Source organism: Cololabis saira, chromosome 14, assembly GCF_033807715.1.
Source record: "Cololabis saira isolate AMF1-May2022 chromosome 14, fColSai1.1, whole genome shotgun sequence".
NCBI lineage: Eukaryota > Metazoa > Chordata > Actinopteri > Beloniformes > Belonidae > Cololabis > Cololabis saira.
This window is the reverse complement of record NC_084600.1, coordinates 10,455,488-10,599,666: the sequence shown is the minus strand read 5'-3', so window position 1 is coordinate 10,599,666 and position 144,179 is coordinate 10,455,488. Positions and strand designations below refer to the sequence as shown.

The 144,179-nt window shown below is 42.2% G+C and overlaps 3 protein-coding genes across 5 annotated transcripts in view; 2 read left to right on the top strand and 1 right to left on the bottom strand.

The window, feature by feature from the left end:
• LOC133460236 (leucine-rich repeat neuronal protein 4) overlaps positions 1–4,587 on the bottom strand; it is a 4,605-nt gene extending 18 nt beyond the window's left edge. Inside the window, exons 1-2 of the mRNA XM_061740825.1 lie at positions 4,505–4,587; positions 1–1,268 (exon numbers count right to left, since the gene is read on the bottom strand). The exon at positions 1–1,268 is cut by the window's left edge and continues 18 nt beyond it. Of these exons, the coding sequence (XP_061596809.1) occupies positions 587–1,267 (681 nt within the window). The 5' untranslated portion in view covers position 1,268; positions 4,505–4,587 and the 3' untranslated portion in view covers positions 1–586. The remainder of the gene's footprint in view (positions 1,269–4,504) is intronic.
• Positions 4,588–28,537: 23,950 nt separating this feature from the next.
• si:ch1073-224n8.1 (zinc finger protein 316) lies at positions 28,538–32,387 on the top strand. Its single transcript, XM_061740823.1, has 2 exons — positions 28,538–29,370; positions 31,132–32,387. The coding sequence occupies exons 1-2, from the start codon at positions 28,662–28,664 to the stop codon at positions 32,100–32,102; spliced, it is 1,680 nt and encodes a 559-aa protein (XP_061596807.1). The 5' UTR covers positions 28,538–28,661; the 3' UTR covers positions 32,103–32,387.
• Positions 32,388–65,886: 33,499 nt separating this feature from the next.
• On the top strand, positions 65,887–139,568 carry ltbp3 (latent transforming growth factor beta binding protein 3). Of its 3 annotated transcripts, XM_061739642.1 has the most exons (29): positions 65,887–66,568; positions 97,067–97,345; positions 98,401–98,564; positions 98,645–98,750; positions 102,200–102,286; positions 104,398–104,514; positions 104,658–104,807; positions 113,045–113,152; positions 114,056–114,069; positions 114,146–114,212; positions 115,779–115,856; positions 117,628–117,756; positions 119,712–119,843; positions 119,931–120,059; positions 121,238–121,357; positions 122,427–122,549; positions 122,624–122,746; positions 123,537–123,656; positions 123,951–124,076; positions 124,321–124,491; positions 125,498–125,578; positions 128,886–129,014; positions 129,871–130,008; positions 130,100–130,240; positions 133,604–133,732; positions 136,112–136,273; positions 137,309–137,398; positions 137,497–137,625; positions 138,503–139,568. In XM_061739642.1, the coding sequence occupies exons 1-29, from the start codon at positions 66,244–66,246 to the stop codon at positions 138,649–138,651; spliced, it is 3,816 nt and encodes a 1,271-aa protein (XP_061595626.1). In that variant the 5' UTR covers positions 65,887–66,243; the 3' UTR covers positions 138,652–139,568. The 3 variants fall into 3 exon arrangements, with proteins under 3 accessions (XP_061595626.1, XP_061595627.1, XP_061595628.1); XM_061739643.1 differs by lacking the exon at positions 117,628–117,756; XM_061739644.1 differs by lacking the exon at positions 133,604–133,732.
• The last annotated feature ends 4,611 nt before the right edge of the window (positions 139,569–144,179 follow it).

Genomic DNA, 144,179 nt, shown 5'->3' with positions numbered 1-144,179 from the left:
ATCTGTTTGAATGGTTGTGTTAAAAAAATAAATCACACGTTACTCAACAGTTACTCAGTACTTGAGTAGTTTTTTCACCAAGTACTTTTTTACTTTTACTCAAGTCATTATTTGGATGACTAGTTTTTACTTCTACTTGAGTCATATAATTCTGAAGTAACAGTACTTTTACTTGAGTACAATTCTTGGCTACTCTACCCAGCTCTGTGTGGGACCCGTATCTGGTTCCCACTTTTACCCCCCCTGGATCCGCGTATAAACCCTGGCTGGGATAGGGGCTCAATACCGGCGTGTACATTCTTGATTTTGTTTTTATGCCGCTTGTTTTCAGTTCATGGTTTCAGGAACGTCCTTGATCACACCGAGGGGTTTTCAAAAGGAACCAGGATTATGAAAAAGATAAGCAGTGTGATATCATAATCAGTTGATGATCCCTGCGTCTTCCTGTTTAGAGAGAGCCTCTGGGTGCAGATATGCACGGATGGTTGCGATGTTTGTCACAGTTAATTAACTGTGATAATGCTGGACAGTCTCAAGGGCCAGAGTCTCGTTTCATTGACCGTTCAGCCCTGCAGGCCTCGTCTGTTCACTGTCTCCCAGCGGAGCTGCTCATGGACACCGTGGCCTCCTGTTTCCGTTGCCTCCTGCGCCTCCACAGCAGCACAACCAGCAGCAGGAGCAGCAGGAGGCCCAGGGCCCCCCCGACGAGGCCCGCCGTCAGGAGCAGCTTGCTATCGCTGGGTTGGTACATCTTACAGGACTGCTCACTTATCCCGGCGTCGTTCACGGCGGCCACGCAAACCTTCGTCACGTGGTCTATCTCCCCCAGCGCACCGCTGCGTTGTTCGCCCTTGAATTCCTTTTTCTCTTCCCCTCCGACCGTCACGATGTAGGAAGTGACGTGTGAATACGGTGCACACCAGTGGAGCACCACTGCCGATCCGTTCCAGGACACGGTTCTGAGGTCGGGGGTCATCGGAGCCTTGTCGTGTAAGGTGATCCCCGGACACAAGCAGCCCGTGGAGGTGGCCAGGTCTTCACAGGGGGTTTGCTTCTCCCTGCAGGGACTGTAGTCGCACTGCTGAGGGAGCCCGTCCCTCGTTGCTCTGGGCGGGGCCGCGGGGGTGGTGGCGTCGTCGTAGTCGTCGTAGTCATCCGTCAGGACCCTGGCGTCCCAGTGACTGACTCCTGCGGTGGTCGGCAGAGAAGAGGAACCTCTGAGGGAAACCAGGACGACCAGTGTGACGAGACTCGTGGCAGCTTTCATCCTGGAGATCAGAAACATACAACTTCATCAGTTTCTAGGCAAATCTATTTGTCAGATATAACCAGTACTGGAGTTGAGGGGGCATGAGGGGGATGGCATCCCCCCCTGAAATAAAAACGGTCCAAATCATCCCCCCTGTAAAACTGCCATCCCCCCTTTCCATCCCTTATGTCATTTCATCAATGAATGTGGTTTTACTGCTATTTCAACATTTAGAGTCATCACCAGAAAAATAACACCAGAAAAATAACTTATTTGACAATTGTCACCTGTTTTAAGTAAATTTTCACTTGAAATAAGTAGGAAAATCTGCCAGTGGGACAAGATTTATCTTCTTTTTACAAGCAAAAAAATCTTGTTCCACTGGCAGATTTTTCTACTTATTTTAAGTGAAAATCTACTTGAAACAGGTGAAAATTGTTTTTTTTCCAGTGATGAGTCTTGTTTTAAGTGTAATAAGATTATTTTACTAAAATGAGACATTTTAACTAGAAATAAGACAAATATTCTTGTTAAGATTTTGAGTTTTTGCAGTGATCCATGTTACTTATCCTGTGAAGGACAGAGTCATATTGATAAGTTCAGAAAAGTGTTTTTTATTGTTGTGTTTTGATGTATTTGATGTAAGCCCAGTGGATATTTAAAGCTTACAGAAGGCTGCATTTAACTGCTGCTATGTCATTCCTGCAGTATTTCTGCAGCTGTTTTGGTCACTGCTATTATTTGTAATATATTATATTATTTGTAATCAGCACAAATTATCTGTCCCCATATGATAAAATCCACCATCCCCCCTGATTTTTTTTTTTACAACTCGAGTACTGGATATAAATGAACAAATGATTTTTGTCTGTTTTATTTGTTGGGTACATTTGACTCAGGCTCTATTTGTTTTTAACTGCAGGAGCCTGAAAAAGGACCAAATGTGCTTTGTTCCTTCCCTGACTAGGCATTTTTGAAATGATATCACAGTAAAGGGAAGAACAGAGTCAAACGAAAGAACTGACGTTAATGCAGGCTGCTTTCACTTCAGGTGAAACAATTTCCTTCATTTGGATACGAGAGCCTTTTCTCAAAACCAGACACCACTGCTTTTGTGAAAATAACAAAAATTAAGAAAAATGTGGACACCTAACCAGTCATGTGTTATTTTTCACATGACTGTATGAAAAAGAACACATTGTTTTTCTTCTTCGTGCCTCAAGTACACTGTCTGCTTATATTCTCATTATCTCCCGTTAATGAGATGCTGCAGTGCTGCGTTCACATGTGTTCCCCGAGACCGTTGTTACATCAGGTTATTATGAAAAGCATGTTTGGATTCACGTTTGCACGGATGTGGGAAGGTCTCGCTTTTACGGAAGAATATTAGGGCCATGCAGGAGAAAAAATATTTGAGAGGGGAAGATTTTTTTTTATTGTGCGCTTCGAGAAAAAAGTCAAAATGTGGAGAAAAAAGTCAAAATGTGGAGAAAAAAGTCAAAATGTGGAGAAAAAAGTCAAAATGTGAAGAAAAAAAGTCAAAATGTCGAGAAAAAAGTCAAAATGTCTAGATTAATGTTGAAATACAATTTCAAGAATAAAGTCGAAATTTGGCCTTTTCAACTTTATTCACGAAATTTTGACTTTTTTCTCAACATTTCGACTTTTTTCTCAAAATTGTACTTCAACATTATTCTCGACATTTCAACTTTATTCACGAAATTTTGACTTTTTTCTCAACATTTCGACTTTTTTCTCGAAGTGCATAATGAAAAAAAAATCTTCCTCCTCTCAAATATTATTTGTATTTTTCTCCTGCCTGGCCCTAATAATCTTCTGTAGTCTGCTTGCAGACTACAGAGGGTAAGTATTGATGGACGATCCTCGGCCGGTGTGACTACTCCCACGACAGCAGAAGCTTTGGTTGTTTGCTAATCAGGAGCTTCTTGTGTTAAGGAAATATAGCAGTGATGCTCTTGCTCATCTATCTGAGGAGAATTACAAGACCAACAAACAATCTTCAGATCAACAATTTACAGAAACAGAAATTATTCACAAGTGAAAAAAAACCTTCAACATAGTTGCTGATCTTCTCAGGAGTGGATTCTCTGCTAGGCCAGACCCACAACTATGTCTCAGATCTTAAATGGTAAAGTTCAGGACAGCAGTTAAAAAAGAAAACTTGAACTTGGAAGAACTTGGAAGAACTCGGAAGAACTTGGAAGTGCGGCATCGGTTCACAAATCTGAATATGAACAAATCAAGATGTCAGATGACATGGATGATGTCTGGCCAGAATGCACAGCACCGATAGTAAAAAAATCAAACACTGAGAAACAATTTTAAACCAACTGTCAAACACGCTGGTGGAGGGATGAAGATTTGAGCGTTCTGGAGCTCCAGGACCCGGGCGACTTACGTTTACTGACAAGACTAAAGACTTTTCTTTATTCTAAAGTAATTTAGAGTCAAACATGAGTCCGTCCGTCTGACAGCTTAAGTTTGGCTGAACCCGGATCATATTACAGGAAAATGATCCCAAACACATGCAAATCTACTATAGAATAACTGAAAAAGACGAGAATCATCGGCCCAATCAGATTTTAGCCCTCAGCTCAATTTTACAGCAGAAAATGAACACTTCAGACCTTTTTTTTAATCACCTAAATATTCCAGCATTTTTTCACGTGACCGTTTTTTCCGTACATCTATTTCCCGTACATCCAGACCAGATGCTTTCTCAATGATAACCTGATGCATAAAGAAGTATAAATGAAAAAGGCTCTGCTTTCTTCTTCCTCAGACTGCATCTGGTGTTTGTCCGCCTTTGGGGTGTTAATGAATAAAAGTCTTGTTCACGAAACAGCTTGAAATAATCCTAAAAGTTTGGAGGTACTTCACTTGAAATCAGCATTCCAGGCGGTATTGCACAACAGGTCCAAATGCCTTCACGCCCAGCGCTGCCTTCTCAGCAGCATTCGGTGAAGTACTGGAGAAGTGCCTGTGGGTTTTCATAGGAATCCAGTAAAAAGTATCACTTGTGCGCTCTGGGGTGAACGTGCAAAGACAAATTACAATGAAGCCCATTCAGAAAATGTCCCAGGTTGAGTTTCTGTTTGAGTGCATTGAGGAAGAACCGTCTCCCTCCTCGAATACCAATTTACTTTCTTCCTATCTTTGTTTTTCAGGGATAAACTCCACAACTTTACAAAAACTGCAACCGTGTCAGTCAGACACTGAAGGACCTGAACTTACCTGCTGCTGTAGTTTGAAATCTTGATCCAAATGTGAGTGAGCGCCTTTCTCCTTGAACTTCTTCCACTTGATGTCTCTTCTACTTTTCGTCCCCCTGTTTATATGTTTCCCTCCTGCTTAACAATCACCTCCTTCTTTCTGCCCTCCCACTAACCCCCCCTCATTCCTGACCCCGCTGCACCAGCTCCTCCTTCCCTCCTTGCTAAATACTTGAGCAGTGTTGTGACTGAGCGACTGTGAATGCTATTAGTGGTATTACTTCAGTCTCCAGTTAGATCATTGCTATCTAATGCAGATGAAGTAAAGCCTGTGAATGATTGTTGGGTTTTTTAAGGCTGGGCCGATTATTCAGAGTATGTCTCACTAGTTAATGAGCGCTGATTCTCGCTCTCTTTTTCTTTTTTTAGAGGTGAGGTAAGTTACTGTGACTTGGTTTGGGTGATTGTAAAGTCACAGCCGTGACTCATTGGACCTCATCATTTAGGCGAGAGGTCACCTGTCTCCAGTAACTCACCTAAATACGACAAATATACTATATGTGTGAGTAACAGTCTACCAGACGGCCAGAGATTACCCTCTTTGTAATATATGAAACAGCTAAACCACTATGTTTCTGTAAGAAAAAGGCACGTTTATTTGTAAAGCACACAGGGTATCAGCCACAAGCTTCAAGGTGCTTTACATGAAAAGTAAAGAGAGAGAAAAGGAGATTATGAGCTACAGTGCAGTGGCATAATAAAGAGAGTTAGACTTAAATAGATTCACAGTACCACTGAAATCAGCACTGCTTGAATCTAAATTCAGAATAGTTTAAATAATTCATCAAAGGCAGCTGTAAGTAAATGAGTTTTCAACCCTGATTTAAAGGAACTGAGTTTAAGCGTTCCTGCAGTTTTCTGGAAGTTTGTTCAGATCTGAGGAGCATAGAAGCTGAATGTTTGGTTCTGGTTCTGGGGACACGGAGCAGACCTGAACCAGGAGACCTGAGAGGTCTGGATGGTTGCTATGGCAACAACCAGTCTGTTGTATGTCGGTCCTTAACCAGTGATTTATAAAAGAGTATTTTAACGTCTATTCTCTGAGTGATGTGGTCCACTTTTGGCGCTTTTATAGTACCTACTCAGCGTGACTCGTCTCGCCTCGACTCCACTTGCCCTCGTTTGTTTTTAGACACTCAGAGCAGAAGTATGAGGTTGGAGTTGATATTTTTAAAAGGAGGCTCAAGACACACCTTTTTAGTTTGATCTGATCTCATTTACCTAGTCTTTTCATCTATTTATTGTGTTTATTTATTTAGCTCTTTTATTATTTATAATCTTTAATCCCTTTTTAATGACTTTCATTTTATTTTATGTTATTTATTCATCTTAAGTTTTGTATAGATTTCTCTAAAATTTTACACCTTTAGGCATTTTTTACTTTCTTTTAATCTTTTAGTTTTTAGCTCCAGTGTTTCCTCAGGGGGGTCGTCCACACTGGGAGGTGTGCCTGCTCCGCCCATGGGGGTGTCGTCATGGGGATCCCTCAGGCCTGGGTAGCTGGGGGTGGGACTCCACCTTCTGTGTGGGGTCTGCCCCGGTCTGTCCGGGTTGGGGGGGTCTCTGTGGCGATGCTTCTGGTGGTCGTGGTCGGTGGAGCCTCTCAGTGTAGACGGCCACCCATAGGTAGTGTTTTCCTCACCTGGATCGTTAGTGCTAAGCCATGTCACCAGTCCACTTACTGTGTGTGTGTGTGTGTGTGTGTGTGTGTGTGTGTGTGTGTGTGTGTGTGTGTGTGTGTGTGTGTGTGTGTGTGTGTGTGTGTGTGTGTGTGTGAGTGTGAGTGTGTGCACATGTGTATGAGTGTGAGTGAGTGTGTGTGTGTGCGCGTGGGGGGTGGGGTCGTATGGGATGTTTTAAATTCTGTTTTTGATTGTTATTTTATTCTTCTTGTAAAGCACCATGTGTTGCATTCCTAATGTATGAATGGTGCTATATAAATAAATAAAGTTTGAGTTTGAGTTTGGAGCGAAGCTGCTGTGATGTATTTGATTGTGTATCTAAACGGAGAAGACAACAACACTAAAGATGTAGAACCTGGAGGAGATAATAAATGTGCTGCTGGGTCTGTGACTTGTGTTCGATACCAAGTTAAAAAATGAGAGTAAGAGAAGCTTCAAGCGGCAACTTTTTTTTTTTTGTTTGTTTGTCTCAGCGCTGCTGAAAAGTCAGCTGGAGCCGTGAGCAGCTATGAAGAGACAGAGCTCCTGGTAGATCTGGGCTTCCTTATCGCCCGTCTACATCCCTTTTTAATTCTCTCCTTAGCACCAGGTTTATAAACATCTGCACCTCAGAGTTGGATCATGAAACAGACTTTTACGCTGCCATTGCTGGTTGATTAAAATGAACAAGAAGCCGTCAGAGTCTCTTTCTCTGATGTCACATCCTGACTCAGACGTCTGACTCCAACCCCCCGACCAATCGGTGGCCTGTAGTGTGATGATGTCAAATACAGCCGACTCAGCAGCTTAGAACCTCGGCAGAGTAGGTACAGAAAAAGTATCTACTCGGGACGTTAGACCCCTAGTGAGAAAGAACCAAACCGAGGCGAGGCAAGTCGGGCTGAGTAGGTACTAGTGGAAAAGCGCCGTTTCTTAGTTCTAAGAGATTGAACAGCAGTGTTCTGGATCAGATGTAGCTATCTGGTTGACTTTTTAGTCGGACCTGTGAAGACACTGTTGCAGTAATCATGTCCACTGAAGTCCACTGTGTCGCCTGCTGGCGGGGGTTTCCTCCTGTCCCTCTTCTGCTCCTCCATGGGGCGGCTCGTGGCCTGGGTTCAGGTTTCTTCCTTGTTGGCTTCTGGTCTCTGGCGGGGTTGTGCCCTCCCTCCTCCACTATAGTTACAGTTCAGGTAAAACCTTGTTTTCACTTTGCACGCACACAGTTACACAGTCATACTGTACACACCTGCTCCCTCACCTACATACCACACAGTCAGGGCCGCTGCAAGGGGTGTGCGAACCGTGGGCCGCACGGGGCCTCGCGCTATGGGCCGTTTTTTTTTCCCTTATAAATATCAACAATCACGTTCCATTACAGACCTAAATGTGTACTAGTCTGTGCATATCAATAAATATATGTGCAATGATGCGTGTCTGTTGTTCCATACAACTGCGTCAGACCAAGCGCAGACACAAGCTGCTCTGATCCAGACGGTGGAGTTGGAACAAACTGTCACACAATGTCGAGAGAACGAGACAGATTCAGGAAATTTCCATCAGGGAATGAAAAAAGAAAAAACTAAAGAAAATGGAAGAGTTTAATGCCTCTCTGAAAGGCTCGTTTGATAAATTTGTTACAAAAATCACCGATCCGACCAGGTCTCAAGCAGCCGTGGGGCCCTGCGTCGAGGCAAGTCAGATGATGATGAGGCAGGGGAAGGTATCCAGTATTTTGCTAATTGGAGAGTTAAAATTGTGCATGTAGACACCCGATCAGACCAGAAAAACCCAAAAATTTCGCGCGCGCTCGCTACGCTCACGCACGAGGGCCCCCCCAGCCATTTCGCACAGGGCCTCACAAATCTCCCAGACGGCTCTGCTCACAGTTTTGGGGGACAGATAATCTTTGTAGCCTAGTCTGGATTCAGCCTCAGAGACCTGAAATGGTTGCTGTTTGTGTCTCTGCCTGTTCTTGGCTCTGTTTGTGTTTTTGTTTTCTCTCTTGCAGATTTGGGCAGGCTTGTGTGCCAGTTGTGGGTTTCTCTCATTTCAGACTAGCAGCGGATAGAAAGACTGAAATGAACTTGTTTTAATGTTAAAATGGGAGGAAGATGCCATTGAAGCTGCATCACTTCCAGAGAAGAGCAGAACTAAACAACATGTGCCTGCTGCCGTGACATCTGTGACTGTGACTAATCAAGCCGTTGCTCGTATATCTACAGGCCCTTCATTCCACATGAAAGTGACGGAAGTTAGATGGTGTCCTCACGTTCCTGAACAACAGATGATGGGAGCTCAGTTGCCTTTCATGGGCAAATACCGCTCAGTCAAAACTGACTTAACTATCTAAGTTATTTCAGAGGTAAGAAAAAAGAATAAATGTCAGCAGCGCCAAGTCTCTGTGTTGTGTCTACATAATGAAAGACTTAAGCACTCCTGATGATGGAGCTTCATTTATTCAGACAAAAACTCATGATCATTTGGTAATTGCCCCACAGATCCTCACATACATATAGATAGATAGATAGATAGATAGATAGATAGATAGATAGATAGATAGATAGATAGATAGATAGATAGATAGATAGATAGATAGATAGATAGATAGATAGATAGATAGATAGATAGATAGATAGATAGATAGATAGATAGATAGATAGATAGATAGATAGATAGATAGATAGATAGATAGATGATGGATGGATGGATGGATGGATGGATAGATAGATAGATAACTTATGACATTAGAATACTAGTGCAATTAGCTGAGAAAGGATGACGTTACAGCATAAATTAAGTCTAGCGCTTCTTACCTTCCTGCAATACGGTATATATAGATTGTATGATTAACAGAAAGATCAGAAAATGTCTGGTACAACAGACATTTGCATGATTGTAACCAAGTGAAAAATATGAATGGGATGACTATTTGGACCAGGGTACAAATATCAGCCCCCACCAGCTCAGCTATTCACACCCTGTTGACATATGGAAACAAATGTGTTGTCCATGCGCATGTGCACCACTCTAAAATTGGAACCATGTCAAACAATAGAGCCAGGCAAACGTCTGCTCTCACACTTTTATATGAACAATGTTTGCTCTTATGTCATTGTAAGATATTTTGAAGAAATTAAATTAAGTTTATCAAAAGTGGTGTGAATACCTGTCAATCACTGTTGAGCTGCTTGTAGGTTTGAAGCCGTTCCATGTGGCATCACATGGTGTATTTAACCTACAATAGCACAGAGGTGGAAAAAGTACAAAAATATTGTACTTAAGTAAAAGTACAGATTTTCTGCTTGAAAATTACTTAAGTAAAAGTAAAAAGTACCCATTCAGAACATTACTTAAGTAAAAGTATAAAAGTACCTCAAATTAAATATAATAAAGTACCAAAAGTACATGGTGTAAAATGTACTTAAGTACAAAAGTAAAAAGTACAAAGTACAAAATAATTTTCAAAAGGATTGCAAAGAAATGAAGTCCCAACATTGTCATGCTGTCGAAAGTGACAATGCTACGCCGTAGGGTGTGCCTCGCCGTGTACCCTACGCCGTAGCTCTGCGTCGGTGTAGTCGGCAATAGCCTACATTTTCATTTAATGTAAGACTTTAATTTGTAGCGAGTAACGACGTGTCCAATTTTAAATATAGCGGAAAGTACGATTTGTTCCATGAAAATGTAACGAAGTAAAAGTAAAAGTACAGATAAATGAAAGTATCAATAAAAGTACAAATTCTCAAAAATCTTACTTAAGTACAGTAACGAAGTACTTGTACTTCGTTACTTTACACCACTGCAATAGCATACATTGATATTGGTAGCAGGGTGTAAATAGCCTACGCATCAGTACTTGCACCCGAGTGTAAATAGCCTAAGCCAAATATGTACCTAAGCAGGTATACAATATAATTGACTTTCTTACTCAAATACGTTGTTACTGTACTTAAGCTGAGCTGAAGTATATTCACATTACTTGATATTTGCTCTTCTGACAACTTTGACTCTGACAACAACAAAATTACTCAATCATCTGTAGTTTCCACTCTTTACATTTTCAAAAAAGACTCATTACTGTAATTTCATTCATTTCCGTGGAGTCATCTGTGACTATTTTTAGCCTATTTCCCATTAATGCATCATCCACACTTGAGTATCTTACGTGGAGGCTTCCATGGAAACACCAACAGTCACATCTTCCACCAGCAAGTCCTCACCGCCTTTTTCATAGGAAAGATGGAAAAACACAGCGCGCTCAACAAAGATTATAAACATGTGTCGGTCTTAAATGAATTATTGTTTGTATAAAAATATTGCGTGAGGCTCTTGTGAACAAAAATGTGAAAAGTTTTGTGCGGCGTTGAAGTAAAACCTCATTTCAGAACGAGAACCATCTGTACGGGCGCACGTGTTATTTTAGAGCAGGAGTCTGGAGTTTAAGAGGATAATTCCCTCTTACAATAGCCCACTTTCTCTTACGGACATTTAACAGATAAAAACCTTTGAAATTCCTGGACACCACACAAATTATGTCAAGGAGGAAAAACAAACGAGAAATTATTAGTCAAATTTGAAAGAATTTAAAATGACATAACATAAATACATCTTTTTATCAATAATGACAGAGCCTGTACCTGTTACTGTAGCCTGACTGAACATACTTGAGACAATCATTCAACTTTTACTGGATTGTTAACAGAGGTGTCTTCAGTATTCACATTCATTACTCAGGTAGAAGTATAGATACTAGAGTTTAAAAATACTCCTGTAGAAGTTGAAGTATCAACTCAAGTTTTTTACTCAAGTAAAAGTATAAAAGTACTGGTTTCAAAACTACTTAAAGTATAAAAGTAAAAGTAATGTAAGGGGAAAAAAAGCCATTAAGGACAAAAGCCATTGAAAATGAATGCATCTTAGTATAATGCAAATATATTAAAGAACCATATATGTGTACTATTGAGCATTAACATGTGTTTCAGAGAGCAGCAGATATGATGACTAGTTGCCTATAAGTATTGTAATGGTGCAAAAAGTCAAACTTCAGAGGCATGTTATCATTTATCGTAACCTTTATTGGAATGTACATCCAAGTTTAGTTGCAGGAATCTGAGGGAACGGATGTAAGAACAAAACTGGACAAGAACATCTGAAACAACCACAACCAAATTCACTCTATCTGGATGGAGCAATTTAACTGGATAGTTTTTTTTAAAGGCCGAAATGAAATAGAGTAACGAGGCTGTTTTTAAAATGTAAGGAGTAAAAAGTACAGATAATTGTGTGAAAATGTAAGGAGTAAAAGTAAAAAGTCGTCTGAAAAATAATTACTCCAGTGAAGTATAGATAAACAAAATTTCTACTTAAGTAAGGTAACAAAGTATTTGTACTTCGTTACTTGACACCTCTGATTGTTAATAAACAAGTATCTTTACTGAACTCATACGGCCTAGTTTCCCCATAACCAGTTTGTTGACAACATGAATATAAGTTCTCTTATTTATTATATAATTGTCACACGTGTTAGTCATTTCTCTTTATTCTCTTCATTGCGTGCATCTATCTCTGGGGGAGTGAATGTGTTTTGAGGAAACAGAGGCAGGAGTTTGGGTGTGTGAGTGTTAAGATGACGCCTTTGCATCCAGGATGTGTGGGTTTGTTGATGTATTGTGTAAATGGATTTTGTTTTTACAGAACATTATATATGAATGCAGTACATTTAAACAGAGATCTGTTCGATCCGTTGGATTCAGGGTTGCTTCAGCTTTTGCAGAGCCAGTCGGAAGTGGATTTCTAAAGGCTGTATTTGCAATAAAAGCAGGTGTTTGTAATCATCTAGGAACAAAGATGGGGTGTGCTACCTGACTAACTCGCCTAAAAAGACAAATATACTGACATGAAGTTCTGCTTCAAAACTTGATGATGAGTTTAACAGTAGTCCACCAGAAGACCAGAAATTAGCCTCGTTACACTCGGCCCATGACTCATTTGTAATTTACGAAACCGCTAAACCACTGTGTTCCTGTAAAAAAGACTGCAATGGGCTTGTTTCAGCGGTAAAAGGAGGAGATGCCATTGAAGTCAAATTACTTCCAGAGGAGAGAGGAACTGAACAACATGCTTGTTGTGGTGTGAGGGTGTGACGGCGGGTCGAGCAATGTCAGGGCTGAGATGATGTCACACTGAAAAATTATTCAAGCACGTAGTAATTGCTTTATTGCATGTTGCAAAACATCAAGTGCTTCCCCTGTTTGCAACAGACGGGCCACGTCAGTATCTTCCCCCATGCAGCACCATGGGACTTTTTTCTCAAAACTCCACGAGGAAAACAAGTATTTCAGTGGAAACAGTCTAAATGTTTTTTTAGACATCTCCTCACATGGTCATGTAAATTCAGAATGACTTTGGTTTTATTTCCCAGGAGAAAAACAGCTCAAACATGAGGTTCACACTGGTCTGTTGTCTCTGCTGTATGGGGCAAAGGCAACCCATAAAATAAGACATGTAGGTTCATTTACAAGAAATGCCGCCTTCTTCTCATTAAACACCAGCAGGAATGAGGCACTTTTGTCAATAACATCATGCATTCAACAGCAAGGCGGTACACATGACCTCACTGCTCTTTGTGGCCTGGTAGCAATGAATTCATAACAGAAAAAATGTATCAGATTAAACACAAAAACGTGCTCAGGGTTTTCATGTTTGCAACCAGCTATTCTCATGCACAATAATAAAAAGGAGTTGTTTTTTTTTTCAATAAACCTGTGAAACCCTTCACTGTGCTTTCAAAAAGGCTTCACTGGTAGTAACTGAGTAAGTGACTTGTTCTTTGTCTTTCGGTAACACTGGGTGTGGGGGGATATTAATAACTATTTATGATGTTTCGCTCCAACAATAAATGATCTGCAAAGTATCAGCAAGTTCAAGATATGTCTGGTCTGTTTCCCGCTTTACACAGGCCACAACATCCTGCGTTTTAAGCTTGCAGCCAGCGGCAGACCAAGTGTGAAAGATAAACTGTTTATTCTCTGCAGCGTCTGTAATAATACTTCTTCAAATCCCTATGTATACTTTAAACCCTGAAAACATCGCTTTGGATGATTTTTTCCCCTCAAATGGCTGCTGTAACCGCTGGCTACTATGGAGCAGAGTTCACCCCGATATTTGTCTTTCAGGCTTAGAATCCTACTCAGTCAGAATGCAGGCTCTGCGTAGAGAGACAGAGAAAATCTGATTTGACTCAAATAAATGAGTATTTACACCTCAACTCAAAGCCTATAAAGAATATGTGAATGCTAGTCTGCTTGTACAATTAATTATTTCTAAAGTCAGTATAGGCTAAATAATGAACTTTCTTTGGACATAAATTTAATTATAAATGTTACTTTCTAACCCTAAAGCCGCGTTTATACTTGCAGTTCAGAACGCGTACGCGAGACGCAGGATACGCGTGACGTCACGTCTCGCGTATCCTGCGTATCCTGCGTACATTTGACGCGTCGACGTGCACGTTCTCAAAAAGACACTGAACGCGTACGCGACCTGCAGTTCTCGCTCTGTCTGCTAGTATCGCTGTTCCCGGTCTGATCCCGGCTGGCACGATTATGCTGCTCTCCCCTGGAGAAAGTTCCCCGTGCATATATTTATGCAATATTTAACTTCCCCCCAGGGTTTCCGTTGTCCGGTAAAATATGCCGAAGTCCGGTATTTTATAATCTCTCCGGTCAAAATACTCACTGGTGCTGCGGGACTAGAGTCCCCGGGAGTACCGCGGATGGCGAGCCCCGGCCGCCGAGCCCCGGCGACCGAGCCCCGGCGACCGAGCCCCGGCGACCGACCCCCGGCGGAGGTACGCGCCGAGCCTCGGTGCCTCCCGGAGCCGGGAGGAAGCGGAGCCGGGAGCCAGGAGTCAATTGACGGGACTTATTTTATTTTAAATACTCTGTTTTTCAATAAAAATACTATTGAATGACTTGGAATCATATTAGGAACAATACATTTTTTGACCATGTTAATCTTTCTTATATATTGACATCTACTTCTCCATATGAACCTAAAATTAACTGGATTTATTGTTTCGTCATTCTTGTTGAGATGGGTGAGGAGAATGCTGGATAAATTAGTCTGGAAAGACTATCCACTTTTGATAATAAGCAATAATAATAAGATAAGATAAAATAGTCCTTTATTATTACTCCCTCAACGGGGAAACTCACGTAGCAGAAGTACACACACACACACACACACACAGGGAAGGGGGTAAAACAGTAATATAAATAAGTAATACACATTAAAAAAAGAGTAATAATAATAATAATAATGTTATGGTTTTCTTTAGCTTCCTTCTAGGCACCCAGAGCTTTACAGAGATCATTATTCATTCACACACATTCTCCCCGGTGGTAGCTCCGTCTGTAGCCGCAGCTGCCCTGCAGACTGACGGGAGCGTGGCTGCCATATCGCGCCAAACGGCCCCTCCGACCACCACAAACATTCATACACACTCATACACATTCACACGATGTTATAATCTCCTACATCATCCAATATTGTCCTGTAAAAGTGTTCGTTTTTCTAATCTGCTACCGCTGCTGCTGCTACTACTTCTGCTACTTAATATAAGTAGCTTTTCCAACTGTTGCTCTGCTTACTGCCCCCTATCGGTCACCATCGGTATGACAGGCTCTACTCGGGTGGTACGCGACGTACGCAGTGGAGCATGAACAGACACAAAGCAGGCTACGCAGGCTACGCAGGTTACGTGCGTAGAGTATATTTCCGGCTTAACACTTTAAATTCTGCTTTTAGTCTGCAAAGACAGCTCATCTCTAAAGAGTTACTGTAATAACTGTAATAAAATTGTACATCTCAATTTTTGGGTTCAACTACATAGCGATTTAATAATAATAATAATAATAATAATAATAATAATAATAATAATATGTTCCTTTTAATAAAAATAGACTATAAAAGAGCACTTAACATGCAATGTTGGTGCCTACTTGTATTGAAAAATGTTTTTATTTTATATTGATACTATTGGAGAGTTCATCATTAAATTGATGTTCTGATGTGGATAAGCGCATACATGCGAAAATAAACACCCGTCTCTGGCCATGTGCAGACTAAGGGAAGTTTGCACAAAAAATAAATTCCAAAATGGTCCCAAAAATGATCCCTGAGGCACACCATATATTACAGGATGAAACTTAACCTGCAGTTATTCATTGAAACATAAACTATTCTATTTAATAATTAGATTGAGAACAATTGTATTGCTATACCATATTTTATTACCCTTTAAATATTTATTACGTCTCACCTACCTTAGCATCTCTAAGAGGATTTACTGTGTCAAAACCAGCAATAAGGTCCAGAAGAACCATATCAGAGCACAGATCATCATTAGCAGGGATTAAAATGTCAGTTATCACCCTGAACTGAACATATTGTGTGGTGATGTATCCAGAAACTACAATGAGTGTCTACAAATGTTCTGCTGCTAAAAGAAACTATGTAGACTATAATGTTAAATGTATGGAAAAGTGTATTAAGTAGTAACAATCATAGAAAGCCACTTTATCTCTAAAAAAATGTATATAAAAATGATTTTTTAAGTACTGTTGTGTAAAATACTTTGTAGTTAGCATCTTACCTGCATTACAGAGCAGTTTGAGTTTTCTCAGGAATTCTAAACAGCAACAAACAAATGTTGAGCTTCTGATGATGCCCATCACCCTCCTTCTCTCCCCCACCCCTCCTTTTCTCTTCTGTGCGTGTTTGCAGGCCAGAGCTTCAGGAGCTTCAGGAGCTGACCTGCAGTCCCACCCTCTCATCCCACTGCTTGCTTCCACCTGTTTGGGGATGTTTGGTATATGCTTGCTGACAACTTGATAAAACATCTCAAGGCGCATCATAAAGCTGAGTATACAGAGTTTACTAATGCTACTGCAAGACCACAACAGCCAACATTAGCTCAGGTTCTGCAAAAGCCACAGACAATGGCAAGAGACAACTTGTCTAATTAGTTAAATAACGGAGCCGTTATATAGCGCTGGATGACCAGCCACTGTCAGTTGGAGAAGACGAAGGATTTCGCCGTCTTCATTGATATGTTATATGCCTTCCAATTCATTGCATTTTTCATTGCATTTTTAGCCTAATTATTTTTGTGGTAGAAGTATCGTATCGGTAATTGGTATCGGCAAGTACACGAATTAAAATACTCGTACCCGTACTCGGTGTGAAAAAAATGGTATCGGGGCATCCCTAGTAATAATTGCTCGGGGGTTAATGTTCTGGGGCCTCATTTAAAATGGAGTGCGTAGGATTCATACTAAAAGTGCACGTACGCTCAAAAGCCGAAAATGCCGTGCGCAAAAAAAAAATCCGGATCAATAAAACCATGTGCACGCAGACTTCCACGCAGTCCAGCTGGAAGGTTGCGTAGCTGAATCCGCCCCTTTACACGCCCAGAAATGCATATGGATGAGCCTGCTGAGCATGCGCAGTGGCTTTCTGCAGCCTGTTTGGCGCAGATCCATGGTTTGGCGTCAGAATGAATGAGAAGTAGCAGCCACCGTCACACTGACTTTCACGGAGACCTAGATGCTGTATATGATGTGGAGGACAGGAAAACCACATTATTTGGTGGTCACAGTAAAAGTTAGAATAAGTATATAAATAGTATACAATAAAATAAAGTGAGTGGGTGGCAGCACGCCGTTGCTGCGCTAAACGCCGTGAGTTCCCCGGCGCAACAGGGGGACACACGTCCCCCCGTCTTTTCAAAATCATGTTTTTTTCCCCTTACTTTTTACAGTTTAAAAACTAACGGTAGGATCAGCCTTGAATTGCAAATTATCAAGACACTGTATGAAAGCGATACGAAAACGGCCCCGCAGCCCCGCTTCACCCCCCGCTCCCCCTCCTCCTCCTCTCCCGTCTCTCCTCAGAGCTGCTCAGGGCGGGTTTATGGTTCCGCGTCACCGACGCAGAGCCTACGGCGTAGCTGCGCGTCGCCGCGCACCCTACGCCGTAGGCTCTGCGTCGTTTTAACGCGGGACCCTAATTTAGGCACCATATACAAGCAGCACGTAAAGGTTTCACGCGCGCGTAAAACTCATATATATGAAAAAAATATCTGTGTCCCTTTAGGGAAGAAATGAGGGGCTCCGTGGGGCTCCCTAAACGCAGCCCCTCATTTGTTCTGTCCTAAAGCGGTGGGTGAAGAAGAGGCTGCAGCAGCAGCAGCAGCAGCAGCAGAGTCCTGACTGACAGCTAAGCTTCACACACAGACGGACACGATCAGCGCTATATTATTTTATTTTATTATTTTAAGCCTGACATATGTTGTGATGTGTGATGACATTATTAAGAGTATGACATGAATCTGGATCATTTCACCACCTCACAGCCTGCCTCGCCAGTTCCCCGTGTCTTAAGTAAATTCTTACGGGAGGGTCCTAGTTGCCGTAAAGATACGCAGATTTTTCGGTTAGTTTTTTCTTTTTAGATCCGAGGATTTGCGTAGAAGGGGGCTTCCGCAACTTTCAGGCGCTTTTTCTGCGCAAGCAAGCTTTATAGATGAGGCCCCTGGTCTCTGGAAAGATCCTAGAGACAACTTCTGTTGTAATAGACACTATATAAATGAAATTAAATAGGACACGTCATACCTCAAATCTCATTTCAGTTATACCCTGGTTTCATACACTGCTTCACTTTTGCATCAGACAGTTACATTAGATATGTTTTGTGAATCCACATACTACATACTTGTAAAGGTAGTAAATTACTAACCATACAATATACAATGCATGCTGCATTGAGGTGGTCGCTGTTAGTACGTAGTATCCCACTTTAATAATAATATTAAGCACTATGGCATAGCAGGAAGCTGTTCATGTGATCACCGATGTGCTCCAGGTATGGTGGCCAATACCATGGCTGGATAGAATAGGTTGCACGTTGGAAATTTTGCCAGCCTCCCTGATGGGAAACCTTGGGGGGAATTGGTCTCCACAGCTAGATTCTATATAAATCACAACTTTACAAGGGGCATTTTGTTTTTTGTACCAAAAAAAAGAAAAATGTATAAAACAATACATTTATGTTTAACTAGCCATGTGGAATGTGATTGGTAGTTGGTTTAGACAACAGCCAGCTTTCACATCATCTCTGATTTTGCCAACGAAAAAGCATTTGGAACAGAATATTCAGCTGCAAACGCCGCAGCTCCTCGGGCCTAGAGGGCATCCGTGTTGCTCAGCAAGCGGACAGGAACATGCCCACCGCATGTCAACGTTAGCTTTGCTCCCAGTACTTTCTTCTGAAAACCGCAGAAAAAGCTGTAGAAGTGCCATCGGACATTAACGCAGGGATATATCATTTACCGTACTTTCGCGACCATACGGCGCCGTGTGGAAAGGCGCAGCCTCAGTTATGTGTGTCATTTCTGTATTTAAAACAAACACACGGCGCACCGAACGAAAAGGTGCCGTCTACACACACACACATGGCTGGCCGCCTTACAACAACACACACACAAGCATACAAGTGTGCGTATTTAAAAATAGAGCGGGAGCAAAAATTTGTTTGATTGTGCTTTATTTAAGTTATTACAATCGTTATTGCATTAATCAAACCCATCGAAGTCCTCATCCTCCGTTTCTGGATGGCAGGATGAAGAAAACAGTCTCTACTATGTAGTTCCACAAATGCCATGGCCGTCATACTGAGTTCCTGTCAACCACACTTCCCATCAGGAGCCATTCTTGACTCACTCCAGAGCCAAGTGACTGCCGTCTACTGCAGGGTACGCTACGACTCAGAAACAAGAGCTACCGTCAACGATACTGCACACAGGGGATGATTCCAGTTGGTAATGTGAGCCCAGTACGTTTAAGTGACCCATACAGTAACTCCAGAGTTGACAGAGTACACAAGCAGCATGCTGCATGGGAAGGCCGCTCCAGCTCGGTGGAGGATTCAGTATTTCAGGCAGTGATGAGCGACACTAGCAGTTTTTTTTCCCCTTTTTTAAACAAAAGAATAACCCAACAACGTATGGTCTTGGTTGAAAGCCGACCCACCACGACCACGTGGAGGCTGGGAGTGGGAATATAAAAGACAAACATGTAAAACCAACAAAAGCACAACACTAATGGCACTTTTCCACTAGTACCTACTCAGCCCGGCTCGACTCTCCTCCACTCGGTTTGGTTCTTTCCCACTAGGAGTCTAACGTGCCGAGTAGATACTTTTCTGTAACTATTCTGCCGAGGTTCTAAGCTGCTGAGTCGGCTGTATCTGACGTCATCACACTACAGGCCACCGATTGGTCGGGGGGTTGGAGTCAGACGTCTAAGTCAGGATGTGGAAATGAGCAAAAGAGCGACTGACGGCGGCTTCTTGTTCATTTTATTCGACAGGCAACGGCAGCAAATGTCTGTTTATGTCTGTCCAACTCTGAGGTGCAGATGTTCATAAACCTGGTGGCTGAGGAGAGAATTAAATAGGAATCTAGACGTGAGATAAGGAACGACCAGATCTACCAGGAGCTCTGTCACTTCATAGCTGCTCACGGCTCCAGCTGACTTTTCAGCAGCGCTGAGACAAGCAAACAAAAAAAAAAGCTTCTCTCACTCTCACTTTTTTAACTTGGTATCAAACACAAGCCACAGACCCAGCAGCACATATAGCCGCGGCGCCTGGCAGTGACTTCACGTCCCAGCGACCGCTCTGTTCCTGACAGCTAACACGACTAACGATGCATTAATTAGAAAGGCAGTGAGGGACTCATGTCAAAAGGTGTGGGACAACGGTGTAAAAGGGAGACATTTTTATAACATACAGAAGTCAATTAACGTGAAGGTTTTCAAAAGAAAGTGTAGGAGAGAGGAAGTAATCATTTCTAGACTAAGGTTAGGTCATACTAGTTTAAAATCAACTCTGTATTTAATGGCAAAGTCTGTGTCTGATAAATGTGAGGAGTGTGATGTCACAGAGAGAGTAGAGCATGTGCTTCTTAAATGTGGCAAGTATGAGGTAGAAAGGAACGCTTTAAGAGACAGGATGTACGAGCTGAGAAGGGAATGGAGTTTAGTAGGTTATTAGGGAGGAGTGAGGTGATGAGGGATTGTTATAGGGCAATCCTTGTCTTTCTCAAAGATGCAGGGATAGATAATAGGATTAAATGCGGTTATCTTATTTTACTTAGGTATTTCCTTTTTTTTCTCTCTTTTCTTCCCCCCCCCTCTTTAAGTTAGACTGTAACCTGATGTACTAATTATCCTGATGTTACACACTCCGGGACAGAAGGTGGCGGTATGCACCTAATAACGTTGGTTGTGATCCGCTATTAAACCTAGAGAAGAAGAAGAAGAAGAAGAAGAAGAAGAAGAATTAACCTCTGATTCAATGTCGGCCGTGATGGCGTTGGGGGGAGCAGAGGGGGGCAGAGCTAGAGCGGACTTTGTTGGGGAAATTGTAATGACTGTGTAACCCTTTTACCACCGGCTCGTGTATTAAAACCCACTTTATGCTGGAAAATTAAGCTTTAACTCTTGTCAGACACTTTATGGTAAAAGTCACATCTCAAATTCTAAATATCAGTCTAGGATACTGTATGATTCTTGCTTCTAAATTACCCTTTAGAGGCTATGAGAAATTACACTAGGCCTTTAAACTCTTATGCAGTAGGCTACTCTGATAATAAACACAAAACAATTAAAACCAACACAAGATCTCAGTTTTAGAAAATGTATTAACAAGAAACACACATCCAACCAAACTTTTCTCAATAGAAATACAATAGAGAAGTAAAACCCAAAAAGTACCCCGGGGTATGGTTTTCTTACTTTAGTTCAAACGTCTAAGTTTGATTTGAGTGCACTCTTTTCTAAACTCTCGTTGGCGCGCTTTAGTTGGAGCTCATGAAAATGGTACCTCCATGTGTAGATGAAAACAGCAAGACCAAACCGCATCTGATAGATCCCTCGCTCGTCTGGCAGCCTCCGTCTCCGACCACAGCCACGCAGCACTCCGTTTCCCGCAGCAGCAGCGAACTCCGTTCCTGCAGCAGCAGCGAACTCCGTTCCCGCAGCAGCAGCGAACTCCCGTCTCCCGCAGCAGCAGCGTTCTTCCCCAGCGAGGACGGCAGGTGTTCACCCGGCTCCGACCAGCCAACAGAACGTTGTCACCAAACTCAAGCGACCGATGTGAATCCGACCCACAAACTCTGAGCTGGCAGCTCAGCTACAGTTCGCAGTCTTATTCACGGATAACACTGACGGCGCACGCAGTCCCAGAGTCTCCGCCATTAACACGTTGCTGCTCTCTTTTTTTCTTTCTCCCGTTCCCCTCCGGAAGTATAAAAAAAACCCAAATGTCATGAACTCACGCATGTAACAGAATTACTTTTAACATATTTTTAAACATTCACACCCCATGAAATGATGTTTTTTTCGTTTTGTTTTAAGTCAATAATTTTTAACCATAAATTATTATACACTTAAACATCTTATCTGTATGAAATAACCATTCATATAAATTAAATACCACTGATATTTATCAGAGTATTACACTCTCCCCCCACCAAAATAAAAGCATGCCCTCATGACTTTGTACCTCGAAACAAACAAACAATCATGGCACATCTGGTGAGTAAAACACACAATTAAGCAATGATAGGTGTACCTATCCATTTGTACATACAAGAAACAAACTTCACTGTAGGGGCTGCTATGACACTAGGATAACCTGGGGTGTCATAAGTTAACCTTAAAGGAGCCCTCTTTAATCTCTGAGGTCCAGTCTTAGTGTCAGAGTCAGACTCAACGTCTGTTTCTTGTGAGCGAATGTCTTCAATCAGCAGTCCGTCACTTTCAGTCTCAAGTTCATTTCCACTGTCCATTTCAGGTTCCTCCCCACACTCTTGCGTTATCTCTGGCTCAACTGCTTTTGGAGGTCCAGTCACGTCGCTTAGAGAAATACCCAAATCCGGACTGAATGGTTCCAGAGTATCATCACCCATGTTGTTCCTGAGAGGTTCAATCATGGAGTCACACCATAGTCCATAATCCTCATCCTCAGAATCAGTATACACTTTTTCAACAGTATCACTGGGTTGAATTTCTTTTCTCTCACAGTCTTTATCCGGCACTTTCCGTGATGGCGACTTTTCCTTCTCAAACTTGTCTTTATGTTCCTTCCGTTCTCTCTGTTGAAGAACCCTCTTTGCAGGTGGAACATCTGTGTTAAATCCAAGATCCGAACTTATCCTCTTCCCAAGAGGCAGGAGGTGATTCCGATGGAGGATTTTGATTGGCCCATCACCATCTACAGGTTTCAACCGGAACACTGGTACGTTCGGCATCTTGCTTTCCACAACATATGGTTTTGATGCCCAGCGATCTGCCAGTTTATGCTTCCCTTGTAATCCAAGGTTCCGTAGCAAGACTCTGTCTCCAGGCAACAACTGTGCAAATCTGATTCTTTTGTCATACCTCTGCTTGTTGTTGCTCTCCTTTTTACCTTTGTATTTCTTTGCAGCTGGTGGGTAACCAGACAACAGTTGGTTCAACGGGTGAGCCACCTTGGAATAATCCTTCACGAAGCGCCTGTAGTATCCACAGAATCCAAGAAATGACCGCAAAGCAGTCAAAGTGTTGGGTCTCGGCCAGGTGGTTACAGCTTCGGTCTTCTTGGGATCGGTAGACACCCCATCTTGTGATATGATGTGTCCAACATAGGTTACAGATGGCTGACAAAACTGGCATTTATCCAGTGATAACTTCAGTCCTTCATCTCTCAAACGGTCAAGCACCTTTAACAATCGGGTTTCGTGCTCTTCAAGTGTTGCTCCAAACACAATGAGATCGTCGAGATAAACCAATACCTCCAGCAAATTCATGTCTCCAACAGTCTGTTCCATTATCCGCTGGAATGTAGCAGGAGCCCCTGTCACTCCCTGTGGCATTCTTTCAAATTGGAAGAATCCAGCTGGGCATATGAAAGCTGTCTTGTCTTTATCAGAGTCTGCCATAGGCACTTGATAGTACCCACTACGAAGGTCGAGCACGCTAAACCATTTACTTCCACTGAGACAAGCCAAGGCATCTTCAATTCTTGGCACTGTGTATTGGTCTGGAACAGTGCGACGGTTCAGAGTCCTGAAATCTACACACATCCTTATTTTCCCATTCTTTTTCTTCACAACTACAATGGGCGAAGCGTAAGGACTGCGTGACTCTGTAATAACACCAGCATGTTTTAACTGCAACAGATGCTCTCTCAATGCTTCCACATCTGCAGGCGGCAGCCGACGAGACCTCTCACGAAATGGTTTGTCATCGGTGGTTCTGATAGTGTGCTGGGTGCTTTTACTGCATCCCACATCAAACTCATGCAGAGAGAAAACCTCGTTCCGTTCCATCATTTTTGTCACCAACCTCTCTTTCCACTCCTTAGGTACTGGTGAGTCTCCAAAATTGAAAGAGGAGGGTGTCAATTTTTCAGGTGACTCCACATCAGACTTTGTTTTCCCAGGTGGAGATGACACGATGTCGACTGGAAACAAATGAGCTATCGACATTCCTCTGGTCAAGGTGATTTCTCGGGCGGACATGTTTCTGACTAGAACGGTGATTTTCTTATCCATCACACCGGTAGACATCTGTAACTCTGGTCTAACCAGGAGTTCCTCTGGAAACCGTAACTCATTCGCAGGGTCCTCAGGTGAGTCCACGAGGATGGTCTGAGTGTTCAGCACTCCCGGAAACCTTGGTGTACCAGTCACCTTGGCAACTCCCCCAGGCCGTAGAGTGACAGGTTTGGTTTGGGTGAACCACACAGTTCCTCTCTCATTATTGTCAGTGACAGGTGGCAGGAGTGAAATCTCACTGAAAACTTTCCTGAAAACTGGGTGAATGTACATAGTTCTCAGCAAGTTTTCTCCTCCCTTTTCTCTACATTGACTAAGCAGTCGTCTCACAGTGGGTGTGTTAGTGCCTATGAGCATGGAAGCTTCGCTTCTCACAACTGGGTCGGGACAAACCAACACAAGTGCATCTATGGTCTCACTCACTCCTACGTCCATTTCCGAAAACTCCAGCCTAAGTGACAAATAGCCATCATAAGGGTACTCAGCAGGACTAAGACCCCATATCTGCAGATTGCTGATAGGTGTCAATGGCAAGTGTGTCAAATATCTGTTGTAAAAGGATCTGTACAAAGTTACTTGAGAACCAGAATCGAGTATGGCTTTAGAGTAGATGCCTTCAATCTGAACTGACACGACAGATGTAGGGCCCACTAAGCCTTTAGGAACAGTGTCATTCACTTCTCTCTCTGAGTTTCTGCACTTGGTGGAACGTGTTACAACCACCGGGATGCCAGGCCGTTCCTTTACTGGACCCCGCGGTAGTTTCCCGATTTCTTTACCAGTTTCATGAGGCGCTTATTGACTTTTAGCAGATTTTCTTCACCCTCACATTCCCTCTTGAAATGTCCATCCTCCCCACATCTATAGCAAAATATTCCAGGTTTATCCTCTTGATAGCCAGACCTTTGTGGGGTAGCATTTTTATTGTACATTGTCTTGGCAGGAATTTCTAGCTGTGGACTCTGAGTGCCTGGATGTGGTGCAACTGCAGCAGCTTTAAGACTAATCATCTCAGCTTTCATGACACTGATCTCTTTTTTCAGCTTTGCTACTTCAGGATCAATTTCTGGTTCAGGTGCAGGGTTGGAAACAGGAGTTACAGAGTGTGACATTACTGGATTCTTGACATCATTTCTGCTTTGTAACATGTCCTCTTCCTCCCTTACTTCTTTGAGCAACTCATTGAAAGAAGGAGGTTCTCGCAGCTTGTGAGTCATACGAAGACGAAGAGCAATCATGTCTTGTTGCAGAGCTCCTCTCACGACCTGCTCCATTCTCAAACGATTCATGTCAGATAGCACCAAACCTCATTTCCTGAAGATGCAGTGCAGCAGTTTATCCAGTCTCAACAGGTAAATAGACAGTTTTTCATCAATATTTTGATAGGTGTGTCTAAATTTCACCAGGAGATCAGATGTACTCTCAGTTGTTCCAAAAGCTGTCTCCAAAGCTTGCATATAGTCATATGAACTTGCAGTGGGCTTCTGTACTCTCAGGAATCTCACAATATCGGAAGCAGGACCTTTCAAGCTTTCCACTATTCTCTGTTTCTTTGTATTGTCACTGCACTGCCATTCTTCTAGCAAATGCGTCGTCTGCTCTGCCCAGGCATCATACTCTTCCTCCCCACTGGGCGTAGGTTTCACACCAGAGAACATGCGCAGCTTGCGATAACTCTGAGAATCAGCAGATGTGGTGTTACATTTATCCACTAAGGAGCTGATGGCGTGTATCAGTGCAGCGTTCATGTCAAGGGGTGAAGGTTGGAGTAAGCCGCTAACATCAGTGAGAGTTTTACCTTGAGTCTTCAGAAATGACATTAGTTTGGCTTGAAACTCTTCATTTCCTGCCTGAGCAGTGGGCAATTTAGCAGGCCATGGACCAGCTTCACCAGGAAGTCCAACAACGTCAGGTAGGGTTTGGTTAGTCAAGTCAGCGGAAGTCTTGATCAGTATAAACTGCATTTTAGAATCTACATCAAGACAACGATCGACTATCTCAGACTTCCCAAACACTTTAACCTGACTTAAAGCTCTTAGCAGAACTGCATCTGTGACATCTGGATCAACATCACTCAAAACAACTGCATTTTCAAAGGCCAACTGTTTCCTTTTGCACCAGGCATCAATTTCAACTACTTCCATTTTTTTTTTTTTTTTTTTTTTTTTGTGAAATTTTTTTTCTTCTTTTTTTTCTTTTTTTTTTTTATAATATGAAAAACAGGCCAGTTATAACAAAATTAAACAATCCCGGACGAGCCCCCAAAAATGTAACCCTTCTACCACCGGCTCGTGTATTAAAACCCACTTTATGCTGGAAAATTAAGCTTTAACTCTTGTCAGACACTTTATGGTAAAAGTCACATCTCAAATTCTAAATATCAGGCTAGGATACTGTATGATTCTTGCTTCTAAATTACCCTTTAGAGGCTATGAGAAATTACACTAGGCCTTTAAACTCTTATGCAGTAGGCTACTCTGATAATAAACACAAAACAATTAAAACCAACACAAGATCTCAGTTTTAGAAAATGTATTAACAAGAAACACACATCCAACCAAACTTTTCTCAATAGAAATACAATAGAGAAGTAAAACCCAAAAAGTACCCCGGGGTATGGTTTTCTTACTTTAGTTCAAACGTCTAAGTTTGATTTGAGTGCACTCTTTTCTAAACTCTCGTTGGCGCGCTTTAGTTGGAGCTCATGAAAATGGTACCTCCATGTGTAGATGAAAACAGCAAGACCAAACCGCATCTGATAGATCCCTCGCTCGTCTGGCAGCCTCCGTCTCCGACCACAGCCACGCAGCACTCCGTTTCCCGCAGCAGCAGCGAACTCCGTTCCTGCAGCAGCAGCGAACTCCGTTCCCGCAGCAGCAGCGAACTCCCGTCTCCCGCAGCAGCAGCGTTCTTCCCCAGCGAGGACGGCAGGTGTTCACCCGGCTCCGACCAGCCAACAGAACGTTGTCACCAAACTCAAGCGACCGATGTGAATCCGACCCACAAACTCTGAGCTGGCAGCTCAGCTACAGTTCGCAGTCTTATTCACGGATAACACTGACGGCGCACGCAGTCCCAGAGTCTCCGCCATTAACACGTTGCTGCTCTCTTTTTTTCTTTCTCCCGTTCCTCTCCGGAAGTATAAAAAAAACCCAAATGTCATGAACTCACGCATGTAACAGAATTACTTTTAACATATTTTTAAACATTCACACCCCATGAAATGATGTTTTTTTCGTTTTGTTTTAAGTCAATAATTTTTAACCATAAATTATTATACACTTAAACATCTTATCTGTATGAAATAACCATTCATATAAATTAAATACCACTGATATTTATCAGAGTATTACAACTGTGACAAAACTGGAGAGGAGGGGGGTTAGCATTGGGTTTGTGTGGGTACCTGCACATGTAGGGGTGGAAGGAAATGAGAGGGCAGATCAGGCAGCAAAGGAAAGTTTGGGCAAAGATGAGGTGGATGTGGGAGTTCCATTTGGAAAGCTGGAGTGTAGGAGCATTATTTATGAAAAACTCCAGAGTCAGTGGCAACAGGAGTGGGAGGGAGATAGTAGAGGGAGGAAGCTATATAACATCCAACCATCATTGCAGCCTAGTGCAAGAGTGACCATGCAAAGAGTGGATGACATCAAGATGACACGGCTTAGACTGGGGCATTGTGGTCTGGCAAGTGGGCTAGTATTGGTGGGGAAGCATCCTGACGGCAAGTGTCAGAGTTGCGCAGCACTGGAATCTGTCATGCATGTAATGATGCACTGTCCAACTTATGCTACTTTCCATGCTGTACTGAGGAATTTTATGTTTACATTTATGTGTAGACTGAAGGAGTCAAAGAATGTTTTAATTATGGCCTTAACAGAGACAACACAGAGCGATACAAAGTTCTCCTCCTGTTTCTGGAAACACTGGAGGAAATGTTTGTATGTTTTTAACTAATTTGAATGGCACAAGTGAATCTCTTTCTCTTTGTTTTTAATGTCTGTGTCTTGTATCTTGTTTTGTATTCTGGACCCAGTGTCTGCAAATAAAGTTTATATTTTATAAGCACGGTGGCTTGGTGGTTAGCACTGTTGCCTCACAGCAAGAAGGTTCCCGGTTCGACTTCCAGGCCCAGCAGGACCTTTCTGTGTGGAGTTTGCATGTTCTCCCCGTGCTTGTGTGGGTTTCCTCCGGGTACTCCGGTTTCCTCCAACAGTCCAAAAACATGCATGCTAGGTTAATTGATCTAAATTGCCCGTAGGTGTGAGTGTGAGTGTGTCTGGTTGTTTGTGGGGACTGCAGGTGGAAACTAGCATTTCTGCTAAACCCGGTGTATTCACACTGCTTAATGTAGTGTGCATTAATATGCATTGTCCCGTCTAAATAAACTTTGAAACATTAATTTATTAATGCTGAGCAAAGAAGGGAACTATTTTTAGCATTATCAGGGATGGGTTTTAAGAGCTTTTCTCTCCCAAATATGCTGGGTAAAGGGCTGGAGCAGAGAGAGGCTGCTGAGGAGGTAGTTCACTTTCTCAGATCTACAGGTCTATATTGTAGAATATAGACCAGTATGACTCAGAGCTGTAATAACACAAAGAAACCAGTGCGAGGCAGCAATGCACTAAACCGTGCCTAGTCTGCCGGAAATTTAAAGAAGAAGAAAAGAAGAAGATGCAGCGAACGGAATTGGTGCTTCTTGTTTCTTGTTTCATCCCACGCCCGTAAATAAACCCACCGTGTCCTCTACTGCGGGTGTTTTTACCGAGGCAGCTCCCTCCCCGTCCTCGGTGATGGCGTCGCGGCGGGCGGGCTACGCCGGCGTGGACTCCTCTCCGGCCGGCGGCGCCGCCCGCAAACCCGGGGTCGGCAGCACCGTGGCCGGGCCCGGGGCCAGGGCCGAGAGAGCGGCCCGGGGCCCCGGGCAGGGGGCCGGGCAGGGGGTGACCGTCACCTCCCTGAAGTCCCGGCTGGCCCCCGCCGTGCAGGCGGCCATGTCCGCCGCCGTGGACACGCTGCTGGGCGGGGTGGTGCTGCTGCTGCAGGACTCCCAGCAGGAGCTGCTGGCCGAGCAGCTGGAGAACGAGCGGCTGCGGGTCCGGCTGGAGGTGTCGGAGCGGGAGCTGCGGACCCTGCACGAGTGTCTGTGCAGCGCCCAGAAGCTCATCGACCAGCTGCAGGTGCCGTACGGGGGCCAGGGGGGGCCCCAGGGGGGCCCTCAGCATGGGGCCCCGCAGGGGGCCGTGTTCGCCCCGTCCCTCTCTTCCCTCTCCTCCATGGCCTCCATGACTCCGGGACTGGACCGGGAGCACCAGAACCCCAGGAACGGGGTGGACCTGGGTCTGGGTGGATCTGTGGAGGATTCTCTTCACGGGTTTGAACCCAGGGATGACTTCAAAATGTGCCAGCTCTCCATCCAACCAGACGGTTCTGTGACCAATCACAGTCTGGACTCCTTTGCAGCCAACACTCCTCACCTGTGCTCAGATGCTGGACGACCAGGTAAATGTGACACTGCAAAACATTTGTCCAAAGGTAGGCTACATGTTATGTTTTAACCAGTGTTGTGCTAGTTACTGAAAAATAGTAACTAGTTACCATTACTAGTTACTTCATTAAAAAAGTAACTCAGTTACTTAGACCAAAAAGTAGTGCGTTACTATGAAAAGTAACTCTTTAGTTACTTTAAATAAAAACATTATTTTAAATGTTCCAATTAATGCCCCTCTAGCCTTCATTTCAGCAGGTACTGTATGGATTTGCATTGTGCATCGTGTTCTGCATTCTAAACAGTCTCCCCGCTTCTTCACTTCCTGTGTCAATAACGTTGGTTGCTTAGCAACAATGCTGAGAACGGCCAATGAGCTCCAGCAGCAGCTCAAGAGCGGGAGCCTTTGATGAATTGGTCATTACTGTCTCAGATATAATCAATGGTGGCATGTCGGTTTATACGAATATTTTTGCCCAGAAGAAAAAAGAGCGACAAAACGACCCATAACTATTTTCTTTTCTCGAAAAAACACACCTGCACACAGGCTTTAGGAGAAAAAGACGCTACAGAGTCGGGATGCAGCGGCTCAGAAGAGCAGTGGAATACGGGCGAGGCGGGGCTGATCTCCGCAATTTGAAGCCTTCTATAATAATTGTAAAAAGAATTTCACTTGTCACGGGTTCTTTTTGGAACGTAACCCCTGCAAAAAACAAGGGATTACTGTAATGACAATATCTCCATGTTGAGAAACTCGCCTTCTCTTGGCTCATGACCGTCATGTTTTTGAATAAACACACACTACGTTTCCTCCGGTCTCCGCGTGTGGGGAAAAAAAGCTTCACTGTAGCCAGAAATAACGGAGTAACGCGTTACTGAATTTAAAAAGTAATGTGTTAGAGTATTAGTTACCGCAAAACTAACGGCGTTACTGTAACGCGTTACTAAATAACGCGTTAGTCCCAACACTGGTTTTAACACTGACTACGTTTACATGCAGTCGAAATTCGGGTTAAGGTCAATATTCCGGTTACTGAAACATTGGGAATAATCTGTTTACACGCGTGAGTAAACAGGGTTATCCCTGTATACATGGTGATTAATCATTCGGGATATCTGGATCAAACCAGCGACACACGGAGAACGTCATGACGCAATTCCCGTCATTTCCGCTTCTTCTTCCTGTATCCAAATCCAAAACAACAACAATAACAGCAGCACGGGGGATAATCAACCGCCCAGTAGAAGTCGCCTTCTTTTGCCCTTTGGTGCTGGTACTGACCCACCAGGACTTAACACTATTCCTCGTCGCCTTCTTTTCCTTTTTTTTTTCTTTTTTTTTTTTTTACTTTTTGCTCACCTTTTTGTAAATCTGGCTATCCCGGTACTTTCTACCGTCTACAAATGCCAAAATGTTCATATCCTTCATTAAATTTATTAAGTGATTAGTCTCCTCCTGGACCAGGATTCCTTGCGAAAAAAACATGCGCAGAAAACAAATTCCTGTTCCTTTTGATGGGGATATCCCGTTAGGCTTTACATGACTAAATATTCGGGTTAGAAAAGGAGTAACCCAGGGGTCATATTCAGGTTTTTAAAAGCCGGAATATGAGCAAATTACGGTTATTCAAAGGGGTTATTGGTGTTTACATGGCCGTGCAAAACCGGGGTTTTGCTAATATTACGGTTAGAAAAGGATTATTGACTGCATGTAAACGTAGTCACTGTAATTTTTTTTAATTGTAACTTTCTCTATGCATTTGATTTTCTTCCAGATGAAAGGCAGCCTCAAGGACCAGGTGCAGCATCCAGGTTTGAGGTCAAAGAGGAGCAGGGACCAGTTTCCAGCTCTGGCCAGCCCAGCAGGAAGGATCCTGGGATGTGCAGTGACAGCCAGGTTGGAGATGGAGAGAGGTCGTCACACGGCGTAGGGGACATTGGCTACGGTCCAGTTGGAGGGGACGGGGGCTCTCAGCGCTCCTTCACTCACCCACTGCGCCACCAAAGACCTGTGCGTGAATGTGGCAATGCTTTACAGCAGAGTGGGCTTGATGGCCAGAAGCCCTTGCCCAGGACTTCTGTAGCCGGCAGAGGAGACGGCGTCTCGCCCGGCAGAGCAGAAGACTCTGCCGGGCCCTCGGCCCCCGACACGGCCCCGGAGGCCTCTGCAGACCGGCCCCACCACTGCTTGGAGTGCGGAAAGACCTTCCGTCTGATCTCCAGCCTGAAGAAGCACATCCGCATTCACACGGGGGAGAAGCCGTACCCGTGCGCCGTCTGCGGCCGGCGCTTCCGCGAGTCCGGGGCGCTCAAAACGCACCTGCGCATACACACGGGCGAGAAGCCGTACTCCTGCTCCGAGTGCGGAAACAGCTTCCGACACTTGGACGGCCTGCGCAAACACCGCCGCACGCACACGGGCGAGAAGCCGTACGTGTGCACCATCTGCGGGAAGCGGCTGAGCCGCCTGCAGCATCTCAAACACCACCAGCTCATCCACACCGGGGAGAGGCCGTGCTGCTGCCCCTTCTGCAACCGCACCTTCAAGGAGCCCGCCGCGCTGCGGAAACACATCCGCACGCACCGCGACGAGGGCGGTCACATGGGAATCCCCCCCATCGAAGAAACGGACCAGGATGCGATGGAGGACATGAACAACCTGCCCCCCGCAGCTCCCTCTCCTCAGATGAGGTTCGGGGAGTGGGGGCCCGAGGAGGACGACGGCTCGGTGCCGGACTGTGTGTAGGGCCGGACGGTTGGTGTTTTTACCCACCAGAAATGTGGGCAAAGATGGGGAATAAGGTGTGTATTGGGTCATAATTGTTTCACGGTTTATTACACAGTGAACACCCAGGCAGCTTACACAGTTGTGAAAAAGAAAGGACATCTTCTATCAAAGTTTTATTACTTTATTTCCAAAACATCAGTTAGAATTTCAGATGAACAACAATACACACATATTACACTGCCTTTTATTTATTGAACAAAACTAAGCCAGAATGCAGAATCAGTACGTGACAAAAGCACAGGACTGTCTCAGAATATTAGAATATTGTGATAAAGTTCCTTATTTTCTGTAATGCAATTAAAAAAAAAACAAAAATGTCCTACATTCTGGATTCATTACAAATCAACTGAAATATTGCAAGCCTTTTATTATTTTAATATTGCTGATTATGGCTTACAGTTTAAGATTCCCAGAATATTCTAATTTTTTGAAATAGGATATTTGAGTTTTCTTAAGCTGTAAAAGGCTTGCAATATTTCAGTTGATTTGTAATGAATCCAGAATGTATGACATTTTTGCATTACAGAAAATAAAGGACTTTATCACAATATTCTAATTTTCTGGGGCAGTCCTGTATACCCTTACTGCTGCCGCAGGGGTGAAGATGGAAAGACTATGTTCACTCTGCACTGCTGAAGTGCACAGTATTGATTTCTTCTTTCCTTCCCCTCTGGTGGTGATCTGTACACACAAATCCACTGGTCGGTTCCACTTTATATGCCGGAACCGTCTATCTTGGCCTGCATGCTAAGCTAAGCATTGTTGTCATCAACCTGAGCTGGCAGCACGGCAAACCCCCAACCTCCTCCTCCTCCTCCTGGGCTTGTTTCACATAGTGGTGTGCATGTCTCTGCTGCCCTCTGGAGCTCCAGAGCTGCACTCCCTCCTCTCTGCACCCCGCTCTTCTGCATCAGTCTTCACAAATGGGATGTTTTCTATTGATGATACAAGTGACGCACGCTGAAAGGTCTTTGGTTTCACACACGTGTCATATGAGGGCACTTTCCATGTTGAGTTGAGCAGAGTGCTGCAAGACATTTGTGGTCTAAGAAGCGTTTGGGTGCTTCTGATCCATACACTTGGTTGATCAGTCATCGGGAAAAGCAAGTGTTTTGACTGTTTGACTGGTCTTAAAGCACTCGTTGTTTCAATGGAGAGAAGGAAAGGCGTCAGCAATGATCTTAGAAAAGCCAAAAAAAATATGTTAAATCAAGTCACTTCATTCTACAATGAGCTGCTGTACATACGTTAAAAAGACAGGTGTATATCTCTGATTTTAAAATTGAATCCAGTATATGACAATTATAGATCGCATTGTATGACTTGTTTAAAAAGGTGTCCAGAAGAAAGTCTAAAATGATCATTACAGCACAGAGTTGCATCAGCAGACACCGGAGGATTTCTGGAACAAACTTTTCCTAGAGAGAACTGATGAAATCACACACACGTGATTGCTTCAGGTTAATGCTGCGGAAGCTGGCTGGGCTTAGTATTTTGCCGTGCTTATGCATTTTCGCTTTTTTCTTTTAGCCAATTGGAGCCGTGTGATCAGTCCTGTCTTTATTTTTCATCTGAGGTCCAGTTTAGCTTCTTTTAATACCTGAAAAGACATTCTTAAGTTTTCCCTCATTTTCATGTAAAACCTCTGAAATGAAAGTGTTTATTTTTCACTGCAATTCTGTTAATAACAGAATTACGTTTTACACTTTATTATTGTATGTTTAAAATAATGTGTAGAATATTTATAGTACGTTTTTAGTGAGTATTTTTCTCCTGGACTTTCATCATACAGCAACAACAGGGTAAAGGGTTTCTTTCTGTGGCACAGATGGGTTTAAGGTTGCCAGCTTTCCTAAAATCTATTTTGGAAATCAATGGTAAAAGTAGACGTGAGGTTTAAAAACATAAATAAATAAAAAAAGTGCCTTGAAAACATAGAGACATGAAATGATCCACAGCTGCTGCTGTTTGACCCTTTCCTAATGTGTTTAGTCTAGACTGAGCCGGTAGTTTCTGGATGGAGGAGTCGCGCTAACTCGGGCTTCATGTGCAAACTTTATATGATATCTCCACTTCAGCATAAGCATCTAAAAAGAAATGAAAAGTAGTTGTTTCAATTTTTGCAGTTATCGCTGTGGAGGTTTTGGACTTTTACCTCGGTCATCCGTACTGCCTCACCAGCTCTTCCTCATTTAAAAAAAATTATTAATTTTAAGAGGAATTGAGATGGGTAAAATCTATTTAAGTTTAAAAAAAAAAAAACTGAATAATAAAAAGACACTTATTAAGTGATTTCATAAAATTTGAAATTCATGTGACTTCAATTTTTTACCGTTTATGTAGCAGTTTTTGATTCTTTCTCCTTTTTGTTACATGCTACTCTATGCAGCAATTTTGACCATATGGAGGCGGCATATGACAAACCCCTGCACATTTGCAGTGGCCGCGGTTACATGATGTTTTTTAATCCGGAATTAATTATTCCGAATTAATTATTCCGAATTAAACTTTTTTCTGTCCAGTCCACATGGAAATAGTAATTCTGAATAGAGGTTTACATGGAAAACACGTTTGATCGGCTTTATCCAATTCCTCTTAAGGTCTGTCTATAAATGATCGCGGAATTATTCTATTCAGATTTAAAATCAGAATAAACCAGCCACTTACTTCGGAATTAAGTTTAATTCGGAATTGCCATTTTCATTCGGAATTAGGTGTTTACATGGTAATTTTTACTCATTTTAAATTAGATTTAATTCTAATTCTGAATTAATAATGAATTAAACTTCCCATGTAAATGCATTTAGTGTCAGTGACTCTTGATGACAGAAATGTGCCCCCGTGTGGTCGGCAGTGGTATTGCTACACATAGTGGCTTTAAGCCTCTTGTGTTTGTAGCCAACCAAACATCTGAAGTGTTCAGAATCAACGGGGTGCTGTCCTCACAACCAAAATGATCAAATAGAATTTTCTCTGTTTTTAACTCTTCAGTTATCTCAGTATTTTGGGTGAAAATGTTCAGTCTAAGAGTGGCACAGAACTAGTCAAACGTTTGCTTTGGTCCATCCAAACCTTTAGCCAGTACTGTGCATTAGGTCATTGCTTTGATTTGAGACAAAACAACAAAATCAAATGTTCTAGGCTGTTATTGTTGATGAATTAGTCGAGTTAGCAGACAAAAGTCTGTGTTGGCGTGGCTCTAACTCATTTCCAATTCCACATTGTTTTATTTATGACACTTAAAATAACCGATTGTTGGCTTTTTGTTCATATCTGATGCTGATAGTCTTGATAAATAAGGCTCATATCAGCGTGCGCCACTTGTATAAGGATATCTTCAAATATGATACAAACAACTGAAGCACATGATTGCAACTTCACCGCTGTTTTCCAGTTAAATGGACCATAAGAGCCCAGATTAAACCAAAAGGCTTACTGAACCTCGTCTGAGAACTTAATGCTGGCCTGTTTTTAACTCTTCTGTGTGCGTGTTCCTGAAGCACGAGCCACTCCTGTGCCGCTCTGCCTTATCTCTGCTTCTCACCCTGCAGAAGCTGCAGCAGTCACGGCTGCAACGCCATCAAGCTCACGTCAGCCAAGTCCAAAACATGCTTTATTAAACTAGGGCTGGGCGATATGGACCAAAAGTCATATCTCGATATTTTCTAGCTGAATGGCGATACTCGATATATATCGATATTTTTTCTGTGCCATAATTGGGGTTTCCCCCAAAGCATTATAGCATAGCATCTCTGTTAGCATCTCTGTTAGCTTCATTTTTTTCTGAGGCAAACCCTTAAAAAAACAGTCAGTTTTAATACAAAGCCTCGTGCCAAATGTCACACAGGTACCTTTGTTAACAGAGGTCTGCACAATATCAAAATGTATAAAACAAGTGAAATAAAAATAAACTGCCTGCATATATAGAATAAAAATGCTTCTGGAATAAAATAAAACAAATATCCCTTTCCTGCATAACAATTAAATTAAAATACACTGCAATTAATAATTTGTGCAATTAATACAATGTAGACAGTAACAGACAGACTTTTCCACTGAGGTTGACAGTTAATAAATAACAAAACATTTGTGCAAATCTCAAATAAAACATGTAAACAGATATTGCATCTCTTTGAGCAAATCTCAAATAATTACAAGTCAACTACTGTACATTTTACAGATTTTGTGCCAGGAAAACTAACCTGTCAACACTGTCAGGTTTCAGCACACAAAGGTATTTTTTTGCCAGTGAGAGGGGTCAGCGTTGATGTACAGTCAATTTGTCGCAAAATAAGATATATCGATATAAACGATATTGTCTCGTACCATATCGCATTTGAAAATATATCAATATATAAAAATCTCGATATATCGCCCAGCCCTGTATTAAACATTTCAGCGCATTTGTTCATGCAAACATGTAAGATTTCCAGGCAGCAGCATGTGCACAGATGAGGAGCATGAACATCCCTTTCCCTTTTCTTCTTTTCCTTCTCTGCTGCTGTACGTCAGCGGTGCTTTTAAGTGCGTACACACTGCTCTGGTGGTGACGATGCCTCAAAGAGGTCCAGTCTGTAAATAAGAATGTGGTTTTAGCCAACTTACTTGGTTTAAGAAAGGTCGTGACTTGTGGAAAATGCGAATGTGCCACTTTAATGTGCTTTTAAAACGTCATCATGCGGACACATCCATGTGAGTGTAAATAACCTGAGAGCTCTCCTTCCTGCTGTGCTCTGCTGTGACGTGCCGTCTGCACCAGCAGAGCGTCTGCTTTAACCTTCTGCTGTTCCTGTATACTGAAATAGTGATCTCTGTGTAACTACTGTGTGTACACGTACAAGTGGAATCATGTTTAAAGACACAAAGTGTCTGTACCTTTCTGTCACTGTGGATATCTAGGATGTGATTTGCCAAAGTAGTTTTTTGCCACAGATAATCATATTTATTATTTTTTACATTCTTCTTAATATATTCCACACAGGGGGACTTCTGCATGTAGATTCAAACAAAAGGTGTTACTCCGTAAGAGGTCGGCGCTTCGTTTAAAAATATCTTCACATTCATCCTGGTATCTACTGTAAATGTTACTATAATAAAGGGCCTTCTTTCTACTTTCTCTTCTCTCTCTGCGTGGTGTTTTTTAAATATGGGAAATCCTGCATTTTGGTTCAAAAACAAGGACTTGTAATCAGTACTCTAGTTGTAAAAAAAAAAAATAATACTGAGATAATACTTAGAAATACTGCAGGAATGACATAGCAGCAGTTAAATGCAGCCTTCTGTAAGCTTTAAATATCCACTGGGCTTACATCAAATTCAAAACACTTAAACACTTTTCTGAACTTATCAATATGACTCTGTCCTTCACAGGATAAGTAAAATGGATCACTGCAAAAACTCAAAATAAGAATATTTGTCCTATTTCTAGTTAAAATATCTCATTTTAGTACAAAAATCTTATTACACTTAAAACAAGACTCATCACTGGAAACAATAATTTTCACCTGTTTCAAGTAGATTTTCACTTGAAATAAGTAGAAAAATCTGCCAGTGGAACAAGATTTTTTTGCTTGTAATAAGAAGATAAATCTTGTCCCACTGGCAGATTTTTCTACTTATTTTAAGTGAAAATTTACTTGAAACAGGTGAAAATTGTCAAATAAGTTATTTTTCTGGTGATGACTCTAAATGTTGAAATAGCAGTAAAACCACATTCATTGATGAAATGACATAAGGGATGGAAAGAGGGGATGATTTGGACCGTTTTTCAGGGGGGATGTCACCCACCCTCAACTCCAGTACTGCTTGTAGTGGAGTTACTGTGTGACTGCTGTAATGGCGCTTTTCCACTAGTACCTACTCAGCCCGACTCAACTCACCTCGGTTTGGTTCTTTTCCTCCAGGGGTCTAACGTGCCGAGTAGATACTTTTCTGTAACTATTCTGCTGAGGTTTAAACTGCTGAGTCGGCTGTATCTGACATCATCACACTACAGGCCACCGATTGGTCGGGGGGTTGGAGTCAGACGTCTGAGTCAGGAGGAGGAAATCAGAGAAAGAGACTCTGACGGATTCCTGTTCATTTTATTCAACCAGCAATGGCAGCAAAAGTCTGTTTCATGATCCAACTCTGAGGTGCAGATGTTCATAAACCTGGGGCCTCATGTACTAAGAGTGCGTGGATTTCAACGTGAATCCGTGCGTGGAATTAACAAGAACGCAAAAATTCACATGTACAAAACTGTGCGTACGCCCAAATCCACGCAGGTTTCTCTGTACATCCCAATCAGCGTGGATTTGAGCGCACATGCGGGAGCACAACACTCCGCCCCGTTTCCTCCCTCAAATATATGTTTGAATGTGATAATGAAGATAATTATCCATTAAAAACCGCTCATCCTAACTGAGCTGGAATAAATAATTCATTTTGGGGCATTTCTTCCGATTTCAGCTGGTGTCGGACTCCAGTCCTTGAGGGCCGGTGTCCCTGCAGGTTTTAGATGTTTCCCTGCTTCATTGCACCATGATACAAGTGACTGTGTCATCAACAGAACTATCCAGACTTTGATGACAAGTTGGTGACGATAATTAATTAGAATCAGGTGTGTTAAAGCAGGGAAACATCTAAAACATGCAGGACACCGGCCCTTCTGGGATTCAGTTTGACACCTACAGTGTTCTTTGCTTTGCGTTGCGTTCCGTGAAGAGTTGTGGTTTTATTATGATCGTACGGGTTTTTGAAAGTTTATGGGCAGCGTTAGTGCATCATTACACTCTGCTTTTCTTGTTTGTATTTTAAGAGCCGACACCAGAATTTTTGGTGGATGAAAAACGGCTCCTCGTTCCGCTTTATTGTCACGCATATTATATAACGGATTAAGATGTAGGCTACACGTTTATTTAGTCTTACACATTATGGATGTCCGCGATCACCACTCTCATAAGTATAACAATGTGAACAACATTAATTTATATTTAAAACATGAAGCATCATGATCTGATTCCTCTGCTGCAGAAATAAAGACAATTTGTGCCGACGGGATTATGGAGGTGCAAACGTGGGAAATAAAGAGCAAAGTTGCTGTAACTCGGAGTGTTGCATCCGCAGGAGGAGAGACCGGTCTAGTTGTTTCTGCCTAAATCTGACTTGATCTCATTCTTGAGTTTCATAATCTGAAACTCTGACGTTTTAGCGCTCTCGCTCAACGGGCTGCTGTGCGCGCTCCCGCGGCCACAAATCAGAAGAAATCAGATTCTGGCAGGCAATCACTTTTTGGCACAACGGTCCATCACGGGAGAAACACTTTCTGGATCCTGTAGAACATGCAGCTGACTCCATATCAGACTCTGAAAGTTGCCTAAACATTCAATAAAAACTATTTCATGCTGAATCACATCAGTTCGCAACCAACCTTTCCGTGACACCTTTTTTTTAATTTAAGACATCTTTACAGAACCGGTTTTTGCTGCAAAATGCATTTTAATGTTTTTCTGTCCAGACACAGTTATGGGATGTTTTAGGATCTGGCTTTTATCTCGAGTATTCGTCCCATACGGTCGTCATGGTGACAGAGATGTCCGACCTGTCAGCAGCTCCAGTTGAAGCATCACGTTGGTCTGAACCGGAGCAGCTGGTCCAGTTCAGGGCAGAGATCCAGGAGGATCCTCTTGGTACCTAAACCAGCTGATGATCCAGTGTTAGTCCTGGACCAGCAGATCAGTCTGGTGCCTGAGGACTCGCTCCTGATCCTGCCATCAGCAGGTTCCTCTAACGGAGCCAAAGCTCAATCGGGATTTGCGGGTTCTTGAGCTCCTTTAGTGGTTTGTTCAGATCATGTGGTTGATTGTGAGATTGTTGCAGCTCCACTCTTGTGTAACTTATCTGATGATGTCGGGATTGTCGTGTCCTTCACGTGGTCGTGAACTTATTGTTGACGTTACGTTTCCTCATATTCTGCACTTCACTGCATCACCAGTGAGTGTCGCCAACGGACAGAACCTCAGAAAAGTGCGTGAACCAGCCCTAATGTGTGAGTGAAGGACCGCAGCTTTCTACGTTCACGTCATTCTTTGTACATCCGACCGTGAGCGTTGAAAGTGGCGTACGCACGTTTTTTGTGCGCCGCACTCTTAGTACATAAGGCCCCTGGTGTCTGAGGAGAGAATTAAAAAGATCTAGACGGGCGATAAGGAACGACCAGATCTACCAGGAACTCTGTCACTTCATAGTTCAATATAAGTAATATAAGTTGTAAAAACAATATCCCATGCACACTCACACACACTTATTTTTTTGTCTTTATTCTTTATTATTTATATATTGCATTATTAGTTTGCCATCACTTTTGTGTAGTTATACTTTTTGTTTTTGTATAATCTTGTGTTCTTTATAACACATGGAATTGTAATAACTTCGGTGGAGGCTTAATAAGCCCATTGGGTTTTTTGCCTTTTCCTGCACCTATAGTATTTATATTTGATATTTCCTGTATATTTTTAAAACTGTGCAAAACAATAAACTAAACTAAGCTGGCCGTGGCTCCAGCTGACTTTTCAGCATCGCTGAGACAAACAAACACACATTTTTTTCTTAAAATTAATTTTCATCCCCGATTTTTTTCCCCATTTTATCAACCAGTGCTCTTACCTAAGTCAGTCCTGGCCATTGCGATCCTCTACCAACCCCGGGAAGTCCTGCACTGGGCTCAAGTCTCCTCCTTACTTGAGGAGTGAGCAGGCCGCTTCTTTTCACCAGACAGGGTACAAACAAAAATTAAAAAGCGTCTCCGTTTGAAGCTTCTCTCTCATTTTTTAACTTGATATGGAACTCAAGCCACAGACCCAGCAGCACATCTATCATCTCCTCCAGGTTCTACATCTTTAGTGTTGTTGTCTTCTCCGTTTAGATCACACAATCAAATACGTCACAGCAGCTTCACTCCAACTCTTTGCTACTTCTCCAAATACTGAATTGTTACGGAAAAGAAACTTGGCTGAGTTGAGATGAGTAGAGCCAAGTAGGTACTAGTGGAAAAGCGCCATAAGACAAACATCTGGGGGATGGTCGGCATGCAGCCTGAAGCGAGTAGAAATGAGAGATGAGATATGATGGGATTGTTCAGCTGGTCAGGTGAGCCGTAGCTCCGAGCCCCGGCTGCTGGTGTAACGGCTCTGATGACGGGACGACCACAACCCTCCCCAGAGGAGAGTCTCCGTCCACGCGGAGGGAAACCAAGCCAAGCAGACTGCGGAGGTGCCGAGGTCACGCCCAAACGCAGATCCCAAATGACACGCTGCTGCTCTCTCCGTGCTGAGTAACCACTTCTGGCTCCATCTGATCCCACACGGCCCTCCGGTGTTATTACAGAAGCTTAACGAAACCGTGCTAGGACTCCGTCCGGAGATCTGAGTCATGCGTTGGCAACAGATGAAACTTTTACGGTTTTTCACTTAATTACAAAAGCACACACTGTGGGGTTCACTAGGAGCCCGTTAACAGCGATAAACGCTGTTAACGGGCTCCTAGTGAACCCCACAGTGTGTCTGCATGCATTCCCGTCGATGAACGACTGCCAAATGTTTGAAATGTTGCATGTAACATGATCCATTTCAGTGAGTTGGACAAGCTTTTATCACAAGGGAGGAGAAAAATGCACATCGAAGACACAAGTCTTAAATGTAGTTTGTAACCTTCTCCTCTCCGTCCTGTCAAGCGTTTGTCTGCAAGGCTCCACGGAGGAAAACGAGCTTCATTGAACTTGGTGGCGTAATCATGGACGAGTGGAGGAGGCTTCCACTTTTTTTTTTTTTTTTTTCATAGAATCAGACAGAGGTGTCAAAAGTATTCACATTCATTACTCAGGTAGAAGTATAGATACTAGAGTTTAAAAATACTCCTGTAGAAGTTGAAGTATCAACTCAAGTTTTTTACTCAAGTAAAAGTATAAAAGTACTGGTTTCAAAACTACTTAAAGTATAAAAGTAAAAGTAATTTAAGGGGGAAAAAAGCCATTAAGGACAAAAGCCATTGAAAATGAATGCATCTTAGTATAATGCAAATATATTAAAGAACCATATATGTGTACTATTGAACATTAACATGTGTTTCAGAGAGCAGGAGATATGATGACTAGTTGCCTATAAGTATTGTAATGGTGCAAAAAGTCAAACTTCAGAGGCATGTTATCATTTATCCTAACCTTTATTGGAATGTACATCCAAGTTTAGTTGCAGGAATCTGAGGGAACGGATGTAAGAACAAAACTGGACAAGAACATCTGAAACAACCACAACCAAATTCACTCTATCCGGATGGAGCAATTTAACTGGATAGTTTTTATTTAAAGGCCGAAATGAAATAGAGTAACGCGGCTGTTTTTAAAATGTAAGGAGTAAAAAGTACAGATAATTGTGTGAAAATGTAAGGAGTAAAAGTAAAAAGTCGTCTGAAAAATAATTACTCCAGTGAAGTATAGATAACCAAAACTTCTACTTAAGTAAGGTAACGAAGTATTTGTACTTTGTTACTTGACACCTCTGGAATCAGAATAAACTTTATTAGCCACCATGTCAGACAAAGAAAGTGACTCCGGTTAACACCGCTGGCACCATTTGTTTCTACGGACGCCATTCTTGGAGGAAGGATGACACTGGGATGGAGGAGGGAAAAAAAGGCATCTTCACACTGTGTATAAATTACGGAAGAGTATTAGAGCCATGCAGGAGAATTTTTTTTTTTTTTTATTGTGCACTTCAAGAAAAAAGTCGAAATGTCGAGAAAAAAGTTGAAATGTCGAGATTAATGTTGAAATATAATTTCAAGTATAAAGTCAAAATTTCGCCTTTTTTTCTCAACGTTTCAACTTTATTCACGAAATTTTGACTTTTTTTATCAACATTTCGACTTTTTTCTCGAAATTGTACTTCAACATTATTCTCGACTTTTCGACTTTTTTCTCGACATTTCGACTTTTTTCTCGAAGTGCACAATAAAAAAAAAAATCTTCCTCTCAAATATTTTTTCTCCTGCCTGGCCCTAATACTCTTCCGTAATAAATACGGAATAATAAATAGTGTCAAGGTGCAAAAAACACCTCTGTACAGAAAAGCAACATACACATAGCAAAGCAACATCATAAAGAAACTTGCATGGGTATGCTGTGGTTCCACATAAACTTGCTTAAAACTGGGATATCAGGCATTGGCATAGGCTGAGGACAGCACTTTGGGCGTCAGCCAATGAAAACACATCTCACAGTGAGCCATTGTGCAAAGCCGTTGAAACAATCGAGTCAAACCACAAATGTCATCCTTGTGGTGGTGCTAAAGGATTAGGAAGGTCCTCGGAGTTCACCATTTCAGAAGACAATCTAAATCAACATGACACTGAAATAGTCACTTGCCATGGCGCCTGTGCCATGAAGAGAATGATGTGCAGCTGCGGTGTGGGTAAAGAACCAAAGAAACTAAACAGTGCTACAATGCTCTGATCTGTGTGTCCCGTCCCCGTCAGACGAGTCTTCCTAAACCTTTGGTCCAGACTGCGTTGTGTCAACAAAGTTGCTGTTATTTTTCCTGAACCTGACACTGAGCCCCCGCCGTGGAAAGCAGAAACTCACCGCCCCGCTGAGTATTAGTGGAAAAGTTCAACAGGAATTCAGCTGAGTAAAAAGCAAAGTTGTTTCCACACAGGAACCAAATCTGCAGAAACAAGAAGCTGCTTATGTCACAAATAATCTGATTGAAAAAGTGTGTTCTGAGCCCTCATGTGTGGGTGTAATTGTTTGTTTTTGTGCACTTTAGTGCACCGCAGCCGCAGCTATATGATGCTGATTGGAGCTTTGTCAGTATCAGAGGTGTCAAGTAACAAAGTACAAATACTTCGTTACCTTACTTAAGTAAATTTTGGTTATCTATACTTCACTGGAGTAATTATTTTTCAGACGACTTTTTACTTTTACTCCTTACATTTTCACACAATTATCTGTACTTTTTACTCCTTACATTTTAAAAACAGCCTCGTTACTCTATTTCATTTCGGCCTTTAAATAAAAACTATCCAGTTAAATTGCTCCATCCGGATAGAGTGAATTTGGTTGTGGTTGTTTCAGATGTTCTTGTCCAGTTTTGTTCTTACATCCGTTCCCTCAGATTCCTGCAACTAAACTTGGATGTACATTCCAATAAAGGTTAGGATAAATGATAACATGCCTCTGAAGTTTGACTTTTTGCACCATTACAATACTTATAGGCAACTAGTCATCATATCTCCTGCTCTCTGAAACACATGTTAATGCTCAATAGTACACATATATGGTTCTTTAATATATTTGCATTATACTAAGATGCATTCATTTTCAATGGCTTTTGTCCTTAATGGCTTTTTTCCCCCTTACATTACTTTTACTTTTATACTTTAAGTAGTTTTGAAACCAGTACTTTTATACTTTTACTTGAGTAAAAAACTTGAGTTGATACTTCAACTTCTACAGGAGTATTTTTAAACTCTAGTATCTATATTTCTACCTGAGTAATGAATGTGAATACTTTTGCTGTTTCTCTCATTGGTGTATGGTGCGTTTACTGCTGCCGCGGTATCAGTTTACAGAGGGGAAGTCAGTATATTTTACTAACAAACACTCAGAAACTGATCTTTTTTGATCCACAATATATTTCCATTGTGTGCGTCTGTCTTGTTAGCCAATGACACAGCGATGGTGAGCAGCTCCGGCAAAGAAATTTGAGAGTATGGTGAACTCTGCATGCCCATGCAGTCATTTCCTCAGCGGCTGAAAGTAAACACTTGCTTTTTGCAGAGGAAGTGACTCAACTCTCTTTGTTTTTGTGCTTTTCTCTTTGTCACTCTCTCATTTGACCGTCTGTGGCCGCGTGCAGCGATCGTGACCCATGTGAACTTTCCACCAGTGCGCCTTCACATTGTGACTGCTGACGTACGGCTGATCAGCATGCAGCAGGCTCTTCCCAGGCGACAGCCACAGCTGAGCATATCACTGGGATGACGTGAGGCGTCAGACTGGGCCTCGGCCCCGCAGACAGCGCCGTGTCGCTTTTACCCCCTGACTTATTCAGACTTCATTTCCAGCACGTGGCAGCAGCGTCGCACTACGGATGCAAAGATTGCTTGTTGAGGAGAAGTGTCGCTAGGTGAGGGAAACACCGGAAACAAGGGGGAGAAGTGATTTGCTGGGATTTATTTTGTCTGTAGGTGTGGTAGCACAAGATCATGTTCTTCTCCATGTTTGTGCTAAAAGGATCTGTCGTTTGTTTGTGAAGTTGATCCCAAAACATCTCGGTTCTACGAGTGTTAGGGCCAAACTAAGACAGAAAAAAAGGGAAATTACGAGAATAAAGTCATAATAATATGAGAATAAAGTCGTAATATTACGAGAATAAAGTTGTAATATTATGAGAATAAAGTCGTAATGGTAACCCTTTCTTTTACAGTACAGTAATAACCAGGTAATACCATGGTAATTACACTATAATTACCTAGTAGTACCTTGTATTTACAAGGTAATTACATGGTAACTACCGGGTAATTTACCCAGTAAGTTCTAGGTAATTATTACGATTTTCTTGTACCATGTAATTATGTGTATTTACCATGTAATAACATGGTAAATACCTGGTTGTTTAAACTAAACATTACTAGGTAATTACAAAGACATTAGATGGGAACTATGAGGGAAATTACAGGTATTTACTAGGTTAATATTGGTAACTACCAGTCAATTTAACATGTAATTACTCTGAAATTACATGAATTATTTCTAAGTAAGTACCAGGGAATTACTAAGTATTTTTCTGCAAACTACCAGGAAATGATAACCTATATTTGAGGTAGTTACCAGCTAATTACACTTCAATGACCATGTAGTTACCTTGTATTTACTATACATTTCATGGATAACTACCGGGTATTTACCCATTCATTATTGATTTATGTATTATCAATGGATTGGTGCATGTACCCCCGAGGGTGTAAATGACTCTATTGACCTTGTAATTAACCTGATAGTTACCATGTTTTACCTGGCAATTGGCAGGTACTTGCCTTGTAGTTACTTTCCCAGTAATTCTATTTCCTAAGTATTTACCCAATAAGTACAGAAATGTTTATCTGGCCTTTACTCAGTAATTAAAGTGAAACTGGACTGTAAAAGAAAGCGTGTGTTGTTTCCATAATATTACCTGGTAATTGTAGATTAGGATTATAAAGATTTGAACAATTGGGAGCGCAGATCGGGGCGCTTTTTTTTGCGCGTGTAACACTTCATGACCTATGTCATCTCTTGAATCCAAGAGTCGTCTTTTCATATCCTCAATTCTTTCCCTCTCTTCAATGAAAGCTTTGTCCTCTCTGGGTGGGTCTTGAGGCCGGCGGGATAACCCGTCTGCATCACCGTTGGCATGCCCTGCTCTATATTTGATGGTGAACTGGTAGGTGGAAAGGGCAGCTAACCAACGATGTCCAGCAGCATCTAGCTTTGCAGATGTTAGCACATATGTGAGGGGGTTGTTGTCTGTAAGTACAGTGAAGCTTGTACCATAAAGGTAATCGTGGAACTTCTCACTAACCGCCCATTTTAGAGCTAAAAACTCTAGTTTGTGGGTAGGATAGTTCATAACATTTTTAATTTGCCCTCCTATGATTGTGAGCCTGCCCCAACACCCAACATGAAGCAAGATGGAGCCTCAAACCTTGAAAAGAAAGTTAGTGAGTTAACTAAACAAGTGGAAAGGTTAAGCCAAAGGTCATTCAACCCCGCTCATGACATTTCCCCCCACCCAGTGCCAAAACAAAAACAAGATGAAACCTCCAAGCTTGAGAATAGGATAGTTGAACTAACGAAACAAGTCGAAAAGCTATCCCAAAGTCAAAAAGAGATTGAGGGTGTTCAGAAGAAAGCCTGTCTTGCAATTAGCAGCAATGATTTGAAAAAACCTTTTAGAGTCCCTGGAATGCCACGGGCATGGTTCTGCTTTAAGTGTGGGCAGGACAATCACATTGCTGCACAGTGTTCAAATGAACCAAACCCCACACTAGTTCGCAGCAAGAATGCAGAACTCAGAGAGAGGCGAGACAAGTTCTTAGCCCAACAAGCAGCCTCACTGTAGCACTGCTCGTTGCTACGGGGGTCACTCAAGACAGCAGATACCGGGATTTGTTTAGAAATCTTTTATTTCTATTTGTTTCTCAGAGTTCCTGTGCTTCTGCACCGTCCGCAGAGCTGCACCTCTGCTCCGCTCTGCGTCCGTCCTCTCCCGTCTCCAGGGCCCGCACACCTACTGAAATACACAGATAGTGATTAGACACACCTGTGTACCGTCAGCTGTTCCAGCCGCGTCACCTGTGTGCCACTCCCCCGCACTCCCTCTCTCCCCTGCAGACCACGCCCCAATCCTGCACCCTGCCACATACCCCCATCGCCCGACTCAGGCCGGGGACCGTCCGGCCTAGCCAACTCCCCCCCCCCCCCCCCCCTCCCTCGGAGCGGGAGAGGAAGTCAGGGACCGCCATCTGAGCCCCCGGCCTGTGAACCACTCTGAAATTAAAGGGCTGTAAAGCCAGATACCAACGTGTGATCCGCCCATTGGTATCTTTCATGCGATGGAGCCACTGGAGGGGAGCATGATCCGACCAGAGGGTGAATGGGCGTCCCAGGAGGTAGTAGCGCAGGGACCCGACCGCCCACCGAATGGCGAGGCACTCCTTCTCCACCGTGCTATACCGCCCCTCCCTCTCCGACAGCTTGCGGCTGATGTATAGCACGGGGCGGTCCATCCCCTCCACCTGCTGGGACAAAACGGCCCCCAGCCCTCTGTTCGAGGCATCAGTCTGCAGAACAAAAGGGAGAGAAAAGTCAGGAGTATAAAGGAGCGGCTCCCCACAGAGGGCCTGTTTCACCCTCTCAAACACCTGCTGGCACTGCTCCGTCCACTGGACCGGATCTGAGGCACCCTTTCGGGTCAGGTCAGTCAGGGGGCTGGACAGATCGGCAAAGTCCGGAATGAACCGCCGATAATACCCCGCCAGCCCCAAGAACTGCCTAACCTCCTTTTTGGTCTTGGGTCTTGGGCAGGCCGCAATCGCAGCTGTCTTATCTACCTGGGGACGCACCTGCCCGCCTCCCAAATGGTACCCCAGATACCGTACCTCCCTCCGTCCAACCACACACTTCTTCGGGTTGGCCGTGAGCCCCGCCTGTCTCAGTGAACCGAGCACCGCACCCACCTGCCGCACATGCTCCGCCCAGCTGTCACTGTAGATGATGACATCATCCAGATAGGCGGCAGCATACGCAGCATGCGGGCGCAGCACTCTGTCCATGAGACGCTGAAACGTGGCCGGGGCCCCGAACAAGCCGAACGGAAGTGTGCGAAATTGGTACAAACCGTACGGAGTGGAGAAAGCCGTAATCTCCTTAGACTCTGGAGACATGGGAATCTGCCAGTAGCCCTTGGTCAAATCCAGTGTCGTGAAAAAGCGAGCCGTGCCCAGCCGATCCAGGAGCTCGTCGACCCGAGGCATCGGGTACGCGTCAAAACGTGACACCTCATTCACCTTGCGGTAGTCCACACAGAAGCGTATAGACCCGTCTTTCTTGCGCACAAGAACGATGGGACTAGACCAGCCACTGTGGGACTCTTCTATTACCCCCATTGCCAGCATGGCGTCCAATTCGGCCTTCACCACTTTGCGTTTGTGTTCAGGCAGACGATAGGGACGTGAGCGCACCGTCACCCCCGTCACAATCTTGTGCTCTATGAGGTTCGTGCGTCCTGGTAAGGGAGAGAACACATCAGCAAACCGCTGCTGCAACGAGGCCAGGTCTGCCCTCTGGGACGCGGAGAGCTTGTCCCCACAAGCGAGCGAGGCTGGATTTGCAGATTTTGGCACCTCAGGCCCCAACTCATCTCTCTCTCTTACCTGCGTCACCAGAGCGACCGGCACCGCCTCCCTCCATGCTTTAAGGAGATTGACGTGGTATAACTGTGTCGCCCCACCCCTGTCAGGACGCACCACCTCATAGTCCACGTCCCCCACTCGCCGTGTGACCACGAAGGGCCCTTGCCACTTGGCGAGTAATTTGGAGCTAGAAGTGGGCAGCAATACAAGCACTTTATCTCCCGGAGTGAAATTTCTCAGCCTGGCTCCTCTGTTGTACAGCCGTTGTTGCCGCTCCTGGGCTGAGAGCAAATTCTCCCGTGATAGCCTCCCCAGTGTATGGAGTTTTGCTCTCAGCTCCAAGACGTGCTGAACCTCATTTTTACTGGGGCTCGGACCATCCTCCCAGTTTTCTTTAACCAGGTCCAAAACCCCCCGTGGTGTTCTGCCAAACAGCAGCTCAAAGGGGGAAAACCCTGTTGAGGCCTGGGGAACCTCACGCACTGCAAACAGCAGAGGATCAAGCCACCTATCCCAATTCCTAGCGTCCTCGTGAATGAACTTACGGATCATGGCCTTAAGCGTCCGGTTAAAACGCTCACATAAACCATCCGTCTGGGGATGATAAACGGAGGTCCTAACCGACGTAATGCCCAGCAATCCGTAAAGTTCCCTCAGTGTTCGTGACATAAACTGCGTGCCCTGGTCCGTCAGAATCTCTTTCGGGATCCCGACGCGGGAGATGACCTGAAGCAGCGCCCGCGCCACACTCGTTGCCGAGATGGTGCGCAGCGGCACTGCCTCTGGATAACGTGTTGCATAATCCGTCAGGACTAGTACAAAACGATATCCCCGTGCGCTCCGCTGAAATGGACCGATGAGGTCCATGGCGACACGCTCAAATGGAACCTCCATTAATGGCAACGGCTGCAAAGGTGCTTTTGGCACAGCCGGAGAGTTAACTAGCTGGCATTCGGGACAGGAGGCGCACCAGCGGCGCACCTCCCCCCAAATACCCGGCCAATAAAATCGGTCCATTATGCGGGCCAGTGTTTTGTCGCACCCCATGTGACCAGCCATCGGGTTATAATGAGCCGCCTGGAAAACCATTTCCCGGCGGTTCTTTGGTACCAACAACTGGGTAATAATGCGGCCAGATTTAGCGTCACGGCTCACTCGATATAACCTGTCCCTATTCAATGCAAAGTGCGGATATGTGAGCGCTGCATCAGGGCGCACCTTGTGACCATCAATTAGTATCACTTGGTCGAAGGCTGAGCGTAGAGTATCATCACGAGACTGCTCGAGTGGAAAATCTTCCATAGAGTGCAGCGGGTCCCGCCGAGCCTCCGCCGGAGCCTCCGCGGGTCCCTCTCCCTCTCCGTCTGCAGCGTCGGACAACCTCGCGTCACCACTGAGCACAGCGCACATACCGCATGTCCCTGACTGCCGTGATTGCATCCCCACACACTGACTCACCAAATTTCCAAACCCTGGCCAATCGAGTCCTAGAATCAGAGGATGCAAAAGGCGGGAGCTAACCGCGGCCTTTACTCTATGATTTTTCCCCTTGTGTCTAATTTCCACTGGTACCACGGGGTACTTATGCACATCACCGTGAACACACACCACCTCCACCCAGGACGACACATTCATCAAAGCCTCGGGTCGCACCAGGCTTTGGTGAATTACCGACTGCATGCAGCCAGAATCCACCAAGGCCGAGTGTATACCCCCACGGATCCTTACCGGAACCCGGTATGTCCCTCCTGAGTCCGGGGAGGATGCTGGCGGACCGGCCACCCGGATCACCTGGCCCACCTCCATCAGCGGGCAGTCCCGCCTGATGTGTCCGGGCTGGCCGCACCGCCAGCAGCCCTGCCCAGGCGTTTGAGGGGCCCCCGCAGGGTCAGTTGGCGCGGGCGGAACCGTGTGCGAGCTCTGGGGAGGGGAAAAAGGAAAAGCGTTAGTTGGTGGACCCCCTGCAGCGGCGAACCTCCGGCGCGGCGCAGGAGTGGGACGCGCTGCGGTTCCCGCCACGGCTGCGGCCGCCGGATGGACCGCCAGGTGGTCCTCGGCCAGGGTGATGGCCTCCTGTAGGGTCCCCGGGCGATGGCAGCGGACCCACGCCGCCGTCCGGGTGGGGAGCCCCTGGACGAACTGCTCCATCACCAACTGCTGCATCAGCCGCTTCTCCCCCTCCGTCTCGCCGGGGCGCAGCCACCGCACCGCCGCGTCGTGGAGCTGGTGGGCGAAGGTGAAGGGGCGGTCCGTCGGCCCCAGCTTGAGCTCCCTGAACCGGCGGCGGTAGTCCTCCGGGGACCGCCCCAGCCGGTCCATCACCGCCCGCCGCACCTGGCCGTAGGTGGCGCGTGCTGTCGCTGGGAGGGCGAGAGCCGCCATCTGCGCCTCCCCTGACAGGAGCGGCAGGAGGCGCACCGCCCACTCCGCCGCCGGCCAATCACAGGCCTCCGCCACCGCCTCGAAGGTATCCAAGAATGCGAGGGGGTCGTCCGCCTCAGTCATCCTCTGTAGGGACACCCCCGCAAAAGGAGCGGGCGGGCGACCCCCCCTGCCTGCCTGCTGCTGCGCCGCCAGCGCATCCAGGGTGGACGTCTGCCGCTCGCCCTGGCTCCGGAGCGCGGCCGACATCTCGGTCATCGCCTGGGCGAGGGCCGCCACTGTCTGCTCCATCTCTCCTCCGCGTTCCGCTGTCATTTCGGTGCCCTACGTTGGGAGCCACTGTAGCACTGCTCGTTGCTACGGGGGTCACTCAAGACAGCAGATACCGGGATTTGTTTAGAAATCTTTTATTTCTATTTGTTTCTCAGAGTTCCTGTGCTTCTGCACCGTCCGCAGAGCTGCACCTCTGCTCCGCTCTGCGTCCGTCCTCTCCCGTCTCCAGGGCCCGCACACCTACTGAAATACACAGATAGTGATTAGACACACCTGTGTACCGTCAGCTGTTCCAGCCGCGTCACCTGTGTGCCACTCCCCCGCACTCCCTCTCTCCCCTGCAGACCACGCCCCAATCCTGCACCCTGCCACACTCACCCTTTGCTTTAAACTGGTAGCAGCTCCTGCTAGGGGACACTCAGGAGCTGTAACCCCAGATGAACTCCGTCCCAATAAACTGATCGATGGCACTGAGACACAAGGAACAATTATGACACAGACAACTAATGATGAGGCAAAACAACTCATACCCCCAGGACTTATAGGTCCTCGTTGTGCAGCCTCAGTTTTCCTGGAAGGTACCCAATGTGAGTCCATTATGGACACCGGGTCACAAGTCACAACAGTTTCTGAGCGCTTTCATAGAGACCATCTATCTCACTTACCGATCCATCCAATTCGTGCTCTCCTCGAAATTGAGGGAGCTGGTGGACAGCATGTTCCCTATCTTGGCTACATAGAAGCTCATGTTACCTTTCCCCAGCGCATCACTGGCAGAGATGAGGACCTAGATATGTTAGCACTTGTAGTCCCTGATTGTGATTTCAACCGTAGAATCCCCCTGCTGATCGGTACGAATGTGCTATTACCACTCTACGAGCACGTTCTTGAACGAGATGGCCCAAAGTTCATTCACAAACTCAATTCAAAGGACTTTGTAAAGATCTTCCAGCACATTGCCCAGACACAGGAGACTGACAACCACTCATGTCCCGTCAGGTTACATGGAAATGACTCCATCACTATTGCTCCAAAACAAAAGTTCTGTGTCATTGGTGATGCCAGGCCGAAAAAGAACAGCCAGAGTACATTCGTGCTTGAACCACACGAACACCACGGGTTGCCAGGCGGCCTTTTCCTTGAAGCTGCTTTGATTGATATCCCCTTTAAATAAAGCAGCAGGGTCCCTGTTGTTCTGCGCAACCTGGGTGAACACAGTGTTACTCTGCAACCAAAATGTGTCATAGCCCAAATCTGTGCAGCTCAGCACATCACACCACTTGGAGATGAACAAAGGATGTCTCCTCAAGACAAGCCTGAGAGTGGCGATCTCCAGTTTAACCTTGACGATTCACCAATCCCTGAAAAATTTAAAGAGCGCATTGTCAACAAGCTTAAGTCAATCCCAGAAGTCTTTGCTGTAGACAGCCTATCATATGGTCATACTACCACAGTGAGGCACCACATTAGGCTGAGTGACGAAACACTTTTTAAGGAGAGGCCAAGGCCTATTCATCCTCGAGACAGAGAAGCAGTCAAGCAGCACCTCAAGGAACTGCTTGATGCAGGAATAATCAAAGAGTCAGAGAGCCCATTTGCGTCACCAGTGGTCTTGGTGCGGAAAAAAAATGGTTCAATCAGGCTATGCATTGACTACAGGAAGTTAAATACTCAAACCATCAGAGATGCATATGCCCTCCCGAACATTGAAGAGACATTTACGGCCCTCAGCGGTGCCAAATGGTTTTCTGTAATGGATCTCAAATCTGGTTATTATCAGGTTGAGATGGCTGAAGAAGATAAGCCCAAAACCGCTTTTGTGTGTCCCCTAGGCTTCTTTGAATTCAACCGCATGCCACAGGGTGTCACAAATGCTCCCAGCACCTTCCAACGTCTCATGGAGAAGTGTGTTGGTGACCTGCACTTAAATGAGGTACTTGTGTTTCTGGATGATTTAATTGTGTTCTCCGATACATTGGAAGAGCACGAAGCACGGCTCATGAAAGTGCTGAGCCGTCTAAAGGACTATGGCTTAAAACTGTCTCCAGAAAAGTGCCATTTCTTCAAGTCCTCAGTTAAATACCTTGGTCATGTGGTCGATGCTCAAGGAGTTCACACTGACCCAGACAAGGTGTCTGCCTTGAAAGACTGGCCTCGCCCTTCTACCAGGAAGGAGTTGAAGTGTTTTTTAGGCTTTGCTGGATACTATCGACGCTTCGTCAAAGGGTATTCCCAGATAGCCAAACCTCTGAATAACCTGACAGCAGGCTACTATCCACCGAAGAAAAGGGGCAAAGCGTACAAGAGAGACCGCCCCAAATCTCTTTTCAGCCCTGATGCACTCTTCAGGGAGGAATGGACACTCGAGTGCGAGAATGCATTCCAAACTCTCATCGAGAAATTGACATCCTCACCTGTCCTTGCCTTTGCAAACCCCCAACTACCGTATATCTTACATACTGATGCTTGTCGTGAAGGCTTGGGGGCTGCTCTCTACCAAGAGCAGGAGGGGAAGCTTAGAGTTGTCGCATACGCCAGTCGAGGTCTTTCAAAAAGTGAGATGAACTATCCTACCCACAAACTAGAGTTTTTAGCTCTAAAATGGGCGGTTAGTGAGAAGTTCCACGATTACCTTTATGGTACAAGCTTCACTGTACTTACAGACAACAACCCCCTCACATATGTGCTAACATCTGCAAAGCTAGATGCTGCTGGACATCGTTGGTTAGCTGCCCTTTCCACCTACCAGTTCACCATCAAATATAGAGCAGGGCATGCCAACGGTGATGCAGACGGGTTATCCCGCCGGCCTCAAGACCCACCCAGAGAGGACAAAGCTTTCATTGAAGAGAGGGAAAGAATTGAGGATATGAAAAGACGACTCTTGGATTCAAGAGATGACATAGGTCATGAAGTGTTCTCCGCCTTATGTCAACGCCATCTCATAGCAGTTGGGGGTGAACACCATCATAATCCAGAACAACCTATTGCAGCAGAATCTCTGGTTGTCGACCCTTCCTTGGTACTTGGTGTCTTTGGTGAAGACACATTGCCATCAATGACAACTTCTGATTGGTGTAATGCTCAAAAGCATGATCCATCTATCTCTCGGGTTATCACCTTTTTTGAGAGAGGGGTAAAACCCAGCTTTAGAGAAACCAATCTTGAACACTCCGATGTCAAACTCCTTCTCAGGGAATGGAAAAGACTTGAACTCAGGGACGGTGTACTGTACAGGAGATGGGTAGAGCGAGGCAGTCATGTCTACCAGTTAGTCTTGCCTGAGCAGTTCAGAGAACAGGCACTACAGGGAGTGCATGATGATGTCGGCCATCTTGGTTCCGAGCGTGCTTTACACCTTGCTCGTGCCAGATTCTACTGGCCAAGAATGGCCAGAGCCATTGAAGAAAAATGCAAAAAATGTGAGCGCTGTTTCAGAAGGAAGGCAGTGCCTCAAAGAGCTGCACCCTTAGAGAACATCTCTGCTACATACCCACTTGAACTTCTGTGCATAGATTATCTGTCCATTGAGCCAGATAATAGAGACACTAGAAACGTATTAGTTATCACTGACCACTTTACAAAATTTGCTGTTGCGGTGCCAACTAAGGACCAAAAAGCAAAAACTATTGCAAAAGCCTTGTGGGAAAATTTTATTGTCCACTATGGATTCCCTAGTCGTCTGCTCAGTGACCAGGGCAGAGACTTCGAATCTCAGACTATCAGAGAGCTCTGCACACTGTTAGGAGCTAACAAAGTACGCACCACCCCATACCACCCCCGTGGGAACCCGGTGGAACGATTTAACCGGACACTCCTGGATATGCTAGGGACCCTGGAAGAGAGAGACAAACACCATTGGAGGGACTTTGTCAAACCCCTGGTCCATGCATATAATTGTACAAGAAATGACACAACAGGCTACTCACCTTATGAACTAATGTTTGGGAGGCAGCCCAGACTGCCAATCGACCTAATCCTAGGAATCCACCCTGATATGGGAAACCATAAGACCCACTCAGAGTATGTCAAAAGCCTTCGTCAACGCCTGCAAGAGAGTTATGCACTAGCTACTAAGAGTTCTCAGAAAATGGGGGAAAAGAACAAGGCTAGATTTGACAAAAGAGTCAGGGCAGCAGAACTCTCTGAGGGAGATAGAGTCTTAGTAAGGAATGTTAACATCAGGGGAAAACATAAACTTGCAGATCGATGGGAGCAGAGAATCCATGTTGTTGTAAAACGGATCGGAGATAGTCCCGTCTACGTAGTGAAACCTGAAACAGGAGAGGGACCTCGTCGTACATTGCACCGAGACCTCCTTTTGCCGTGTGGGTTTCTCCCTGCAAAAGTGACCCAGGAGTATGGTTTTCACACTGACGCACCAAAGAAAATGAGACTGAGAGACAAAACAACAAAAGACACACAAAGTGATGCTGATGATCAAGAGGATGACATGAGCAGTGATGACGATGAACTGTATCCTAGCATGCAAATGCCAGAAATTATCACTAGAGGCCCTTTCATACACATTGAAGGAGAACGTCAGCCACTCTCAAGGGTGTTAAACCCCGATATCCCTGCCTTTGTGCCACAGAAATCTCACACTCCTTCTGAACCTAGCAAGACCCCCCAGTCAGATGTTCTTGTTAGCTCAGAGAGAAGTGGTGCTGTGACACGTTCTACTCCACACTGTAGAGCCCCTGATTATGTTGTTATTGATATCCCAGAAGCTGATGTGACAGGCGAATCACCTGTCAGAGATAGCACAGGTCACGTCACAACAGAGCCCACAGTTGCAGACCATGTGAATGCATCATCTGAGAGTCCAGATCCTGAGCCCCTAGAGTTGAGGCGTTCCTCTAGAGACAGGCGTCAACCTCGAAAACTCACTTATGATGAGTTAGGAGAACCTTTGATTTTGGCCATTAGTTCGTTTTTTCAGACATTAGGGACTGTATTTTCCCACACTGCACCCTTGCACATATATACAGATAAGCCAGACGTGCATGAAGAGACTCATGCGGTTTAGAGGGGGAGAGTGTAACCGGGGTTATTTTATTATTTTATTTCTGTATTTATTTTATTTCATTTGCTAGGGTCCTTAAACACCACACACGCAAGCACAAGTGTTGTGTACGATGTGATGCTAGAAATCATCCCGCTGCTTGAGGGTGCCTTCATCTTGTCAGGACGTGGGTTTGTGGATGCTGCACTGTTCCCAGGGACAGTAAGGACAAAATCAGAAGAATCTAAGGAGTTTGATATTTTATTTTGATACTTTTTTTCACTGAGATCTCAGGTATTTTTTGTTCTTGGGCCCAAGGTAACCAGAGACTAAAAAAAAGTGACGTCATAAGCTGTTGGAAATGAATAAGAAGAGACAGTTAGAATAGTGTGTTTCAATAAATTTGTGTCTTATCACATTTTGTTTTAAATAAGTGGTTGAGTGTGTTTTATGTGGGCTGGAGTTCTTGAATTGCTACTTCCAATCTCCCTTCCTGAACCTGTGAGAATTTAAAAACTGAGTGAACCTGTGATTAGCTGTTGGTGGTTTATATTTTTGAAGATGATATTTTTGTAGATTAGATATTAAACGCCAAGGTCAAGAGTATAGAATCCCTACTAAAGGGGATTACAAGACACAGGTTACACGCGCCTCCTTTGATGCCGCAACCAGAACGCGTATTTACGGTGGTGACTGCCACCCATATGCAAAAAGTACATTCAGTCCCGTCCTTGAGTGCCAAACAGACACCAGTTGAAGCAGACGGTGTGCTGCTGCAGGCTGCAGGTTGCAGGCTGCTGCACAAGTCCACTGCGGCGCCCGCTTGTTGTGGAGAAGTCGGGGTTTGTTAAAGCGACTAAGCGACGTTGTGCGTCCTCGTTTGGCTTTAAAGCCTGAATTATGGTTCTGCGTTAAATCGACGCAGAGGCTACGCCGTAGGGTGCGCGGTACGTTGTGCGTCGACGCGTACCCTACGCCGTAGGCTCTGTGTTGGTGTAACGCGGAACCATAAATCAGCCTTTAAATCGTTTCGACGAGGACGCATTTCTCAAATTACTCCGAACTTTCTGCTTTCGGCGCTGCAGCTTTGATAGGCTGTGTTGGCAATTAGTGTTTGGCACATTCCTGACAGAGCTCGTCGTTTGTGAAAAACCACCACTTGGGACTTTACCAACGGTTGGTTTCACGAGATTTTCCTCTTCCACAAAAGACGCAATTTTTTCCAAGTCTGTGTGGTTCCTTCTTTGAAATAGACGCAGTCATTTGCACATTCGTTTTAAAGTCCTTATATTGATAATAATTTGATGCTGATGTGCCAAAAGATTAAATATTTCTTTATTTGTGAAACCGATACCAAAATATAACTTCACAAGATGCTCAATATTCCTCATTTTAACACAGGGAGAAGAAGCTCTTCCTGTTAGAGTTCTCATAAATTACCACTTTGTTCTCGTAATATTACGACTTTATTCTCATAATATTATGACTTTATTCTTGTAATATTACGACTTTATTCTCGTAATATTAAGACTTTATTATCGTAAATTCCAATTTTATTTTTGTCTTATTTTGGCCCTAATATTCTGTCGTAGGGTTCTGCAACTAAATTCATTTGAAAAGTCTGGCTCCCTTCCAACCATTTGACTAGAGGCACTGCCCGTTTTCGTTTGCTGTTCCTTCGGTGAGCCTTTCCTGCCAGTGCCACACCAGCACCCCGACACCCCAGATACAGACACAGGTGGACCTGATCTGACCCCTGTTTGTCTCTTCTGGCCCATTTCCATCCCCGGTAGGCGCTGTGTGTTCATGAACTGGACCAACTCGGGTTCTGGCATGTGTCGGATGAGCCGGATCTGTCCTCCATTTCAAGAGCTAGTTTTGCCATGATACGGGTGTTGTGAGGGGTTACGCACGGCCCGAAGAAAAGGAGGAGGCAGGCCATGTCTCGGGGTGCAGGGTTGATTCTAGGCAGCAATTGTCAAAATTGGGTGACACTTTTTTTTTTTTTTTTTTGCAAACTCGCGAGCTCGGAAAACCCCAAAACATGATTTTGAGCCTCCGAGGCCCAAAATTGGACCACCACCGATTTTTTTGAAACTCAGTACCCTGAAAGGTGAGACGACAGAGGTGATAAATATGTTTCAGATTCAGATTCAGATTCAGAAAACTTTATTCATCCCCGAGGGGCAATTGCAAGACAACTGAGCAGCAAGACGTTGAAAATATCAAATAGAACAAGAAATAAAATGGAATAAAATGAACAGGGCATGTCTCCTTATGTACAAAAAATATATAAATATACGAATGTCAAAAAAAATAAATCTACAACAGAGTGACTGTAGTGGTATAAGTAAAAATATAAAGTATAAAGTGTCAATGCAAAGTGTCGACAGTGGATGTAAACAGTTTGTTTTATTTAGGATCCCCATTAGCATTATCAACAGTATTAGCTATTCTTCCTGGGGTCCGACATACACACAACACACAAATTAACACTTACTGTAATACATAACAGACATACATTATACATGACAACAAAACAATAATAGACACAACTCCCTTAGTCACAAACAACGAAGAGGAGAACTAAATCACCATAATTCTCTGACATAAATACATAGAAATGAAATCAAATAAAACACCTTCATAAACAATACCTGCCTGAAATTACCTTATCTTAGAATTCTTGACCACTTTTCACCTTTATTGTGATAGGGTTTACACTACCTGTAATTCTATTCAAACTTCATTTTGTTCCTTCCAAATGTCAAATCAGAATTTATTAAATTTTAAGATATTGTTTCAACTGAATCTTAAACCAATCTTTGCTACCTACATGAGAAATATGAACTGGTATAGAGGTCCAGCCAACCATGGCTCTGTAAAAAAAAGTTCTCTCTATCAAACCTGTTCTCACCCTTGGTAGTGTGTAAAGTGACAAAAAAAGATGGAAAGGGTGTAAAGTGGGGCATAGAAAACAATGTGGTGACCAAAAACAAAATAACAACAGATGTGAAATGCTCACAAAACAACCTTAAAGAGACTCAAGTCAACTTCACATGAAAAAACCACCATGATGAGACTAAAAGAAGAAGGTCTTACAATTCTTCCAAGAGAAACAAGGCCACAACAAAAAGACAGAAAAGACTATACTTAGATGAAAACGACTTCAAATAGACTGATTTTAAAAAGCTAGACAATGATTAAAGGAAATAATTACATATGTCCTTTGAGGACAGAGAACTGGTGGTCCGTTTTGTGGCATGGTGCGGAAACAATCGTCTCATCTTGAATGTGAACAAGACTACAGACATGATTACAGATTTTAGGAGGCCCAGGAATATGTCAAACTTTATTTCCATCATGGGAGAAGAATTGGACGTGGTGGAGGCAGTACTGAAGTTGAGGGGGGATGGGGGGGGGTGGAATCCCCCCTGAAATAAAAACGGTCCAAATCATCCCCCTGTAAAACTGGCATCCCTCCTTTCCATCCCTTATGTCATTTCATCAATGAATGTGGTTTTACTGCTATTTCAACATTTAGTCATCACCAGAAAAATAACACCAGAAAAATAACTTATTTGACAATTTTCATCTGTTTCAAGTAAATTTTCACTTGAAATAAGTAGGAAAATCTGCCAGTGGGACAAGATTTATCTTCTTATTACAAGCAAAAAAATCTTGTTCTACTGGCAGATTTTTCTACTTATTTCAAGTGAAAATCTACTTGAAACAGGTGAAAATTGTTGTTTTTTCCAGTGATGAGTCTTGTTTTAAGTGTAATGAGATTTTTTTTACTAAAATGAGACATTTTAACTAGAAATAAGACAAATATTCTTGTTAAGATTGTGAGTTTTTGCAGTGATCCATGTTACTTATCCTGTGAAGGACAGAGTCATATTGATAAGTTCAGAAAAGTGTTTTTTATTGTTGTGTTTTGATGTATTTGATGTAAGCCCAGTGGATATTTAAAGCTTACAGAAGGCTGCATTTAACTGCTGCTATGTCATTCCTGCAGTATTTCTGCAGGTGTTTTGGTCACTGCTATTATTTGTAATATATTATATTATTTGTAATTAGCACAAATTATCTGTCCCCATATGATAAAATCCACCATCCCCCCTGATTTTTTTTTTTTACAACTCGAGTACTGGGTGGAAGAGTAAAATTAACTCAGTGTTCACCTGATTTGATTTGATTTATTTTATTTATTTGCACATTTTTGAAAGAAGAAAAGGAAAAAAATATGGTGGAATGCGTTTAGAGAAAATAAAAAACATAAAAGAAAATGTGCTGGAGAGGTCAGAATCCTGAGAGGGCTTATCGAGTGGACTCCCCTCTATGATACACTTCAGACAGTAAAACAAGAAATACTTTAGAAAAAAACACAAGATGATTAAATAATAAATTAAATTAAATAATAAAAACCTGGACACCAGACTGGATGAGATGCAGCACTGATGCTGTTTATTAGAAAAAGCATCAGAAGCTTAGGTCCTTCAGTGTTTGCAACAAGATGTTTAATGTCTTCTAGAAGTCTGCCATGGAGAGTTGGGTCACGTCTGCAGCATCACAGCCAGAGCTACCTAACAAACTAAGGCTGGCTCTCTCTCTGGAGATGATAGTGTGAGGGAGGATATTTCATAAAATGAAGATGATCATGGACCAGCCTGAGCATCTTCTTCAATCACAGTGATTCAGTCAGAGGAGCTTCAGATCTGCTGCAACCATAGACCGCCACACGGACCGCTACGGGAGATCCTTCAGCAACAACCCTCCTTGAATCTCTGAAAGACAAAAAGAAAAAAAACTACAGATATAGAAAATGGCCAGAGATAGTTTTATTTGGATCCCCATTAGCTACAGCAAAACTGCTATTCCTCCTGGGCTCTGACACATAATACACAGTACATTACAACAAAAATTTAAAGCAAACCAGTTCCACGATGCTGCCCTGTTGAAGAGGACCGGTGCACATTTTAATTCATGCCTTATAACTTTGAATGAAAGCTGATATTTCTACAAGTGAGCTAAACTGAATCAAATAAAACTGTGAACATCCCAAAAGGTCATTTATATCTTGCAGTGAGGCAGAACTTGTTGAACACTCCAGGAATATACTCCCCAGTGTTGTCACTGGCAGCTTGGCAGCGGGTGCAGAGATGCTCCTTCACAGCCACGTGTGGGGAATCACATGTCGTTAAAAAACAATGCAGGCCCTTTCTTCTGTTTGGTTTGCTGCTCCTCCTGCAGACTCTGACACCATGTCTAAAACCTCGGCAGAGGGGTGCAGGAGTCCAAAATCTGTCCCTGCAGTTTCACCATGGTGAAACATTTAATCCTCAGATTCAAACAGTCCTGATTTGGCTTCGTCAGCACTCCGAAAGATTTGTTTTTAAAGGTAACTATGCAGCTTTACCTGAGCCTGAAATCCCACCATGGAACATTGAAAGTCTCTTAAAATGTGTGAACGTTGCTTCAGCGAATATAAAATAAACATTGGTAATAATATTCACAGACTTTTGCAGTAAATATGTAGTAATGCAGTTGCACGACTTGATCTATCACCATCAAGGCAAGGCAAGTTTATTTGTATAGCACAATTCAACAGAAGGTAATTCAAAGTGCTTTACATCAAGCAGCAAGACACAATTAAACACTAAATCACAAAAAAAATGAAATAAAATGATAAGAAAAGAGGTAAAATAATAAAAAACACAAGTTGTTAAAAGAATAAGGGCAGTAGAGTACAGCAGGTAAGTATTTAACGCTTCAGTAAACAGTAATGTTTTTAGCCCTGATTTGAAGGAGCTGACAGTTTGAGCAGACCTCAGGTCTACAGATTAGATTAGATTAGATTAGATTAGATTAGATTAGATTAGATTAGATTTTATTGTCATTATGTCAAAAGTACAGAGCAACTAAATGCAGTTAGCATCTAACCAGAAGTGCTTATGCAGTGAAATAGACACAATGTACAGCATATACACATATATACACAAATACATATATATATATATATATATATATATATATATATATATATATATATATATATATATATATATATATATATATATATATATATATAAATATGTATGTACACAGTGCAGATTAATAAATAACTATTGCTACAAGGTGCAGGTCAGATATGAATGAATGACAATATATATCACGAACAGATGAGATGTGATTATATGATTTACACAGATTTGAATCACACGAATACGTTTTTCCATGTCTTGGAAAACCATGTCTTGGAAAACCAGTGTGTTTTCAAAGGTTTCATTCATATTTATTTTACAGTCTGACTGAAAAGCGTCAACTTCAGCAGGAGGTTGAAGTGGAGAGGGCGCAACGCACAGGAAAACCAGGAGGAGACAGACCAGGACCCATAGTAATGAAACTGCTAAAATACAAGGACAGAACCACCATTTTACAGCACACCGAGTTACTGAGAGGATCTAAAATAAACATCAACGAGTCTTGGACTCCAAGACCATTCAGTGCTTTGTAGACCAGCATCAAGTCAGCAGCAGACCCAGAGATGTGTGGGGTGGAGGTGACAGGCTGACAGTGTGTGTGTGTGTGTGTGTGTGTGTGTGTGTGTGTGTGTGTGTGTGTGTGTGTGTGTGTGTGTGTGTGTGTGTGTGTGTGCACCCAGTTTATGTGTTTGCATGCTCAGTTGATAGGACGAAAAGAAAACTGACAAGTGCGCGCGCGTTAAGCCTGATTTATGGTCCGCGTTAAATCAATGGCGTAGCCTACGGTGTGGGGTACGCGGCGACGCGCACCATACGTTCGCGTCGCCGCGTACCCTACGCCGTAGACTCTGCGTTGGTGTAACGCAGAACCATAAATCAGCCAGTGTACGTCACTCATCTGCATCCAGCGCGCAGTTACCTGCATCAGCAAGACGCTGCTCTCTGCTGCTCCGTTAAAGGAGCATGAGGCTCCTTTTAAGAAATGAGACTCGTTAGCACCACCCTTCACCACAACGGCCGTCGGGGGTACTGCAGCCAACAGCAAAGCCGGCACGGGGGAACGGGGAGAACGTGCATGCAGCATCATGTGACGTCACATCCGCAGGACAGCGCGGGAAATTCGGCCCCACAATTGCAGCACATTTTTGCAGCACACAGCCTGTTCAAGGCAACGGAGAGATACACTAGAGGGCTCATTCTTTTGGGTTTGGAACGCTTCATCTGACATTATTACTAGAAAACTTAAAACGTATACAAATTTTTTTCATAAATCCTGCCTCGATCCTGCCTCATGCTCCTGCGTTGCACAAAGTAACGATGGATATTCGGAAGTGGTTCAAGCACAACCACGCCAGCAAGTTTATATTTATAGTTATATTTATTTTTGTTATTTATTTTTCTCTGTTTTTCTGTTGCTAGATTGTCTGATGGGTGAGGTAGCCCAGACTAAATGTAGCTTTTTCTTTGTTCTGCAGCTATATTGTCAGTGGTTGACATTTTCCCCAGTTTGTGTTTCTGTTTTGCCCCGCCTGTTTTCCATCTGCCCTGATTGTTCACACCTGTGTCTCGTTACCCCCTTGTGTATATCTGGTCTTGTCTTCCCTTGCTCCTTGTGGTTCTGTCCTGTTTCTTCCCTCCATGTGTCCTGCCAAGTTTTTGCTTAAAGGTATTGTGACATAATTTTTAACATGCTTTTAACACTATTAAAAGTCTTGGCCAATATCCCTCAAATGTGTCTAAAAGGGTGTAACAAGAAAAACTTCACTCCAGTACTCCAGTGCCCCGCTCCTCCTCCCAACCCCCCCCCACCCCCCCATCCTCCACTCCTCCTCTCCCCCAAAACTGCCGGCACACAGCAGACAGTGGATCAATGGTATGTGATTTTGTCTTGCACACCGTCCACGGGCTGAGCCTCCATCAGACGGACTCAGGCCCCCGACCGACACCGGGCAAGCGGTCTTCTGTACGCCACATTTCCCACGCCCGCCGCTCGGACGGGGATTCGGCGCTGAGCTCTTCCCTCTTCGCTCGCCGCTACTGAGGGAATCCTTGTTAGTTTCTTTTCCTCCACTTAGTAATATGCTTATGCAGCGGGTTGTCTCGTCTGATCTGAGGTCGTAGGCGAAAAAAAAAAGGAGAGCGCGGGTGGAGAGGAGAGACGTCTCTCTCCCTCCAGCCCGCGGCTCAGTGCTGATGGGCAGGGAGCTGGGTGGAGGGGGCGGTGATTTAGCGGGTCTATACGTATAGGTCCGCCACCCAACCAGATGCGCCGTTTTTGCATAATTATGCGGAAATTCCCAGAAAGCACACAATACACTGAATGTTAAAAGTTCGTTTTTTTGGGTGTAATTGATGTCAAGACAGCCAACTAAACACAAAAAATCAAGAAAAATGTGTTTTTCATGTCACAATCCCTTTAAGGTTTTTGATTCCTGTTTTTGATCCTGCTAAGCAGCGCTTTGTTTTTGGTTTTTGTAAAATAAACCTTTTTTTGTTGAACTCCTGCCTCTCGCTCTCCTGCATCTGGGTCCTCACCACCGCAGCCTGACATATATTGCTGCAAAAATGCACTTGAAAGACACTTTAAATATTATTGTTTGACTGGTATCATTCCACTTGAAATCACTGTCATGTTTAGTGATGGTTTTGAGCTGTATAGATACATTTAGTTTGAATTTCTGTTTTATTTTCAGGGTAAGAAACATCTGTTGCTAGATCTGTTGCAATATTGCTGCAATAAAGCATTTGAAATACACTTTAAATATTCTTGTTTTGCTAGTATCATTCCGCTTGAAATTATGGGGGAATGCATAATTTAGTGTCGAATAACGTGCCAGGCATGTGCACCCCCTCTGATCTGAGATGCAGCCCTACTCATCATTCTCTAGAACCGGCCCTGTGTGTGTGTCAGACTGACACGCACAGCTGTGCAGCTGTGATTTGCAGGGCCGTCCCGGGGAGGTGGAGGGGTGTCGGGGAGAGAACCAACAAGGAAACCACTCTGAGCTTTGCTCCTGCACCGCCTGGCTGGCCTGCAGCCAGACTTCTGCAGAGAGGGCTGGCCCTCACCCCTCTCCTCCCTCTCAACCTCTCCTCTCCTCCCCCCTTTCTCTCCCAAACCCACACACTCACCACTCTCTCCAGAGAAACAGTCGACAAGAAGGAAGAGAAGAGAAGAGAAGAGAAGAGAAGAGAAGAGAAGAGAAGAGAAGAGCGACTAAAGCAACTTTCTGTTTGGAGTGGGGACAACGTGAAAACTCCCAAAGATGCCAAACGTGGCAGTTTCGCAGAAGGAATACTTGGATAAACCAGGGAAGTGATCACCTTTTTTTTTTTTCCTCAAGCAGAAAGCAGGAGGGGGGAATGCGCTTTTTTCTTATGAGAGCGCAGAAGTTTTTCCTCGGTTAACAAAAGCAGCCGGAGTCTCGGAGTCTCGGAGAGTCGGAGCCGGAGCCGGAGCGGGGCGCCCGGGGGCCCGGGCTTGAATGTTGCGGGGTCTCCGCGGAGGGCCGTGAGGGATGCCAGGATGCCCTGCCTGATCCTCCATCTGCTGCTGGTGTGGCTGAGCGTGCACGGGCTGGGGCGCTGCGCGGAGCGCTCCTCCTCCTCCTCCTCCTCCTCCATCTCCTCCTCCTCCTCCATCTCCTCCTCCTCTTCGTCCTCCTCCTCCTCCTCCCTCTCCTCCTCCTCCGGCCGGGAGCGCTTCAAGGTGGTGATCGCTCCGCTCATCTGCAAGCGGATCTGCCTGAAGGGCCAGTGCCAGGACACGTGCGAGCAGGGAAACAACACCACGCTGATCGCGGAGAACGGCCAGGCGGCCGACACGCTGATCGGGCAGGGCTTCAGGGTCGGTGAGTGTGCAGGGGGCAGGCAGGGGGGCCCGGGGGCCAGGGGACCTGGGGACCTGGGGACCTGAGACCTGGGACTCAATTCAATTCAATTCAATTCAATTCAATTCAATTCAATTCAATTCAATTCAATTCAATTCAATTCAATTCAATTCAATTCAAGTCAATTCAATTCAATTTTATTTATATAGCGTCTATTACAACAGAAGTTGTCTAAAGGATCTTTAGACCAGAACATAAACCCCCGAGCAATTATTACATAAACAATGGCAGGTAAAAACTCCCCTAGTGGGAGAAAAACCTTAAGCCAAACAGTGGCAAGAAAAACTCCCCTTTAGGAGGGAAGAAACCTGGACCAGGACCTGGATCATAAGGGGACGGGGGCCCTCTTGCCGGAGGCCAGTTATGCGTTTCATCCTAAATCATTTGGGCTAAATGCATATCAGTAAGCGTTTCTTAAGTATTTTTGAGCCTTTATACTACAACAGTATAATAAAGTCCTGTAATGATGGCTTTTAGTTCAGAAATACTTAAGAAACGCCCAAATGATTTGGGATGAAACGCATAACTGGCCTCCGGCAGGAGGGCCCCCCCCCTTATGATCCAGGTCCTGGTCCAGGTTTCTTCCCTCCTAAAGGGGAGTTTTTCTTGCCACTGTTTGGCTTAAGGTTTTTCTCCAACTAGGTGAGTTTTTACCTGCCATTGTTTATGTAATAATTGCTTGGGCGTCATGTTCTGTTCTCTGGAAAGATCCTAGAGACAACTTCTGTTGTATTAGACGCTATATAAATAAAATTGAATTGAGTTGAATTGAATTGAATTGAATTGAATTGAATTGAATTGAATTGAATTGAATAACTTACAATAGAATCTATGTGACCGGCAAGTGTTTTTTTATTGAGTTTGGGGTGGCCAGCAAAATTGTGGTGGGGCCACTGGCGCAGGGAGCTGGGGGCCGGGCGGCCGACACTCTCATCGGGCAGGGCTTAGGGTCCGTGAGTTGGGGGGGGCGGGGGGACCCGGGGGCGCCCATGGGCCCCTGGGAAGTTGGCTTCAGGTTGAGAGGCTGGCTGTCGTTCCACTGAGACGTTTCCCTACCTGACACAAGTCTTTTAAAATGCATCCCAGAGCTTCTTTTTGTAGTCAAAGCTCATAAAACTCAAATCCTGAGCCAATTTAATAAAATGACACTACAATTCACCCAATGTCATGCTCAAGTTAGCCAGTGCCGATGATAGCTAGGCTAAGCAACACTAATTCATCACAATGCTGTAGGCAGTATTCACCACATACAGGGTCAAACACGTTGACTATGAGAAAGGAAAGCAGCTGTAAAGAGTAGATGAGGCCAGTGTTTACTCTCTGCGCTAGGTGCAGCTGATCAACCCGGGATGGGAAAACAGGTCAAATCCAGCTGGGACAGGGTCAAGGGCATTCGGACGGATTTTCACTGACTAGGATGTGTGAGAGCCATGAAGTTAGCCATGGATTTTAGGACGGAAGAGCAACCAAATTGCAGCAGAATATCCTGTTTCAAATGTCATTTTTGTGGCGAAATTGGAAATTAGCGAAAGTCCACGCTGGCCGGCCATTGGCTGAGCCGACTGCCAATCAAATGTATACGCCCCAAGTTATATATAAATGTATAATTTTAACCTTATATAGTACCAAAACAAAACAAATTATTAATATTAACCCCAATCCAGTTTATCATTGATGTGAAATCTTGCTATGGAAACCAAAATAATGTGTTGAACCAGGCTGTAAATGCGTTTATGTTCTGCTGCAGAGTTGGATATTTGAACACGGGGGTCTCTGTTGGAGCCTCCAGTAGTGAGTCAAGGAACTGCAACTTTTCTCATTTCCATATTGGCATCATGTCAGACATTAGATTGTTGGCACTTGGTAATAACAATTAAATAGGTATTGGCATAATAAATTGCGTAGTAAAAGAACTTGAACTTGTTTTGACATGTCTCTTGTATTGCAGTAAATTTGAAGATGGTCACAGGTATTGAATGTCTGTGGAGTTTCCATACTAAAACTAACTTCACAGAGGTATTTAAGATGGGATATGAATAGGCCCTGATTAATGCTGCCCTGACCTCTGGGCTTTATAGGTGGAGGGGTGAGAGAAAGCCTGTTTGTTTGCTCATAAAAGGACTCTTTGTGGACATTGAAGTTGATAATTACAGCTAAGGAGCTCCATAAAATGCTTAATTAAACGGAACGATACACTTAGGAAAGCCACTTTAAATGTTATTACAAGCCAGTGGTGGAAAAGGTGTGAGTTGGAGGGGTGCACTTGTGCTGCCTTACATGGGAAACTGCCTTTACAAAGCAGCGGCAGCAGAAACGCTATCAAAAGGAGAAGTATTCGTCATGCAGTGTGACGCCACTTCTGTGGGGGTCACTGTAAAGGTGGTCCAGCAAAGCATGAGCATGATTATCAAATAAAACTTTTATAATAATAATAATAATAATAATAATAATAATAATAATACATTTCATTTGTTAGGCACCTTTCATGGCACTCAAGGTCGCCGTACAACAATTAAAATACAAAAACACAATTTAAACATTAGAGAACAGCAAAGTTTGCAGCAGAACACAAAAGACCACGTAAGTTGTAAGTGTACTTAGTTGATTAAAATCTCATTTGTGAAACAAACTTCACCAGTAAAGTCAAACATGACATAGACATGTAATAACAACCAGACATCTTTGTGAGTGTGGGGCTGGATTCTGATTGGCTGAAGCTGGAATATGCTAGTTTCATATTTATGTGATGACAAAAGCAAATTTATCACCAATGTCGTGCTGGATAGACTTTACAACAACATATACAGGACTGTTTCAGAAAATTAGAATATTGTGATAAAGTTCCTTATTTTCTGTAATGCAATTAAAAAAACAAAAATGTCATACATTCTGGATTCATTACAAATCAACTGAAATATTGCAAGCCTTTTATTATTTTAATATTGCTGATTATGGCTTACAGCTTAAGATTAAGATTCCCAGAATATTCTAATTTTTTGAGATAGGATATTTGAGTTTTCTTAAGCTGTAAGCCATGATCAGCAATATTAAAATAATAAAAGGCTTGCAATATTTGAGTTGATTTGTAATGAATCCAGAATGTATGACATTTTGGTTTTTGTAATTGCATTACAGAAAATCACAATATTCTAATTTTCTGAGACAGTCCTGTATACATACCTGTATATATTTCCACTTATTTCCTTAATGTCCCAGTTTACATATGTGCATTTAAGTTCATACAATATTGTGATTGGTCTGATCTGTTTTTAGTTTACATCATAACTGAACTAAGACACATTGAAGCGTGTGAAGGTCGAGCCTCGTCTATGACACGAGACACGGCAGTCTCTTTACAGATGAAGAAAAACAGCAGATGAGTTGTGTAAGTGAGTAAAAAGCAGAGTTTTAGTTTTTAAATACACATACAATGGCCAACTGTAACCAGCCGATTCCTTCATAGGCTCATTCCCTGAAAAGTCCCCCTTCTAGATCGGTGGCTGTGACGAGGGGAGGTTGGAGAACTTGAATTAGTGAGCCATGGCTCATTACAAAGCACATAAATGTTCTCTTCAGCTCTGCGCTGTCTCTCCCTGCCTTCAGTGTCTGCTTGGCTTCGGTGGAGGCTTTTCTGCGCCGTATCAGATCGGCTGTGGTGAGACGTGGAGCCGAGCAGTCTCCGTCAGCCTCCAGCCCAAAGAGTGGCCTCCACTCATCCCCTTCACTCTCACCGTCCGGCCCACACAAAGCACAGACTGACATACTCAATATGATGAAAATGACACGTTGCGTGAAAGAGTATGCATGAACCGAGTCCTTTTTTCATTGATAACCGAACTCGGTTTGGAGTTGAAAATGAGAAAGCAACCCAATCTAGTACCACAGTAGCAATAACTTACCAACACAATGTGCCGCAGCTTCATATTTCTTCATATTTCTGCAGACACACATTGGCTCCTGATCTACCGTCCGATCATTCCTCAGAACTAAAACCTTTCCCTCATTAAATCTGCATTTTTCCTTCTGAACTGGGTCTGCGATTGTGTCCAAACTTATATCATGCACCCTGGATGCTTACACACGTTTGTGTTTGGACTTTAAAGGCAAGTGCCAGTAAGAATATGTCCCGTTTGTGGCGCTACTGCACTGTTTTGTACAGATAAGTTGGTGTTGCTTCTATAAAACAAGCTAGTCCAGCTGTTTTCTTTGTTTGCCCATGTGGAGGTGGGGTTTTTTTCTTGCTCTTTTTGAGGTTTTTGTCAACCCTTCTCATCGTTTATTCTTCTCTGACGCCATGCAGAGTAAGCAGACACGCAGGTTTTCCCTTATTTTCCACGTGGTGCGTCACATTTTGGAGCTTCTGTGTCATATCACTGAAGAGAGACATTAGATTCCTGGAATAGTTCACACCGCCTCACATGTGTTACAGATGGAGTTACCTGTCTCCCGAGTTTCTCAGTCAAAGTATCTGAAAAATAAGAAGTTTTTTTTTCAGAGAGGAAGAGAGGGTTTGACTCCAGCCAGCACAGGAGTTGTGTGTTGTTCATTATGGGAGCTGGAATGTGCTGTGGACAAGTGGAAATTTCTCTCTCCCATGTTAAAACGGCCATCGCTATAACAGCAACAATGAAGACTTTTCCATATTTGAGCGGTTGTGATGTCAGCGCAGTGAGGCAGTGAGGCAGGGGCCCTGAATGAACAAACCCAACACAACTTTCCCTCACGAGAACTACAGCCACACTCCACAAATACCTTTTGTCACTTGTGCAAGGAATTTCAAAATCGGTGAAGTGAAGACTCAGGTTGAGGAACATAAAGCTTTCAGGATCTGGATTGTTGCCAACAGAACATGTTTCTTATTTTACGAGTTCAACTCTGAGAGTAATAGAGAGAGAGAGGGTGTTTTTCTCTTTGTTTTTTTAAATATTTTATTTGAAACCTTCGTTCTGTGAATGACACGGTAAAGTGACTGAAGACACGAGGACAAAACTCAAGGGCTTGTTATAAACAGATGAAAGATATATCAGTGTTGGCAGAGTGCGCTGCTTCCAGAGAGGAATGCTTTGAATCTTTTTATGAACTGAGAAAAGTCAGAAAAGGCCCATTTACTAGTAAGTGATGGAGGTTTTTATAGCATGTCGTATGTCAGAGGCGTGGCTCCATGAACGGCTCCATGAATGCTGGCCAATCTGAGCAAAAAACAAGTCTGAGAGCTTGTTTCCCCTTCAGCCTCCTAAAGCGGTGTTCCCTACTCCAGGTCCTGGGGGGTCACTGCCCCGCCAGTCCTACATGTTTCCCTACTCCATATTCAAAGAAATAGATCCCCATCAGCCGTTGAGGCACAAGTCTGGTAACAGGCAAGGCAAGTTTATTTGTAAAGCACAATTCAAAGTGCTTTACATCCTCATTAAAAGCAGCAAGACACAATTAAACAGTAAATACCAAATAAAATGAAAAGAAAAGAGGTAAAATAATAAAAAGCACAAGTTGTTAAAAAGTATTTAATTTAAGAGTACGCTTCAGTAAACAGTAATGTTTTTTACGGAAGAGTATTAGGGTCAGGCAGGAGAAAAATAAAAATAATATTTTAGAGGAGGAAGATTTTTTTTTCATTATGCACTTCGAGAAAAAAGTGGAAATGTCGAGAAAAAAGTCGAAATGTCGAGAATAATGTTGAAGTACAATTTCGAGAAAAAAGTCGAAATGTCGAGAAAAAAGTCAAATTTTGATGACGATATTGATTTGAAACCCATATCACACATATGCAGTTGCATAACTTCAGAAACGTACCCTTAACGTTCCACTCCAAGGATGTAAGTTAGTTAGTTAGTTACGGCTGCTGCTGCAGAGCTGTCAGTCGCTCTCCTAACTGGATTTGATGGGCCAGGGGAGACATTTACACTTTATTCACGGAATTTCGACTTTATTCTTGAAATTGTATTTCAACATTAATCTCGACATTTCGACTTTTTTCTTGAAGTGCACAATAAAAAAAATCTTCCCCTCTCAAATATTTTTTCTCCTGCCTGGCCCTAATATTCTTCCGTAGTTTTTAGTCCTGATTTAAAGGATCTACAGTTGCAGCAGACCTCAGGTCTACAGGAAGTTTGTTCCACCGGTGAGGAGCAGAATAACTGAACTGCCTCACCTTGCTTGGTTCTGGTTCTGGAACCACAACAAACCAGATCCAGATGAAGCTCAGGGGTCTGGGAGCTTCATAGGAACTAACAGATCAAGCATGTATTTTGGTCCAAGACCATTCAGGTCTTTGTAGACCAGCAGTAAGATTTTAAACTCTATCCTTTGACTCACTGGAAGCCAGTGGAGCAATTTCATGACCGGTGTAATGTGGTCCAGTTTCCTGGTGTAATGTGGTCCATATTGATCTGTTCATCTCAATCAGGTGTGTTGTCGGAGCAGAGAAACACCTGAACCGTGCAGCAGATTGGTTAAAACTGTCCTCCAGTGTGCTCTGTTTTGGCTGTTAGAAGACATGCTTGTGTAGGAAAAGCAGATAAGATTATACACATCCCTAAAATAAGGTAGGACCGTGGCGACAGTGTCGGGGCAGCTGCCTTGGGGCGATGAACTGAAGCTAAGCTGAAGAATGCCCTAATGCTTTTCCAGAGCTGAGGGGAACGGCACGGTCACATGATGATTCCCAGCTGACCTGCACACCTGATCACCAACACACTACACTTACTTGAGATATTTCACCTGAGAACTAGGCCTGTGTTGAAAAAATCGATTTTCCGATTCTAAATCGATTTTCATATTAATTCCTAAAAATTGATTCTTATGTCTAAAGATCGATTTTTTTTCATCATTACATTTTCGCCCGGTGAATTTTAATCCTAGTAGTCGGACACAGTTTGTCATTCTGAAAAATGCCGGGTGCTTCATGGCAATATGTGTGTGTGGTGACAGAATAAATTAGACAAGCTAAAATGATTTGTTTACTGCATGAACTGTTGCAATTTCTTTCTTTTTTTGCACTTTAAATGGATATTGAAAGGCCTATTTGAGTTATTTATTTCTTAGTTATTTCACAATAATTATTGTGAAATTATTATTTCACTAGTTATTTTACATTAAAAATATTTTCTGAGCTGTTGCCATGAATTAAATATTCATGGCAACAGCTCAGAAAACATTTTTTTTTTTTAATTGTTTCTTTATTTGGAAAGGACAATAAATAAAACGATACAGCAACACTCAATCAAATGAAAATGAATGTCCTTCCGGTTTTGCTAGTTTAAGTCACAAAAACAGAAAACATTTTTAATAACACTAATACAAAACAATATCGGATTGAATTGAATCGATTCAAATCCTGATAATCGATTCTGAATCTTAAGAATCGGAATCGATTCTTGACATTTGAATGGATCCCCAGCCCTACTGAGAACCTGACGTCTGTAACCAGAGAGACATTTGTCAAATCCTTCCTAGTCTAAGTCTATGTATCCAGGGAATCCTAGCATCTTTTCTGTATCTACATCTAATTATACTCTTCCTAAAAGCGAGTGATGGATGGAAACTTGAAAATCCTCCCAGACATGTTAGCAGCAGAAAGAAAAGCTGATATTTGACGTCACTTTTCTGGACTGCATGGCATCCATGTGAGTCATTAAAGGGCTTTTTCCGGCAGGGGAGACTGAGCATGATCGTTTATCTCTGGAATGAACCAATAAGTGTACCTTTTTCTTGTGAATCCTCCCATAACATCCAGAAAGACATGAGGAATTCAAAGAGGAGGAACGGATTTTGAAAACCAAACACTGACATGCTGTTTTTAACGTCCGTCCTGAACTTGAAAACGTTCCTGCATCCAGTCAGCTTGCTGTTGCACCTGACCTAAATCAGACTCGTCTATTTTCTCTTCCTGTTGCTATAGCTCAGATGCATCCCGTACCTCCACCTCCGCAGCATCTCTTTATCCCCCGCTGCAGACATCCAAGCTGCCCCGGATTCCAGTCTTTTTCAGAACACAGGGCCTCGAGTTGCACAGGAAGTGCTGTTATCATATCCCAGCCATGCCTTGTCCCCCCCCCCCCTTAAAATGGGCATCGTGACAAGTGGAAATGGCTATTTCAGGATTTCCCATGTGGTTTTGTATTTAGAGTAATGTGACAGTAGTAGCCATGTGGTTTGTTTTGGTTTTTCCTTGGCATGGGTCAGAGGTCCATGGGAGCCTGAGAACCAAGGGGGAAGCCAGTTAAATACAGTCAGACCGGGGCCGCTTCTGCTTTCTCTCTATTCAAGGACCTGAGTTTATTTTCACTTTCAGAGCCCTCTGCTCTTCCCCACACTCCTTTTTCACTCTTTGCCAAGCTTTGGAGAAGGCGGTCTGACGGATGCGACCAGAAAAACCTGCAGCACTCGGGGGTTTTTTGCCACAGGCTGGACTGAGGTGCGAGGCGGGAAAAGCCAGGCGCTCGCGCTCCTTCATCGCCAACGCTGCCCTCCTGATGTGGCATGTGCGTCCGTGTGGGTTTGCAGCCCGACTGACCATCCACCATTTGTCAAGGAAGAGTTTTAATATACATGGGCACATTCTGTCGCCTCTCTCCGTCTATTTCTGCTGGTTGAGAAGAGAAGGCACCTCGGGAGGTTATTTGAGGGCGGCTCATCTGTTACGCAAGCAGATTCACAAACACGCACATTCATTGAAAGGTTACAACGAGGACTATATCTTTTTATTTTTATTGCAGAAAAGGGTGTAAAAGGGTTAAATTGTGGCTGAACTCTGTTTTCACTGTTTCTCGGCACCACATTGTATGGGTTGCACCACATAATCCACCATGATCTCAGCAGGAATATTTTCCTGTGGAATTACGGTCTTGCATATCATCAGTTTTTCTACAAAAAAGCCACCTCTGGTGTGCACATAAACCTAAAAAAAGCAAAAAAAAAAGCATTGCGTTCAATTAAGCTTGAAAAACAAAGCAGTAATTTAGAAAAATCCTCAGGGGGAACAGTGTGTGTGTGTGTGTGTGTGTGTGTGTGTGTGTGTGTGTGTGTGTGTGTGTGTGTGTGTGTGTGTGTGTGTGTGTGTGTGTGTGTGTGTGTGTGTGTGTGTGTGTGTGTGTGTGTGTGTGTGTGTGTGTTGCATGGGAGCGGGCTCGGGAGCTGTGTACTGAACTCAAACAAACAGCCCTCTTTGCCATCTTTGACGCTCTCCTCCCATTTGCGTAGCGAGAGGGAGAAACTTAGCAGTTATTTAAAGCCCCTCGGAGGAATGTGAGCGCTTGGGACTGCACCCACGGCGTGCAGGACCTGCAGCTGCAGCGTTGGCCAGGGTAAACACCCAAACACGGACAGGCCTGAGCCACGCGCTCCACTGAGGTGTAGACGGCCTCCCGGCAGCAACAGCAACCCCTTTACCTGTTCTGATACCTCATACCTGATACCTCATACCGCGGCAGCTGCACCTCTGCCAGAGGGAAGACGGGAGGCAGGGCGGGTTGGTGCCCATATTACCTCCATGGTATGTGGAAATCCAGCCAACCAATTGCAAATCTTCTAACTCACATAATAATAATAATAATAATAATTAAAGCTGCAAGCAGCGATGAACGGGCCCTCGCACTCACGGCCACCGTCCCCCATAAGCATATCAGAAATGACACCACCCACGACTTCCTATGTCAAACCATTCAAAAGTTATAGCAGAAAATAGGGACAACCCATCAGAAGAAGGGGCGGGGCTAATTCAGACCAATGAAACTCAAGGACTCAATACCGATTCAGATGACACCACCCACAACTCTTTATGTCAAACCATTCAAATGTTATGGCAGATAAAAGTTTTCTAGGGGGCGCTGTTGAGCCGTTTTGCCACGCCTATTAATGCAAAAGAATTTGTCATCTCGCGGTAAAAATGAGAAATTCCCGTTGATGACGTTTTTGTGTGAAGCCGGATGTATGGTTCTGCGTTAAATCCACGCACAACGTATGTGTGCGTGAAGGAAGGAAGGAAGGAAGGAAGGAAGGAAGGAAGGAAGGAAGGAAGGAAGGAAGGAAGGAAGGAAGGAAGGAAGGAAGGAAGGAAGGAAGGAAGGAAGGAAGGAAGGAAGGAAGGAGGGAGGGAGGGAGGGAGGAAATGAGCCAGAATGAAAGAAAGAAAGAAAGAAAGAAAGAAAGAAAGAAAGAAAGAAAGAAAGAAAGAAAGAAAGAAAGAAAGAAAGAAAGAAAGAAAGAAAGAAAGAAAGAAAGAAAGAAAGAAAGAAAGAAAGAAAGAAAGAAAGAAAGAAAGAAAGAAACAATAAATTCCCATTGATGATGTTTAGTAGCATTCAGTATTTAGAGCAGTGTTTTGGGGGCTCCAAAGACTGAATGTGGTGATAGATTTATAGTTACAAAGGTGGAGTTTAATTGGTATTTTTTTTATCGTCATTTTTATCGTTATCGGGATAAATGCCAGAAATGATCGTGATACATTTTTTAGTTCATACCGCCCATCCCTAGTGTCCAGGTGGGTTTTGGGTTGGGTTTTGAATGTTGTGATGGAGTCTGTCTGTTTTCTGTGTGGGGGGAGGGAGACATGATCTGTGCCGACCACCTCAACTTCACTCAGTAGGACTGCTTTGTTTGACCGTTTCTCTAATCTTAGCACGCTGTTCTGTTCTGGTATGTAGGCTGGAAGAATAGACGGATGCCTCAGGTGACGGTTCTGGACAGTGTGCGTTCTGGATGCTTGTCTGGTGGTGTTTACAACAGGCAGCGACCTCTGATCCCCAGCTCGTGTTATTGGTGGCGTCACAGACCCGTTGAGGGAAGGTGTATTTGGGGAACGTGGTTTCCCGCTTTAGGAGTAGATGGCAAAGGGAAGCTCGTCATGTGTCTGTTTTCAATGCAGAGCCACCCGAGGATCAAAGATCATGGTGTCTAATATTGAGTTTCTCCTTTGTCCTTTTGCAGTTTTCTCCCCGATTCTCTGAACTTTTGGCGACATTATGCAGTGTAGGTTATGCCATACTTAAAGTCTTCAATTTCAAGACACAGTTCTTGGAAGATTGTTGATTCCTGCCCATCTTTCCTTTTGTGAGCCTCTCTGAGATACTCTAAGGGCCTGATTTACTAAAGGTTTGCGTGCGTAAAAACGTGTGCAAACATGACAGCACCCGCAAACCAATGTGCAAACTGATCTACTAACAGCGTGCAAAGAGGACTGCGCCTCTCAAATGAGCAAAATAGCACACGCTGTTCATTTAGTACTTTTGCCCTGATGAATAATCAATATGGGGTCTGTATTTAATACGTTGGAAAGGAAGGTGCTAATCTGCCCAGCATTACGCACCGATGGCTGCTGTTATTGTGGCAAGGAGGCGACATCGCCAAAATCAAAGAATACGCAGAGAGAGAGTCTTTATTCTGCTGCATGCTATTTTAAAAATGGTTGCATAAGTTTTATTAAAGGCCACTTTTTCTTTAGTTCTCCGCCTTATATCTTGCCACCTTCTTTTAACCTCATCTGCCGTTCTTTTTGTCTTACCAACTGCATTTATTCTATCGCAGGTTTTCTCCGATATTGCGTTTCTTTTGGTAATGTTTAAATTTCTTTGCTGTAGTTCATGAATGTGTTTATTTGCCTCTTCCACTAATATCTCTAACTCCAACTCGTCAAATTTAATTTTGCGCTTGCTATCCTGCTTTCCATCCAGACTCTCCATGGCGCAAACGTAAGACACGCAACACCTCATTTAAATACTGAGGTTTGCACCTGTTATCAATTGCGCACGCATTCTTAGTTGATCACCCGCAAAACACACAACAACAGCACGTGCAAACTTTTTCAGTGCACACGCAATTTAGTACTCTTTATTTAGGATCTTAGTAAATCAGGCCCTAAGAGCGTCCCACGGATTAGCTGCCATCTGTTCCTCCGGATGTTTTTATCCTAGTACCCTTTACTGTTTACAGTTATTGTTAGACATGTTCCTGCCATTAAAGTCAAAAATAAGCTTGATATTTTCAATGAGATGGTGAAACGTCTCAAACATTTTATGTTTTCTATGTTAAACAGTGAATAAAATGTGAATAATTTCATTATTTTTTTAATTTACATATTGCTGTGTCCAAACGTGTTCAAAATCGGGGTTATAAATACATATTCATAATGATGACAAGGCTGAACCCGTTCAGACTCACATCACCTGTTGATTATTTTGGTTTCTTTCATGATTGGTGTTGTACGCATCTTAACGATTAGGATTCATTCATATGTAAATACTAGCTGAGATAATAACAGTGACAGGTTAGCAACCCCACTTGAATGAAGCTTTCAGAAAATAAAAAAAGTTGACACTTTGGGCCAATCCCAATACACCCCCCACTTTCTACCACTAGCCCTCCCTCACTACCACTAACCTTAAAAATGAAGCCACAAACTTTAGGGCCCTTGTAATGTTCCCTAGGGATTGGGACACTGCTTGCTACGTCACTGCGTGGTTTACGTTCGGGTACGTAAGCGACTGCGTAGTTACATTTGCACATACGTCACACCATATCAGGAAGCCCAGAGTTAGAAGCTGTTTTAAGCTGTTTTAACTTCCGCCTTTTTCAGGCGTAAAAGTAACCATTAAGATCCCCAACCTGGGCTCAGTTTATCCAAATAACGCCTGTTAAGAAATTTGATCCGACGTTTTCGGGATGAGAACAGCTGCCGGCTCGGGAGCTGATTCATGGTTTCGTGTTAAATCGACGCAAAGCCTACGGTGTAGAGTGAGGCATACGTCGCGCGTCGCCGCGTAACCTACGCCGTAGGCTCTGCGTTGGTGTAACGCGGAACCATAAATCAGCCTTTATTCTGGCGAGATCTTTGGAACAACGAGCAAGCGAGTGATTATGTACATCCACTGAGTGAATATTATGAAAGTAAAATATATATTTCTCGCTAGAAATGTAATCAAAACGCATTTTTATGCAGAAACTAACTCAAAATATTGATTTTGTTCACTAAAAAATAAGAAATGTCCGCCATGTTTTTTTTTTTTAATTCAGTCTGCAAATGACGACGAAAAGCATTCTGGGAAATTTTCTCAGGCCCTCGGTTGCGAAGTCAGCATCTGAAATCCCTCGCTCTGAAGGGCTAGATTGATACCCCCTAGCCCTCGTTATGTGCACTACCCCTAGATGCAAAGAGGAATTGGGACACCACTACCCTCACGGGAACTTGCAAAATTTAGGGGTAGTGATGAAAACGAGGGGTAGGGTGGGGATTGGAACTGGCCCTTTATCCGCTATGTCTCATTTGGATTCAGTGGCGGTGTAAACTTCAGGTGTCACTCTCCTGACTGGCTCAAGGTGGGAGAGCTGCCCCTCATGTTTCTCTTTTCCCGTAGGAAAGTTATTTGGCCACCGAAAAATTAAATGGATGCAATTTATCTCCAAAGAACAAAACTTGTGTGTGGCTCGTCTGGAGGTTTCCGCAAGCAAACCTTGAGGCTGTTTTTACCTCTTCTCATTGGTCTAAACCTAGGAAATCTTACACGTTTGTGTGTGCAGAGTACGTTACAGGTTAAAACCACTCCTCCAGGTAACTACAGGTCGGCCTAAAATGCCTTTAGATGTCTTGCACAGTGACTTTCTTCGATTTTTTTTGATTTTATGGTTAAAAATATTTGAAATATTTGACCTGCAGTCAGGGATGCCAGTAATGTGGATCCACTTAGATAAGATAAGATAAGACACTTTATTATCATTGTACAGTATACAACAATATTTCGTTCGGCAGCATCCTCCAGGGACAGCAGCTGCATTCACAGTCGGAATCCCAAACAGCAAAAACTAAAGTGCACATGAAATTATTTACATGAGGACTGGTGTTATGAGTCCTGTAGCAGTCTCTTCACAGCCGTGGGGAAGAAGCTGTTCTTCAGCCGGTCGGTGCGGCTCTCAGAACTCTGAGTCTACCAGAGGGGAGATGGAGAATAGAGAGTCCTGGATGAGCGGGGTCGTCTCCGATGACTCTGTATGCAGATGACTCTATCATTGTGAGTCCGCTGAGGGACGATGAGACAGTCCAATCGTCCTGGACTTTGTGGATTGGTGCGAGCGGTCCTTCCTTCAACTAAATATCTCAAAAACAAAATATATGCATGTGGACTTCAGGAGACTCACCAATGACAAGGAACAAATCCGCATAAAAGGTCAGGCAGTGGAATGTGTGGACAAGTATACAGTAAATATCTTGGGACCATTATATAGGCAAACTGTCTTTTGTGGAAAACTGATCCGTCTATAAAAAGGAAAACCAACGTCTCCACTGGTTAAGGAAGCTCTCATCTTTTCACATTGATAAAAAGCTGCTCATGTTCTATAGATGTTTTATTGAATCTATAATCTCTTTTCGCTTAGTGTCCTGGTTTGGCAACTTACCCCTAAAAAATAAAAACTTGCTTAATCAGATTGTGAGGTGGCCAGTAAGCTAATTGGAGAGCCACAACTCAACTTTTCTCCTCTTTACTGGGCAGCTACAGAGACTAGCTGGTCCATCTCAGATGATACATCTCATCCACTATACGGAGAATTCCAGTATCTCCTTCTGGCCGGAGGTTTAAAATGCCTTTGTGTAAAACTAAAAGGTATAAATGTAGTTTTGTCCCCTCAGCTATTAATGCCCTAAATAGGACATGGTTTCCTACCCTCCATCTAGGTCTATGTATTTATGTATTTATCTATTGTAATGCTTATTCAACCTGGAGCATTTGTTTTGTTTGTCCGTCAATGTTTTGTTTTTGTTATTCTTTTGTTTGTCTTGTGTCACTGTCACTGTACTGTATGGTGTTGTTGTAAGTTTCTACTTTTTACCTGCAAACAAATCTACCTTTGGGTATCAATTAAGTTACCTTACCTTAAGCCGGGCATACACTGTGCGATATTTTAAATAGTTTGGTTCAGCCCCATCTCACACTGCACGACTAGATCGCTGAGTTCAAAAGTTCACAGCCCACGATTTATGTTCTCACACTGTACAACCCGATGCTCTGATGAGACCCGTCTGCTCACACTATACGATCATAATCCTCCCGTCGGACTTCTGTGTACTGGAACTCGAGTCTGCCCACCCGATCAAAGGTTATGGGGATCCTTTATTTTTTTTATAATTTTATTTCTTTATATATATTTAAAAATCACAAAATATCTGTACCGTTTCTGATTGGGTGGGCACTGCGCATCATTTTTAGACACAACAATGAACGCATACCGCAAAAGTTGTGTCTCAGCGGAGGGACCCGACGTCCCAGCAAAATGAGCACAACAGAGAAGTTCAGAACAGCAGACAGAGCACACACTGAAGGCTGATTTATGGTTCCGTGTTACACAAACAGCCTACGGTGTAGGGTACGCGGCGACGCGCACTGTACGCTGCATTGGTGTAACGCGGAACCATAAATCAGCCTTTAGCAATTTGTGCCATTCTGTGTGATTGGACAAGGAATTGGCTGGGCAGACGTGGGAAATGCGGTCTTTTTTTTCTGCTATTAAAACATGATTTGTAATGTGAATTTGCAACACTTTAAACTACAAATAATAGTTTTTGAGGTGACATCAGAGATTGCGCATGCTCTCTGCGAAAGGATGAGGCAAATCGGGTCGTAGTACGACCAGGATTTCAAACACGTTTGATTTTCTTTCGAGCACACGATTCGTGATCGGGAGCTCGTCGTGAGCTGTTAATCTCTCGTCGTTACCCCACGTACACTGCACGAGGCACGACCAACGATTGGGTCGAAATTCGGCCCGATCCAAAAATAGTCGCACGACTGGAAAATCGGCTCAAATCGAAACCGATAATCGCACAGTGTCTGCCCGGCTTTGCCTTATCTGTTTGGCCCTTGGGAGGAGACGGTTGGGATAGATCTCCTCCAGGCGTGGGAGTGGGGAGCCAATGATCCACTGGGCAGTCCTGATGACCCGCTGGAGTTGTTTCTTCTCAGATGCAGTGCAGCTGGAATACTGTACCACACCGTGCATCCGTAGGTCAGGACACTCTCTTAGTGCAGCTGTAGCAGTTCTTGAGCTTAGGTGCAGGGAGTTTGTTCCTCCTCAGCGTTCTCAGGAACAAAAGATGCTGCTGGGCCTTTTTAATAATGAGGCTGGTGTTCACAGTCCAGCCCAGGTCCTCTGAGATGTACAGGCCCAGAAACTTGAAGTTTCTGACCTGCTCCACTTCTTCCCTGTTGATACTCAGGCCTGAGTGCGGTGTGGTCCTTGTCCTCGTAAAGTCGACGATGGTTTCCTTCATCTTCTTGGTGTTGAGGTTGAGGTGGTTGTTGCAGCACCAGGCAGCCAGTGTCTGCCACTTATGGCGCTTTTCCACTAGCACCTACTCGGCTCTACTCATCTCAACTTGGCCTGGTTTCTTTTACACTACAATTCAGCTGGAGCAGAAGTAGAAGGTTGGAGCGAAGCTGCTGTGACGTATTTGATTGTGTATCTAAACGAAGAAGACAACAACACTAAAGATGTAGAACCTGGAGGAGATGATAGTATGTGCTGCTGGGTCTGTGACTTGTGTTCGATATCAAGTTAAAAAATGAGAGTGAGAGAATCTTCAAGCGGCAACGCTTTTTTTTTGTTTGTTTGTCTCTGCGCTGCTGAAAAGTCAGCTGGAGCCGCGAGCAGCTATGAAGAGACAGAGATCCTGGTGGATCTGGTCATTCCTTATCTCCGTCTAGATCCCTTTTTAATTCTCTCCTCAGCACCAGGTTTATGAACATCTGCACCTCAGAGTTGGATCACCAACCAGACTTTTGCGGTGCCATTGGCTGTTGAATAAAATAAACAACAATGGAATCTAACTGGACACACCTGGTTCTCACTGCCTTATGTATCGCAAAGAAAACCATTATAGTGAATTGGAAACAAAAGTCCAGTTTATGTATTAACCACTTTAGGAATCTTCTGTCAGATCATATTAGTAGTGAGATAATGTCTGCCTCCACTGAACAAGATTCGGCTGAATTGCATTCTCTCTGGTAAAAAAAAAAGAATAAAATGAACAAGAATCCGTCAGAGTCTCTTTCTCTGATTTCCTCCTCCTGACTCAGACGTCTGACTCCAACCCCCCGACCAATCGGTGGCCTGTAGTGTGATGATGTCAGATACAGCCGACTCAGCCAATTAGAACCTCGGCAGAGTAGATACAGAAAAGTATCTACTTTGCACGTTAGACCCCTAGTGGGAAAGTGAAAAACTGAGTGCAAGTTGACTCGGGCTGAGTAGGTACTAGTGGAAAAAGGCCATTAGTAGCAGACAGTGTTAACTGGCACTTGTCAGATATGAATATGAGGTTTTGTTGTGTGTTATGTTCAGGAGCACCTGAATGCCTTCAGGGGAAAAGATGCTCAGGAAATATTTTGAGATTGTATATCAGAAAAATGTTATTTTACTTGATTTTATATGTGATCAAATCGTCCTTTGAAACATCACAACTGCAATATTACAACTGGAACATGACGGCAGTGGAAACATGACTCCTGGAAGGAACAACAAACCGATCATGGAAATGGTTGCATGTTGAGCCAAAAGTGTCCCTTTCTTTAAGAAAAATCTCAGACTGGGTGGATTCAGGCGGAGACTGGATCATAGTGAGAGTGACTCAGATGCCATCATCACATTTTGGCCCGGGAATCGAGCGGCGTTGCCATCTGTCGTCCTGCCAGAGGACCATACTCCGAGAAGGGGCCAGATCAGGCGGCTGTGTCGTCTGTTTGTTTGGAGATGATGTCTGCAGTAGGTTTCAGTTCGGCGAGCTGCGGTTTGTAGGGCTGTAATTTGTTGTTTTTGAGCTGGGAGGGTGCAGCCACGGCTGGGAGGGCCGTGTGGATGGAGGGGGCTGCCGATGCGTCATCTCCAGACAGACAGGAGTGTGTGGGTGGGTGTGTTTTCACAGGGCACTCAAAGGGCAACTTTCTTGCCTTTTTAATGTGTTTTCTTTTCTTTTTATCATCACACACGAGCGTATTTTTATGTTCAGCTTCAAAAGAAGTTCTACTGAGCACAAATACCTCATCAGCCATGAGCTCTAATAGGGTAAAACATTTAAAAGATGCCGGCCCATCTTAATGCATTCTTATGGGCATACATGATCCAGTGCGTCCTGTCCTTACGCAACGGTTGAGGAATGCACAGTATGTTTTCTCAAAGGAAAAATAGGGTTGGAAATCATAATTATCCCCCAGGAACGTAAAAATACACTTTCTTCTCTTGATTTTACATTTCTGCTCAATGTTTCTTGTTCCTTTGTTTCCTTTTGTTTCCCAGAATATGATGACACATGTCCCTCTAGCCTTTTTGTCCGGCGTTTTGAGGCAACAGCTCTGATTACGTTGTCACGATAAGAGCTTGAGGACAAACAGGCTCTCCTGCCTCCGTCTCCTTATCCAGTTTACGTCACTCTTTTTTGTTGATGAAGTGCTGTCTGGGGAAATGATATGTTTCCAGGCTCCTGGAACGTACCTGCGAGCTGGCATCCAGAATGAAATCATGCTCAACTGCAGAGGACACAGTCAACTCTGAATGTCCTTTAATCTCAGGGCTGTACGTCAGCCGCTTTGGAAAGTGGCACATTAAAGGGCTGTACACTGTGTGTTTAACTACATTCTGCTTATATTAGGAATGGGTGATATTTTACCGTTCACGATAAACCGTCAAAATAATTCCCCACGGTAAGAATTTGTCATCTCGCGATAAAAATGATAAATTCCTGTTGATGACGTTTTTGTGTAAAGCTGATTTATGGTTCTGAGTTAAATTGACGCAGAAGGAAGGAAGGAAGGAAGGAAGGAAGGAAGGAAGGAAGGAAGGAAGGAAGGAAGGAAGGAAGGAAGGAAGGAAGGAAGGAAGGAAATGAGCCTGAAAGAAAGAAAGAAAGAAAGAAAGAAAGAAAGAAAGAAAGAAAGAAAAGGAAAGAAATGAGCCTAAAAGAAAGAAAGAAACAAAGAAAGAAAGAAAGAAAGAAAGAAAGAAAGAAAGAAATGACCCTAAAAGAAAGAAAGAAAGAAAGAAAGAAAGAAAGAAATTACCCTAAAAGAAAGAAAGAAAGAAAGAAAGAAAGAAAGAAATGACCCTAAAAGAAAGAAAGAAACAAAGAAAGAAAGAAAGAAAGAAAGAAAGAAAGAAAGAACAAAAGAAAGAAAGAAAGAAATGACCCTAAAAGAAAGAAAGAAAGAAAGAAAGAAAGAAAGAAAGAAAGAAAGAAAGAAAGAAATGACCCTAAAAGAAAGAAAGAAAGAAAGAAAGAAAGAAAGAAAGAAAGAAAGAAAGAAAGAAAGAAAGAAAGAAAGAAAGAAAGAAAGAAAGAAAGAAAGAAAGAAAGAAAGCACAAACGAACGAAGGATAAATTCTCATTGATGACGTTTTTGTATTGGTATTTTTTTATCGTTATTGGGATAAATGCCAGAAATTACCGTGATAATTTTGTAGTCCATACCGCCCATCCACTGCTTATATCAAAGCAATTCACCAGTGAGGAACACTGTGGGAGGCTCAAAGACTCTTTGACACGTGAATTGTTCAGTTTGGGGATCGATCCGGCAACTTTTTAAATAGGCGAATACTTTACTTTCTTAAATGACAACGTCACTGCAGTGGACAGAGTTAAGTAATCATGTCTGTGTCCGTGTCTGAATGCCAAATAAGTGCTCATCTATTCCTAGATTGCTCCCAACTTCCCTCCATTTTTCTCCGACATGTGGAAAATAATGTTCATGATGGCTTTACTGCTTCGCATCCACAGCTCCCACCTCCTCCACCCTTCAGCCGTCTTCATGCCTCACATTCATTTACACCACCAAATAACTCCTGGGCATGTTTGATTTTTAATAACATACCACCTTTAGACTCAGGAATGCGTTAGATCTGTAAAGAGAAAGGTGTGGTGCAGAGCAGCACAGATGCGTCTGCGATGCCGTTTGGTTAATGATGATTTATTGGGAGTGTGTGCTGGAGAGTAAAATACTTATGATCTCAGCTTTTGAGCTTCCTAGCTCTTTTCAGTATATACTGTGGCTCCGTCAGCTAAACCACAACGGCTCTCCAGGAGACGATACACCCTGCGCTTAATGGCACACGCAGACAAACACGCCCACTTACACTCACGATCTGCCGAAAACATTAGCCTGCACCGTGCCAGGGTGACTCAAGCTCTGACGGAGGGGGGCAGGAGGGAATGAGGGGGATTCTGTGTGTGTTATTATAACACACTAATCTTTTAGTCTCCAGAGGTTCTCAAGGCAAACAGACTGTAAAACACTTAAACAAAGTGGAATAATCAGAATGTAGGTATGAAGTGAAGCCTCAATGCCACCCTTGGCTGGGTTTGTCAGGCAAAGTTCACCACATCTTTGCAGTTAAATGCTTAATTGCAGAGGTGGGTAGTAACGAGTTACATTTACTCTGTTACATTTACTTGAGTAAGTTTTGGGAAATGTTGTACTTTTAGGAGTAGTTTTGAATCACTATACTTTTTACTTTTACTTGAGTAGATTTGTGAAGAAGAAACTGTTCCTCTTACTCCGCTACATTAGGCTACGTTGAGCTGTTACTTTTCTTTTATCCCTTTTATCCGCGTACGCGTCAATCTCATGACATCACTGAGTGATTCTTTGGGAAAAATGTTTGTTTTTGCATGTTTTGTCACATTTACACAGACTCAAACACACACAGAGTTTCTATGAGTTCATGTTTGTTCTAGTTCTGCCTGGTTAAAAAAGAAAAGTACAAAGGCTTGAAATTTTGTGTTACTTGTGCTTAATTTATTTTTTTATTCTGTCATTATTTTATTTATTTTATTATTTATTAAAGTACTTGAATTTACTTTAAGATTATTTTAATTTAAGCTAATTTTAGCCAGTACTTGAGTAGTTTTTTCACCAAGTACTTTTTTACTTTTACTCAAGTAATTATTTGGATGACTACTTTTTACTTCTACTTGAGTCACATTATTCTGAAGTAACAGTACTTTTACTTGAGTACAATTTCTGAGTACTCTACCCACCTCTGCTTAATTGTGATCAAATGTATTCATATTTATTCCCGTAACATGCTGCAAAATACATATATTGAAAAGTTTTCTATGAATAAAATAAATAGTTGCCAAGGTTTGGTACAGTGAAGCACTTTTTTTCCCGTTACTTACGGAGAGCACGTTAGTAGAATACAAGTGAAACTCCTCATTTTTACTATTCAGCATCCCCATGTACAAATCATTGAACATTCCAAGTTGACGACCTGCGTCTCTAGACTCCAGTCTACTGGCCGTTTTCAAAACTAAAAAATACAACAACTGCACATGTTGCTGTCAGCGAAAATGTGCAGATGATGCGCTGCTTCTGAAAGAATTACATTATGCAATTGATGGGGGTACCTGGGGTACTCCACCCGTAACTCAGTGGGCCTGATACTGTACTATGTACTACCATGTACTATGTACTAGCAAAGACCACTGGTCCAGTTATCAATACATACCGCACTCACTCCCTTCAGCTATAAAACCTCACTCTTTATTGTGCTGTTGCAAAGTCAATGTGATGTCTGTCATGTTTTTTAAATTCAATTAAATTTAATTCAAGTTACCGCATTTTCCGCATTATAAGGCACACCTTAAATGAATGACGTATTTTAAAACGGTTCCATATATAAGGCGCACCGCATTATAAGGCGCACTATATCACTCTATCTGGTAAAATACCGTACTATAGTGGCTGGGATTGAGTTACGTATCTACCTGATGGAGCTGCGCTACAGGAAATACTACAAAATGCTACAGCAAATGCAAAAAAACCAAGAAGAAAAGTACCGTATGTCAAACTTTATTAACAAAATAAAAACCAGCTTTGCTCCGTCTCGTCAAAGTCACCATTATGCGAGTCAGCGTCGCTGCTGTTGTCTTGAACGTCTGTGACGATTCCTGACGTTTTTATGGCCGTTACTTCGGCGACACCAACTACATTACCCACAATCCCCCTGACTACAGTAACAGAAATTACCGTAATGATCATAAATAAGGCGCACTGCCGGTTTTTGAGAAAATTAAAGGCTTTTAGGTGCGCCTTATAGTGCGGAAAATACAGTATCCAGTTATCCAGCTTCCCATCCTTATCCCCACTCAACTTCACATCTTATGCATAGCTTTTGATAAAATATCATGTTATATCTTTTTTTAAGGCAGGCTGGGTGAGACGTGATATTTTAGGATCAGATTGCATTTACAATTTCAAACATAAAGCCGTAAAGTTACAATCTGTTCTTGGATAAGAGCTTCCACTTCTGTTTATGTAGCTTTTCAGACTTTAGATGGGTGGAGTTTGATCCTGTAAGCAACTTTGTGACCCAAACAAGGGACTGCCATCGCAAGGGTGCATACAAATATAATTTATCTATGCTGGTAATGGCAGATTCATTTACTTTCCCAGTTTCCCATTTGATTTAGAGAGTAAAAACAGCATATTTCATTTGTGTAAATCTGAGCTGTCAGACTGGAATTGTATCACATTCCCATCTGCAAATGTAATTGAATCAATAGAAGTGAATGATTAGTTGTTGATGTGGTTGCCCCAGAAACAAAGGCGTCCACACCAAATCTGCATCTGGACTAGGAATGGGCGATATTTTACCGTTCACGATAAACCGTCAAAAAAATTCCTCACGGTAAGAATTTGTCATCTCACGGTAAAAACGATAAATTCCTGTTGATGACGTTTTTGTGTAAAGCTGATTTATTGTTCTGTGTTAAATCCACGCACAACGTATGTGAAGGAAGGAAGGAAGGAAGGAAGGAAGGAAGGAAGGAAGGAAGGAAGGAAGGAAGGAAGGAAGGAATGAAGGAAGGAAGGAAGGGAGGAAGGAAGGAAGGAAGGAAGGAAGGAAGGAAGGAAGGAAGGAAGGAAGGAAGGAAGGAAGGAAGGAAGGAAGGAAGGAAGGAAGGAAGGAAGGAAGGAAGGGAGAAAAGAGGAAGGGAAGAAGGAAGGAGAGAGCAGGAGGAAAGAAGGAAGGAAGGGAAAAAAGAAGGAAGGAAGGAAGGAAGGAAGGAAGGAAGGAAGGAAGGAAGGAAAGAGGAAGGGAAGAAGGAAGGAGAGAGCAGGAGGAAAGAAGGAAGGAAGGAAATGAGCCTGAAAGAAAAAGAAAGAAAGAAAGAAAGAAAGAAAGAAAGAAAGAAAGAAAGAAAGAAAGAAAGAAAGAAAGAAAGAAAGAAAGAAAGAAAGAAAGAAAGAAAGAAAGAAAGAAAGAAAGAAAGAAAGATTTATAGTTGAAAAGATGGAGTTGAATTGGTATTTTTTTTATTGTCATTTTTATCGTTATGGGGATAAATGCCAGAAATTATCGTGATACATTTTTTAGTCCATACCGCCCATCTCTAATCTGGACTTCATTCTGACTTTATTCTGAAAGTTCTGACAGGAAGTGGTGGTGAGCTGGCACTTTTTTAAACATGTTGGTTGACTACCTGCTATGCTGACGTACGTCTGTTGGCACATAAAGCCGTTGGAACCGTGTCGCGAGCTCTTACTTGGTTGATGTTGAGCAGGACAGTTTGGGGACTACTGTTTATTTAATAACCGGTACGGTTATGGCATAACGGACCCACAACACTTCTGTAGAGTGAACAGATCTTTCAAACAGCCCTGTGCATCTCATCACTCACAACTTCAGACATTTTCATTCAGAGGTTCTCGCAGCCCCGGTCTCCACCCAGGAAATGTAACCTGAAGTCTGTAACACGATTCCCCTCCTTTCACTCGTGCTCATTAGTGAGCAGGAGCGACATCAGAGCGCCTGCTCTCACTCAGACACATTCCCAGCCGGATGGAGCCCCAGCTCAGCCCGAAGACTGCAGTAATTCATCTCCTCTGTCTCTGTTGGTTTAGATTGTGTAATAACATTTGGAAAAAGGTGCTTTTGCTCTCTTTTTATCACCGTCTCCAATCTCACTTCCCCATATTTTTCCCAGCCTCCTCAGAGTCTGATCCGAGCACTGAGACCAAGTCTGAGCCATGGAAACGTCCCAGTGTTGCTCAGAATCAGTATCTTTATTTCTGTTTTTGCACATGAGTGGTCCTTCCAGCGAGATGTCTTCACGTTTGTGTTGTTAATCTGTTTCTGTGGTCAAAGACCGCTGTCACATGACCTTAAAAATACTCCTGTAGAAGTTGAAGTATCAACTCAAGTTTTTTACTCAAGTAAAAGTATAAAAGTACTGGTTTCAAAACTACTTAAAGTATAAAAGTAAAAGTAATGTAAGGGGGAAAAAGCCATTAAGGACAAAAGCCATTGAAAATGAATGCATCTTAGTATAATGCAAATATATTAAAGAACCATATATGTGTACTATTGAGCATTAACATGTGTTTCAGAGAGCAGGAGATATTTTCATTTCATTTCATTTTATTCTTTATTTCATTCAAAAAACAAAACAATTCAATACAAACACAAATACAAATGTTCCTAACTTATGAATGAAAAGGGAGCAGAAAGAAGAAGAATCTTATCTGATCTGCCCCTTTCACAAATAACATAAATTAATAATAATTAAAAAACAAAAAACTAAGTGAATAAAAACAACTAAAATAAAATTAAAATAACATTAAATAAAATTACCACCGCCTACGGGTATGTCAATCAAACTCAACATTTTTCGTTATATTTCCTTAACATACAGGTTTTAATTGTTCTTTTAAATGTAATGTTTGATTTGGATTCTTTGTTTTCTTTATATATGATGATATGATGATATGATGACTAGTTGCCTATAAGTATTGTAATGGTGCAAAAAGTCAAACTTCAGAGGCATGTTATCATTTATCCTAACCTTTATTGGAATGTACATCCAAGTTTAGTTGCAGGAATCTGAGGGAACGGATGTAAGAACAAAACTGGACAAGAACATCTGAAACAACCACAACCAAATTCACTCTATCCGGATGGAGCAATTTAACTGGATAGTTTTTATTAAAGGCCGAAATGAAATAGAGTAACGAGGCTGTTTTTAAAATGTAAGGAGTAAAAAGTACAGATAATTGCGTGAAAATGTAAGGAGTAAAAGTAAAAAGTCGTCTGAAAAATAATTACTCCAGTGAAGTATAGATAACCAAAAAAAAACACCTCTGAAGGCTGCCACAGGATGATCCGCCTCGTTTTTATGTTTCAACAATATCGCTTCTCCACAGTAATTGATTGAAGTCCTTTCATTTTTCTAGCAGGCTTTCACTTTGCCACGATTACCCTGCTGTGTTTAAAGTGATCTAGTCCCGTAATTACAGTGCAGCCTTCGGTCCTCGGCAGTCCACACCTAATCACTTCCATGTGTACACAGCTGGCTCCTCTCCTCTCCTCTCCTCTCCTGCAGCTTCTTTGATAAAACTGAGACAAACTAAGTATATTAGGATAAAGCATTCAGGTAGGATAATATGGAAAAATAACGAAATTCCGAGTTGTACTTACAAAAGATTATGAAGGGGAAAGCAGTAGTAGAAAGAAAACACACTGGCAAAATGAAAGGGGGAAATCCACTCATGGATTAGTCTTGGTTTGTTGCTTAACAGATGGGAGGATAGGGAATAAACTGATTAGATGGCGTGATTTAGAAAACAGGCAGGATAATCCAATGCTAGTCCATTCTGACACACTTGTGGCTGGAACCATCGTGTTTCCCAGATTTCTACCTGTAAAAACATTTGGAGGTAGATTTCACTTACATGTTGCACATTTTTTGGTGGGCAAAGTTTGGTTTGTTAATTATGATAAAATTCCTCACAGATTCCTGCTAAGATGAAATGATGATCAAATCAAAATGTTTAAGTCTGTCCTGAAAAAGCAAAAATACTACCCCTAGTGGGAACGTCTCGTGGCTCGTTTTGTCTGTACAACTTTTCAAATTAAAAAAATGGTCAAAAATGTAATCTTTTTAACTCTTGCTTTGATTGATGACACTGCCAAACATATGCCGTTTCCTATCACAGAAGGAAAAGCTGAGTCTGGTGAGAAAATGATGTCTGAACTTTTTTATCAAAACCCAGACTGTCCCCAGACCAGAAGAAGTGAAAACAATGGTGCAGCCCATCAATCATTCAGGCATTCATCACTGCTGTAGCTGTGTCACGCACATTAGAGGGAAGACGTATTACTGAAAGATCATTTTAGTTGAGTAGGTAACATACGGAAGAGTATTAGGGCCATGCAGGAGAAAAAAATTTGAGAGGGGAAGATTTGTTTTTATTGTGCACTTTGAGAACAAAGTCAAAAAGTCGAAATGTTGAGATTAAAGTTGAAATACAATTTCGAGAAAAAAGTCGAAAAGTCGAGATTAATGTTGAAATACAATTTCAAGAATAAAGTCAAAATTTTGCCTTTTTTCTCTCAACATTTCAACATTATTCTCGACATTTCGACTTTTTCCTCAACATTTCGACTTTTTTCTTGAAATTGTACTTCAACATTATTATCGACATTTCAACTTTTTTCTCGACATTTCGTCTTTTTTCTCAAAGTGCATAATGAAAAAAAAGTTTTCCTCCTCTAAAATATTATTTTTATTTTTCTCCTGCCTGGCCCTGACACTCTTCCGTAGTAACAGCAATGTGTCTGCAAATGAAATAAGAAAAGAGCTCGGCTCTACATGGGATGCTGCTCCTGGTTCTGTCCTCATTTGTCCAGGCCTGGGACAGGCTTGAGAAGTGACCTGGAACCCTTCCCTGCTGGGACAACGGGGCAATCCATCAGCAGCTTCCAGTCGGAGGCAGACACAACCTTCAAATTTGTGATTTTGTTATTTATCATGAGGAAGACTGTGTAGACATTTAACTGAGGAACATTCTCATTTGTCCTCAGTTTTCCTGGCCCTTCACTGCTTCCTTTAACTGATGACTTTTCTACTTTTCCAGTTTTGGTATTGTCTCATTTTGTATTTTCTTCTAGACATATTTTTTCTGCATGGTTTAGCGTGGAAATGTAATGATATTGTTCACAGTGATGCTGGCGCTGGTATCTGCGAACACGAAGCGGGCCACAGCCAGGCCTGTGTTGAAAAAATCGATTTTCCGATTCTAAATCCATTCTCATATTAATTCCTAAAAATCAATTTGTATGTCTAAAGATCGATTCTTTTTCATCATTACATTACAACTTTTGGTATTTTTTTGTTTATGCCCAAAAAAAGGAATGTTTTGTTGGACATAAGAATAACTGGTGCCATGTTTTTGCCTTTATATATGAATGAAAACATTAAAGTTTTCAGTTATAATTGCATAAATTGTCTATATTTCATTACTTTATATACTGCCATGGGGTTACATTTGCATAAAATGCTAAAAAGAAAATTCTCAAAAATTAAAAACCCAAAATAGACAGAAAATGGAAAAAATTTTAACTGATTGTGGGAAAAAATAAAAGCGATTTCATACGACTCTGTTTCCTCCCTGGATCTGTTTGGTAATTCTGCCACACGATGTTTCTGAAAGCAGTTCTATCAGCATTCTGGGAGCTGATTGGTCCTTACAGCATCATTAGCTGCCAATACTTGCTGTTGAATATCAATATAATACTAGTATTAATATGTTGCATAACTACACAGTCATATAATTCATGCAACAGCTCAAAAAACTGTTTTAATAACACTAACCCAAATCAACATTGGAATTGAATCAAATTAAATCTTGATAATCGATTCTGAGTCTTAAGAATCGGAATCGAATCGATTGAATGAATCCCCAGCCCTGGCCACAGCATCTCTGTATGCAGCGCTGGTGTGAGGTTCCCTGCACGGCTGAACCTCAACACAGCAGGAACACTTTCTGTTTGGTTTGGTTTAACCTCTGTCTGGAGGCTGCTTGGCGCTTTGCTCACGATCCTGCTCTTTTGCTTTCCTCTCATTGTTCTGCTGGTGAGGTTTTCAAAATGAACACAATGGAAGGAGCAGTGAAACTGCTGGGAATAGTGTATATCTCAGGAACTTCTCACCACGAGTTTTCCCACAGTCTTCAAGATCTTTCCCATATGCCAGAATGAAGCTGTTACATAGATCAATGGCTTTACCTGCTTTCCTGCTCGGCTGACTGGCTGGAGCGACCTGTAGGTCCGTCACGCTCATGTGATCTTTATAGAGCTCCAGTTCAAAGGGAATATTTTAAATGGCCCTGCATATGCCGCAAGCTTTTCAGTCTTTCTTCCTTGAACATGTACGTATACTGTCCGTCCAGTCGCAGACTGGATACTGAGAGAACCAGGCTAGATGTCTTCATTTTAGAGATCATATAAATTGGATCCATTCGATCTAAGCCAACAGTTTCAGCCCCATGAGGCATGTAAATAAAAGTTCATAGATGTTGTCTTCCACATTATGATCCGACACTTGCCATGGATGTGTGCAATTCTGAGTTTTCTTACCAAATTTCCAATTTGGTTTCTGTATTCCAGTGATCATCAACTGATCGAATCCGGCCCGCCAAACCGTCTAATCCGGCCCGCGACTGGCTTCCATAATTATGAGGATCAAAGAGAAAATATCATGTGATCCACACTATTAAAGCAACTGAAAACAGCAACAACTGAGACTCTTAACTATCAGTAATCCCCACCATTTATGACTCTATACATTACGAAATGAGGACAGACTCGCTGCACTGTTTATCCTAACATTTATTGTTTCACACAGTTCTTTTTTTTAAACATATCTGTACCCTCATGCCATTACTTAACATTTGGTTTTTATTTCAAAATCCCAACAACAAGCTTCAAACTAGTAGACTTCTCAGGACAAAAAAAGGAGAAAAAACCAACTGGCATAAGTTAAAATAGCATGGTAAATAACCTGGTACCAGAACAAAACAGGTCACAAATAATATACATACACCCTGAGGAAGGCGCAAGCCGACATGCGTTGGTGTTTTTTAGATTTAACCCAGTCTAAATAAAGGTTTTTTAACTTTTTTCAAGCCACCAGAGTGCCTACATTTTTTCTTTTGAGGTCACAAATAATGTTAGCTCATCAAATAAAAAGTTAGGCTACTCACACTGCTTAATGACTTAATGACTAAAAGTTGCTAAAGTCGACGACCAAAGTTACATTTCCCCTCTGTCACCAACTTTTTCACATCAGGCTTGGCCGCTGTCAGACTTGAACAGTCGTCCAAAGACTGGTCTGACAGTCGGTTCCTCTGGTGTGTTTTTATCGAGTTCATCTTGGAGAACTCAGCCTCGCAGGTGGAGGTTGAACCCAACATGGTGAGCACGGACATAACCAGCGTCTGGCTACGTCTGTTGGACGAGGCAAACAGGTGACGCATTTGGGAAGGTTGGCATGATAAATGCGTGCTTTTCAGTCCAGTCATTGGTAAAGGATCTGTTTTCATCTGTCATCAACTTTTCGTTTCATGGCCTTGGAGAGTGATATTTTACCTGTGTTAAGAGGCCTTTTCCTATCACTTCACTATCACTGATGTTTGTTTTTCAAGTGCTCTATAAATAAAGTTGACTTAATTGAGTTGAGGCAAAATCTCTCTATCACTGGTGGATGACTGTCAGTACTGGAGTTGAGGGGGGATGAGGGGGGATGGCATCCCCCCTGAAATAAAAACGGTCCAAATCATCCCCCCTGTAAAACTGCCATCCCCCCTTTCCATCCCTTATGTCATTTCATCAATGAATGTGGTTTTACTGCTATTTCAACATTTAGAGTCATCACCAGAAAAATAACACCAGAAAAATAACTTATTTGACAATTTTTACCTGTTTCAAGTACATTTTCACTTGAAATAAGTAGGAAAATCTGCCAGTGGGACAAGATTTATCTTCTTATTACAAGCAAAAAAATCTTGTTCCACTGGCAGATTTTTCTACTTATTTCAAGTGAAAATCTACTTGAAACAGGTGAAAATTGTTGTTTTTTCCAGTGATGAGATTCAGTGTAATGAGATTTTTTTACTAAAATGAGACATTTTAACTAGAAATAAGACAAATATTCTTGTTAAGATTGTGAGTTTTTGCAGTGATCCATGTTACTTATCCTGTGAAGGACAGAGTCATATTGATAAGTTCAGAAAAGTGTTTTTTATTGTTGTGTTTTGATGTATTTGATGTAAGCCCAGTGGATATTTAAAGCTTACAGAAGGCTGCATTTAACTGCTGCTATGTCATTCCTGCAGTATTTCTGCAGGTGTTTTGGTCACTGCTATTATTTGTAATATATTATATTATTTGTAATCACCACAAATTATCTGTCCCCATATGCATTGGTTTAACGCGGAACCATAATTCAGGCTTGACTCATAAAGGCTAAAAATGCCTTCAGTTTTGTAACGAAATTGAACAACACATAAACAATAAACATCAAATAAAGTGATTTTTATAAAAAAAAATTATTTGAGGGTCCGGCCCCCAAGGTGACTGCCCGGTAAAATTCTGGCCCTCTGACAAACATAGTTGGTGACCCTTGCTGTCTTGTCTCTCTCTCTGCAGTGGTGTGTCCCCTGACCTGCATGAATGGAGGCGTGTGCAGCTCCAGGAAGCATTGCCTCTGCCCTCCCGGCTTCACCGGCCGCCTCTGCCAGTTTCCCCTCCACCAGACGCAGCAAGCTCAGGCGGCGCGCGGCAACAAGCAGCCCATATACTCCGTCCCGCTGAAGCCCGGCGGCCAGAAGCTGCTGGATTCCTCAGGCCTGGGGCGGACCCAGCTCGCTCAAACACACTCCGTGTTCACCCTGCCTCTGTCGCAGGCGGGGCACCACTCATCTGAAGGTACCGTATTTTCCACACTATAAGGCGCACCGTATTATAAAGCGCACCTTCAATTAATTACGTATTTTAAAACCTTTTCCATATATAAGGCGCACCGCATTATAAGGCGCTACAGTAGAGGCTGGGGTTACGTTATGCATCCATTAGACCAAGGGTCGGCAACCCGCGGATCCGGAGCCGCATGCAACTCTTTCATCCTTATACTGCGGCTCCGAGTGGCTTGGGAAAATAAATTACAAAAATAAAAAAAAAAAGTATTTAATTGAAGTGTACTGGTAAAATAATACAAAAAATGCGTGTCCACACATTAATAACTCGTGGCTATGAGATAATTAATGCGTGGCCACGAGTTATTAATGTGTGGCCACACATTATTTTATTTTTTTCAAATGTCACATGTTATTACTACACTCGCCATGACAATACTCTTGCTCTTTAATATAAATAGACTATAATTACCGTTATTAATGATGAATAACCATCCCACCAAGGAAGTTGCATCCACGAAGTCCAGACAGTAGGTTATAATGCCATCCACGAGTAAAATAATGCGTGGGCACGAGATACATAATGCGTGGCCACGCATTAATAACTCTTGGCCACGCATTGATTATCTCGTGGCCACGAGTTATTAATGCGTGGCCACGCATTATTTTATTTTTTTCAAATGTCAACAGAAGGGCTCCGTAGAAGTGTATTTTATTTGTGTTAGTTCTTTAATATTTTAGTTCTAAATTGGAAGATTATTATGATCTTGATCTTGAATTTGTGGAGAAAAACTGTCTAACAATAACTCCCGGTTCTCCCTATGGCCAGTCCGGGCCTGGCGGCTGCTTACCGTAGTTGCGAGACCTGTTGCGGCTAAATATTGATCCATATATAAGGCGCAACGGATTATAAGGCGCATGGTCAGCTTTTGAAAAAAATTAAGGCGTTTAGGTGCGCCTTATAGTGTGGAAAATACGGTATCCGGCTGTCGCCTCAGCGGGTCTCACTGTGGGATTCTTGGGGTGTGTCTCATTCTTCTGATATCTGCCTTTTTCCTGTGTCTTCAGTGCAGATCAACGTACGTGTCCACCACACGCCCGACACCTCCGTGGTGATTCAGTCTCACGACCAATCAGACGTCAAGCCTCCTCACAAGACGGGACAGCGCTTCATCCCACCACGACACAAGCCCAAGGGCCGCTGCTTCCAGGAGACCACCCCCAAACAGGCTGTGGGTTTGCTCACATGTGACCAGGCTTGTGTATACGTGCTCGTATTGGCCACCACATGACCCCGTTTCTCCATCTTTAGTGCAACAGCACCCCACTTCCTGTCCTGACCAACCAGGAGGATTGTTGTGGCAGCGTGGGGAACTCATGGGGACAGAACAAGTGTTACCAGTGCCCCAAATTACCAAGTGAGTCTTCTTTTACTTCCTCCTTCGAGTTGAATTTCTACAGCATAGTATTACGGCCAAACTAAGACAAAAGAAAACATCAACATTAAGACTTTATTCTCATAATTTCCAATTTTTTTTGTCTTAGTTTGCCCTAATAAGTAAATTTCAGATGTAGGGGGAAAATTGCTTTCTTTTTTTTTTAACAATATCTTTATTGATTTTTTATTCACACACAGGATATTATTATAAAGGACATTTCACAACAACTTCTGACTTAACAGTCTTAACCCCCCCCCCCCCACCTAAATCCATTCTCTCTTTGCATCTCTCTTCTTATAAGGTCCAAAATTAGTACAGTCCAATGTTACCTCGAGCAAATTAAAGATATACATAAACAAAACTTACACATAAACAAAAATGACTCTTTTGCTGTCGCCCTCCAAGACCCTTCCCCTTCCGAGGTTCACCACTTCTTTGTTATTTAGGTTCCTGCCCTGCATTTTCCTCCCGTAGAAGCACCTACTGTACACTAACAATTTTGTGTTTTCCATGAAAAGTCACACTTATTCACCACCTTACGTTGTGAAATGAATAAAAAATAGAGTCAAGGCATTGACAAGGTTAGAAATAATGATTTGTATTTGAAATAAGATTTTTTTTACATCAAACTTTACTTTCGTCAAAGAATCCTCCATTTGCAGCAATTACAGCATTGCAGACCTTTGGCATTCTAGCTGTTAATTTGTTGAGGTAATCTGGAGAAATTGCACCCCACGCTTCCAGAAGCAGCTCCCACAAGTTGGATTGGTTGGATGGAACTTCTTGCGTACCATACGGTCAAGCTGCTCCCACAACAGCTCAATGGGGTTCAGATCTGGTGACTGCGCTGGCCACTCCATTACCGATAGAATACCAGCTGCTTCCGCTCTAAATAGTTCTTGCACAATTTGGAGGTGTGTTTAGGGTCATTGTCCTGTTGTAGGATGAAATTGGCTCCAATCAAGCGCTGTCCACTGGGTATGGCATGGCGTTGCAAAATGAAGTGATAGCCTTCCTTATTCAGAATCCCTTTTACCCTGTACAAATCTCCCACCTTACCAGCACCAAAGCAACCCCAGACCATCACACTACCTCCACCGTCCTTAACAGATGGCGTCAGGCATTCTTCCAGCATCTTTTCATTTGTTCTGCGTCTCACAAACGTTCTTCTTTGTGATCCAAACACCTCAAACTTGGATTCATCCGTCCACAACACTTTTTTCCAGTCTTCCTCTGTCCAATGTCTGTTTTCTTTTGCCCATCTTAATCTTTTTCTTTTATTGGCCAGTCTCAGATATGGCTTTTTCTTTGCCACTCTGCCCTGAAGCCCAGAATCCCGCAGCCGCCTCTTCAGCGTAGATGTTGACACTGGTGTTTTGCGGTTACTATTTAATGAAGATGCCAGTTGGGGACCTGTGAGGCGTCTGTTTCTCAAACTAGAGACTCTAAATGTACTTATCTTCTTGCTCAGTTGTGCAACGCGGCCTCCCACTTCTTTTTCTACTCTGGTTAGAGCTTGTTTGTGCTGTCCTCTGAAGGGAGTACTACACGTTGTAGGAAATCTTCAATTTCTTAGCAATTTCTCGCATGGAATAGCTTTCATTTCTAAGAACTGTCGAGTTTCAGATGAAAGTTCTCTTTTTCTGGCCATTTTGAGCGTTTAATTGACCCCACAAATGTGATGCTCCAGATTTCAATGTGACCCCAAACTGAATTGAACGGTAGTGTATATCTCCTTTTTTAATGAATTGATTAAATGGTTTCCAGATTTCCTCGTACATCCCGAGTTTGTTTTTTAATATATATGTAGAAAATTGCTTCCTTATTGCTTCCTTATCATATTCTTATTCTTATTCATATTCTTTTCCTCCGCTCATCGTCTTGCACGTTTCTGAGAGGAGGTTTTTACTGAATAAAACATTTCAAGTATCCCGCCAGTTTATACCTGCTACCTTATGAAATGATGGCCCTGGATTGAAACAAATACTTCTTAGTCCTATAAGAACGACTTTGAATATGTAGGTGAAACGCAGCGGTAAGGTGAGTCAGTGAAACGTTTCAGAAGGAGAAAACAGAAGAAATTATGGGAATAACACGCAGACGGTGGGACAGAAAAAGAGAATGTGGAAAATCACCCTCTACTTAAGCATGTTCCTATGGGCCTGCCCGGCGCAGGACTGTCATCACTCTGCTGAAGATTGAATTTCAAGAATATCTTGGCTACTCGCATTTTTCCACTCTGGTATTATTCCGTCTCAGTTCTGGCTCAGACAATGTGGCCTTTGACAAAACCCGATACTGTACATCTGGTGAGCCTGTAGATGACTGGGTTCTCGCCCAGACTGCTGTGGGTTTTGTCACACACAAGTTCAATGTTAGGCCCCTCCCTTTTCTTGAAAATGGCAAGGTGAGCCGTGCATGGATAGTTTTTTTGTAGCAACAAGCTTTTACTATGTGCTGCGTTCCCACATCTTTGTTATAAAACGACCCAACATGTGTCTGGTCCCTTGCAGAACACGCCACGCTGTTCTGATCAAGAATAAGATGAAGATAGCAGAATTTTATGAATTCATGAGGTTTTAATGTATGTATGTATGTACGTACGTACGGACGTATGTATGCATGTGTGTGTGTACGTATGTATATGTGTAGGTATATGTATGTGTATGTGTGTGCTTATATATATACTGTATGGAATGATATTTAGTAATGACACATGGAATATGCTGTAAGTTTGTGTACAGATATTTTGTTTATACTCCAGCAACTTCTCATATGGATTTATTTATGTATTTTGTTTCATTCTCTAAATCCTAAATGCGTTAGTTTATAAGAGCTAACATTTTTATTTTTCTTGTGAAAAGGGTAGGCGTCATAAGCTTAGGCTTATGACATTTATGACGTCTACACCTTTTGGGCTTGGTTTTTAGTTAAAATTGTAAATATATATACCAAAAAACCCACTTTGGCTGATGTTTTCTGCAGAAGCTTTGATGGTCTCGCATTTGTTTGTACAGGTGAAATGTGGTGAAAGTAGTAATGTGTGGATGTGGAAGAATTTCATTAAGTTTTTAAGGTTTCCAGGAAATGCCTTGTGGGCTCTTAAAGGTTGAGGCTAAACATCCAGTGGAAGTTAATCTACTTAGCTGAATCCTAAATGCTTCTGTATGTTTCAGAAGTTTTGTACTAGGAATTTTCTTTGGTGTACATTTTCACTCATCCACATCCTTCTGTTCTATTTGTTGCCTTTTATTCAACATTTTGAAGACTTCCCAAAGCCTCTATGATCAATAGTCAGTGATGAGGAAAATGCTCATACTGTGCCAACATTACTTTATTTTTACTTTTTAAACTGTGAGTTTTACAAATTGATTTGATATCATTTGTCTGGAGAACTTTGGTGATTTGTTTTCTCCGTCTCCCCTCAGATGCATCAGTCAAACAGACCATTGTGGAAGAGTACGGCTCCACCTGCCCACAAGGTTATAAAAGGTTCAACAACACTCACTGTCAAGGTAACGCTGGCTCGGTTCTGCAGCTTTTTTTCTTTTTTTTTTTCAACCGACAAACGCGTACAAATATATAAACACTCAAAGAGGATAATGGATAAATATCAATTTAAATGTTACGTATTAGAGCCAGGCAAGAGAAAATTTGAGAGTGGAAGATTTTTTTTTATTGTGCACTTCGAGAAAAAAGACAAAATGTCGAGAAAAAAGTCGAAATGTCGAGATTAATGTTGAAATACAATTTCGAGAAAAAAAATAAAAAAGTATTTTTTCCCAACATTTCGACTTTATTCACGAAATTTTGACTTTTTTCTCGACATTTCCACTTTTTTCTCGAAATTGTACTTCAAAATTAATCTCACCTTTTCGACTTTTCTCTCGACATTTGGACTTTTTTCTTAAAATTGCGACTTCTTTCTCAACAATTCGACTTTTTTCTCAACATTTTGACTTTTTTCTCGAAATTCTACTTCAACATTAATCTCGACTTTTCGACTTTTTTCTCGACATTTCGACTTTATTCTCGAAGTGCACAATAAAAAAAAATCTCCCCCTCTCAAATATTTTTTCTCCTGCATGGCCCGTATACTCTTCCGTAAAATGCAATATGAAAAGAAAGAAAAAAAAAAAGGGGGGATTCTTGTAAGGAATACAAAAAACAAAAAACAAGGTGCTCTAAGAATTACAGTTTTTCACAATTGTTAACACACAAAAAACGAAAACTTGGCACAATTTGCACAACCATCACTTTAAGTACTTAATCAATCAACACAATTTACACTACATCACACTCCCTTATCTGCATTAGACTCTGACTTTCCTTCTTTACACTCTGTTGTCAATTTCACACAACCTTGTTGTCAAAACACTACACTCAGTGTTCAGTCGTTGCACACACTTCTCACATAAAATCACAAAGCATCAATCTACAACACACACATAGTCAAATCTCAAAACATCCACGTCTGGTGAGCCATTTGCAATCAGGACTGCACTATCAAAGGGCCTTGAGAGCAATGTTTTGTTTGGTGAACAATGGAGAACCAGAGAAGAAGAGGGTTGAGAGTGAGAGGAGGACGACATAGAGGAGTAGGTAGACAGAGAGAAGGAGGCGGAGGACAAGGAGAAGATCAAGGTGGAGGAGGAGGGAGAGGAAGAGGAGGCCATGGAGGAGGCTTGTGCCGATGTAAGTCCTGAGTCCGGTCAGGGCTTTATGCGCCACTCAAGGCGTTTTTTCCAACGCTGCCTGGACAGGGAGGACATTGCTGTGGATGTGGATGAGGCCCTCTGGCCAGATAGAAACCAGAGGCATGATGGAGGGGGGGTTTGAGCAGGCCAGTTCACAGTACATTTACGTCCAAAAATGTATAAAAGAAAAATAAATAAAACATTTTTTGGCTGCATATGTTTGTGCTGTTTTATGTTTGACTATGACAAAAGTAGGCCTACACAGTAATCTTCCAAAAAGATAAATTGATTACAGTATTCTCAATAGTCATTGACATCCATGTGTGTTCCATTTCTATGATTGTGTTTTCAGTTTTGCACTTCATTGTGCTGTGAATGCTTGGTGTGTGTGCAGTAAATGCTTAGTTGTGTGTACCAAATGAATGGTATGTGTGTATCATTTGAAAATATGGCTGTGTGTACCAAATGAAAACATGAGCTCCATTTTGGGAACAGTTAAGAGATTTGATGGAAAAGAGTCTTCCTGGAGAAGAAGTGACAGGGTTTAGCATTTTGTGTGTGATGTTTTCAGTTTTGTGTGTGCAGTTTTGAGAATGCCGTTAGGTTGTGAAAAACGTGTGTTAGCAATTGTGAAAAACTGTAAAAGGTGCATATGATTAACAAAATAAATTAAGCATTTAAATTCACATAATGGAGCATAGAAAAAGGAGAGGAATTATTAAATTAGAATAACAAATAACGAGCAATGTGTAGACTTATTTTACTTGCATTTTTGTTTTCTACTATTTGAGACATGTGAAAAAAATCTTAAAATCCTGGTTCTGGAGCTGCTCTCATGTACTGAAGAAAACTGTTGTTCCCTTGTGAAAAAAACAAACAAAAAACTTCTGTCTTGTGTCGTTGTTCTTCTGTTTTTCCGTACCTTGAAGACATCAACGAGTGCTCCATGCAGGGTGTCTGTCAGAACGGAGATTGTCTCAATACGCTGGGCAGCTTTAAATGTTCCTGCAAGTCCGGTTTTGTCCTGGAGAGGAACCGATGTGTTGGTGAGTCCGAGGCCTCGGCTTCGTCTTTGTCCTTGTTTTTTTTTTGCTGCATGTCCACTGGAGGGAGACGACCTTTTCCTCCCAGATTGGGACTTTTCCATGACGACGGAGCCGTGTCTAATGAAAGCCTGTGGATGTGTTAGAGTCCGAGCAGGCTCAGTGCTTCCTGATTGCGTCGGAGTCCCGGGGCTGTGAGTACCCGCTGCCCACCCAGATCACCAGGGAGATGTGCTGCTGCACGGTGGGCAAGGCCTGGGGCCACGGCTGTGGGAAGTGTCCTCAGGTGGGCACAGGTGAGACATTTTCACTCAACATTTCAGTCAGTAAAAGTTTACTTCATGTATGTTGTTGGACAATACATTTTCATTTGGACCAAAGTTTCAAAGAGCATTGCAGTACTTATTATGGATCACAGGGCCCTCCACATTCTTTACTGTTCACTAGTTCTTCCATATTTCACTTACTGTGCAGAAATTTGGGGCAATAACTATAAATCTAGTTTACATTCATTACTCAAACTTCAAAAGAGAGCAATACAATACATTCACACGGCTGGATATCCAGATCACACTAACTCACTATTCTTACAGTCTAAAGTACTAAAACTCATGGATCTAGTGGCATTTCAATCTGCACAAGTAATGTTTAAAGCAAAAAATCGAAAGTTACGCCTGTAACTACGGTTCTATGAGTCCCGGATGACCGCCAGGCGGTGCTGTAAGCACTGGATATCTCCCCCTCGCGCATGCGCATGTCGAGTACAATACCAACAATGTCACGTCACCCGTGACCCCTGCATGACCCCCGGAAGGGTATATCTTCCGGCGTCAGCATGGGATCGGCTCCTAGAATCTTCTCGCGAGAGCACGAGGATTCGGAGTGACCGGCAGGCCTGGCGGTCATCCGGGACTCATAGAACCGTAGTTACAGGCGTAACTTTCGTTCTATTTCGTCCCTACTGACCGCCAGGCGGTGCTGTAAGCACTGGATGACGAATACCAACAATGTCACATAGAATCCCGGTCACATACCACACTGATCAGGGGCAGAAGGACCCGGGAGTAGAACCACGCCCAATGGTTGGGGAGTGGCGACATTGATCCGGTAAAACCTGGAGAACGTGTCTGGCGACGTCCACGAAGTCGCGGTGCAGATGTCCTCCAGAGGCACCCCCTGCAGGGCAGCCAAGAAGCTTCGACGCTTCTGGCCGAGTGGCACCTCACCCCCACTGGTAAGGGGCGGCCACTGGCCCTGTGGGCGCGCTCGACAGTGTCCACCACCCAGTGGGACGGCGCTGTCCAGAAACAGCACGCCCCCTGTTGGGGCCACCATGGCAGAGAACAAGCTGCTCCGACCGTCGCACAGGCGCGGTAGCATAAGCAGCAAGGGCCCGTACGGGGCACAAAGGGCTCGGCCCACTCTCTGCAGGACCTAGGGCAGGAACGCCACGTTCGGCCACAACATAGCCCCTGAGCTGACTGACAGGGCATGTAACTCATCGACTCGCCGATGTCATGGCGAGGAGAAAAGCTATCTCCGTAGAGAGCCACTTCAGGCCCACCCGGGCCAAGGGCCCAAAAGGGTGGAGAAGAGAGGGCACCTAGCACCATGGGCAGGTCCCACACTGCTCGGGGGTTTATATTCATGTTTATGTTCAGGTTCACTGGAAAGCGTCTAGAGACAACATCTGTTGTATTAGACGCTATATAAAAATCGAATGGAATCGAAAACTGGGGCCTTTGGGCTCCTCGGGGGGGGCAGCCTCAGAGCCCCCCTGAGAAAGAGAAACCAGCCGGTGGCACCCCACGGTGGCATTCTCAACCAGGGCATGTTGCGATGAAATGACCGCCACATACACCCTTAAAGTGGACTGAGCACGGCCACCATCCAGGAGGGACCGAAGGGACCCCAGGATCGTGGCCACGGGGCAAAGAACAGGGTCCTCTGCCCCGTCTGCACACCAGGCAGAGAATCTCCCCCACTCGCACTCATACCAGAGGCGGGTGGGAGGCACATGGGCATTCGAGATGCCAGCCCTGACGGGTTCAGGACAGCTTGACAACAATGGGTCGGGCGCCGCAGCGGCCAGACTCAGAGCCAAAAGCGACGGGGTCGGGGTGCAAAACCTGAATCCCCGGCTGGAAAAGACGGTCCCTCTGGGGGGCGTCATGTTGTGTCGCAGCAGAGCCCCCGCAGCAGTGGAAACTATGTTTCCCCGGTCGGAAGGGGGCCACCAAGAGGAGCCCGTGAGCCCTCTGGAGGACCCTCTGCAAAGGCGGCTTGCGCCGGGAGAGGAAGTCCGTCACCCGGTTCCTGTCTCCAGGCAGGAACATCGCCCGAAGGCCGGGCAGGCGAGGAGCTGTCCACGCTAGGAGGCCCCGGGACACCTGCAGCAGCTGTGCAGAGTCGGGGCCCTCTCTGGTGGCCGATCAAGGAACAGTGGACACACTGTCCGACCGACCCGGCACGTGCCTCCCCCACAGGAGTTGCAAAAAATGTTAGTGTGAAGTGCAGAGCCCAGAGCTCCAGCACGTTGATGTGGCGCGTGCGGACCCGGGAGGACTACTGATGACAGCCTCCCGGCAGGGAGGGGACAGCGCCTAAGGGCACACCCCTCAGCCGGAATGTCCCGCCTTTCCAGGGTGCAAGGGTATAGACACACACCCGCGAAACCCTGACCAGCCTGCGCCCGTGCCTCTTGGCATCCAGGCGAGGCTGTCCAGCCACATTGCAGGGGGCGTAGCGACAGCAGGCCCAAAGGTACAAGAGGGGCAAGGGTTGCCATCACGCACCTGGTGAAAAAAATCCTCGGTGACAGGGAGAGCCCGCACAGGAGCACCCTGAACCGACAACGGTGGCCCCGGTAGGCGAGCCCCCGGAACCACCGGTGACGTGCCGCGACCGGCACGTGAAACAAGCGCCCTGTAGGCCCACAGTTGCAAACCACTTCCTCCTGACCAACGCAGAGCATCTGCTGTGGTCAAGCCTCCGGAAGGGCAAGACCTTCATGTATTCGTCGAGGTCCCTCAAGTCCAAGATGGGACGACGTCCGTCGTCTCTCTTGCTGACGAGAAAGTAGCTCAAGTAGAACCCCCAGGCCGCGGCGGGGGGTCCACCGGCATGATGGCGCTCTTGGCCAGTAGGGCGGGCAACACCTGAGCCCGAGCCGGAATGTTTGCCGGGTCTCTGACGATGGTCATCTCAACCCGGCCGGAGATAGGAGGCCGGTGTCGGAACTGCAATACGTACCCCTGGGCTAGGGTGGAAACCACCCGGCCCCCAATGAGCAGGCAGCCCAGTAACCGAGCTGCTGCCGGAAAAGTAGCTGACGACCGGCTCCGTGGCCTCAGCGCCGTCTCCCCCGGGCTCCGGACGTCCCGGGGGGGCGACGGTCGGGATCAACGCCCCGACGCTGGTGGGACGGTCCGCGCACAGGGGGGCGAAAGTCACCAGCAGGCTGACTCACAGACCGCTGAAAGCCGCGCCGGCCGCCGTGGGCAGGCGGCCGGGGGCGAGGCCCGGGGGCCGGTGAAGGGCCTCCCGGTGTACAGGAAGCGGCCGCACCCCTGTGAAGGTACACCAGCCGCTGCCTGGTCTCATCAGCCAGGGCGGTGCGGTTCAAAGCTTCCAGGGCAGTTGCCCCAAGCAGCTCCCCCGGGTCTGCCGGTGCCTGACGAAGAACCCTACGAGCAGTCTCCGTCAGGGGTGACTGCGCCAGTCAGACATGACGGCGCGTGTGCACCAGGGTGGACATCAGCCGCCCCAGGCGCCCCCAGGCAAAAAGCCTGTAGGGATATGTCACACATGTCTCGTGTGGAATCCTCCACCTGTGCATCCTGCAGGGAGGTGGAGAGAGCCAGCAGAAGATGGGAAAGGGTGTTCCCCAGCCGGCCGATGCGTGCCGCTGTTTCATAAGCCTTACAAATATGCCCATCAGTAACCCTACTCTGGGTAGAGGGGCACTTGGGATCTGGCTTCAGAGCCTCATCAGGAGCCACTATCAGTGCTGCAATGGAGGGCTCGATGGGGGGGGGCATGTGGTGGAGAACAGCAGCGTCCTCCATCGCCGTCAGAGCACGGTCATCAGCCGGCTGTGACATCTCTCCAGCATGAGTGCAGCCCCTCAAAAAAATCCGACGAAGACGGAATGTGAATTCCACCGGAGAAGGATTGCGCCTGTGGAAGGCGCTAGAGGCCACCTCCGCACGCGGTGCACTCGGCTGCAAGTGTGCCAGGGCAGTGCGGATAATGCTCTGCACGGAGGAACAAACCGTCCCCTCCCGAGAGCTCTGGGCAGATGAGTGCGAGGAGAACCCCGAGCGCTGTGAGGCCGGGTCCCCTGATGACACGTTGAAGTGGCTCGCCGAGGCTGCAATGGATATGGCGTCCTCCGGCAGCGGCGGTGGCGACCCCAGAGCAAACTCTGGCATGGCAGGTTCCACCTGGCCAGTACCAGGTTGCAGATTGAGGAGGGGCGCCTTCATCTGCTCCATGTCAGCAGCCAAGCGATCTACCTTCGAGGAGAGCTGGCTCGTCATCCGCCGTCGTTTGGGGGCCCCCACCACTCTCTTTGCCGATCGCTTCAGAGAAGACCCCGGCTGAGATGAGGGGAGGCTGGCCAACGGCCCCGCTGCTCAGGGCCGAGGCACGACACGCAGAGGTCCTGGTCATCCGCAGGGTCCAGGGCGGCCATGCACCCTGGGCATGATGGGAGAGGGAGCGGACACGCTGCCGTTGCCACGGATGTGCTGGCAGGAAAGAGGAGCGGACACGCTGCCGTTCACACGAATGTGTCGGTGGGAGCGGTCATGCTGCCGTCACCACGGATGTGCCGGTGGGAGAGGGGAGCGGACGCGCTGCAGTCACCACGTAGGTGTCGGTGGGAGAGGGGAGCGGAAACGCTGCCGTCACCACAGCGAGCACGCTGCCGTCACCACCAATATGCTGGCGGGAGAGGGGAGCGGTCACGCTACCGTCAGCACGGATGTGTCAGTGGGAGAGGGGAGCAGAAACGCTGCCGTCACCACAGCGAGCACGCTGCCGTCACCGCCAATGTGCCGGCGGGAGAGGGGAGGGCCACGCTACCGCCAATACGGATGTGTCAGTGGGAGAGGGGAGCGGAAACGCTGCCGTCACCACAGCGAGCACGCTGCCGTCACCACCAATATGCCGGTGGGAGAGGGGAGCGGCCACGCTACCGTCAGCACGGATGTGTCAGTGGGAGAGGGAGCGGACACGCTGCCGTCACCACGGATGTGCTGGTAGGAGAGACGAGCGGACACGCTGCCGTCCACACGAATGTGTCGTGGGAGAGGGGAGCGGTCACGCTGCCGTCACCACGGATGTGCCGGTGGGAGAGGGAGCGGACGAGCCGCCATCACCACGTAGGTGTCAGTGGGAGAGGGGAGCAGAAACGCTGCCGTCACCACAGCGAGCACGCTGCCGTCACCGCCAATATACAGGCGGGAGAGGGGAGGGCCACGCTACCGTCAACACAGGTGTGTCAGTGGGAGAGGGGAGCGGAAACGCTGCCGTCACCACAGCGAGCACGCTGCCGTCACCGCCAATATGCAGGCGGGAGAGGGGAGGGCCACGCTGCCGTCACCACGGCCATGAGAAAAGGCAAAAATAGGCGTCTTTACTCAAAAAGAAGAGAACAATCCTCTCTCGTTTCCTTCCTTTTTTTTTTTTTTTTTCAAAAGAAAAAAATAATCTGCAAGGAAAAAATAATGTTGTCACATTAATAAAGTGGGAGAGGGAGCGAAACGCTGCCGTCACCACAAATGAGCCGGTGGGAGAGGGGCGTGGCCTCCACCACGGCTGTAAGAAAGACCAAAAAAGGTGTTTGTATTGTTTTTTCAAAAGAAAAAAATAATCCTTTTCTGTCTTCTTTTTTTCCTTTTTTTTTTTTTTTTTTTTTCAAAAGAAAAAAATAATCTGCAAGGAAAAAATAATGTTGTCACATTAATAAAGTGGGAGAGGGAGCGAAACGCTGCCGTCACCACAAATGAGCCGGTGGGAGAGGGGCGTGGCCTCCACCACGGCTGTAAGAAAGACCAAAAAAGGTGTTTGTATTGTTTTTTCAAAAGAAAAAAATAATCCTTTTCTGTCTTCTTTTTTTCCTTTTTTTTTTTTTTTTTCAAAAGAAAAAAATAATCTGCAAGGAAAAAATAATGTTGTCACATTAATAAAGTGGGAGAGGGAGCGAAACGCTGCCGTCACCACAAATGAGCCGGTGGGAGAGGGGCGTGGCCTCCACCACGGCTGTAAGAAAGACCAAAAAAGGTGTTTGTATTGTTTTTTCAAAAGAAAAAAATAATCCTTTTCTGTCTTCTTTTTTTCCTTTTTTTTTTTTTTTTTTCAAAAGAAAAAAATAATCTGCAAGGAAAAAATAATGTTGTCACATTAATAAGTGGGGAGAGGAAGCGAAACGCTGTCTCCCTGCGCAGATTGTGATCAGGTGTCAGGCGCAGCTTGACAGCTTACCTTCTGTCAGCTGGGCAGGGGGGCGGGGCGGGGAGACGCCGCCGCCGCCGCAACGAACACCAATAAATACCGCGTGGCCACAGCCTCTTGGAGGACGACAGAGATCGTTACTCCTACCTTACGGCACGAAGCTGCACAGGGCCGGCGGTTTTAGGGAGGAAAAAAAGGAGCTTCACAAAGCTCCTATTTCCGTCCTGTACTTCAGACGCGCGATGCGAGAAGAAAAAAGGAGCCGATCCCATGCTGACGCCGGAAGATATACCCTTCCGGGGGTCATGCAGGGGTCACGGGTGACGTGACATTGTTGGTATTGTACTCGACATGCGCATGCGCGAGGGGGAGATATCCAGTGCTTACAGCACCGCCTGGCGGTCAGTAGGGACGAAATAGAACATTCACTACCGGATAACATTCAGCAATTATTCATTGGGAGGGAAAACCTAAACTTCAAATCTTTATTTGTGCTTACAACAAAAATACGTTTTTGTGTATCAGTTTGTGGAATTAAACTGTGGAATGGTTTGAATTTGGAGTTAAAAGAATGTACAAACATAAAACAATTTAAGAAGAAATATAAAGAAATGGTTTATTTGAGGTATAAAAGTGAAGACTGTGTTTAAAGATCAGCAGCTGTGTGTTCTGGTATTTATCATGTTGTCTTTGTATGTTTATATACTTAGATATACGGATTATATTTATTTCATAGTTATATATATTAGTTGTGGAAAGGGGGTGGGATTAAATAAGTTTATACTTCCTCCCACTCCTTTTCAAACATATAACTTGAAATATGTGTTTTGACCACCTGGATTTGTTTTCTTGTCTTTTTTCTTGTTTTTTATACATGTTCAAAATAAACTAACGAACGAACCAACCAACCAATTACCTCAAGGACTTCAACAGATCCAAGGCTTTCTTTTTTTCTTTCTAACGCTCATTTGAGGGACTGCATGTTTTGCCACTTCCTGGATGATGTCAGTGTAGCCAGCAGGATGTAATAGACTTTTTGAGCGCTGCTGGGGATTTAAATGTGAGATGACTCCGACAGAGAGGCCGAAATAAGATCCTGTCAATACTTGACCAGTCAGGAATATTTATAGCTCCATCGTGAAGGTTCGAGGCGATCTCAACAGTCCCTCCTCACCAGAGCTATTTTTGAAGTAAAATGTCTTCCTTTGACTCTGTTTAGCTACTGGTTTCCGTGGTAGTTGAGAAGAAGACACTCATAAAAGACTCTTGTGCGTTTCCTGCAGTCAAAAATGCAGCTTTTGTTAGGTTATGTTACGTGGGCATTTATCTTCCTGGCCTCAAACACATTGTATCTTCGTTAGGTGGGTAGTTGAGTGAGTGAGCAAAGAAGTTCTTAAAAATGTTCTCACACATTCTCCATCCTAGTTAAATGAACTTTGAACTGGATCTCCTGGTTCTTATCTTGAAGTGCTCAGACATTTTTACAACAGGGCTAGATTTTAGGCAGGAAAAATAAACATTTTTAGAAGAGATATATATCTATGGAAGAGTATTAGGGCCATGCAGGAGAAAAGATATTTGAGAGATTTTTTTTTATTGTGCACTTCGAGAAAAAAGTTGAAATGTCGAGAAAAAAGTTGAAATGTCGAGATTAATGTTGAAATACAATTTCAAGAATAAAGTAGAAATTTCACCTTTTTTCTCAACATTTCAACTTTATTCACGAAATTTTGACTTTTTTCTCAACATTTCGACTTTTTTCTCGAAATTGTACTCCAACATTAATCTCGACATTTCGACATTTTTTTAAAGTGCATAATGACAAAAAAAAATCTTCCTCCTCTAAAATATTGTTTTTATTTTTCTCCTGCCTGGCCCTAATACTCTTCCGTAATATATCTCATTATTTTTTTGTATTTTTATTTTTTTTTACAACACGCTGGAAGAAGGTGTAATTTCTTTCAAAACAAAGTTTCAACTCCAGGAAGTTATTTATTTTCTCAGCACACTAGGTTTGAACACAGTGAAATAAAGTAACATTAAAGTCCCTTTTCCTCCTCCGTGTGGTGTACAGTGGCTTTCCGTCAGATCTGTCCTGCTGGGAAAGGATACTCTTTCCAAAGTATTACAGAGACCTTCACCTTCCCTGGCTCCATCTTTCCACTCAAGATGGACATTGATGGTGAGCCCTGGAATACTCCAAAATATGTCTTTCATACTGATCATGTATGTAGGTATGGGTGTATGTATATGTATATACAGAACTGTCTCAGAAAATTAGAATATTGTGATAAAGTCTATATTTTCTGTAATGCAAAAATGTCACACATTCTGGATTCATTAAAAATCAACTGAAATATTGCAAGCCTTTTATTATTTTAATATTGCTGATCATGGTTTACAGCTTAAGAAAACTCAAATATCCTATCTCAAAAAATTTGAATATTCTGGGAATCTTAATCTTAAACTGTAAACCATAATCAGCAATATTAAAATAATAAAAGGCTTGCAATATTTCAGTTGATTTGTAATGAATCCAGAATGTATGACATTTTTGTTTTTTTAATTGCATTACAGAAAATAAAGAACCTTATTACAATATTCTAATTTTCTGAGACAGTCCTGTATGTGTGTATGTGTGTGAATACGTGTGTAAGTAAATATATAGAGATATAGAGCAGATGGAGTTAATATAGAGATAGTATGGTGTAAATAAGTATATTTATATAAATATCTATATGGGCATGTGTGTACAAATATATAGAAATACTCAACTACGTGTATGTATGTATAGGTAAGTGTGTGAGTATAATTATAGTATAGTTAGTTAATATAAATACGTGTTAATAAATGATTAGTGAATGGGGGTAGGATTAAATAAGTTTACACTTCTTCCAACTTTTTGCAAATGTAAATTAAGATATTAAGTGTTAAAGTATGAAATGCTTTGTTTTGTTGTTTTTTTGTCTGCTTTGTTTTGTTTTCTTATCTTCTCTTTAATTGTTGTCTTTTACATGCACAAAATAAAAATCAAATCATATGGCTTCATAGGTTTAATATCCCTGTATCTCTTTTTTATTTACAGAACCAGATCAGAGGGTAAGATCATTTCAGTATGCAGTTGTCACGTGTTATTTTTGCTGTTCTGACTTATTTCTTTAACCCGTGTAATCAGGAGAAGCCTGCAGAGACCAGCACGGTGCAGCAGACTGCCAGCAGCACCAGCAGCCCTCGCGTGCCCGGTAAACTCATCCTCTCCCATTCAGAGATAGCTCCAAACATAATTAAACACAGTGAAATCCAGAGTTTCATCTCTACTGTTACTAAATGTACTTGAGCTGGCACATTGAGGGGAACATTTTTGTCTTGCCGCTAACCAACAGAGTACTGTTGAGAAATGTTACCTTTGTGAGGTACATGTAGTATGGGCAGAAATATGTGCCACTACAAACTGAATTTGAATCATTTATATTTGAATTTGAATTGCTCAACTTGAATAATTGCATTCAAAAACTGAATATGAATCACATCATTTGAATTTGTATTGTTTAATTTGAATCATTGCATTGAAAAACTGAATCTACATTCAGTTCTCACAATTCAAATTCAGTTCTTGAAATTCAATTTCAATTTTAGTGTGCCAGACATCCAGGTCTTTCGGAGGAACAGCAATCAAGTGCAGATACAAAGAACTCCTTTTCACGTAGCCTACTATAACCATGGACATATAAACGTAGACGCCCCATCGAGTGGTTTTGTCCACTGCTGCGATACGTCAACGTTGCCGCCATATTGGATGTTCAAGACTGCACTGTAAACTAATACAAGTAAATGGACTTATTTTCATAAAGCGCCTTTTTACAAAGAAATTTACGTTTTACGTCTCATTTATTCATTCACACACGCACTAATATACTTGGGAAACAGTTAGGCAAAAATAAGAACTTTATTGATCCCACATAGGAGTAATTCATGTTGTATCAGCTATAGAGAACAAGGTAGTGTCGAAAAACAATATATATCCCCCCTCACAAAAATAAGAAAAATAAAGAAACATATTTTCTCATCAACAAAACAAATTTTTCAAATAACAAAATAACATATTTGAACCTTTTTAAAGATTTTTTTCAGTTATTTTATTGTCTGAAAATGGTTCAAATGTTTTTTTATTGTCTGAAAAATGGTTCAAATATGTTAAATTAAAATTTGTTTTGTTGATGAGAAAATATGTTTCTCTATTTTTCTTATTTTTGTGAGGGGGGATATATATTGTTTTTCGGCACTACCTTGTTCTCTATAGCTGATATAACATGAATTACTCCTACGTGGGATCAATAAAGGTGCTTTATGAAAATAAGTCCCTTTACTTGTATTAGTTTACGGTGCAGTCTTGAACATCCAATACGGCTCAGCACTCGATGGGGCGTCTACGTTTATATGTCTATGACTATAACCTCTACTTTCTTTCAACGATATAAACGACCAATGGGAGCTACAGTAGATATGTCGAAACCTATTGTGTTTTCTCCATTCTGTGTAAAAAGTGTAGATTCATATCTTGCTGTTTTGTAGAAAATTTTCTGCTTAGGAGTGTGTGAAGATTTGCGGCAATGGGTGTAGATTCAGTTTTTCAATGCAATGATTCAAGTTGAGCAATTTAAATTCAAATATAAATGATTCAAATTCAGTTTCTAGTGGCACATATTTCTGCCCATAATGTAGCTACTAAAATATCAGGGCTAAAGTTCAACATGTCATAGTTCCTCCTGAAATCTGTTGGCTTCATTTCTCCTTTGTTGGATCTACAGTGGTTAAACCCACCCCTCCGCCAATCATCCGCTTGAACCCAGGCAATGACCCCCTCGAAACACAGACAAAAGTCTTCCGTGAGTTTCACACAAGCTCTTCATTCACCTTGTAAAAAGCTATATATTTTGAAACACTGGTTCATGTTTCATGCACCGTATAAGTGGAAATCCAGGCTCCCACCGTTCCCCGGTGAGACGTCGTTGTGCGCTTCAGGCCCACTTCTCTCAGATGACATGTTGACTTTCTCCGCGCTGTTAATGCATCTGTGACAGCTTGTGAATGAGTTTCCTCACATTTTCAGTGCTAAAGACAATCCATGTTGTAAAAATTATAGATAGAAATCTTTACTGCTTAACACCAAGACAATTCCTTTGCATGTATTTTCTAAATGAATAATTGATTCATTTGGGCATCATGCATGTTGTTGTGTGCATCCAAACCGTGAAGCATGAACCAGCCAAGGGGGGCTATGTACACACTTTCTGTTTCGTGGAAGTTGCAATGACTGCACTTTTCGACAGTTTTTGAATATGATATGCACTGCAGTTTTATTAAAAAAATAAATGAAAAATAATCCTTCAAAGACTAGAGTGGTAAACTGGGACTATATGATATAGATGGAAGCCTGATGGAAGCCTGCTGTATCTGTATAATAATCCTGAATTATGGGATTGGCATAATGTGTGTGTGTGTGTGCGTGCGTGCGTGCGTGCGTGCGTGCGTGCGTGCGTGTGTGTGTGTTGTTTTATATATATATATATATTTATATATATACAGGACTGTCTCAGAAAATTAGAATATTGTGATAAAGTCCTTTATTTTCTGTAATGCAAAAATGTCATACATTCTGGATTCATTACAAATCAACTGAAATATTGCAAGCCTTTTATTATTTTAATATTGCTGATCATGGCTTACAGCTTAAGAAAACTCAAAATATCCTAAAAGTCGAAATGTCGAGAAAAAAGTTGAAATTTCGCCTTTTTTTCAACATTTCAACTTTATTAACGAAATTTTGACTTTTCTTAACATTTCGACTTCTTTCTCAAAATTGTACTTCAACATTATTCTCAACATTTGGACTTTTTTCTCGACATTTGGACTTTTAGGATATTTGTTTTCTTAAGCTGTAAGCCATGATCAGCAATATTAAAATAATAAAAGGCTTGCAATATTTCAGTTGATTTGTAATAATAATGGCTTGGTTTTATATAGTGCCTTCAAGGCACCCAGAGCTTTACAGAGAACATTATTCATTCATCCACATTCTCACCAGTGGTGGTAGCTACGTTTGTAGAAAAAAGTCGAAATGTCGAGAATAAAGTTGAAATTTTGTGAATAAAGTTGAAATTTCGCCTTTTTTTTCAACATTTTTTTACTTTATTCACGAAATTTTGACTTTTCTCAACATTTCAACTTTTTTCTCAAAATTGTACTTCAACATTAATCTCAACATTTCGACATTTTTCTCGACATTTCGACTTTTTTCTCGAAGTGCATAATGAAAAAAAATCTTCCTCCTTTAAAATATTATTTTTATTTTTCTCCTGCCTGGCCCTAATACTCTTCCGTAAAGATGTGAATAACTGATAGTGTCACATAAAACTGATTACTTCAGATCATTTCTGCTAAAAAATTCTTATTTTTTGGTTAAAAAAAGAAAAAAAAAAAAAAAAAAATATATATATATACACATTATAATGTGTTGTTTTTCTCCCTGAAAATCAAGACCTGGAATAGACCACATGATTATTTTTCATTATGTCATTGTTTACAAAAGCTTGGAATTGAAAGAGGGTGTATTTGTTTTTCACATGACCCCCATTCTGTCTTTACCCCCCTCTGAAGCAGAGGCAGATGAATGCAGGCTAAGCAGAAACATTTGTGGTCATGGAGAGTGTGAGAACAGCCCGAACGGCCGCACGTGTCACTGTTACCCAGGTTACCATCTCAACCTGCAGAGGAACATCTGTGTGGGTAAGAGACGCTGGTGTCTGTGCTTCAACTAAATCAAGTCCTTCCATATGTTTCAGACAAAGTGATGGAAAGGAAGGATGCTCCTGAAAGCTTACAAAATAGCATTGAATGGGTTCTGCCGTAAAATGGACATTAATGTTGTAACTACTCTTAAAAGTTTGACTACGGAAGAATATTATGGCCAGGCAGGAGAAAAATAAAAAAAATATTTTAGATTATTTTTTTTCATTATGCACTTCGAGAAAAAAGTCGAAATGTCGTGAAAAAATAATGTTGAAATACAATTTCAAGAAAAAAATAATAATTTTGAGCTAGCTCAGGTGGTAGAGTGGGTCGTCCAATGATCGGAAGGTCAGCGGTTCCAATCCCGCTCCGTCCCAGTTGCTGTCGTAGTGTCCTTGGGCAAGACACCTTACCCACCTTGCCCCTTGTGAATGAGTGTGAATGTGTTTGAATGTGTATGAATGTTGGTGGTCGGAGGGGCCGTTTGGTCAACATGGCAGCCACGCTTCCGTCAGTCTGCAGGGCAGCTGTGGCTACAAACGTAGCAGCTGTGGCTACAAACGTAGCAGCTGTGGCTACAGACGTAGCAGCTGTGGATACAAACGTAGCAGCTGTGGCTACAAACGTAGCAGCTGTGGCTACAAACGTAGCAGCTGTGGCTACAAACGTAGCAGCTGTGGCTACAAACGTAGAAGCTGTGGCTACAAACGTAGCAGCTGTGGCTACAAACGTAGAAGCTGTGGCTACAAACGTAGCAGCTGTGGCTACAAACGTATTAGCTGTGGCTACAAACGTAGCAGCTGTGGCTACAAACGTAGCAGCTGTGGCTACAAGCGTAGCAGCTGTAGCTACAAACGTAGCAGCTGTGGCTACAAACGTAGAAGCTGTGGCTACAAGCGTAGCAGCTGTGGCTACAAACGTAGCAGCTGTGGCTACAAACGTAGCAGCTGTGGCTACAAACGTAGCTACCACCACCGGTTAGAATGTGTATGAATGAATAATGGTCTCTGTAAAGCTGTGGGTGCCTTGAAGGGCGCTATATAAAACCAAGTCATTATTATTAAAAGTCCAAATGTCGAGAAAAAAGTCCAAATGTCGAAAATAATGTTGAAGTACAATTTAGAGAAAAAAGTCGAAATGTTAAGAAAAAAGTCAAAATTTTGTGAATAAAGTTGAAATGATGAGAAAAAAGGCGAAATTTCGACTATATTCACGAAATTGTATTTCAACATTAATCTCAACATTTCGACTTTTTTCTCGAAATTGTATTTCAACAATAATCTCGACATTTTGCGGATTTAGCGGACTATTTAATCTCTTGTCTGCAAGTTTTTTAACAAGCCATAACTCTTTCCTTGGGTTTCCTTGGTAACGGGAGATATTCTAGTCGGCTCAGCTCCACTCGGCTATTTTCTTTTCTCTCCTCTTCTGCACCCCAGTCATCAAAATTGTTAAATTCACCAAATAAATAAAAAGAAATTACAAAATCACTCATGCGGCCGTCCTGCGGTAGCCGGCTCTTCTTCTCTGAATCTCGGTTGCCGTGGTTACCACCTGGCAGCTGATCCAGCGCAATGATATTAAAGATATCAGGCAATTTGACCAAACTTGTTTTCTAGGTGTAGATTATCACTTTTAACCTACACCTGCCAGCCAATCAGAATGGAGTATTCACACAGGCCGTGGTATAAGCGTCTGTATAGTATGCTGTGTGTGTGTTTGTTGTATTAATGAGGGTACGGGGAGTGGGGGGATCAAGGGGGATCGTTTCTTTTCTCTTTTTAATGTAAAGCACTTTGTGTTGCATTTTATCTGCATGAAAGGTGCTGTATAAATAAATAAAGTTAAAGTTAAAGAAGGTCATGAAAAATGCTGTCTGTCCTCAAACCCCGGTAGCCTTTAACTGTGTATGTAATAATCTTATTGTACTTTTCCCTCTGACTTCACTCCAGATGATAATGAGTGTGAGTCAGAGCCGTGCGGACACGGCAGAGGCCGTTGCGTTAACATTGAAGGATCATACAAGTGCCTTTGTCGCCAGGGTTACAAACACACAGTGCAGAATAAAAGACTTAAGTGCACTGGTAAGTTATTGCTAAGCTTATAATGCTGTTGTTTCATCTATAAGCAACCAGACCCTGCACCAGCCCTCACCTTTGTGTTTGTTGCAGATGTGGATGAGTGCTCCAAACAAGACATCTGCGGCGTCGGGGGCTACTGTGTAAACCTGCCAGGTTCTTACAAATGTGAATGTCACAGCGGCTTTAGGAGCAAATCACACCGACATCCAGCCTGTGAAGGTACAGAAGCACGGCCTCCCATGGCATTATGGATGCCCCCTCCCCAGGCTTTCTCCTGACTAAAGTACTGTTTGTGAATTAGGGGTGTAACAATATATCATGCCACAAAATTTCGCGATACAAAAATGTCACGATACGTGTCGTGGAGGTGACAAGCTGTATCGCGATATTGGATTATTAATATTAATATATTGTGTTGACTAGTAATGCGCATCCGACCACGACTCGACCCGCGGACCAAAATCTTACTCCGCTCAGAAGAAACTAGTACCGTTTTGCGGTCCCGTTTTGAGCTCTGAACTTTTACTTATGTAAGTCTGGTGTAGAGTTAAGCCTTACCTTATTAAATTAAACCTTTTTGGGGTGGTGAGTAGATAAACACGGGGACAACTTCTGCTGAGTTCCAGTGTACTTTAATGTCCCTCAACAGTGTAGGATTTTAGAACATCAACACAGCACCTAGTGCCGTACTGTGGCGTATCACTCCGCCCAATCTAAAACAGACTAATCACTACAGATAAACTGACTAGTGTCATTATAGTCCCTGATTTACATCAGAATATAAAGAATATATTTATAAAATAATCAACCCTGAATTACCAAAATAACCTTCTTAACAAAAATAAATCTCCTCTTACACTTATAATGTGAGCATGACTCAATATTTTTTATGATGTAAAATTGTATGTATTTATTTACTTTGATTTATTTATTTAATTTTAGTTGTTACATTTCTGGAAAAGAAAAAAGTTAAATCATACATGAGAGAAACTATTCAGTTTGTGGCAAAATATTTGTACTTGTATGAAACTGAAGATGCAAAATGCAAACCTGACATTTACTTTTAGTTCAGTTTGTGGAAAATGGTTGGCCTGGCTTTCTCTTTAAAACTTAAACAGTTATAAAGCATTACAAACTGGAACAATAGGGGAAATGCACAGCATTGTTTTGTATTTTGTGTCTTTCAAATAAAAGACTATTTTTTCTAGTCATACGTTCCTCATTCAAGGTTGTTAAAAAAAATACTGCTATAATATCGTATCGTATCGTTATCGTGACCTCAATATCGTGTATCGTACCGTATCGTGAGATTAGTGTATCGTTGCACCCCTATTGTGAATATATGTATGAATCTGAACTTTGAACAGTTATGCAAACCTGGTACACATTCATTGCAGACATTAATGAGTGTTTGAACCCGGACTCTTGCCCCAATGAGCAGTGTGAGAACACTCCCGGCTCCTACGAGTGTGTTCCCTGTCTGCCTGGACATGAAGCTCACGGCGGTACATGTTACGGTGAGTGCAGCTTCGCTACAGTAGAACAGCACTCAAATAACCAACAGTATAGAAGCAAGTGGTGGAAAGTCCAGGAAAGCTTGCAGGTTTTCTAAAATGCTACAAAAAGGAATACTCATATTCACTGACTTGCTCGGACCGTCACCAAACAGTATGAATGCGCTGCTGACTTCAAATTGTAGATTTGTTTATGTTTTCTAAATACACTGAAGTTGATCCTGTGTACTTGTATGAACATTTTTTAGAAAACCTATTTAACTTAATTTAAATCTGTACAGTACTTAATAGAAAATAAGGCATTGCAAGCATTAATGTACAGAAGCGTATTGCATTCACTTGAGAGAAAAAATCTGCTCTGTTTTTCTGAATTAACGAGATAATTATCTCAGGATTCTGAGAAAAGTTTTAATAAAAAAAATAATTCTGCTCTGTTTTTCTGAATTAACGAGATAATTATCTCAGAATTCTGAGAAAAGTTTTAATGAAAAAAAAAATCTGCTCTGTTTTTCTGAATTAACGAGATAATTATCTCAGAATTCTGAGAAAAGTTTTAATGAAAAAAAAAATCTGCTCTGTTTTTCTGAATTAACGAGATAATTATCTCAGAATTCCGAGAAAAGTTTTAATGAAAAAAAAAAACTGCTCTGTTTTTCTGAATCAACCAGATACCGCACAACTTGCAAGAAGCTGTCATTCACTTGAGAGCTGGATTTCATGGAAGCAAACATGTTCCTGTCCAGTTTAATCCAGTTTTATTTTGCTTTTGGTTTGAAACATTGGGAGATACTCTTGTCTTTAAGTTATATAGATGGTATTGTTATTAGTTTGTCGACTTTGCGCAGACACCTCAGGACTTTGCGGTTGTTCAGACGGAAAGCCCATTCTGATCTGCTGGACATTGCAACTTTTCTCCAGGATCACTTTTCTGAGATAATTAACTTATTAATTCAGAAAAACAGAGCAGATTTTTTCTCAAGTGAATGCAATATGCTTCCGTATTAATGCCATTGCCCCGATAATGGTTTTTGCACCAAACATGCGTCTTCACCTCTCTGTGATATATCCCCAGACATTAATGAGTGTCACAACCCCGGCATCTGTCCTAACGGCATCTGTGAGAACCTCCCCGGTACGTACCGGTGTCTGTGCGACGAGGGCTTCCTTCATTCTGTAGACAGCAAAAGCTGCAGTGGTGAGTACCGTGAAGTTAACCTGTTTACATCCACATGTACTGGGACTGTGCATTAAAGAAGGGCTCTTTTGCAGACATTGATGAGTGTGCAGACATTCGGCTCTGCGCTTACGGCCGCTGCATTAACACAGAAGGCTCCTTCAAGTGCCAGTGCTACCCGGGGTACCAGCGCACGCAGGAGGGAAGTCACTGCGAGGGTACGACTTCACCCAGGAGCCTCCCACTCACAACCTGTACACAGGGACATCATATTAATTTCACTCAAGAGACTTGTGATTACGGAAGAGTATTAGGGCCAGGCGGGAGAAAAATAAAAATAATATTTTAGAGGAGGAAGATTTTTTTTTCATTATGCACTTCGAGAAAAAAGTCAAAATGTTGAGAAAAAAGTCAAAATGTTGAGAAAAAAGTCGAAATGTCGAGAATAATGTTGAAATGTTGAGAAAAAAGCAGAAATTTCGACTTTATTCACGAAATTTCAACTTTATTCTTGAAATTGTATTTCAACATTATTCTCAACATTTCGACTTTTTTCTTGAAATTGTATTTCAACATTAATCTACATGTAATCTACATGTAAGTCCCACCCACTTTTCCAGTCTGCTGAGAAGAATGTTATGATCAACTGTGTCAAATGCAGCACTGAGATACAGTAATACCAGAACAGAGGATTTGCCTGCATCATTATTCAGATGAATATCATTTAAGACTTTGATGAGTACAGTCTCAGTGCTGTGGTGTGGCCGAAATCCAGACTGAAATACATTAAAGAGGTTGTTTTGCATCATTAAAGCATTAGTAGTAGTAGTAGTAAAGTAGTAAAAACTCGATTTTTATATATATATATATATATATATATATATATATATATATATATATATATATATATATATATATATATATATTTCCCCTTTTAAGAGACGATTCAGAGCTGCAGCAACCAACCGAATTTGCAAAAAGTTTTCATTTTCATTTTCTTCATTTCAGACATCAATGAGTGTGAGAGGCCTTCCAACTGTCTGAACGGTCGCTGCATCAACAACATGGGCTCGTATTACTGCGACTGCCCCAAGGGGTACGAGCTGACCCGGGGCAGGGGGTGCCAAGGTCAGTCCCCTAAACCCGAAACAACCATAGGAACACTCAAGTGCAGAAATGTCATTTGCCATTTATAATAACTGTTTTGTGAATCTGTGTATCTGTTCAGTATAAGTTCACTCATGAAAGACTCATCACAGTACGAGTTATTACGCTTTTTGTATTCACTTTGTTCTGATTATTTTATTTCTGTTTAATATTTTTGTTAAAGATTGCAAATAAGAAAATGATTCCGTATTTGCAGCTCAAAAAGTGTTTGAATTGAAACAAACGCTTAGAACGGGCTGTGATTCTCCCCTGCAGACATAGACGAGTGTGCGGTGGACAGAAGCCTCTGCCAGCCCAGCTCCTGCGAGAACAGACCCGGCTCGTTTGTGTGCGTGTGCAATCACGGTTATGTCCTTTCAGAGGACAAACACAGCTGTGAGGGTAAGCCTGCCCCGGGGTTGCTTTGCTTGAGAGTAAACCCACGTTCATCCCGGTGCATTAACACCATTAAACCCTGCCTGTACCGCTACTATCGTTTCCCATTCAAGTCTCCAAGGCCTGAAATCCAAACCATCCTAATCAGATGCCGTACATGATCATAATTTGATCAAACAGCAATGGCAAAGCCATGTGGTGTGTTCACTAATACTCCTGCTTCTCATCTTTACCTCGCCCGCTCCTGCAGCTGTTCAAGTAGTGACAGATGACAAGAGAGAGTGCTACATGAACCTGGAAGACGCGGTTTTCTGCGACAGCGTTCTGGCCACCAACGTCACCAAGCAGGAGTGCTGCTGCTCCATCGGAATGGGCTGGGGGGACCACTGCGAGATCCACCCCTGCCCCGTCTCCCACACAGGTACGTGTAGGGCTGGGGGATCCATTCAAGTGTCAACAATTTATTCCATTCAGATTCTTAAGATTCAGAATCGATTATCAAGATTTGATTCAATCCGATTCGATTCCGATATTGATTTGAGTTAGTGTTATTAAAACTGTTTTTTGAGCTGTTGCATGAATTATATGACTGTAGTTCTGCAACATATTAATACTAGTATGATATTGAGATTCAATAGCAAGTATTGGCAGCTAATGATGCTGAAAGGACCAATCAGCTCCCAGAATGCTGATAGAACTGCTTTCAGAAACATCATGTGGCAGAATTATTAAACAGATCCAGGGAAGCAAACAGAGTTGGATGAAATCGGTTTTATTTTTTCCCACATTCCATTTTAATTTTTTGTCCATTTTCAGTACAGGACTGTCTCAGAAAATTAGAATATTGTGATTTTTTTTGTAATGCAATTACAAAAACAAAAATGTCATACATTCTGGATTCATTACAAATCAACTGAAATATTGCAAGCCTTTTATTATTTTAATATTGCTGATCATGGCTTACAGCTTAAGAAAACTAATCAGCAATATTAAAATAATAAAAGGCTTGCAATATTTCAGTTGATTGAATGAATCCAGAATGTATGACATTTTTGTTTTTTTAATTGCATTACAGAAAATAAAGAACTTTATCACAATATTCAAATTTTCTGAGACAGTCCTGTATATAAAGTAATGAAATATAGACAATTTATGCAATTATAACTGAAAACTTTAATGTTTTCATACCTTTAAACATATTTAAAGGCAAAAACATGGCACCAGTTATTCTCGTGTCCAACAAAACGTTCCTTTTTTGGGCATGAACCAAAAAATCGGAGAAAGTCGAAAAATCGTTTTTTTTTCAACACAGGCCTAGGTACGTGTGCACTTTACTGTGTGTGGACGTCGAAATGAGCTTATGTCTGGTTTCAGGTTATAATATTTGGTATTTACTGCTAATGAAACTCCGGTCTTCTCCCCTCCAGCTGAGTTCCATTCCCTGTGTTCAAACGGGCAAGGCCTCTACTCCGGGGAGGGACTCCAGTACAGCCTGCCGGCCTACCGAGGTAAATGATATCAAACCTCACTGGGTAACAATCCCCTCAACACACAACAAACATCACGGTTCCTTTGGACTTGCTTTCCAAAGAAGTACAGAACTCCAAATATTTTCGTTAGTGCAACAGTCATTTGAGCAGACAACACCTCCCAGCTTTTACTTCTTTTTTTTTTATATTATAGATATTTTTATTGATTTTGGTTTTAAAGTGAACAAACATGACATAAGGAAACATAGGAACACCATATTCTACACAGAACACACTGAGCAGGAATTCACACACGATGATGAAGCAAAATGAGTAAATATACAGTATATACAGAAGAAGAAGAAAGAAAAAAAAGGGGGGGTAAAGAAGAAATAGATGTATAATGGTAAACAGAGAAACAAACAAAGAAAACAAAAAAAAGGGGATGGAGGGGAAATAAGACTGTTAACAGTTGAATGGGTACATCACCAAATATGCAGGCAGTGAGGTGTTACAATATTCCGCTTGGTTAAAACTCAAGTATAGGCTTCTCTAGGAATATACAGTGCCTTGCGAAAGTATTTGTCCCCCTTGAACTTTGTGACCTTTTGCCACATTTCAGGCTTCAAACATGAAGATATAAAACTGTAATTTGTTGTGAAGAATCAACAACAAGTGGGACACAATCATGAAGTGGAACGAAATGTATTATTTCAAACTTTTTTAACAAATAAAAAACTGAAAAATTGGGCGTGCAAAATTATTCAGCCCCCTTAAGTTAATACTTTGTAGCGCCACCTTTTGCTGCGATTACAGCTGTAAGTCGCTTGGGATTTGTCTCTATCAGTTTTGCACATCGAGAGACTGAAATTTTTGCCCATTCCTCCTTGCAAAACAGCTGGAGCTCAGTGAGGTTGGATGGAGAGCGTTCGTGAACAGCAGTTTTCAGTTCTTTCCACAAATTCTCGATTGGATTCAGGTCTGGACTTTGACTTGGCCATTCTAACACCTGGATATGTTTTTTTGTGAACCATTCCATTGTAGATTTTGCTTTATGTTCTGGATCATTGTCTTGTTGGAAGACAAATCTCCGTCTCAGTCTCAGGTCTTTTGCAGACTCCATCAGGTTTTCTTCCAGAATGGTCCTGTATTTGGCTCTATCCATCTTCCCATCAATTTTAATTCAATTCAATTCAAATCAATTTTATTTGTATAGCGTCTAATACAACAGATGTTGTCTCTTGACGCAGGCAGGTGGAAGCAGCAACGGGATGACCGGGGGGGGGGGGGGGGGGGTACTTGGAAGTTGGTTCCATAGTAATGGTTCCTGATAGCAGAACGCCCGCCCTCCAAATCTACATTTGGATACTCTAGGAACTACGAGTAAACCTGCACTCCGAGAACGGAGAGCTCTGCCAGGAACATAAGGCACTATCAGGTCCAGCAAATAATGCAGAGCTAAGCCGTTTTGGGCTTTATATACAAGTAATAAAATTTTAAATTGGATTCTGAATTTTACGGGTAGCCAATGGAGCGACGCCAACACTGGAGAGATGTGGTCTCTCCTGCTGATTCCTGTCAGCACTCGCGCTGCTGCATTTCGGATCAGCTGGAGCCTATTCAGCAAATGACTTGGACATCCTGCTAATAACACATTACAGTAATCTAGTCTAGAAGATACAACCGCATGAACTAGTTTTTCTGCATCACTCTGCAAGAGGATTTTCCTAATCTTTGCAATATTACGGAGATGGAAAAATGCTATTTTACAAACCTGATTAACATGTGGTTTAAACGACAAATCCTGATCGTAAACAACACCAAGGTTTCTCACAGTTGCACTGGAAGCCATCGAAAAACCATCTAGTCCCTTCCTAAGATGCTCTGGACCAAGAATGATAACCTCTGTTTTATCTGAATTTAGAAGCAAGAAATTTCTGGACATCCAGTCCTTGATGTCCCTAAGACATGCCTGAAGTTTAGCTAACGGTTCTGTCTCATCCGGCTTCATAGACAAATAGAGCTGCGTATCATCAGCATAACAATGAAAGTGTATGCCGTGATTCTGGATTATACTTCCCAATGGCTGCATGTATAAACTGAACAAGATTGGCCCTAGCACTGAACCCTGCGGAACACCATAACTGACCCTTGACTGTTCTGAAGAAACCTCATGTACATGAACAAACTGGAACCTGTCAGATAGATATGATTTAAAACAACGTGTGTAACCATCTTTCCTGTCCCTGCTGAAGAAAAGCAGGCCCAAACCATGATGCTGCCACCACCATGTTTGACAGTGGGAATGGTGTGTTGAGGGTGATGAGCTGTGTTGCTTTTACGCCAAACGTCTTGCATTGTTGCCAAAAAGAGCACCTTCTTCCACATGTTTGGTGTGTCTCCCAAGTGGCTTGTGGCAAACTTTACACTTTATATGGATACCTTGCCACTCTTCCATAAAGGCCAGAATTGTGCAGTATACGACTGATTGTTGTCGTATGGACAGAGTCTCCCACCTCAGCTGTAGGTGACCTCTGACCTCTGCAGTTCATCCAGAGTGATCATGGGCCTCTTGGCTGCATCTCTGATCAGTCTTCTCCTTGTATGAGCTGAAAGTGTAGAGGGATGGCCAGGTCTTGGTAGATTTGCAGTGGTCTGATACTCCTTCCATTTCAATATTATCACTTGCACAGTGCTCCTTGGGATGTTTAAAGCTTGGGAAATATTTTTGTATCCAAATCCAGCTTTAAACTTCTCCACAACAGTATCTGGGACCTGCCTGGTGTGTTTCTTGTTCTTCATGAGGCTCTCTGCGCTTTAAACGGACCTGAGACGATCACGGTGCAGGTGCATTTATACAGAGACGTGATTACACACAGGTGGATTCCATTTATCATCATTAGTCATTTAGGTCAACACTGGATCATTCAGAGATCCTCACTGAACTTCTGGACAGAGTTTGCTGCACTGAAAGTAAACGGGCTGAATAATTTTGCACGCCCACTTTTTCAGTTTTTTATTTGTTAAAAAATTTTGAAATATCCAATACATTTCGTTCCATTTCATGATTGTGTCCCACTTGTTGTTGATTCTTCACAAAAAATTACAGTTTTATATCTTTATGTTTGAAGCATGAAATGTAGCAAAAGGTCACAAAGTTCAAGGGGGCCAAATACTTTCGCAAGGCACTGTATGTCCAGATAAGTCCATAAAGGGCCTCTCTGCAAAGTCCGTGCACGCTCTGTTCCGGTGTAATCTGAAGCCTATGAATTATCCAGCTTTTACTTCTGTGTGCATAGAATCTTTGAACCTCAAAGTCACCAAATGTTTGGTTGGTTCTCCACAGATATTGACGAGTGTTCTCTATTTGCGGAGGAAATCTGTAAGAAGGGTCGCTGTGAGAACACAATGCCGGGCTACGAGTGCTACTGTCAGCAAGGCTTCTACTACGACGGCAACCTGCTCGAGTGCATCGGTAAGTGCTTTAATAGGCAGCGGGAAACGGCACCTCAAACATGTATTCAAATATTTTTATTGGATTCTTCACATAAAACATTCAAACACGAAGCAGCACAATAACAGTGCACACAAAGCCTATGGGGGGGAGTAAATAAAATTAGTAATGTAATATTGATAAGTAAAGAAATAATTACAAAAATACAAAATAAAATGAAAGTATAAGAAAAAAATACGTTAAACTATAATTAAAATAAAATTAAGATAGAATCAAGTGCCAGGATTGATTTGATTTGATTTGAAAATTTATTTCAAACATGCAAAAATGAATACAAAAAGTAAAAAACAGAATACAAATACTGTTAATAACTGTTCAATATAGTGTGCAAAAAATATTTCTACAAGTACAAATATTTTTTGCACATGCACAAAATATTTCTACAAGTACAAATATGTTTTGCAAGTACAAATGTTTTTTGCACACGCACAAAATATTTCTACAAGTACAAATATTTTTTGCACATGCACAAAATATTTCTACAAGTACAAATATGTTTTGCAAGTACAAATGTTTTTTGCACACGCACAAAATATTTCTACAAGTACAAATATTTTTTGCACATGCACAAAATATTTCTACAAGTACAAATATGTTTTGCAAGTACAAATATTTTTTGAACACGCACAAAATATTTCTAAAAGTACAAATATTTTTTGCGAGTACAAATATTTTCGGTCCACGCACAAAATATTTCTACAAGTACAAAGTTTATTTACGGATACAAAATATTTATGGCTTTAATTTGAGCCCATATACTGCCAGATGTTTGGGAACAGGACCGGCTTGTTTTACGTTTGTTTCCTGTTCTCCTCAGACGTGAACGAGTGCCATGACGAGTCTCTGTGTACTCACGGCCGCTGCATCAACACTGAGGGAGCCTTCTACTGCATCTGCAGCCCCCCCTGGACCCCAGACTCCAACAAGAAGAAGTGCGTGATGGCAACAGTAGCAGGTCAGTTCACTGTTTGTTCAGAGCTGGAAATGCCTTTTTTTCTAGCTGGTGAAAAAAATTACCTTAAACACATCGTTCTTTGTGTTAGCAGATGTGAATGAGTGCGAAGACCGGGAGAACTGTAAGAATGGCATCTGTGTGGACATTGTAGGGTCCTACTACTGCGTGTGCACTCTGCCCTGGACCTTGGCCACTGACCGTAACAGTTGTGTGTCTCCCGAGGAGCAGGCCGGTAAGTTGGGACCGTCGGCCCTGGGATTGAAGTATCACGCTACAGTTTAGGCTGGGAAAAAGAAAAGAAAGAAGAAATCAGCAAAATGTGTGAATCTGTTGTTCCTTCCGCATCTGTGATAAACGTTTGTAGTCTTCGATTAGAGGGACCACTTTGAAAGCTTCCAATGTGTACAGGACTGTCTCAGAAAATTTAAATATTGTGATAAAGTCCTTTATTTTCTGTAATGCAAAAATGTCATACATTCTGGATTCATTACAAATCAACTGAAATATTGCAAGCCTTTTTTTATTTTAATATTGCTGATCATGGCTTACAGCTTAAGAAAACTCAAATATCCTATCTAAAAAAATTTGAAAATTCTGGGAATCTTAATCTTAAACTGTAAACCATAATCAGCAATATTAAAATAATAAAAGGCTTGCAATATTTCAGTTGATTTGTAATGAATCCAGAATGTGTGACATTTTTGTTTTTTTAATTGCATTACAGAAAATAAAGAACTTTATCACAATATTCTAATTTTCTGAGACAGTCCTGTATTTTACACATTTCCAAATTTTTACCAAAGGTACCTGGGACTTAGGTTCCAGGAACTGTTTTCCAACATTAAAGCTTACCCCTCACTAGAGCTTTGTCAAGTTCTGCAACAAAGTCCTACGAAGTCTATTCAACTTAAAGTCTGAAAAATAAGTCTCTCCTCCCTGACTTTAGCGCACGCTCGGCCAATGTGGTTATACAGAGTTGTGGGTGTTTTTATTTGTGAGTTATAATGCAACAGCTGTGAAACAATAACAGTTAAAGTTTTATATCCACAATTACTGTAACTGGCACGCTCTCGTCATACATTGCCGTTCTCGCCTCTATTCAGTGAACCAGTAGTGGAGGTCTGAATGTTTTGCATCTTAAATTTAATAGTGTTCCCAGGTTAATATTGATGTTGGAAATGACTTGAGATGACTGAGACAGTGAGGTTCAAATAAAAAGCTGATATTACTCTGAGCAGATAGATGTGGCCCCGGTGTGCTGGGCTACCTGTGGGCTAGTGAAGACTGGTGGGATCCACACACATTTATACCTATTTCTTTTTTTTTTTACACTAGTAGAATCAGTTACAACTAATGAAAGTTTATGTCGTGGAGTGTCAGTGTCAATAAGTACAGCTTCATCTCGGAGTGTGCTGGTGTCAGATTAATATCTACTAAAAGCCTCCAGATGATTTTTCTTGGCCGCCACGGTGCGCCAGAGTGCAACTGTATACTCGGCCGAATCTCTTTGTCTTGTCATTGCTGAATTGAAGATGTTTCCTCACAGCCGAAGTCAGATTACATCCTTTTAACAGACGGTTTAAGCTGAAGCACATTTCTAGTCATGCTTATGGCTGCAAGTCAGTGAGAACGAATGATTGTTCCTATTATTGCAGCACTCTATTTGTATTTTCCACATTTAACAGTGCAGTAAAAACTATAACAAGTTGACAATTATATTTTTACACCTAAGACATGTTTTTCTTTGCTAGTTTGGGACATTTGGCTAAGATTTATGAAAAGGATGAATGTACTTGAATATGAGAGAAATAACAAAATGACTGAAATGACAAGCAACACATGGAATATTACACTGTGTTTTTACTTATTAGTATTATTAATGAAAACTGTGTAATTATTCATAAATACAGAAGCAGTGAGTGAAAAACACACTTGACTTTCTGAATGAGTTTAGAGTAACATCAGCAGATGTAAACATTTCTGCAAAAGCAAAACTTTTGGCACAATGCCAAGGAGGAAAGACATCAGCATTGTTCTCAGAGAAGTAACTGTTGCTGCCCATCAATCTAAAAAGGATTTTAAAGCCATTTCTAAAAATAGATCAGAATTCTAGCCAAGAATTCAACAGTCAGAAGGAATACTAGCTTTTAAAACCGTTGCCAGTCTTTCCTGGATTGAGCATTGAGGCAAAGCAAGTCCCCCATTCAGATTTTGCGATGTTCAGAAAAGAAGAAAAAAAAGCCCAAGAGCTAAATCCCAGACTCTAGTGTAATTGAACAAAGACAGCACAAGTATGACTTATTGGTAAAGATTCAAGGGAAAAAAACTCTTCGTTCTAAAAGGAACATGACAGGTTTGCAAAGTTCCACCAAGAAACTGTAAAACCTCATGGAACAACGTCCTTTGGCCAACGAGAGCAAAGTGAAGATCTTTGTATATACCGTATTTTCCGCACTATAAAGCGCACCGCATTATAAGGCGCACCTTCAATGAATGAATGATGTATTTCAAAACGTTTTCCATATATAAGGCGGACCGCATTATAAGGTTTTTGAGAAAATTAAAGGCTTTTAGGTGTGCCTTATAGTGTGGAAAATACGGTAATTAATAGTTTCAGGTTTGGTAAAAAAAAAACAAAAAAAAAACAGAATAAGCAGGAACACCTCATTCCAACTGCAAAGTATGGAGGTTCGGGGGTGATATTTTGAGCCATTTGACTTGCTCCCATTGCAGATATTGACACAAGAATGGATAGATGGAGACAAGGAATTGAGAAACATGGATTTGCATGTGCGCCTTTGACATGAGCAAAAACATTGTTACATTGTTATTTAAGCAAGTGCAACATCATCACAACCAATGTAGTTAGAGAAATAACAGGCAGAAAACAGGTGAATCGTTCAAAAAAACCACACACAAAACCTCTAACAATACTAAAGTATACACTGCCATCCATTTTACCAGTGTGAAACATAACAAAAAAAACTCAAATTTTGCAGAATATTAGGATTCTGGGACTGATATATGGTACAAGGAAGCCAAAGTGTAAGTCCATGGGTCCAAATTTAGATTCTACATAGTGAAAATGTTATGATTTGACACCAAGATCATTCCAATAGGACAACTCTATTGGATTTTATTGCAAAATGCAATATTACTGTATATTCGATGGTGGCCATCTTGAAAAAAGGCCGCCATCTTTTTTTTTTCTGGCACAATGGTTTTATCAAAAGAGCAACCCCTAAGGAGTATGTGTGCCAATTTTGGTTCTTGTAGCTGCAACTGAACGATTATTCCTGTTATTTCTCTAACTAATGTTGCTCCGAGAGCTTGAAATGTTAATTTTTCATTTGGGACTGTTTCAGAATGATGTTTATTCCGCTCTGAGTTGTCCAGTTACACAAAGAGCATATTTATCACAACAGAGTCAGGAAAAAAATAAAAAATAAATAAAAACCAAGATAAAACTACAAAATGTGCAGTTAACGTTACAAATGGAGCATTTATTGGACTGGATTATTCTGAAATTCATGCTGTAACACAAGCCCCACGTAGATGTTCATACTGTAACTAGTGTCTGTGGTGCCCTTTGCAGATGTGAATGAGTGCCAGGACCCCTCATACTGTAAGAATGGGAGGTGTGAGAACACGCCCGGCTCCTTTCACTGTTTTTGCGACCCTCCCCTCACCTTCAGTGCGGCGCTGAAACAGTGCGTCTATGACGGTGGGTAAAATCAGCTCGCCTGAGCCAGTCCGCTAAAAAACGAGTTGGCCTTCCCTTTCACATCAGCCGCTCATGTTGGTCTTTGTATGTCCACTCAGTCGCTGTCTACTGTGGCTGTTAAAGCCTTTCCCCCTTTGACCCACTTTATGGGGATATTTTTTTCCATTTTTAGACAGACACCAGTTTCTTTTGTATCTGTGGAAAAAACGGATACAAGTACATTTGCTGCGAGGAAAATGTAACACCTTTCAGCACTTTCCCCTGCATGTGTATCTTTCCAAAAGCAGTTTGTGTCTTTTTGTCTGTGTTAGTAATAGTAATCAAATGGATATGTTATGATAAATCGGACACTCCTGGCATCTGGAAACTACTGAAAAGTGACCAAAGCCTAATAGTAATAACCAGTACTCGAGTTGTAAAATAAAATCAGGGGGGATGGTGGATTTTATCATATAGGGACAGATAATTTGTGCTGATTACAAATAATATAATATATTACTAATAATAGCAGTGACCAAAACACCTGCAGAAATACTGCAGGAATGACATAGCAGCAGTTAAATGCAGCCTTCTGTAAGCTTTAAATATCCACTGGGCTTACATCAAATACATCAAAACACAACAATAAAAAACAGTTTTCTGAACTTATCAATATGACTCTGTCCTTCACAGGATAAGTAAAATGGATCACTGCAAAAACTCAAAATCTTAACAGGAATATTTGTCTTATTTCTAGTTAAAATGTCTCATTTTAGTAAAAAAAATCTCATTACACTTAAAACAAGACTCATCACTGGAAAAAACAACAATTTTCACCTGTTTCAAGTAGATTTTCACTTAAAATAAGTGAAAAAATCTGCAAAAAAAAAGATTTTTTTGCTTGTAATTAGAAGATAAATCTTGTCCCACTGGCAGATTTTTCTACTTATTTCAAGTGAAAATCTACTTGAAACAGGTGAAAATGGTCAAATAAGTTATTTTTCTGGTGATGACTCTAAATGTTGAAATAGCAGTAAAAACACATTTATTGATGAAATGACATAAGGGATGGAAAGGGGGGATGGCAGTTTTACAGGGGGGATGATTTGGACCATTTTTATTTCAGGGGGGATGCCATCCCGCCTCACCCCCCCCCTCAACTCGAGTACTGGTAATAACCTACATCTAATATTGGTCATTTACAGTAATTTTGTTATGTTTTTTTTGAAATATAAATAATGCATTCGTTCACTTTAACCACACGATCTGCGCATCCTTTTTGCAGCAATTATCCCAGCCATGCCAAGCGCACAATATGTCAAGCTTGCTTTTTCAATGCTAAATATCTGCACAGTCTGCGGTGTTTTTTTGCAGCACAAAGCTCAGGATAACTCTGTGTGTGTTGTGCATCTTTTGTAAATTACACCAACAGCCAAGTGTCAGGCACAACGCAAGAGTAAATCTCCCCGTACAGTATGTGTGCTGCAGGTCACTATGACTCCAGCAGAAACCTAACTCTGAGTTATATATATATATCTACAGAAGAGTGTGAGTGAGTTTCTGTGTCATTTATGCCACTTCTGTAAGGGTATTGTGGTTTGGATGTATAAATACCAAGCCTAAGGCGAACTTGCAAGAGCTAAATGTGTGTGGAATTGATTACAAAAAATTGCCTAGCATTAGAAAGATATTATTCTTGCCATCTTTACAATTAAATGCACTGTTTGACCCTGAAACAGCAAACAGGCCCAAACCATGATGCTACCGGACCATGTTTCACTGATGGAATGCAGTATTCTCTTTTGAGGTCTACGTGATTTTATACAGGATCTTAGAAAATTGGGAAGGGTTCACAGACTTACTGTGATTCCTTTCAGTGAAAAGGACCAAAAATATGGACCAAAAATAAATACCTCTACGAGCTTTTTCTTTGGTTGCATTGGCATCACAGCTCATTATGGCGGGAGGTGAGATTCATGATTCAGTTCAAGAAATCCTAAGTTTCCCAGTTGTACCTTTTTAGAGATGAAGTTAAGAACTTATATATGGCAGTCTTTTTAGAGATGTTTAATTTGTATCTTGTCATGGTATGTTCTGTATGTGTTGTGCTCAAAAAAGATCCTATAGAAGCAGCTGTATGAACTCCAATAAGCTGCAGTTCCTATAGCAATAAGACAATAGAAACATCTCCAATAGTTCCAAGACCTTAGAAAAGTTTTTTTGTCATCCGAAAGAACTTTTGAATGACACTTGTGGAATACCCTTAGATGACACTGGGTGTTTAAAAGACGTCCAGAGGGACTATTGCCGTTAAATATACTGATTTAACTATTTATATTGCTGCAAATGAGAGACTGAGAATATCTCATGCCTCGTCTGCTTCTTTTTTTTGTGACCCAGATCGCACCGCGGCACACAAGGACGTGTGCTTCGTGCAGGTTGACGAGGGTCTCATCTGCAGCAGGCCCCGGAAAGACGTGGTGGTGACGTACTCGGAATGCTGCTGTCACTACGGTCGCGGCTGGGGGCCCGAGTGCAACACCTGTCCTCCCAGAAACTCAGGTGAGCCTCAGCTAGATTACTTCTACCTACTGGCCACCACTTTCCTTTTCTTTTGGACTAAAAGAAACTGGACTATTTTCTTCTGGGACATTGTCAAACTAAAAACTCTACAAATCATATTCAAAGCGAGAACTGATTCACTTCCAGGCAATTTACAGAAAATGTTTTGGGACAGGGAAGGGGGTTATAATTTAAAGGAGCTTGAGGTCGGATTGTGGCAGGATTTATGAAAAAAATCTGTATACATTTTAAGTTTTCTAGTAATAATGTCAGATGAAGCGTTCCAAACCAAAAAGAATGAGCCCTCTAGTGTATCTCTCCTTTGCCTTGAACAGGCTGTGTGCTGCAAAATGTGCTGCAATTGTGACCGGAATTTCCTGCGGATGTGGCGTCACATGACGCTGCATGCACGTTCTCCCCGTTCTCCCGTGCCGGCTTCGCTGTTGGCTGCAGTACCCCCAATGGCCGTCGTGGTGAAGGGTGGCGCTAGAGAGTCTCATTTCTTAAAAGGAGCCTCATGCTCCTTTAAGAGGAAAATTTTATTTAAAAAAACAATATGTTAATTCTAAAAGGAAAATCATGTGTATCTCAGTTGTTGGAGTGGATCTATGGAATGGGTTGGGTGATGGGTTGAAGCAATGTACAAATATAAATCAATTTAAAAAACGGTACAAAAAGGAAGTTCTGGGAAGTTATTTGATTGAGGAGGAGTTATGTTAAGGAAATATTGTGTTTGTGAGCTGGTTAGGTGCAAAGGCTCAACCAATGGGAAAATCGGTAGCCTAATAGGTAAATTAGCAGCTATTTATTATTAATATTTATGTTTAATTTATAATAGAGGTAACAAAGGGGCAGGGTTAAAATTTCAGACACTGTTTTTTTTTTCCCTGTTTGTATTACGTTTTTGTTGTTGTTGCTTTTTTCTGTATGTTTTGAAGTTGTTTTAAAATTTTATATTTTTTTCCTTATGTGTTCGAAATAAACAATTCAATCAATTAATCAATCAAAGAAAACACGCTTGTTTCTTGCATACAGAGATGTTCAGTCGTCTGTGTGAGATGCATCTCGAGACTGATTCTGATGGGGAGCCGGATTTCCTGCCGGCTTTTGTCAACTACAACCCAGGTGAATTCCTTTCCCGCATCTTTGTGGTCAGTGGCGCTGTGTGAGTGTGACACGCTCATTCTTTATTTTCTCTTTTGCACCTGCCTGTTTGTACAAAGGTGACAGTTCAGAAGAGGATTCAGACGAGTGCAGCTGTGGAAATGGCCGTTGTGTCCGTTCCTATCTGGGCACCATGTGTGAATGTAACCCAGGCTTCAGGCTAGACCACTCCCGCGCACGTTGTATAGGTTTGTACTTACATAGACAAAAATCATTCTATATTTTGTTCATCAAATATTTTATACAAATATCTATACACTCTAGCCGATATTACGGAAGAGTATTAGGGCCATGCAGGAGAAAAAATATTTGAGAGGGACATTTTTTTTTTTATTGTGCACTTCGAGAAAAAAGTCAAAATGTTGAGAAAAAAGTTGAAATGTCAAGATTAATGTTGAAATACAATTTCAAGAATAAAGTCGAAATTTCGTGAATAAAGTCAGAATTTCGAGAATAATCGACTTTTTTCTCGATATTTCGACTTTTTTCTCAAAATTGTACTTCAACATTATTCCCGACATTTCAACTTTTTTCTCGACATTTCGACTTTTTTTTCGAAGTGCAGAATGAAAAAAAAATCTTCCTCTTCTAAAATAAAAATACTCTTCCATACGATATACAGGACTGTCTCAGAAAATGTGAATATTGTGATGAAGTTCTTTATTTTCTGTAATGCAATTAAAAAAACAAAAATGTCATACATTCTGGATTCATTACAAATCAACTGAAATATTGCAAGCCTTTTATTATTTTAATATTGCTGATTATGGCTTACAGTTTAAGATTAAGATTCCCAGAATATTTTATAATTTTTTGAGATAGGATATTTTAGTTTTCTTAAGCTGTAAGCCATGATCAGCAATATTAAAATAATAAAAGGCTTGCAATATTTCAGTTGATTTGTAATGAATGCAGAATGTATGACATTTTTGCATTACAGAAAATAAAGGACTTTATCACAATATTCTTATAGTAATATTATAATATTTTTTATTGTTTTAATGTATCTTATTCTTTTTTTTCATCCTACACTCACCAATAGCTCCTTGTGTTTGTTTGTTGCAGACATTGATGAGTGTGCAGAGTCCGGCAGCCGCACCGGTCCCTGCAAGCACGCGCGCTGTGTGAACACTGTGGGCTCATATAAGTGCTTCTGCAAATATGGCTTTGTGAGCACGGCCAACAAGGATGTATGCCGTCGCAGAACTCGGTAACCTTTCTGTGTTGCCCTGCGTGCCCCACCTGGTTATCCCTCCACCCATGCAGCCACACCCCCGACGTGCTGCATGCACACCTCTCTGCAAGGTTCCCCACGTCAGGCTGTGAGAGTGAGCCTAAAAACACATCTCATCAGGAGCCCTGTCGTTGCAAACGCTCCAATGAAATGTACAAAACAGTCAGCTCCTCTTTCACCTTCCATTTCTCATTTAAAAAGCCATAAAAAAACAAGGAATTTGTTCATTTTTTGTAATTATTGTTTTTCGTTTTTTTTTTTTTTTACTGTTTTTGTAGTTTGAGTTTAAACTGTACATTTTTGTGATTTTTGTTCCTTGGTCCTCCGATAATTTGATTCTGGTCTAAAGAAACCTCACGTTTTAAGAAGGAGATGTGTTTCAGAGATGTAAACGGTATTACTGTTGTTTTCAACCCACTTGTTATCTGTTGGAATACCATGAGAACTTTTACACAATTCGGTATTCCCCTTTACATTCCCATCATAATGCACATTCTGCCATGTTTTACTCTAAATAATCATAAGTGTATTTTTTTACAGTGCTCACACACTGTCAACTTTGTTTTATTGTACAGTCTGTTCAGTGGAAGTGTTCCTGCAAAACCCCCACTTATTTGTCTATGTAAAATATGAGAAACCTGAGGTTTTTGTGCAACATGTGCAACTAAGTGGACTTATTGGACAAGTAAAAGAAAAAAAAAGTTTATGCACTAAGCAGTGAACGCAGTGGGAATATTTGCTATATGTAGCTTTTTCTTGACAATGAATTAAGTTCACTATCTAATGTCATAATTGTTTAAATTTGAAGTATTTAGAAAACCAAAGACAATGTTGTGATGAGATCAATTTGATTAAAAGAGATTGTTTTTTGTGTTTTTTTCCCCGTGTGTGTGCTTGGTGGACTATTTTTCATACATGCGTAGTCATGTAACAGAAAATAATGAAGGTCAAGACTAGACAGACGTAATGAAAGTTCTCGTGCTTTAAACGTGCAGGACTGTACTGTGGATGCTAGAAAGGAAATAAACCCAGCACATATCAAGGTTTCTATGGATGTATATCTCTTTTCCTCTTCCTGTTTTTTAAGTATCGATCTCTAATATTCCTAAACGACTAGTTTTTTCTTTATTACCAATTTTGGTTGGTTAGCGTGCCGTTTTAGGGAGCATTTATATCACTGAAGGTACAGTAGGTGTCTTTAACCATAGACAATTTGAAACCAGACTCTGACCAACATTTCACAACTGTCCAGTTGGCCTATTAACAATTTATACTTAACAAAAAGGCTTTAGGTGTAGTTTTGGGTAACAGATAATGGCAGTAGCCGAGCTTTGATTCACTCTATGGACCTGAAATGGTTGCTGCTTGTGTCTCTGCCTGTTCTCGGGTCTGTTGGTTTTTAGTCTTACAGATTTCCATGGCTTGTGTGCTCGTGCGTTTCCCTGTGTTTTTCGCGTTTCAAACTAACAGCGGATGTCACCCCTTCACGTTAAAAAAAAATAATATATATATATAAATAAATATATATTTATTTTATTAATATATATTTATTTATTAATATATATGATATATTAAAATATATATGATATATATTATATATTAAAAATGCATATATATATGCCTTAGGTTTTTACCAACATGGTATTAACCATTAATATACAGGACTGTCTCAGAAAATTAGAATATTGTGATTTTCTCTAATGCAATTAAAGAAACAAAAATGTCATACATTCTGGATTCATTACAAATCAACTGAAATATTGCAAGCCTTTTATTATTTTAATATTGCTGATCATGGCTTACAGTTTAAGAAAACTCAAATATCCTATCTCAAAAAATTTGAATATTCTGAGAATCTTAATCTTAAAATGTAAGCCATAATCAGCAATAGTAAAATAATAAAAGGCTTGCAATATTTCAGTTGATTTGTAATGAATCCAGAATGTATGACATTTTTGTTTTTTTAATTGCATTACAGAAAATAAAGAACTTTATCACAATATTCAAATTTTCTGAGACAGTCCTGTATATGCAGACAAAAAAAAAGAAAAAGGCTTTAAATACTACCTAATCGGAAGCTTCACCTGAGAAGGCTTCCATGCAAACCATCTGAAAAAGGGCAAGTACCGCCCATAACTTTCTATCAAAGTTATGTGCAAATCAATATGACGAACCAGTTAACTCCAAATGGAACAGTAAGTAAAAAGCACCAATGTTAGCCGACATCACACCTAAAACCCAGGCTGATCCAAACTCTGGTGCTTCGGCCACAACTAACTTTAGTCTTTGGGAGCATGGCTGTTTTTGTGTGTTCCTGATATTGCAAGTCTCACATGAATCCACCTATGGTAAACTTGCGTTAGCAAATATTCTACAAGGCTGAGCAAGCAGAGCAATGTTTTGCTTCTTCATTGAACGTGAGCGTCTCAGGTTGTGTCAGGGACACAGACAATGACCATCTGAAGATGCTTTTCATCCTTGGTAGGCCCAAGCTGGATCCTATCAGATACTTAAAGAACAGTGTCATCTAGTGGGCTCTTAGTGTTACTACAGTTCACACAAAACAAATGTTTCTTTATGTCTCAGAAAATATGAATATTGTGATTTTCTGTAATGCAATTACAAAAACAAAAATGTCATACATTCTGGATTCATTACAAATCAACTGAAATATTGCAAGCCTTTTATTATTTTAATATTGCTGATCATGGGTCACAGCTTAAGAAAACTCAAATATCCTATCTCAAAAAATTTGAATATTCTGGGAATCTTAATCTTAAACTGTAAGCCATAATCAGCAATATTAAAATAATAAAAGGCTTGCAATATTTCAGTTGATTTGTAATGAATCCAGAATGTATGACATTTTTGTTTTTTTAATTGCATTACAGAAAATAAAGAACTTTATCACAATATTCTAATTTTCTGAGACAGTCCTGTAAGTCTTACTGATGCAGTGAGGGATTGTCTTTCCTTAACCAGCCTTGTTGGAAACTAAATCCTGTGGTTATGGAAAAGATGTGTGCTCTGTTTTAGAAGAATCAAATTATTGATCAAACATTAATGAATCAAATTAAAAAAAACTATTGCTGAAACTGCTAGAGTTTGGTTAAGATCTGCTTGTTGCATTATTAAAACCTGGAAGGAGATTGGATGATTGGTGTAATCAGATTCAAGACAATCGACGACAGAACTTATGGCAATGTTTAGGTGTGAATGTAAGGACATTAAGAATATGTGGAGCGTAAGAATATCCAGTATAAGTCAGGGTTGTAAAAATAAAATATTTGTTTGAGAGAAAAAAAAGATTGGATTCTGGTGCAACAGATTAATGTCATAAGGTCTGATATTCCAAAATGACAATGCCAGGATTCATCCAGCCATTCATTATTTATACCCACTTATCTCTATTCAGTGTGGCAGGGCTCTGCTGGAGCCCTTCCAACCTGCGAGGGAGGGAAAGACACCCTGGACAGATAAGCACGTCCAGGTTGGCTAACTTGTAGACAAAAACACATTCATATGGTCAATCTTGGATCATTTATTAGTCTAAAATGCATGTTTTCGGACTATGAGAGGAAACCTGATCCCTAGAACTCATCCTTCCATTTTTTTACAGCTGCTTCAGGTTTGCAAGAAAGCAAAAATGTTAGCACGCCTCAGGTGTAGATTGAAGATAGCGGAAACAATGCTATTCATTGTCTTTTTCTGAAAAGGCAGAATTGATGGAGTAGAGGCCTTCCTGTGTGGAATCTGCATGTCTGCATAAGTTGTTTCTGGGTACTCTAATTTCCTTCCACAGAAACAAAATGAGGTTATCTGATGATTATAAATTGGATTGAGGAATTCTGTTTATGCCCAAAATAGTGCAAAATCCTCTTCTGTAACCCTTCACGTACTGTATGTCCCGACAACAGAGGAGGTCAGTTTACATCACAGTCAGGTTTATACTTTATTGTGTTTTCTCTCACTCTCATTCTTCTTCTTCTTATTATCTTCTTATTATTATTATCATTTTCTTATTTCTGTACTCATGCAGTGGTGCCTGCATATTTGCATATTTTACATATTATCTGTACTCACAAAAAATAGAGAAAAGGGAAATTAAAAGGTAGGGCAATGTGAACTGATTGTAAACATGCCTCCCAGCTCTTTTTGAGTGTGCTGCCTGCATCAAATTCTTATTTTAATTTTATAAATATGATTAAGTTAGCCAGTAAAAATAGTTTAAATCTTTAATCAGTTCAAATCTAAAAAACAAAATGTAACTAAAATAGCATACGCTTTATTAACTGAAGTAAACCCATTTTTAGAAGGTAACAGCACTTAATTAAAGCACTTAATAAATAATTTTATATTTAATTTAATATTTTCCACGTGGGTGTTGTATGTTGGAAAAATCACATATCACCGAAATAGTAACCCAGACGTTCCAGTGGAGGGAGCTGCTCGTGCAGGATCTGTGCAGGATGTGACTGGGGGAAACAGCAGCATCAACATGCCGTTGCAGGCGGTAGATTAGTGGCATGCTGGAAAAATGGAAAGCTTATAGATGTAATTGCATTTGTTTCTTTATTAGCAAGACGTTTAATTTTACTTGGATGGAAATCTTCTGCAGCTCCTACTCATGTCTCTTGGATCAAATCTATTTTTTAACTGTATAAAACTGGAAAAAATAAGTGCAAATAAATGCACATTGAATGGGTGCGCAGACAAATTTTACACTACATGGGCCCCTTTTTCTCATACAGGACTGTCTCAGAAAATTAGAATATTGTGATAAAGTTCTTTATTTTCTGTAATGCAATTTAAAAAAACAAAAATGTCATACATTCTGGATTCATTACAAATCAACTGAAATATTACAAGCCTTTTATTATTTTAATATTGCTGATCATGGTTTACAGCTTAAGAAAACTCAAATATCCTATCTCAAAAAATTAGAATATTCTGGGAATCTTAATCTTAAACTGTAAACCATAATCAGCAATATTAGAATAATAAAAGGCTTGCAATATTTCAGTTGATTTGTAATGAATCCAGAATTGTATGACATTTTTGTTTTTTTAATTGCATTACAGAAAATAAAGAACTTTATCACAATATTCTAATTTTCTGAGACAATCCTGTATATTAAGAAGCTTGATTTCCCTGCGGTTCCAGAGTAATGTTCTTTCTCCTAGTTGTGTGTGGGTATTTTTTTTATTTTTTTTTTACATATTTATATATTTTTGTGTATGTATGTATGTTTTACTTGTTTTCACCCTGCTGGATGGATGTGAAGATAAGACACAGTCTAGTTAGAAACATGAGGTGCATCTTTATGGTGAATAGTCTGGTTATGAGGATTCCACTGTATTATCCGGTCGATCTGTATGTAACTTAGTCAAGGCGTATTGTTGATGTGTTTTTTTGTGTGTGTTTCTTTGTTTTAGGACTATTTTTGTCAATGACCTTTACCTAGGCATTAGAATTCATAAGTGCATTTATACTGTTAATGTTTGTCGT

Coding starts and splice junctions, on each gene's coding strand:
- si:ch1073-224n8.1 (XM_061740823.1), top strand. CDS start 28,662: ATGGCGTCGCGGCGGGCGGGCTACGCCGGCGTGGACTCCTCTCCGGCC. Junction 29,371..31,131: donor CTCAGATGCTGGACGACCAG/GTAAATGTGACA, acceptor ATTTTCTTCCAG/ATGAAAGGCAGCCTCAAGGA.
- ltbp3 (XM_061739642.1), top strand. CDS start 66,244: ATGCCCTGCCTGATCCTCCATCTGCTGCTGGTGTGGCTGAGCGTGCAC. Junction 119,844..119,930: donor TAAAAGACTTAAGTGCACTG/GTAAGTTATTGC, acceptor TGTTTGTTGCAG/ATGTGGATGAGTGCTCCAAA. Junction 124,492..125,497: donor CTGCCCCGTCTCCCACACAG/GTACGTGTAGGG, acceptor TCTCCCCTCCAG/CTGAGTTCCATTCCCTGTGT.